The sequence below is a fragment of the Pyrgilauda ruficollis genome, unplaced genomic scaffold, assembly GCF_017590135.1.
Source record: "Pyrgilauda ruficollis isolate IOZ18807 unplaced genomic scaffold, ASM1759013v1 scaffold68, whole genome shotgun sequence".
NCBI lineage: Eukaryota > Metazoa > Chordata > Aves > Passeriformes > Passeridae > Pyrgilauda > Pyrgilauda ruficollis.
Window position 1 is genome coordinate 589,264 of NW_024528599.1, and position 144,179 is coordinate 733,442.

Below are 144,179 nucleotides of genomic sequence, written 5' to 3' on the forward strand. Positions count from 1 at the left end.
TGTGTAAATATATGACCCACTGCCCGAAGGGTAATTATGCTAGCTCAAACCTACATATAATATGAAGGAATGCAAGATTTGGGTTCTAATCTGATTACCATAATTTATTCATCTGTCTTCTGAGGGTGTGATCAGATGAGATTTTTGGATCTAATTTTCCCTTGAGATTTTTATGCAAGAAAAGACAGAGATGACCACCCAAACTCTGACATTGAATGTTGTCTCTTAAAGTTGTTAAGCATTGGTTTCTTTTTTCATGCTTTTTACCAAGTTACCATTTAAAAGTACACAAAGCTAAAGTATCAAACTCATCCATAAAGTATCTTCCTCAAATTTCCAAGAAAGGAAGTGGTACCTTTTTGCCAGTGAAGAAGTGTGAGGAGAGAGATGATTCAAAGCAGTATTTCATGTATCCTTAACATAAAATTCCCAGATTTTGAATTGCTCATAATGGTGATACTCCGCCTCTTCATTTCCTCTGCAAAACTTCCTTCCTTCTGCGACCTTTTCTAACTCACACTCCAGTATTTTATCTGCACAGTAGTCTTCACACATTCAATAGAGACTAATGTTGTAAACTTCTCACTTTCCACTGTAAGGAATTAGGAAGCTAGGATGTACATGTCGTACAATGGAAATATTTATAGAAATAACTGTTTATTCATGAAAACATAGAATTTCTAATCTGGCCCAAAATACTCCTCCATCTTTGGAGATGAATAGCAAGACAAAAAAAGTTTTACATAATGAGAAATTGGCTTATAGTTATAAACCTCTATTTACAGAGGTTTAAACATGGTGCAGGTGCAACAGAGATGCTAATCACCAATGAACTTTAAAAAAAATACAAATTTACTTTGAGCTTTTGTGGTTTTGAACTGAATGGAAACACTGCTTAAAGTATTCAAGCAAGAGAACTGTCCCCAAATGCTGGATGAAACGCAAAAGAGAGTTTCTCATTCCTCTGAACTCCAAACAGCCCGACACTCGGGGGTCGTGCTCTGGACCTTCATTCCACGAAGGTGGCTGAAGTTTGCTTGTGCCTAGCGCTAAGGTCACAGCGGGTCCTGGGCTCCATCGGACAGCGTGGGATTCCCTTTGGAACAGCGAGATGTGCCGTGGGCCTCGGACCAGGCAGAGCACGGCGATACCGCGTCTCTGTTGCGGGTGTGTGACTTTGAGTCTAAAACTCCAGGTCCCTATGGCTATCCCTCCCGCCACCCCTTGGGCAACAGATTTATCAGGATCCCAGTAAACCCAGCTATAGGAGGAAGTCCCCGGCCCAGGGCAGCCTGGCCCGGGAGGGCAGGGCAGTCTGGTAGGTAAGTTGCCACTGCTCTCCTCGCAGAGGCCGCGGCCGGACGCAGCTCCCAGTGGCCCAGAGCCACTCGCATCCTTTTCTCAGCTGGAACCCCGCGGGGCTAACGGAGCCCCATCCTTCCTTCGCCCCCGGGGTCCCTGCCCTGTCCTTCCCTGCCCGCCTCCGCCGGCGGGAGCTCTCTCCCGCTGCTCCTTCCTGGTTGCCGGCGGCTGCCAAGGCAGGCGGGCGGGCGGGCGGCGGGGCGCGGCTGTCGGGCGCACCTCCCGCGCAGGTACCGGGGACCGCCACCGGGCTTCCAAGGGGAGGGCTGGGGTCAGGAAGGGGCAAGGCTACAAGGCGCACAGCGCCGACACCGAGCGGAGACAGCTCCCGGCTCGCCCCCCGGAGGAGGCGCGGCTGTGTGGCGGCGGGAGGGACCCAGGAGCGCTCCTGAACGCGGAGCGGAGGTTCCCTCCTTCCTGCTCCATCTCTGCCTCTCCCCTCACCTGGCCGCCGCTCCCGGTGGGAGGCGGGTGTGTGTGCGCGCCATCCCATCGCACCTGGGCTGCCCCCGCCCGCTGCATGCAGCCCCTGGAGCGCCGCAGCCCAGGAGGATACGCTGGGTGCGTTGTGATTAACTAATTTTATTTAATTATTACAATTATTATTTTTAGAGGTTTTTCTTTTCTTCTCTCCGGGTGGCTTCGCGGAGGGGAGGAGAGAGGGGCAGCCGGGACCTCCCCACCACCGGCGGCTCCGGGCTGTGCCCGCCCCGCACGCTGCGCTCCGCTCCGCCGTGTTTGTTGTTGTTGTGCTCCGGGGAGGGAGGCGGCAGAGCGAGCAGCTCCCCCAGGGCGGCGGAGGGCGGGCAGCCTTTCGCCTTGTTCCTCTTCCTCTTCGCCGCGGGAGCCCGCGTCCCGTGCTGCTCGGCGGGGCAGCCGAGGGGCTCGGCGGAGGACGTGCGGCGCTGCGGGACACCTGGGCAGGTGGCAGCGCGGGCAGCGGTAGGTGGCCCCGGGCTCCCTCGGGGAGGGATCCCGCCCGCGGGACAGGTGCCTGAGGAGCGGGCGAGCGGAGCTGGGGAGGGCAGGCGCTGCTGCCCGGCCCCCGCAGGTGTCGGCGAGGGGCGCGGGGCTCCCCCTCCGTCGGGGCGGCCGTGCCTTACATAAGCGGGCGGGAGGACGGGGAGTCCGTGCCGTGCCTTCCGGTTTCACATCGCCGCCGTGCCCGGAGCCTTACACCGAAACGGACAGCTTCTCCTTTTTTTTGTTTTGTTTTGTTTTGTTCATTTTTCCCCCCACTTCACGGGGCCACGGCGCAGGACAGGGGCTGGCGGAGAGCTGAGGAGCGGGGCAGGCGCTGTCCTCGCCGCTGGCCCCTGCGCGGCTCTCGCCGGGATTTCCTTAAGTTTCCGTGGGGAAGGCGCGCACGGGGCTGCGGCCACTCCGAGGTGCCGCTGGGACGCTCCTGTCCAGCGCCCCGGCACCTTCTCCGCCCTGACCGGCTGGGCTCGGCTCGGAGTTGCCGTGCTTCTGATGTGTGCCAGGCTGTGCCAGGGCTGGGCGCTCGCTGGGGAGGCTTGGAGGTGTTTGAGGTAACTGTCTCCGTGTGGGATGAGCTGTGGCCGTAGCAAAGGCTGTACTTCTAGTGCCTTTGTACGCTTGTGGGGACTTTTTAAAAAATTGCTGCATGGTTTGCCTTGGGAAGAATGTAAACATGCAATTTTGTAATTTTAAGTAGGTCCATCCTGATAGCATTTCCTGTGTGCACTGCCTTTGCTCTTCAGTATATCAGATGCTGTGTTTGGAATAAAGTTGATGGAGATACTATGAAGACACTGGGAAAATAATGAATTCTTGCAGAGAAACTGAAGTTTTTCCCCTCTTCAGTGGAAGCAGAATTGAGTCTTAGGTGATTAGGAGTGATAGCATGTATATTGCACTGGTTTATTTCTATTATATCCACTAATCATTTTTAATGAGCTGAGACTAATATAATTTTGTTGGCGTGGAGTACTGCCAGTTAACAGATACAAACAAGTTAACCTGTAGATTGTGGGTGGTTGTGTATAAAGGCTTGAAACACCTGGCTGGAAGGATGATGAAGTGCTCCCTGTCAGTCAAGGTAAATAATAACAGAGTAAGAGAATAGTCTTGGTTTATGTTAATGATTTGATTACTCTTGGCAGTCAAGTAGGAAACAGTTCTCTAAAATCTTTAAATAGTCTTAGGGCAGTTAGTAGTTACTGGTATGAGTCCATCAAAGCTCTTGAGCATCATGGATTGTGGGTTACATCGGCTCTGTCATGGATTGCATTCTGGATCATTCTAAAGAGCACCAATGAGAGCATTTCCAATGCCATAACAGGTTATACCCAAGTTTCTACTGGTAAGAGCCTAGAGAGGACCTTTGGAAAGGAAAAGCTTGCATTGATGCTTCCCTAGAATATTCTCTCCAGGCAGCTGTGGCTAAGCCACTCCCACGGGCAGAAGTGTCGCCTTTGTTCTTGACCAGCACAAAATTTGTTGTTCCTTCTTTGATTCTATACAGTAGTTTTTTCAGTCTCTGAGGAAATAGGTAACCAGATGAAACATTCTACAGACATTATTAATCACTGATAAGATGGTCAGAGGGCAAGTTCTTGTTTACAAAGGCCCATGGCACAGGAGTTATATTGAGGGATATTAATTTTCCAAGTGCTGTTCATGCATTAGGCTCTGAGATAATACATTTAAAATAAAGCTTGATATTTGTAATGAAAAGAAAAAGGCGAAGCATGGTGTCTTAATGAAATGGATTCAAATTATTTTTCACTGAGTTGGGAGAAAGCCATGAATACAATGTATAGTCAGCTTCACTGAATTTGTAAGTAGAGAATTAAGAACAGAAATTGAGTTTATGCCATTCCGTATAGCTGAATAATATTCACAGACTTTCAAAGCTCCTGTTCTATCATAATAGTTAATATAAGTAATGTAGTGAATGTTACAGTCGCTATTGGGGTGATAAATTTCAGCTCACCGCAGACTCTTAATGACAGAAATTGGAGCATGTTAATTAAAAATAGTTTCATACTTATAATTGTTTAATTTTGTGCATTTATGAAAAATTACATGACAGAATTGTTCTTACATTGGGATTTGTTTCTCATTATGCCAGCTCCCATATGACACCTAGAGCCTTACAACCTTGTTAAAGACAAGCTTGTCAGAATTCTGGAAATAATAAACTCAGAGTATCCTGCACATGCAGGGGAGGATTATATCTGTTTTCAAGAACAGATATACAGAGAACAACCGAGATGACACTGGTCACTCCATTAATCAACAGCATAAGTGGGACATGCTTCCAGTTGTTTTCAGTTCTGAAAGTTTGAGAAGATGAGTACTTGTGGTGTGTTACATTACATGTGAAGGTCCATGGAGTGGTAATGGTGGGATGAGGCAGGAGAGCAACCTGAGTGAGTGTCCCTGCTGTTGTGTATCCAAAAATTTCTTGTTTGTTCTTTTTGTTAGGGTTTATTCAGTACTTGATATAAATTACCTATATGGTTGAAGTAGCCACATTGGTTATTTATTCCATCAAATTTAGGCTCTAACTGCTCTGCTACATGATTTTTGTGACAGAAGAAATGCATTATAAACTGTTGAGAGAAGGCCAAATAAGCTGAAATATGCATCTCATGCTTACTTGAAGCATAAGAAGTCATTCAGTGTTAAAACGCTACTGTTTCCTGTTAGACTCTTACCTGTCAAAAGGGAGAGTTGTGAAAATACATTGGTGCTCATATATTAGAACCTGGGCCACTTGGCTCAAACTTTTACTTACCAGAACTAAATTAATTTAATTTACATGAGAACATAACAATTTTTGACAGTCACTATTGTTACTGGACTAATGTCAATGAAATCTAGTACTGTTTGGTTAAAACACTTAAAGCATAACTAGTGTTTAATGAGGAGAAGGCTGGAAGGTTTGCAGTCTAAGACTCTTGCATACAGGTTTCAAGTGTAAATTCTGCCACAGATTAAAGCACAGCAGAGACTTCTGGATCATTGTTAAAGTGCTCTGTCCTGTGGTATTTAACTACCTGAATAATTTTTCTTTCAGGCAAGACGTCAGGTTGAAACTTATCTGTGTTTCCTGAGGTGAGGCTCTTAAATAAAGGACAGCAGTGATGAAGAGCAGCTGGTCAGAAACTGCTGTTTTAAACACAGACAGCTGATAATCTTTTATAAAACAGGAATTTTTCTGGAGTCTTTAAAATACCCAGTTAAAGACAGAAAGGTGTCCAGAATTGTTAGACACGTCGAAGAAAAAAATCAGTGGCACATAGTAATGTCTGAAGAAGCCTGGATTTATATGTGTTAAAAAGTTATCAGCCAATGGAAGAAGAATTAGAAAAAGGGTATATGCTTTAGAGCTTGACTGCTCAAATCACTTGTGCAACTGGAATTTCAGACAGATAACTCTAGGCTCCAGTACTTTATTTGCCTATTTCTTGTGTCAATATCCATTTTCCAGGGTGTCCAGCCTTCTGCACAGAGTGCTTGATTTGGACCTAATGAAATTATCGATACAAAATGAACAGGTTCGTCTGAGAGACCAATCCAGTTGCCCAAGGCAGAGGATGGCTGCAGTGGAGATGGCATTGGAGCTGTGTTACTGTAGCCTTCAGTCCTAGTTCTGGCTCTGGCTGTGTGGGTCATTCTGCAGGCAGGTTGTTCTCAGCCCGAGGAGACAACTTGTGAGTGCTGCATTCGAGCAGGAGGAGCACAATATGCTGGTGCTGACTGAGCCCTGAGTTAAGGTGCCACAATTGAAACGCAGTTCTCTAAAGGTTTTGCCAACGTGAGAATTTAGACAAAATAGCTATGCTAAGCTGTGGTTGGAAAGAGTTGAACAAAACTTCATTGATGGCTTTCCCCTAGGGAGACAGTGATAGTGCCTAATCTTATGTATTCAGTGGCAGTGAATGAAGGCTTTGTCACAATCAGTTTAAGATTTTCTTTACTTAATAATTTCATTCAGATGACTATGGATTTTCTATGTTCATTTCTCTGGTTATTTTCCTGTGTTAGTAGCACATGAAGAAATACTTTCTTCAGTCTAATCACCACTCATACCAAACATTTTCCTATTTGAATCCTTGTGTCATGTGAACTTTTTGATGTAGTATTAAATAATTTCTGATGTTATGTTTATGATTAACAATCTTACTAACTTCTCTAAAGATGAAACTGTACTCATGTTTTCTTGCTTTGCCAGCTGTTTTTGGGGTTTTGGGATTTTTTAAAACACTTTTTCTAGATATGGCTTTTAAAAACATATTTTCTAGATGTTTGGGAAGCATATCAGTCACTTTTATCAATTTTCTACACCTCATCTTCTTGAGACATTTCCAGAGACTGACCCTTCTGTAAAAGGTTGATCATCCTGGGTTTAACTTTTTCTTGTAGAGACTGACACACAGCTTACTACTATTTTCTTTAAAGGATTCAGGATCTATTATGAACATTTATTAGTAGCTAAAGAATTTCTAAATAGCAGACACTTAAACAGTTCCTGACAACGGTATTCAGATTTTAACATTTTTGGGCTTTCATATTCTGAAAGAAGCTTTATGCTTCTCAAAATGCTCTGTTAAAAATAAGTGGAGAACTCTGGTTAATATAGAGTGAGATAATTCCTATGAGGCTTCTTGCATCAGTTGCAGTAACTGTGAAATCCCAGTTCTGTTGCTTGGAATAGCTGTAGATCTTGGACATAACCCAGGAAAGCCCACACAAAAGGCACGTGAGAGAAAAACAAAAAGTAACATGGACATTTTCAGGCTTTTTTTTTCTTCTGTCCTGAAGTGATTTTGAAATAGCTCACTGAGGAAATTAGTTTTCTAAATATGTACATAAATATTCCTTTTTGTTTTACTTCCCCCCCCCCGGAGCTTTTGGAAGCCCTTTCAAAGGGGAGAAACAAGGAAATTAATAAATCTGAAAAGACTGACCAAGTCAGAACTTTTTTTTTTTTTTAATAAATATACAATGAAGGTAAAATAGCAGGTTTTATATTAATTTTTCTTAAAATTTGACCAATTTTTGATCAACATATCAGCTGTACTAGGTTTGTTTGGCATGTTGGAAGGAAAGATGTTTCTTAAACCTGACTTTTTTGGATTTTGTTTCAACACTTGTAAAAATCCTTAGTGTGTGTAATTGAAATTCTTAGTATTTATTTTTTTAAACACTTGAGAAAGCTTAAACATTTGGAAATGTTTAAATTCAGGTCTCTCCAGGTTGGTGAAGCTAACAACTGTGGGGATCTAGTGTCTAACTCTTATGAAGGTGAGAGGGAAAGCAAAATCAAATACAAACCAAGTTTTCTTTCTAAAATAATTCAGGCATGTCGTGTGTTTTTAATATGTTTACCTGGTGCATTATCTTTGGCTTCTGCTAAAGAGTTGAAATTGGTTTGGATCACAAGTGAAAATCTGTTCTTAGCTTGCTTCTTACTTGTAAGTCACAAAATTCAGGTGAAACGATGCAGTTGGACAATTCATAGCTATCCTTGGAATTCAGATACTTATAGGAGGCTTTGCAGAGTGAGTGTGAGAGATCAGTACTACCAGACACATATAAAACCATTCTGGCTGCATTTTTGAACCAGTTTTTCTGTTTGGTCTTGTGAATACATGAAAGACCATGAAAAAATAATGGTTTTATGTGGATTAAGTTAGGTCAAGGACTCTTGTAGTGCAATAACAGCCTGTCATCTCAATGGGCATGTATTTTTCCCTGAAGATTGGAAAAGTCCTGAAATACAGCTGTTGTGCTGTCAGTGCCCTGCCAGTTTTCTGGGGGTTTGTTTCTTCTCATTTATAAATTGGGCTGTGAAACTTTCCAGATTAGAAGACAGTTGTATTCTGGTTATTCAAGGGCCTTCTGGGGGACAATGTACAAATTCTTCATCTGTTCTGAGCATGATCTTGCTGAAGGGTGGTATGGTGGTAAAAGGCCAGTCCTGAGGTTTGTTCATCTTTGGACTTAAGGTGTTAAAACTGCCACAGTAAAATCACAGTTTCCAATATAGCAATAGCCTTGGAGCCCTAAGGACAGTTGTCCTGTAATTTTTGTTTATAATTGACTTTCCTATATTTCCTTGGTAGATTTCAGAGGGATAAACTGAAGTGAGGTAGGGTGGCTTCAGGTTGGTTGGATTAAATGGTAGAGGTGATCTTTGCTGTCTCCTCAGATCTTCTTCCTCACCAACCTAACAGTATCACTTTGTATCACCTTCAGCCTATCCACACAGGTGGCCAAATCTCTCATTCCTCAGGCCGGGTTAGTGCCTTGAAGATAAAGCCTAGATTTTTAAAATTTTTTTTTTTTTTTTAATGCAACAATTCTGCAGATCCCAGTGACAGCTGTTACTATCCTCTGCCCTTCAAACCTGTACCTACACCTGTGTCTCATCAACATATCTCCTAGCTTGTTGCCGTTTTCTCCTGACTAATATATGTAATAATATGTGTATATATTTAGAGCTTCTATCAGCTTCCTACAGTACTGACTCCCAGGAAGCATTCCTGCAGTTTGTGACAAATTCCTCAATTACCTATACTTTCAGTTCATCTCAGAAAAGACTCAGCACTTCTGTGGGTGGCAGTTCCATATCATCCACAATACTTCATGGTTTATAGCAAAACATTGCTTTATGATGTTTTCTAATGTATTGTCATGCTTTTCAGTTATCCTTCTCCAACACTGTTGTTTCCTGGATGTCAGCATTGCTCTTCTCTTCTAATTCTAAAAACAAGAGTCCTTAGTTGAACTCTCTTGTCAGATCTTTCTCGTTCTCTGGACAAAAAATTGTGTTGGAATATTATCTGACAGAGCTTACAGTGATTAAAATAAAATACTATACTTGTCCCTTAGAGCATTAAGAAGGTACAGAAGAAATTATGGCAGATTTGTGCATATGCTGGGTTTGTTGTTTTTTTTTTTTTTTTTTTTTTTTTTTTTTTTTTTTTTTTTTTTTTTTTTTTTTTTTTTTTTTGTGGAGGAGGGCTGTACAAGTTTGTGTCCAGTATGGACCTGTTATACTGAAAATTATGACAGCAAAGTCTGAAACCAAATGAAAGAAAATAACTGACCTGTGTTTCCAGTAGTTCTGTGGTATGGAATAAAATACTGATGAAACAATACAGAACATAACTTTGGGGATTGGTGTGTGCCTTGGAGCTTTATCTATAAAGGATGATATAATCGTTGTAATAGGAAACTTTCGGATCCCTACTGTGTTGCATTTGGAATGTTTTGATAGCTCACACCATTCTAGAGAGCTAAAATCAGAGTAAAACTCATGATCCTGTGAATTACTAAAATCCACTATAAAGTTACACAGTGATCCCATTTTAATTTGTCTCTTCAGTGAAATGGTCATTGAAAAATCATCAGCAGTTTCATTCCAGACATTTTCATCTCTATATTGCTTAGCTTAAAAGAAAAAACATAGTGCCTGGAAGGCTGACTAAAGAACAGTGGCAGACTTTTGAAAGTGGTTGCTTGTTGCTCTTCATATATTAAAAAAATTGGTTATGAGTAGAACCTTTCCACATTTCTTAAGTCAGCCTTGGTGTTATTGCTCCTTTTATTTTTCTGAAAGTGAAAAGAAGATGGATTTTTTTATGGCTGTTTTTAGCTTAATATACATGCTCAAATAATTGAGACTGACTTAAAGGAGAGCAATGGCAATTATCTTGTGCTTTGACTCTTGTTGAGTCTTTTACTATTAGATTCTTTCCTCAGATGTTGGAAGTTACTGAGGGACTTCTCACTGAAGTGCAGAGCTCCTACAAATAGAAACTCCCTGACTTGTCTTTTGTGTTATCTTTTATCTGTACTATTACTTTGCCCTGACGTGTTCCTGGAAAAGAGATGCACATAAGTTTCTGCACAGCTTTCACAGTTTCAGCATAGTCTGACTCAGTGTGTTCACCTGGAAGATAGCCAGTAATTTGGCTTTGGTTTTGTTCTTCAGAAAGATACTCTTGTCAAATGGGAAATAACCCATAATAGGCTCACATGGAAAAATTGTTGCTTTAATGGAAATTTTAGTAGGTGCTTTTCAGCTGAGTGCAGGGCTGTTGGTGTTGAAAAGCTAATCTTAAACTTTGGCCCGTGTAGAGGGTGGGTTGTGAAATACTCCATTCTTCTCCTCCTCCAGTGGTAAAATACTTTGTATGTGGTTTCATTATTGGGTTTGGGGTTTTTGTTGGTTGGTTGTTTTTTTTTTCTCCTCTTAATTCTAACTTCTGAACGCCACAGCCTTCTTTATTAATGAAAGCACTGTAGGAAGATATTTGGTTCCAACTGAAGGCTGAAATTATAGCCATGAGTAATAATTTTTTGTGCCCCTGGAAGGAGTGAGAAAGAAGTAATGAAAACTACTTTGCAACATAATTGGCCTTTTATTGTAAATGGCTTGCATGTTTTATCCCTGTGAGTAATATTTTGTCCATTAGGCCTTAGCAAGGCCACAAACAGCATACAGCAACAACAAAAGTATGCTCCTTGTCTTAATGGAGTTGCGTGGTAAAGCACTGAGTAGCAGCTATTTAGAATTCTTAACTGCAGTTTATATTCTGCCATTAGGGACTGTGTCTCTTTTCCCCTTACCTAATACATATTTACAACTTCCCAGATCACAGTTGATGGTTGTTCTGCCCCCATGCACCTTGGTGAAAAGCCTGGCCTCATCATTTTTGTAATTTACTTTTAGGTATTGAAAATTTGATACCACGTGCTCCAAAGCTTTCTCCAGGCTGAACAATCCCAGTGTTTTCACCCTCTCCTCACAGGACATGTATTCTGGCTGACAGCTGTCTTTGTGGCCTTCCACTGAACTTGCTCCTGCTGACATTTCATAATGGGGATCCAAAAGCAGACCTGGTAGTGCAGACACCAGAGAAGTGGATTGTGCATGAAGCAGAGCAATTGCTTCCCTCAATCCACTGGCTGTGTTTCCATTTCCAAAGCCTGGGAAGCTGTTAGCTCTCCTTGCTGCCAGCTGCAGAGCTGATTCATGGCTTGCCAGGACTTCCAGCTTGTTTTTGGGGGAGCTGTTCCCCAGTAAGCTGGTCTTCAGGCTACGCTCTCATGACATTTTTGTTGGCCATATCTGAGTTATTCTGAATGGCAACCCTGCCCTCCAGTGTGTCTTCTACACCCATAAATGTAGTGTTTGCAGACTTACTGTGTGCTCTGCCAGGTCACTGTAGAAGAAATTAAACATGATCGGGTCCCTAACCTGTTCACTTTGTAACCGTGGGCATATGGTGAACCATCAAGAGCTGCTGTTTCAGCCTCATGATAGAGATGTTTGGGCTTTTTTATCAGCTGGTAGTTTACCCATTTGTGCTGTAACTTGGATGAGGTTAGGTACAAAGCTGCTGCAGGAGAGATTGTTGAGTATTCCTAAAATCAGGGTGGGTGACACCAGTGATGTCTCATCCACAAATGCTGTCATTTTATGACAGAAGGCAATCATATTGGTTGGGCATAATGTAACCTCTATAAATCCATCCTGGTGATTCCCAATTACCATCTTCTCCTTAATATGCCCAGAAATGACATGCAGGCAGGCATATATCAGAATGTACTGTGGAAGTAGATTAACAAACAATGGAAGTAGGCTTGGACTGTGGTGTTTTCTTTCCTAGTGATCCCTCAGACTTGGTAACCTGTGCATAATCCCTCTCCTGCACTTCTTTTCTGGTGCCCAGTTGCTGCCCATCTGTAGGTGATGAGTGCATGCTGGTCACAGGATTGAGCACCTGCATCTTTGGGAATGTGGTGATGAATAAGCTGGGACTTCATGTGACCTGGGGGAACAAGTTTGTTAGGAACAGGATGTCGCTTCTAGAGTGATTCCTGCTCCCTGTGTGTGTGTGTGTGTGAGGAATTTACCAGACAAGAAGGTGACAGGAAAAGTGACAGTAAGTTTAATAATTATTTTAGCTGGATCTAGTGCATGTTAATGATTATATTGATGATCTGCTTAAAGCCAGTGGGCTTTGCCGTGGGTTTTCTTTTGTATTGATCTACTTCCATTATCTTGCCATTAGCTTGACAGTAAAAGAATTGCATATGCAGGTGTCAGGATGTGTGAAAAAAATCTATATTTGCCTTCTGGTATGCATTTAAAGCTTCTTTTTTTGATAGTTGTTTGCTTTTTGTTTGTTTGTTTGTTTGTTGCTACTGTTAATGTGCTTTTACAACTTCTCTAATTATGTCGTGGATTTTTTTCTGGTAATCACTATTTTGATATTCCCTATCACTCATAATTTTAGGTGGTCTTTAGAAAACACCAGCACCTGTCAAATGCAGCAAGATCCACAGCAAAACTGAGACTTGCTTGATTTGCACACAGTAAGAAGCAAAGAAATTTAACCTGATTGTATGATGCTGAATAGTGAGTGCACAAAGACTTACTGGGGAGTTCAGTGTTTCTCAGATCTTATCATTAGCACCACTTGCCTTACTGGTTCAGGTGCTTAATTTTCCAACTTCTGTTACTGATGAGCAGTTATTACTCTGTATAGTTCATCAGGTATCAAAATAATTTTGTCACATGATGATAGTTGTCCTTTAGATATTAATTTTTATTAACTGCATTATTTTTTAGGATGTGAAAAGCCCCTTCAGAGTAAGGTTACAAATATATTTAATAAAACATTTCTAAAGGAGCAGTAGCTGAACTGACTGTAAGACTTAAATTCTACAATTTAGAAATAATTCTAGAAACCATCTAATCAGCAGTGAATTAATCAGAAATACAGTATTCACAAAATGTTTTGAATGGCAGGGGTAATTAGTTCATTATTTTAATGCTTCCAGTAGTGTTTAATTGCAGTAAGACTTTAATACTTCAGGAAAAAGATCATAATAGTTAGCAAATCATTGTCAGTATTTTAACGTGATGTTACTTGTATTCCAAAATCATACTGGCATCTTCTAAACAGAGACTAAGAAATGCATGGAGGGGAAAAAGTCAAATGCTAAATGATGAATAGTAAATGGTACCTCTACAGTAAATTTTAGATATCTAAGTTCTTACTTTTATCTATAATGCCTCTCTCTTTCATATTTTAGGAACTGGTTTTATACTTTACTTGTGAAGTGTAAAATCACATTTTCTTCATGTTCAGTTTAGAAAATAATTTATTTTTGCAAATAAAAGATTAACATGCAAATACAGTATTTGTAGAATATTACATTTGGAAATGGACAAATGGTTAAATGTATTTCACAATCAGCTCACTCTGTACTTTAACCTGAGAGGAATAACCAGGGCTTTAGAAAAAGGCAGTTAAGTAATTTCATAATCATTCATGCATTACAGCAATAATACTGGCACACACAAGCATAAAAACTGGTTTTGCAGTGTCTTCCTGATACAAACAAATACAACAGTTTTCAATGGTCTTTCTTGTATAAGAAAAGACCACCTAAATAAGTAAGATCAAATGAAAGCAAGATTTGAAGACATTAAGGTTTGTTGCCATACTGATTTTAAATATATAATAGATAAAAAAGTTATTCTGTATATGTCTTTTCATGGTATTGAGTCATTTTGGGATTTTTTTTTTTAATTGCTTGAGGGAGGCGTTGACTTGGAGTAGGTTGACTCAATTCCAGCTTATTTTGTTTGTATAAAAACTCCTGTAGTGTCAGTTAAATAAGTTGCCTCTCATGTAACTTATTAGGCATTTTGAGTTTTCTCAATTTAAGGACTGCTGCAATTCAGAAATGTTTGAAGTTATTCTTATTTGTGTTTTGTTGGGAGGCCAGAAATTACAGTTTAGACTGAAGAGAATGCAGAGTGGTGGGGCATACACCGTGAGTTTCTGGCCAAAAGAGAAGATCTCCTCTGCTTGCAAATTCTGTATTTACAATATAGGATCTGGCAGGTTGTGGGGGCAGAGAATGAAAAAAACTCTTTTGTGAAAAAATTATATATTCTGGATTATGTTTGGGAGTGGATGATTTTCAATGGGCAGATGGTAAGCAAGTGATGGGCAAGATAATTGTATTGTCTGAGTGTTATGACCTGAAAAGAGCAAAATAGTAACCACTACCAAAATTATGAGGTGCCTTTATTTCTGCAGTGTTGTGACACCTCTTGTTCATCAGCTTGTGCATGTTCCAGTCCCCCTGGAGCTGGCATCACTGTGCATCTGATTCTGTTATTGTCTGCTTACACCTTTCCCCATGTGGCATTTGAGAGATGTTTGTGGTATGATCTGCAATCCTCCTCCATTTTAGCAGACCACCAATATCTGGTGACATTTTAAGTGCTTTAGGGCAGGCTATTTATATTATGTAGTTGGCAAGATACGGGAAACTTACGTGCATGACTAATTGAATGTAAGAGTGAAAAAAAGTGCACTATGATTTATCCAAAGTGATGAAATGTTTACATGCAACTATGTTAAAAAAACCCAAAACAGTTCTGGTGGTAATTGCTTTCCACTTTGCTTAGCTTCAAACATACAGAATCCGGAGTGCTTTTAAACATCTTTGCTAGATGCTATGAAGGCTGTGGTTTTGGGGGTGGAGCTGTGTGTTTTTCTGAGTGAATTTTGTGTGCTTCAAGATAGTAAATGGGGAAAACAGTTATGGTTTTTTGTTTTGTTTGGATTTGTTTTGTTTTGGGTTTTGTTTTTTTTTTTTTTTTTGGTGTTTTTTGTTTTTTTTTGTCTCTAGCATTGCTGTATTTTTGTTTTGGAAATTGGCATTAATTTACAGATGCTCAAATACCAAATTGAGAATGGATTTACTCATAGATACTTACCTATAAGCAGTAATGCTTTAGTGTTACTGGATGAACCAAACGAAGGTAGTGGTGAAAACAGTAGCATTAGCTTAGTAAAGGCAGGCTTGGTCATTCAGAATTATTTTAAGGTCTTAAAATGCCAAGACTAAATATTAGGCACCACACTGGAGCAATGTTGAAATAAAGAAGGGATTATTCATTTGGGAGTGAAAGACTCTAGCTGTAACATTATCATAACTGTTAATATATATAGCTGAATTTCAACTTAAAAATGTATTATAAATCAGCCAAATCCTATTGGTATAACTTAATTGCTTGCAATTCAATAAAAGCTGGTTTAAGTATGATGCTATGATAAATAAAAGAGCCATTGCTTTCACTTGTAGCTAACTCATGTGAATGTTAAATGACAGGTTTTGATTCAGGTATAGTAACTTGTATTAATTACTGTTTTTATGCCATGAGTAGTTGTTGTTTGAAAGTGTTATAGGTGAGTTAAGAGTTGGATGGTAGTAGGTTGGGTGGAGATATTGTTTGAGGTAAGAAATAAAGAATTTGGTTAAACCAGCAGCTAAGTATCTCTTCTGAAAGGTTTTAACTCTATTAAGGTGTGGAATGAGAAGCACTTTTATGGATTGGGTCAATGACGAGATGCACAAATTGTTGGAAGAGTTAGTTATATAGTTTGTTCTGTGCATACGTGCTATAAAGTTTCAGTCACAGACTGTGGAACTATTACTCAGTATTGCATTTCCATGGAGCAGTGTTTACTGCAGAGTTTTTGAGAAGGGGATTTTAAGGACTCTTTTGGTATATAGTCTTAGAGGAATGTTATGAAAAGAGCAGGCGGTTTATAAATGGTTTGGGAAATAAGGTTGAAAGAGACTTGAAGAGCCTTGTATGAAACCCCTAGTCTATCTAGTGCTCAGAATCAGATGTCTCAGAATATCACCCAATGTAGCCAATGAGCAAAGGCTCCTGAAAGCCAGTATCCATCCAAGCAAAGTGTGTTTCGCTGCTGTTTCAGTTCCCAGAGCTGTGGAGTAGAAGCTGGCTTTGTGTGTGTCTCACAAATGTTTCCTGAGGGCCACTGCTCACAAACTTGCAGAAGAGCTGGTTAGCCAAGACCCTGGTGTGCTGTGGTTGAGATGGAGATCAGCTCCAGCTCTTTCCCCAAAGGTTCAGACCTGTGTTTCCTGCTGCAAGGAGCAGGCTGTCAAGCTAGAGGCTGTTGAGCAGGAGTCATGTTCCCTTTCTTCAGTAAATCATGTCTTGGTGCAGAGGGGATTACAGCTCTCCCATACTTACACTGATCCCTTACAGGATAAAGTGGATGGGCTCAGAGTGGGGAATGAAGTCTGTTTGTCTAGCATCCTACATGCCAGTGAAATCCAGCTGGCTAAAAGCTATCCTATTTCATTTCTGTTCCCGCTTTCCAGAGTAGTGCTGGTTTTGTGATTTTGTTTTGTTTGGGGCTTTGATTATTTTATCCTTTTTTTACAATCTGTTGTCACTGCATGAACAGATGCAGAAAAAGGTAGGCCCTTTCTGCCCCCCACTCCCCCTACTTCCCACCCCAGTGCTCCAGATACACTGTTCAGAAATATGGACTGAAATATTCCCAGGCCAGAGGAGTGCCCTGTGTCATTTGGGGCTGTCCTGCCATGGTAAGAACCACACCATTCATGCAGTCCCTGAAATACAGTGGTCAGACTCTTGCTTTCTGCCTTCAACACAGCTAGGTGTTCTACTCTCTTCTGGTTCTCCCAGAGCCCTTCTCTCCTGATGTTTAGAAACATTCTGACTTTCAGTTTAGACTTGGGTGTGGGCAGTGTGTATTTTCTCTTCCTCCAACAGTCATTTTAGCTTTGCTTTACTTAAGCTTGACATGTTATAAGCTTTTAGCCTTATCTCTGTCTAATAGGTTCCTATTGCTCCCCTCATCTTTGCATCTGTTCTAGTAAAAAATTCATGTTGTTAGATACGGCTGACCAGAACTGTACCTTGTATTCAGCTGATGTTATGCTAGTGGCTTGTGTGATGACTTTAATTCTTCCCTGTTTTAGCTGGAAATACTCCCTCATGTTACAATGTAGGTCTGTTTGTCTGTCTTTTTTTTTTAAATCTGTTTTCCCCTTGCCAGATCACACTGGTGACTCACAGTTATCCTGTGATCAAGCCAGACTGATCTTCCCCTTCAGTATCGTCTAAGGCGATCCCTGGTTTCCCACATCCTGTGTGAGTGCGCTAATCACAAGCTTATTATCTCATAGTATAGGTGACCTTCTGCTATAGCTGCTTAGGAAAAAAAAGGGCAGGGAGTGGGTTGTTGCAGTGGTTTCCACTTTGTCTTGTGATAATCTTGAGCTTGATAGTTCACATTTTCTTTATTTGAGACAAAGTTGGCTGAATGAAGACCTAGAATGTCAGAGAAATAACCTCATTGTATATTGATGGAGTTCTGGTGTAAAATCATGTGAAGCTTCTTGGCTGTGTCATCGCAGCTGGAGTGTTATTTTGTATGACTGATAGCAGAATTTGAAAGCCATGGAACACTTGTAAAATAAGAAAGGAGGTGTGTGTTGTGAGTACAAACCCTGGAATTATGAATAGCTGAGAACGGGTTTTCAGAATTACAACTCTGGATTTAATTTCCTAATGTCTGCCAAAGCTTCTCAAGTGGGCTGTAAGTATTTTTTTAATGTGTTGTCCTTAACTTATCTCTGCCTTTGCTCTATATCTGTAATATGGGAGAAAGGTTTACCTTCTGGTCATGTGTTTTGTCTGCTGATGTTGCAAGACCTTTAGGGAAGGAACTTCCTTGCTATTTCTGCGTACTGTCTGGAGAACCCCTCTTGGCTGAAAGCTGTGGACCCTATCACAGATGATGGCATTTGCAACATTTCCTTTTTAAAAAAATATTTAGTTAACAGTAAAATAGTTTACAAGTGCAACTTGTTCAAGAACAAGATATTCTTGTGATGGGTGGGTGCTGCAAATATTATATACAAGGTTGCTTTTAATCATATAGTGGATTTGAGATATATTTTGTTAATCATGATTGAAAGTGAATACACTGCTAGTCTTATTGCAACATTTATTTTCTCACTCCATTTTTTTGATATGTTGCTGGATTTTGTTATATTTTTCTTTTGTACACAGATAAATAGTGAACTGCGTTTGAAAACCATGCTGAAAAAATGAGTGTTTGGCCTGTCACATGCTTTTGTCTTCCTTTTAACGTGGAATAAACAATCTGGTTTTCTTTTTAATGAAAGAAGAGGAGATAATGGTCTTGTGTACATTTAGAACATTCTCATGTTCAAATGGAAATTTTCCCCTGGGTCTATCATTGTTCTCTTCAGTAGTTATTCAGTAATGACTGTTTCTATATTGGCTTTGAATGTACCTAATAAAGATTGGGAAAACAACATTAGCACATGACATTTATGAGTTACATAAAATGAGACAACATTCAAGTACGAGCCACGAGTTCTTGAAAGCATATTTAAAGAAGCACACTAGTACAATAATTATGTCAGGGTGATGTTCCTCATGCAGATTTCAGCTGCTGTTACTCATTAATTATTTAAAATTCCAAGTGCAACAACTCACAGCTTAGTGACTGGAACCTGCTGAGCCTCTGACCTAAACTATTAAAGCCAAAACATCTGGATTAAAATTCTATTTGAAAATAAGATAAATTGATTATTTATTTCTCAGCTATACAATTATCCTTTGCAAAAAATTAATTTTGCTTTCCTTTCTCAGAAGGAAAAGTAAATCAGTGTGTCATCACCAGGGAAAATCCCAAACTGGGGTCAAAGTGTCTGTGTTTGTAGGTAATCATTTATGAGTCCAGAAAAATTGCTTCTCTACAGCTGAGTTACTTTGTTCTTAAATTTATTTACTGGTTCAGAGAAGAGGAGCATATAAGTTTCATCAGGTGTCACTTGCAACTTGCATAGCAAACCATTTCTGACTGGAGAACCGTCTTGTTTGTCTTAATGGACTCTGGATAATGGTCTTTTAGGAGGCTGCCGCATGAATTTTGAACATTCTTGCATGCTTACAAATTAAAATACTAGGGATTGAGTCTTCATCAAATTACTTTAAAAAGCACTTTAGGATCATGTGTTCATGTGTGAATGCTCATACAATTCAGCCAGGCAAAAGAAGGCAAAAAGAAGTGAGAAACACAATGCACAAGAAGAGAAAAATACAAGCATAGAGTTAAGGATGCATTTTTTCTGTCTCAGAGAAGAAACATTGGGTTTTGTGTCTCTTTGGCAGTGTGTTTATGGGAAGGAAGGGAGGAACATGACTGTAGAGAAGTAGATTGGGCCAAAGGGAGTCAACTCGGAGTATGGTGAAAGTCAGACCCTTTCGCAATATCATTATTCATGCCAAATGTTACAGAGGAGAATCTGCAGGAAATCCATCCTGTTGGTTGATATGTTTGCAGTATAGATAACATATATGAAGTCAGAAGAGAGAGAAAAAGGTCAGGGAGAGAGAGAGACTTTTTTTTTCCCCTTTTAATTGGGAAGGATCTAGTGATTCAGTGTTATCTCACAGCACAGTTAATGCTGTCTGAAGGGGGTGAATCATCTCCTTGTCCCATCTGTCAGTGTGTTGAATATGAGAAGAGCAGGAATACAGTGCCTTTAATTCATGTGTGTTTAGAACTGCAGGTGTGCATTTTGTAGTCAGTCTCCACAAAGTGTTAATGAAATACTGATCATCAAAGTGCCTGTGTTCTCTGGGAAGCTTAGGTAACCTTCCTCACTTTGAAAGGGAGAATATACCGCTCAGCATTTGGAGAGGGCTGGTTTTTCTAAGCAGAGAACGGGAAAAAAAAGTGAGTTATCGAATATATCTTGGTTTTATTCTCTAGGCAATTTTAAATTTTTATCTGAAAAGAGGTGCTATGCCTTGTCTGTTTTCAGAATACCTTAATCTCAGAAACTGAAAGTCTTCAAGTAACAAACAATTATAATTTTCGGTATCATTTCTCAGTTGCTTTTTTTTTCCCCCCTCTGGTACTGTTAAGATTGTTATTTTGGCCTGAAGTTCTCCATGATTTGAATATGAATTTTGTTCTCTTTTTTTTCATCCTTCTGGTTAATACTGCACTTGGGTTATATATTCTTGTGTGGTGTTTCCTATTTTTCAAGACTACTTAAGAATCTAGGACAAATGTCTTGCTTCTAGTTGTTGACTCCCTGATGCCGAATGTTGAGGTTCACAGCTGTGGAGGTGTATTTGTAAAGGAAATATGGTACTTTAGAAACCTTGATGGTGATAAGCACTGGTCTTAGGAGTCTACTGCATATCTTACAAATAGATAAAATGAGGCTAAGATATGTCTCTATTCTTAAACTTTCCATCTTTCTCTGTCCCATTTTTTGTCTTTTTTTTTTTTAATAAGATAATGTATTTTGCTGTAATATCAAATTATTTTGTCTGTGAAGCACATAGGTGCTGAAAAAAAATCGATGAATGTGTCTGATCCTTTCCAGAAAGCTGGAAAAATTGGTCCTAGCTCCAAGGTGTTGTATACCATGCAGACCTAAACCTGTATGAAAAAGAAAATAATAACACCTAGCCTATTTTGTTGTGGTGTTGTGCATAAAAGACAGCATGTAGCAAGTGGACCTGTTCATATTAGTGACTGAGATAAAAACAGACAAATCAGTCGTAGCTTCGTAGGAGGGCACCGTTTTCCTTTTGATACATACATTCAAGGGTGGTGTATGTGTGGCCCTCTCTCTTCCCTGGACTGGGAATAGCTGAGAGGCGCAAGTATCTCAGCAGAGTCACAGAGTACTTACAAGGAAATCCACATTTAGTCAAGACCCAGTTGTAGGTTCAGCGGTAGGAGCGCAGCAAGCAGAAGGGACGGAGCTCACACATGCTGGGTGCATCTGTACCTTGCCCCAGGCCTTTGGGTCCTACCTGGCTCCCTCCTCAGATGCACTGGAGGTGATAAGGAAATTTCCTTATGACCCTGCAGGTGGATTGGCACAGAGTTCACAGGGCTTTGCTAATCTTAGTGTTTTGAAGACAAACAATAAACATGTGGCTAATGCCAAATGACTGTGGTCATCGATGATTTCTGTTTGCGTAAAGGAGTGTAGGTACCAGCATGTGCTACATGACCTTAGGGGAGCATTTTTCCATTTGGGAAGCAGAAGAGCCCTGTTGAGAAATTTTATCTTTCTTAATGGACAGGGTGGATGGTGCTCTAGCAAGGAGAGTGGAGTGGGTTGAAGGAAGAAAGGAGAGAAAAGGAAGAAAAGCCAGTGCTACAGAAAATAAAATAAATGTGGCTTAACAATTTCATTGTAATCTCACTGTTGTCTAGAATGAAGTTTGGACTATGCTCAGTGTGCTGAGGTGAGATTCCTGGAAATCACAAGCTTTTGTGAAAAATAACGTGCAATATCCTTCTTGTTGCAATAGAAGAAAATGGTAATCAAAACAGTCAGGAAACATCTTAAACCTTGGGTCCTGCTTACCCTATGGCAGTTTTAGGAAATAGTTTGCAACAATGTTTTTTTCACAGAATATATTGTCTCTCGCTGTTGTAGCCTTTCTCATGTGCCATAGTGTTGCAGAAGGTTTTAGAGAAAATGAGATAATTTTGGTGTCCTTTGCAATGTTACATGAAGTGTGTATAAATTACTGAGCAACTATGCTAGCACTGGGAAGTATTTTCTTGGGTAAAAGTGTTTCAGAACTTGCCCAGTCTCTCAGAGGAGTGGTTTTCTAGGCCTAGTGTCCTTGCTAAGGTACATGCAGTTATCTGTAAACATAAAAATTGCTGCAATATCTAGATAGGTCAGGACTGCAATATGCAAGACACTGTACAAGCATGATTAAATACATCTGTAAGTAGTAAACTCCTGTTGACTTCTCTGATTTATAGCTATGGTCACCACTGAAATCTTGGTTTTGATAATTCATGATGGAAATATGTCTGGAATAATGTGTTTTTCTTTCAGAGAAATATAATTGTGGAAGTCAAAAGTGAAATAAAGTTTGATTTAGGAAGTATTGCACTCTTTCACAATAATGAAAAATTATATCTGCGTTAAATAACAATGAAACTTGCAAGGGTTTAAGGCACTATATTTTATGAAATTATTTTAGTTGAATTAAGAGGGTGGGATTCCTGAGGAGCACTTTGTCCATGAGGCAGGTTACTTTAGTTACGTGGTTGCTCACATCTGTCTGTGAAACGTCTGACTGTGGCTGCTGAGGGATTTAGCTGCAGGTCACTCTTTTGTGCCTGCTGGAGGTTTTCTTCCTTGGTGAGTTGAAATATTTGGTTACCACGATGAGGAAATTCTGAAGAAACAGATGAGGCATGCTCAGTGCCTCAGTCTTGTTTTAAAAGAAGATTAAGTGAAAGGCTTCCTTGGAAAGAGGTGTATCACACTGAGAGCTTGAAAAAACCACTCAGAGATTTCCATCTAGCTGGCAGCCACTGCTGTGCAATGTGTCAGCTTTCTTCCCAGGAAACCGTGTAACCAGGACCTGACACTACCACAAACAAACAAAAAACCAAACACACACCAAAAAAAAACCCCCAAAAAACAAAACAAAAAAAACCCCAACAACAAAAAATACCACAAGACCTTGGGTAAGTTTGTAATTAAGAGTTTACATTAGGAGTCTACAAGAATTAAAGAGAACTTGCACATTTCTTAAAAGAAATTACCTTTTTTTTTTTCTTGATAAGATCTGTATATAGGAGTAAATCATCATATTTACTTGTGTAAGAATAGTTATGAATTTAGCAGGAAGTTTTAAGTAAATTCCTCAAATATTTTTATATTCTTTGGTTACCCTTCCCATGTGTGAGTAAGGCTAGGAACACTTGTAGCTCTGCACTATTACCCAACATCAGTCTGTGATGAATACATATTCCTGGACAAGGTAGTAATTATGTTCTGATGCCTGTAAATATGTAAGTTCTTGCATACTTTTATTATTACGTGTAGTTCTGTTGAGTCATAATTAACGTGTGGGAAGAGGTAAGATTATATTTTAAAATCCATTTTCAGCATTGTGTGATACACATTCAGTAGTTTATGCTTTTTAATTTGAAGTAACCATTAATGTTCAATAAAAGTGCTCCGTGTGGATTGGCTTATAGACTGTTTTGACTCCTCAATTACAATATCACATATTTAAAGTCTGATGACTACCTGGGTGAACTTTTTTCAGGCTCCTGTAAGAAAATGATATTTTGCAGTTAAAACTGCATAACTTGCAGAAAGTGATGCCATTGCATTTCTTGTTATATTCAGGAGGTTTGGAGAAGTGTTTTTCTGCCTTTCAGTGAAACTTCTAAATCATAAACTTCTTTATAGGACAGTGGGTGTGTATGGGAAGATGACTAGAATGACTTGTTTAGCTGCAAATACCAACAGGCAGACTAGAATGGCCTAAAATATGCTACAATGATTTATGTTTTTAAATCCCTATTTTTAATCAACTGCTCAGATGAAGATAAATTACATGATGCCAACATAAGTGTATTATTATAGGTATGTATTGTGTAGGACAGAGTTTTTTCATCTCTTTTTTTATTTTGAGTTTTGGAAATACAAGTTTTTCTCCTTGGGTAAGGCACTAGCATTTCTGCAGTTGTTGCTAGTTGGAATATGGGTTCCTGCTGTGAAGAAAGTGGGAAAGCTGCTTGGTCTAGGCTTCCATCAGGTTGTCTGTTAGACTAACTCTGTGAGAAGGTGAATTGATGGGAGGAGACACTTAATTTCATTTCCCCAGGCAAAATCTCTCTGCTGTTTTTGGAATTACTCAAAGCAGCTGGCATAGGTGTAGTTACTGCTGTATCAGTCATGGATTGGGAAGTGCCAGGTCATGGCAGCAGAGCTGATTCAGCTCCGTAGGTGGTTATGGCATAGTGCTGAGGCAGCTGGATGGCTCTGCTGGTGGCACCTGCAGCGGTGGCTCACAATTTCTTGCCCCAATTCACTCACTTCACCCAAAAGAGTTTTTAGGCAGAAATGTTTTCAGATTTTAGTCCTGTTAAATCGGTTTACTCGTGTGGCCTTTAATTTTCTGAGCCTCTCAGATGGTTTTAATGTGGAACCAGGAACTCTTGATGGGGAGTTTTATAGGGGAGCTGGTGATGTAACTCCATCCACTGCAGGCATGCAGAATGTCCCTTCTCATTTGTGACTCAAGCTCATGTCATCTCGTAGGATTTACAAAACTTGCAGGGTTTCACTAGGAAGGTTTTTGGCAAATTATGTTATGGTCATAAGCTTGATCCCATGTGCAGGCCTGTTCTGGCAGCTTATTGTTAGGTGTGATTCATGTGAGATTCAAAGAAGGTATTGCATTTCCACAGTACTTGTGCTTCTTCATTGCTTGGAGCACTGTGACTGTTCTTGTGGCTGTTCATCGGTGCTGAATCATTCATGGATTCCTCTGCAAAGAGTATTGTTCAGTTGATGGACATGGTTAGGAAGTCTAAGAAGCTGTGTCTTCACTTCATACGGAGCTGCTTAGTCTGGCAACCTAATTATGAAGGTGACTAAAAAGAAAATATGAATCTTTTCCCAGCTGAGATGTTTAGAATAGTTGGCTGCAAGTTCCTACAAAGATTGTAAAAGTGAGTAATCCTATTCAAGTCAGTGACTCAACTCATTGCATAAAGATTGGCGCAGGTAGAAACTGTTCAGTGTGGTCTCCCTCCGGACAGTAAGAACCAAAGTCAGTGTTTAAGTCTCAGTGTTTTATCCTGAAGTGAAAACAACCGTGTGCTCAGTTTTTAGTCAAGTAAGGTGGATTTCTGCTTGAGGCTGAAGTGAAAAATTAAGTCTTTATTGCTATAAATGCTTGCATGTATGTGTGGTTTTACTTGCTAATCAGATATCTACAGAAGAGTTGGCACTATACAATTTCTTTCATAATTCTTATCAGATTCTTGGTATCCTTTCTTTGCCAAAGGATTACTTTGATTTCACTTTAGATTTCACTGTTTAATAGGTAGTATGAAGAAATCTGTAACATTTAGGATACCCTTGCTAGTGACTGGTTGCTTTTGTCCCTTTGGCTGAAAAATAGTTTTATTGCTACATGAGGAATTAACAGCAGTTACCTGTAGCTAACTTCTCTTCAGTTCAAGCATCTGCATTCATTTATGCATGAAAAAAAAAAATATAGATACATGTAAAATCTAGTTGTGAGTGTTTTATGGGTACGGGATGGTTGTTCTCAGGGTGTTACTCCAGAGACATGAGAGAAGCTAAGGGGAGGCAGGAGGACAGCGTCACAGATCTGGTCTGAAAGTGTTGTGTTGGCTTCATCATCTGTGTACTGAGACATATGTGTGTTATAGACCAAATTTGATAGTTAATTTTTTTCATAAATGTGTGGAAGAATAACACATGGAACATTTGCCTTTATATTCTGCTGTAGACATGTCTTACAGTTTTGTATTCCACTCTGCTTTCCTTGTGTTGGGAAGTAGGTGATGAGGAATGAGCCGCTGTTCATAATTTGTAGAGCAAAGCCCAGTTTGAAGAAGTTCAGGTCTGAAACCCAGTGTATATGAATTTATCTGTATTTTTCCTTGAAAAATTTTAGAGTGTAAAAAATGGTTGAATTGACAGTGCTGATCTCACAGTTAGAAAGTACAGGGTTAGTTTTTTTGAGGGTTTTTTTTGGTTGTTTTTTCTTCTTGTTGTTGTTTTTTGTTTTTTGTTTTTTTTTTTAATCTCATATGCAATAGATAGTGCTGGTTTAAAATAATCTGTTTCCAATTTTGCAATAAATTCTATCTTGAGTGCATTTACTGAGTTTGGATGCTTTTTAATTTTGATTTTGTGAGACCTTGGAAGTGGGTTTTTGTGAGGACTTAATTAATTGGATACAGTGATAACATGGAACTTAGAGCAAACTGAATTCAGTGAATTGCCAAATGAGCATTGTAGACCCTCAAAATTTGAAAATTTTGGGTGTTGGGTGGGGTGGTAAAGTGTGTGTGTAAGTAAATCTATCAGTCTCTCCAAAAGTTGAAGTAGAGTTACAAAATTAGATTGATTACTTATGACTGCCCATCACAGATGTGTCCTTTGTCAAAAGCAAAGTTTCTGTCTTTAGAATCCTTTCGTACACAAATCAGTGCGTGTAGCTGGGGTTATAACAATATATGAGTTTGTATAGCCTATTGCTTTATTTCATGCGTGTAGTTTTAAGTAATGCATGTCATTTTAAGTCTCATAGCCTCAAATGCTGTGACGCACTGCATTCAAATCATCTCAAGGCAGCAGCTGCAAGGTCCTCTACAGACACCTGCATCTATTACAAAAAATATGTGGCACAACCATGCGTGTGCTCTAAAAGCTGAAATTTGCATGTTGTGGTTTAACCTACATAAACTCTGTTACGCTGAGACACGGCAGGATGAGCCAGAAAATACGAAGAAAGAATTGGCAATATTTTCTTATGTGCTCATCATGATAGTGGGAGCTGTAAACAACTCACATGTTCTAACCTACAACTCACATGTTCTAACCTCCACAGCAAATTGTTAGCAGTTAGTGTGGTGCTTTTTTCACTAATTGCTGTTTACATAGTGGTAAATATGAATTCAAAAGAACTTACTTGAACTTTTATGGAAGTTTAAAGTAACAAATTATTTGATATGTACTGCACTGTTTGTTATTAAAAACATACTATTGAAAGACAGGGCCTCTACCTAATTTCTAATCTAGTTTTGTTTTATGTGCAAATTTCAAAAATAACATTTTATTTTTTTCCTTCTCTTTTATGTCTTTTTTTTTTTTTTAATAGAAGTAGGAAAGCTTTCTAATATTGCTTAAATGTGCAAAATAGACCAGATAAGCATGGGAGTTTTCTTCCTTAGGATCTTACCTTGGATTGTAAAAATTCTCATGGAATATGAAAAATTTCTTTGTTATGTATCAGGTTAAAAATTTATTTGTATTTCTTTACAAATGTATTGGTCTCAAAAATGTTGTTTTGTTTTTATCTTTTCAGAATTTAAAGTTTGGTGATCCATCATGGGAAACCATGTAGGAAAACGAGAGCATAGCACTGAGAAGTCAACCAAGGTGAGTGTAGAAAATGGAAGAGAGAGCCACTTGGGAAATATATATTCTGTGAAATACAGGGGATTTTTAGGACAGTAGTTGTTTACCAGATCACTGTTATCATTACTGTTTTGTAGTTTACACTGTGAAGTGACAATGTTGTTGAAAGACTGTCCTATGAGATGTGGCCAAATGAAGATTTTGTTGTGCTGGATTTAATGAGAAGTGTGAAGTTTGGTCCATAGTTGGTAATAATCTTCTCAGCCATGGTGGTAATGAATGAAAGGAACTTAGAATCATGATATTGTGGAGTTTTTTAAGAGTCAGTGAGCAGAGTTATATTCTGTGTTATATTCTGTTGACAGTTTTTCATTTGGGCAATAAAATTGGCTTCATCCATAAGAAAAACACTGAAAAAATAGGTAAAATAAGAGGATTTTTAAGGACAAGATTGTCAATCCAAGGAGATACAGCTTTAAAAATCTTCTCCGTAGGAAAAAAAAATATGAGAACTGTAAAAATGTTAATTAAAAGTTCTTTCCTAGTATTTCATTCCTAAGCATCTGCTGACACTGTTGTGCATTCTGCACATAATGTGGTATTCTGTTTGCCTTGTGATAATATCTTGTTTATTTGTTTTCTATGTTGTACCGGAAGAGATTTCACACATCTTAAAACAGAACATCTTTCTATATATATTTAAAAGTAAGAAAAACCCCCACTGCTTGCTGCTAGCTATTGCTACCTTCCCTCCACACATCCTCATCCTAAAATAACAGTGTACAGTCTAAGCCCACACTGTATAAAGCTATTGCCCTTTGCATTTGACATAAGATGTAAAAGATAGTTCTGGGCTTTATCTGGAGCAATGTGGGTATTTTGCTTTGCTGTGGAAGATAAGCAGCTATCCCCAAAAGGTGTACAAACTAGAACTCATACTCATAGTTCCTTGCCATCTCCTTTAGGAAAATGCAGTCACACTGGACGGAACAGGAGAAAGCAGGAACAGAGGACAGCTACATACAATTTTGTTTTGTCTTGGTGCAGTATTTTGCAAAATGCTTTCGTGGCCCAAAGTGTTGGTTTGAGCACAAACAGTAGAATGAATCCCAAGCTGCTGTCTTGTGGTGCCTGGTCTTGCAGACTTGCCCTTTAGAAAATTCACTTGTGCAGAAAAGTCAAATGCGCCAAACAGAAACATTTAGCCAAATATTTTGATCCTTTCTGAGTAAGCATGTGAGATCCTGCAGGTATGATACATTAAGTTTACAGAGCTTGGTGGGCTGCAGTGCACCAAATACCCCCTGCTTTGGTCATTGAGGATAAAATTTGGTTTAAAAAATCACATTGTATCTTCTCTCTTGCTGTGGGATCCCATGTGTTTGAGGCGCCTGGATAGCAGGTGGGTGAGTTGTGAGGCACATCTGGCTTTAAAAAATTCTTCAAATTATAACAAGAGGTGCAAATTCTGTGGTGATGAGTGAGAGTCAGGTGACCGTGAGTCTGCACTTGGTATACAGGACAGAACTACAAGGAAATGGATGGCTGCAATTCTTTAAAATTCCTTCTTTTTCCTAATCAGTTCATGGAGAATACTTGATTCTGCAATCAAAATAAAATTAATTTACCAAAACTGTTTTGTGAAGCAGGAACTTACTACTGTAATATTGTCTTCTGGCCTTCACTCATCCTCCTAGAGGGTCAAAAAACCAAAACACCAAACCCCTAAACTTTCAAACTGGCAGTGCTTGATCAAAATCTCCCTTTATGCACAGAGTTGTGCATAATCTTCTTTATCTAAAACAGTGATCATGCCACAAGAAATTACAAGGCCATAGATTTAAAATCAGGAAATATATTGATAAGAGACTACTATGGATTCCTAACAGGTAGTTATTCTTGATTCAGTTCTTTCAGGCAGCATTAAATTTCTTAGTGGTTGCATTAACCAAGCCAGTTTGTTTTGGGTTTTTTTCCCCTCTTATTTTCAAAGTCAAAGTAGTTGTTGTTGTTCAGTATTGCTGTAGATTAGAACTGTTTCCCGCTAATCTTCTGGACCTGCTGAAGGTTTGCAGAGACTGCAAGAAAGAGGCAAACATCTCACCAAGGGTCTTTCTAAGTTTCATTGCTTTCACTCTCCAGGCTGCTTACTGTAAGTCCTTTCCCAAAACTGTAGGTCCAAAGGAAAAACATGATTTTAGGCAGCTTCTTTGAACCTTTGAGGTCAGATTTACAGCCACTGTACTGCTCCTGGACTGGTAGACCATTTCTCCATAGAACTATTTTATGTATAGTGACATTAAAGAGACTGTTGCGAATTGCAGCAATCCCAGTTCTTGGTTATCTGGTAAATGTCTTTTAATCCAGCAGTTACTGTGAGGTTGGTTTGATGTTTTTTTTGAGTTGAGGTCTAGCTTCACTTTACTTTTAGTAAATTTGTGTATTTGAATTACAAAATTAGAAATGGACTTCTGGAAAGCAATTACTTCATGAAATGTCTAAGGTGACACCAGTATGCTTTCAATTAGGAAATTTACAGATGACATTAAGATGGCTTCCTATGCTGTGACACTTCTTTCAAAATATTGTTCTCCTCTTGATATATAAATATGGCAAGCTACAGTGATTATTTAATAAATAATGAGATACGGTGAAATTAAGTGAATGCTTTGCAGAATATTTGACCTAAGTAATGTGGAGGAGTATTTACAAAACCCTTCTCTTTTACTCACAGCAATAGCATACACCAGCTCATTTCTGTGAGATTTCTTTCTCATACGTTTAATGGATCTGCATCTTTTAGAGTTTTGTGAGATACAAAAAAAATTCCTCAATGAACCCAGGATTTTCTCTTTTCTTTTTACTTTGAAAGATACTAGACTTTGTATCTGCTTAATGCCTTAGTAAATGTTTAAGTATTTATTTTGTTTACTTTCTTCTTACTGTTAATACTTGAGTTTGTAGTTAACATAAATATATCTAAGAACAACAATAACAAAAGGAATAGGCTGTCCTGAGTTTATTGCCCTGAGTTTCTTTAGAGTTAAATGTAGAGGAGTAAAAAGAATAGACAGTGGAGTTTTACTGGTTCAGCATTCTAGTTGATGTGTGCTAATTTGTCATCATTGCATGAAAAAGTGGCACAATCTCTTTTGCAATGACTAAAGCTGCCTGTGTTACAACAGCACAGTTCTCTGCTACTCCTCATTAGAGAATTCTGCACAGCACATTATTGCCATCCCAAAATGTTTGAACTGTCTTGCTGTCTGTCAAAACTGGCCCTTAATGTCATTGATTGTTCAGGAAGAGGGGTTTGGAAGGAAGGTCTGGCATTGTCCCACTTATTGCACAGCAACTTCCAAATGCTCCTGGTCCAAGCAGCCTGGTTTTCTTGGTCACATAGTGCTGTGGGGACCTGGAAATCAAGCTTGTGACCTGTTATGGAAGATCAAAACCCACTGCACTGCCATGTCAAGGGATTGCTCAAGAAATTTATACAGGCCTGGGACATGTTATATTATGGGAAATGCTGGATTATCTACCTAGTTCATATCCTTTATGTAATTGGGGTGTGCTGTAAGAAAACAGCAAGGAACCAAACCCAATTGCCACTTCTGGTACTCAGCTCTGAAAAGCCTTGGGAAATGTAATTGCAGGCCAAAACTGAAAACAGACATAATGATGAATAGGCATTCAGTCTGCAATTTAACGTTTTCTTTGAACGAAAAATAATCTGTTGATAATGACTAAGTCTTGCTGGGTAATGAACTTGTGAAAAATCTTGCCTTTGATTGTCCTGTGTTATGTACCTATATTCTATAATGTGTTTTGCAGTGATTGATTTGATATAACTTTAATAAACTGTCTGGTTCTCAATGTTTAAGGACAGCTCAGCATAACTACTTCAAGCTAAATTGCTTCAGTGAGCATGTGTCAGTAAATCAGATAGTTTCTGTCCTGCTTTAGAGGAGATTCTATTTCCTCTCCTCTTTTTTTCCTCTGTTACCTTGCTAATGTTGTGAAATTAGCACCCTCTCTAAGGCTGCAGTCAGGTAACACTGATTGAAAATATTCTGTCTCTTCCTGGCGAAAGGAAGTTGAAATTCTTAAGATGACTGGCACATGATGGTAGTTGAACTGTTCATCTCATACATGCTCAGGGATCTGCAAGCATAAAAGCTTTTACTACCTCTCATGGCTTAGGCTGTTTACAGGCCTGAGCTGTATGTGTGGTTTTTGCCAGGTGCTTCCTCTTGATATGCATCATAAATTATCAAAAAAGACAAAAAAAAACCAACAGATGAAACACTTTCTACTTGCTTAGTTAATTGCTCTGAAGTATTATTTTTGTAATATAAAAATTTATTGTTTTTTGTACATACAGCTTGAGAGATGTAACATAGAGATTGTATGGATTTTGAAGTCTGGGGTACACTTTTCTGTAAAAAATAAACAAAAAGAAATACTCTTATTACCATAAAAAATTATTTACGAAGTCTTCTCACTTTTTTCCCCCTAACAAAGTTCTATAGCACTATTTTTATTTTCCAGTGTAATTGTGTGTTTTACTCTTTCCTGTAAAGCAGTAAAGAGCACAGGAACTATTATGGTGAATTCTTTGCTATTTGATGGATAGATTAAAACACTCCCCCGTGAGCCAGTATGTTTTTTGAAGGCAAGTGAAAAGGAGAAAAAAACTTTAAAATGTTGAGAGTGCCAGTGTTTTCTGTGAGAGATTTGACGAGCATTTTCACCAGTCAGTTTTACAAGTTAGATATGCTGTGTAGAATCACTATGACCATCCGGTGTCTGGTTATGCTGGCATGCCTGGTACAAGGAACTGCTGCTTTTGGGAGAGGCAAATCTTCTTCAAGGGTGTGAAGGGAAGTTCTGAGCAGTCAGGTTCAGCAACACCAGTTGAATTTGATAGATGTCTGTGTTCCTCATGTTCTACCATCAACCTAGCTTGCCCTTGAACAAATCCTCATGTCCTCTCTCTGTCTTCCTACTTCATATCTTAACCTTCATGCTGTCTAACTGGATGGTTTGTTGGGATAGATGCAGTGTCATTCTGTATTAGTAGTAGTGCTTGGAGACCTTGAGTGGAGCCTTCAGGCACTAATGTGCTTCTGCTGGTGGGATGATACAGAAATGACTGTACTGTTTGAAACCTCTGAGAATGCCAAGCATGAAGTAGCTGTGACATCTGTCCTCAAAAATTAACCTTAACACCAGCACTCAGTATGCTATCAGAAGTCTGTGTTAATGTTTCAGTAGGCAAATAGTTCTACTATGAAGTTTGTAGGAACAACTTTTGTCTAAATCCAAGTAATGTGTTTCAATACTTGACTGTTCATTAAACTCTTTGGATGCTAAATTTAGTATAGTCAATTGTAGCTGCAGCAATTAATCTTTCTCATGTCTAAAATATAGCAAGCTTGTTGAAATTTTGTGAGGATGATAAGTTGTCCCTGAATTGAAGCTGATGCTCCTACGCTTCCATGTTTCCCTTTGTTGCATGTGAAGGCTACTGAAAGTACAGTGTTCTGCTGTGCAAGGAACGTGTGGAAAAGTTAAAGCAGGGCAGGTGCAAGTGAGGAGCAAGTTCTGGCCCTGCCACAGCACCCACTGCTAATGTTTAAGGAGATGCCTGAATTGTATAACCATGGCAGTATATCACTAGATCTGTGTTTCAATGAAGAAGTGAGTAAATGTGTGGGCAATGGTTGCATAAAATAAGTTGCAAGTGTGTTTTTCTGTTTTGCATGCAATGGCTAAGTCCTAGTGCTCCTTGGTTTGGGTCTTGAGCTGGTTAAGCCTGCATGGGTGTAAAAGGAAGAGGTGCAGTCGCTGTGGTTTTGGCTGGGGAGGAGGTAGGGTGTCAGGCTTTGCTCTCCCACCCTCAGCCTGCAGAACTGACTAAAAGAGGGAAGTGCACTCTGTGCTTTTTTAAGGTCTTGTGCTTCAGATGCCATGTTTTTGTGGTAGTTTTCTACAGTTCCCTCCTTGTTAGCTTTGATGCAGAACTAGATAAATGTCCTGTCAAATGAGTTTAATGCCAGTGCCACTTAAATTAGCAAGGAGCTGGAAGAGCAGGGGTGTAATGCAGTAGGCATTCTTTGTGAACTCTCTGTGAACTGTTCTAGCTGCTGAGATGACTTTTCTAGTAAATCAGCCCATACTTCAGCCTGAGAACATGTTGTTCAGTGTTTTGGCACCTTCATGCCATAAAAATTAAGGGAAAGTTGTTGATATATTTCATTTTGAGGAAGCAGTAAGTGACATGGTGATCCTGAAAGGGAGCAGTGTCCTTCTTCCTGATGGAATCTTTTGTGCTTTTACTATTGTGGTGGTTGTGGATCAGCTTGTGGCAGTAATGTTGTATCACCCGCTCTGAAATTGGTCAGGTGAAAATTCTGATTTGTTACTTTGACCCTGGTTGTATTTGAGAAAAGCTTAAAAAATCTTCTGTAGTAACGTGTTACCTTAAGATGCAGTTATATCTGTAAAATAAGTTGTGGTGAGAGGCATTCGCCCTTTTAGAGAAATGGCCAAGCTTTACCTCTGCGTGTTTGGTGTCAAACCACAGCAGAATCTCCAGTGTCTAAGACAGTGGCTGTAGCACTTCATAAAGTATTAAAACCTGTTAAAAGTGCATTTTGAAGTTTGGTCTCATCTTTTTCCTTCTAGTGCTAATTCAGTGGTGTTTGATGCTCCTGGGCAGCAGCTGTGCAGAAGAGTTCTGGAGCCATGTTTCATTTTAATTCTCAGTTTCTCACAAGTATTTCTGATAATGCAGCTGACTGTCCAGATAGGGTAGCTGTGAGACATAGTTTTACACTGTGCATCAGTACAAAGTCAAAACACTCTCATATCAGATGCTAAATATTCTGCCGTGGGAAAAGAGGGGTTCCACATTAAGCTGAGTTGAATTTTGCTCTCATTTGTAAATTCAGCAAATGTGCAATGGACATAGGAAGGAAAAGGTTGTAGGGCTTTCCAATGCAAAGTATTGCTGACAGTAACTTCTTTTTGCACTTCAGAAGTTGAATTTCTTGAGTAATTGGAGCTATTTGTATAGTGAATAAATTTAACTTGTCTGCAGCTACAGCTCAGAAATGGATTTTTCCACTTTGAGGAGAAATGCCATGGAATGATTTTCCTTTTTATTTAACTTTTTCAGTCTGTCTGCTTTAAGTAGATGGAAATACTTTGGTAGCATTTGCTGGGGGACAAAAAAAGAGTTTTTGTAAAAGGAAATTGAAAAACTTTAAAGCAGAATAATATGATGTTACTCTTGATTGCTGCGGTAACATTTGCTCTTAAGAAAATCGGATATTTCAGTGCAGCATCCAGTGGATGTGGCCATAAAAATATCAAAATTTACATAGAATTAAAAGCCACAAATTACATGCCAGTTACCTTGGATGATTAGGGAGACTTCTGAGCATCAGTTGCAGTCAAGAAGAGGCAATAATGCATTTTTGTCACAGTGCCACACAGTGATGTTCAGGCTGGTGTGGCTGGACTTAGAATTGAAAGCTGAATTTAGGGAGGCCTGAGGGCACTCAACTTGCTTGGAACTCTAGGCAGCTCAAAAAACATTGAAAAGACATAAGAGACCCAGAAATCTTAGCAAGTCTGTCACTAATGAAATATGACTTCAAACAGGCACTTATCAAAACAACAGTCACCATTTTTGGGTCCTCAGATTCTCCTGTTCAGTGCAAGAGCTTCAGGAATGGATTCACTGTGTGATGGTGCAGACATTTTCAGATGAAATGTAGAAATACCAATATACTGGAGATGTTTTGATTAAAAAAAATTGAGACTGTGATGTTGAAATCTGAGTCATTTGGGGTTTTTCTTGTTTTGGTTTTGTGGTCAGAGCTAACTTACCCGTCTAGCTCCTTCCTTTATCTTCCTTCTGCTTCTTTCACCTGCATGCTTCTTTCTTCCTGCATGCTATTTTCTGCCAGCATCTCTGATGCAGTCAAAATGCCTTGCTTTGATTTTTCTGAGGTATTAGAAATATTTAGTTGCTGACAGTGCCCAGAAACAGTGAAGAGATGGCCAGTTAAGAGGCAGTCTGATCCGGAAGGTGTGAGCACCACAGAAGAAAATTTACACTTTTCTGACACATATCCACTGGAATAATTACTTTCTCTTCAAGCCAGTTCTCTCTCTTCATGCTATAATATGACTTTCTGCAACCTTCCCAGCCTACCACAATACATTGCTTTACCAAGCAATCCCATAGTGCCATTGTCAGTATTTGAAAGATAAAAATCAAAACAATATTCTGTTACTTTTATGACCAACTATCATTGTCACTTATATATTGTTTTGTCATGAAGCTGTTTTGGATTTTTGCATTTGTACTTTGTACCTGTTAAAGAATTTGTTATGTGCAGCAAATGCAAGAACTTGTGTGTAGTCCTTTTGGGGAAATGTGGCTAAAATTTGTCAGTGTAAAGTGGAACTGCAAAAACTTTAAATCCCACTTTTGTTTCTTTTGTGCACATATATGTAAGTATGCACATGTCCATACTGAAAAAGTGCAAGTGTATATTAAAAAAAATATTTGTATATAAATGCAAGTGTATATTCAGGTACTGATACTGTGCTTCTATCCCTGTATGGCTGCAGATGTGCTCCCTGTAGCAGTTTCAAAAGGCAAGACCAGTAGCTTTTCACCCTGGGGAGTCTATTCATTCTGATCTTCCCCGTGAGCTACAGACTAAATGTTTTCTTAATGCTAAGCCAGAGCTTTCTACTGCAGGTGAAACTTGCCTTATGGTACACAGTGATAAAGCCTGAATAATCAGTACTTTTTTTCTTTTAGACTCTTGTCTGAAATTCCAGACAATTCTGGGTTTTTGAGACTTGGAAGATGAAAGATGTGAAAAGATGAGAGCATGTGAGACTCAGAATCTCAAGTCAGTGCCTGTAACAGTTGAGAAATATTTATAGATCATAATAAAATATATTTAATCTGTTTCAATACTTCATATGTATTGAATTAAAATTCAATATCTTTAATATATTCATCAAATCTATAGTACTAGTATAAATATATATCTTCATGTTCTAGGAGAGGCTTTGGAGCTCACAGCAGGTGAAACCCACTGCATAAAGTAACAACTGTTTTATCTTTGGTGCACTACTGCACAGAAAACAGTGTGTTTGGGATGACAGACATTATTTCTGGAGCTTGGTCACGTGAGATGAGATTCTAGGTCAAGGCTGCACACAATGTTATATTTTTGTGCTTAAATAAATAACTTGTCATGTGCTGCAGGATACTTGCTGATAGAAACTTGCTGAGGGGAGGACTTCTCCTATGATGGCGTGCTAATCTCCAGTTTCCTTCAGAATCAAAAGGGTGTTTGGAGAAAACCTATGGTACATATTTTATTTGAGATGGATCTGAACCACTGTAATCCATTACATTTAGGTTGGCTTAAGTGAAGCATGTTTGTTTGCAGGTGCTAACAATGTGTCCTGAACATTTGACTGACAGCTTTAGGATACTTTTACTTGACAAATTAATTTTAATGTTGATATTTTCTTTCTACAATACAGTATTAAAAAATATTCAAAATAAAAGGTTTTTCTTTATATGTGCTTCAACTAATTTCTTGCCATATAAGTGAGGATATTGGCAAGAAGAAAAAACAATAGATTAAATACCTAATAAAAATTCAGCTTTGATACTTTTTGCACTTGTTTTGCCCTCAGTGGTGTTATGTTCTGCTTTTCTGCAGTCTTCTCAGGAAGGGAAGGAACAGAACTACATTCAGGAGTCTCTTCAATGTACCTTTTCTGTCTGTTGCCTTCTTTTCCTTTCCACTGGCATTTTGTCTATTGTTTTTCATTTTTTATTACCTTTATATGATGCTGTGCTGCATAGTCTTTATAAGAATTGATAAAACCGTATAAAAATGAAAGTTTTATGGAGCCTGGGGGAAAGGAGGCTACAAGATCCCTGTTATTGGATGTGTTCAGTTGGGATGGGGAGCTCTGGGTTCTAATACCCTCTCAACAGATTGTATGGATGTCTTGGCTGATGGCTTTAACTCCAAGTACAAGAACAACCAGTGGAGCAAGGGATATGTCTGCCTTTGGCAAGGGATGCTGAGATCTTCCAGGCATCAGATTCTGCTCTGGGATTTTGCAGAGTTCATAATGCCATAGCATAATGTAGTTAATACTGTAATAATGTAAGATTCCATTGCAGCTGTTGAGTCACCTGATTATGGAAGAATAAAGGGTTTATGGCATTTTGGGAGCCCACAGGGCTTGACACACAGACTTTGTGTCAACTAAATTGCACGTCTTTGATAATTTCTGATGATGGCTCTTGCTGCTGTATGTAAGAAGCAGGAGGGGCCCTCAGAAGATGTCTTGCAGGTAGCCCCCAAGGGAGATGGCTGCACCAGCAGCAGGGGCTCTTGGCTTCGATCGCAGCTTTGAGCTCTGGTCTCAGCAGATGACGACTTGCTCTGGGTTTTGCCCCATGGGCTTGCTTTAACCAAGCAGGCTGCAAGCCATGAGCTGGTGGAACAGGTGCAGAGTTGCTGTCTTTGTGCTGGAGCCAGATGGCCATTTAATTGTCCCAGTCGCTGAGTAAGACTTGGCCGAGTCTCTTGCTCAGTTCTCAATTCTGCTGCTGCTGCACTGCCAAGTTGGGTCTTGTGGGCTTAAGAAAATGAGGACTTCAGCGACAACTCTGAGCATCTGGACTTCTAGTCATGGTATAATGTGGTTAGTTTCAAACCTCAACATGGTTCACTGCCTAACATTGTTTTCTTAAAAGAAATTGATTGATGCTTTCTTGAAGTAAAGATTTCTAATCTGTGCTGGCATATCTTGCTTTACAATGTTGTTAATATCAAGGTGATAGGAAAAAGCTTTAAGTAGGAGCCCTTATTTCCAAGGTATTATTCCCTGGGATTTTGCAAGGAGAAGCTTTGTATCTGTTGAGTTACCTCTTACCAGGACAAGAGCTGAGGGGAAGAATTTTGAGAGTTAAGAATCTTTTGGTTTGCTAAAGTTTTCAAAATCCTGTTTAAGAACAACAATTTTTCATTGTTCAGAAGAAGTAAGACATGATTATTTGAATGCTGCACTTATGGGGAAGTGCTAGACTTTAGGACTTGTAAACTTGCAAAGTAGAATTGCAAATTAGGTGTGTTTGCTTATCTATATGCTTATACTTATTTGCTTGGTTTAATAACTGCAAATATTTTTTATCTGTAATCTCTTCAAATGAAAATATTTGTTGCTTATGTGTAACTCAATCAGTTGTTTTTTTGTCAAGATAATCCACTTTTATTATAGTAAATCATTTAAGAAGCTACAGCTGTGGGGTGTTAGAGGCAAAGGATGGGACTAAGCAGAGTAATGATAATATTATTTGCAGTGCTAGGGAATTGAATTAAAAAGATGTCTAGGTATTTCCAGCAGGCCACCTCTTCTGTTCAGTGCTAAAAAGGCAGGCTCTGGGTCTAAAGTGATTATGAAGTACCATTTTGATTCAAGCTTCTTGAGTTAGACTGTCAGTCAAATCACAAGTAGCCTATATATGGAAAGGATCGAATATATGTGTTAATAAAACACAGCTATTTAAGCTTTTGTATTTAGAGTTGATGGATCCTAATCAGCATTTAAGATTTTTTTATCCATCATGCTCCACCTGTTTTGTTCAGTCCCGATGGATCCTAATCAGCATTTATTTTAAGATTTTTTTATCCATCATGCTCCACCTGTTTTGTTCAGTCCTGGATCTGATTCACACGGCTTTTTTTAGTTTTGTTTCGACTGTGTCTCTGGCAGTACCAATTCTACCCAGAAGTTACATAGCCTCTGGATTATACTACCCCTAGGGGAGAAGGTGGAGAGCTTTGCATGGTCTGTTGTGCTTATGTCTGCAGTCCCCCCTGCACAGCACATGAATAATACCAGAAAGTCTGCCCAAGGTCTACCTGCTCCCTTTTTAGGATGAAATACCACCAAAAAAAGGACAGTGAAAATAGCTTCTTGTTTTCCCACAGGTTTCTCTCCAGTTAAATTCTCTGCCTAGAGAAGCAGTTGAAAATAGTTGGTGCTACTTTGTTTTACAGTTGCCCGCATGACTCCTTTCCTTCCTGCTGGCCTATAGAATCAAGGCATGGATTTTAGCCTTCACAACACATATGCAGTGATGTAAAAGTCTATTTATGTGCAGAGGGTTACTAAGTAACAGTTGCTGAGGGAAATGCAGTCTTTAACTGTGTGACGTCTGTGCACTTAAAATTCCCAGCCAAGTAGTGCATTAACATAGATTTTGCACATTAATAGAATGGGATTTGCTGTGGGCAGTGTGAGAAAAACCTTAGGAAAATAACAGTGTAGTTTAAGGAATTGTGTTCTCTGCAGCCTGACCCTGTGGACAGGAGATGAAACCAGTTTTTGTCCTTCTACCTCATCCTCTCTATACCGCACCATAATTAAGGACCTTGATATATTTCATAGAATCGTAGAATATCCTGAGTTGTAAGGGACCCACCAAGTCCAACTCCTGGCCTGCACAGGACATCCCCAAGAATATCACACCAAGTGCCTGAAAGTGTTATCTAGACATTTCTTGAACTCCCTCAGGCTTTTCCAGACATTTCTTGAACTCCCTCAGGCTTGGCTCTGTCCAGTGCCTAGCCACCTGCCCACATGCAGAACCTTCTCCTAATACCCAGCCTAAACTTCCCCTAACACAACATCAGGTAATTCCCTTCCGTCCTGTCACTGATCAGCAGAGAGGAGAGATCAGTGTCTGCTTCATTTGCCAGCTTCCAGTCAACTGGGATCTTTCTAGAATCCCAAGACATCATAGAAAACATCCCAAGACCATTGAAAAATCATTAAGGGAGGTCTCCTGGCAACATTGGGCGGCTCCTTGAGTGTCCTGGGATGAATCCCATTAGGCACCATAAACTTGAAGGGATCCAGCACCATAAACTTGAAGAAGCAAGTCCCCCACAGTTCAGGTTGGCTGGGGATTTATGATTCTTGCATTTGCAGTCCTCCAGTTCACAGCTCTGGAGGTTCTATTTTAAATATTTATGTGTATTTTTTGTGCATTTTAATATTTGTTTGATATTTGTGTATTTGAATTTATTTCTGCATCTATTGATAAAAAGGATTACATGTGCAATCAGTTTGTTTTGCGTGTGTACCTTCTTTCAGAGGGAGGAAAGTTGAGTGGCAAAAAACCAAAAAGAGTGGGGGATAGATTGGGTGTTGATAGTATAAGGAGAAATTTCCCTTGAGCTCTTCTGTTAACTCTGCTTCTAATTTTTCAGTCTATCAGAGGATTTGTTTTTCCTAAGGGCTTTTTTTTCCAGTAAATGTTACTTGGGAAAGGTCATGTGTCTAGCCTTGAAAATGAGCTTTTGTATTGGAAAAGATTCTACTTAAATGACCAACCTTTCCTTTAAATCACACCCAGTATGGCTTACAGTAGGGCTTTGAACTGAAGACCTTTATATGCTGATAAAGATGATTTGTTCAACTTTCATGAAGTCTTACAGCTTTTAATTAATTTCTCTATTACTTGTTCCCTTTTTGTCCCAAAATACTTGGAGGATAGGGAGAAGTGTGCTTGTATGTAAATAATTATTGCAGTGGGAAGGTAACACGAGCTCATCAGGCTGTGTGATTTGCTCACTGTGGCTTGAGGAGATCTTAATTTCAATGAGGTTCTTACATTAATGATGTCATTGTATCAGAGTACATAAAAGGTGGGCAAAAATAAATTTTTATAATGAAGTACTATCACAGTCCTTTAATTAAAGTGTCATAAATATCTATCAGGCATATCCAGTCATTATTTTATTGGATTTTAATGACTTTGTTTTAGCTAAATCCAAGAATGTTACTTGTTGATCACTGAGAAATACATTATGACTAGAAGTTGATTTTATGTTATTTACCTAGGCTTCTCAGTAACCAGCATTGTCACTGTCATGGGAATAGTAGCGTAATTTGTCAACTGTGCAAAATTTACTTTGTTTATTTACTCAAGACAATTGGGTTTTTAGTTTATTTTCTTGTTATTTCTATGCAAATTAAAAAAAAAACAAAACCAAAAACAAACAAAAAACACAGCAAGCCAAGCAAAAACCAAACCTAGTGATACCGTCTCTGTAAAAGTTGGTGTGTTCCTGACATTGTAAAGTCTCTTAACATTTTTGATTTGGTGTAATTTTCAAGTACTGTCTGACTGCATTTTTTGCTTGTGTTTGAGAGAGCATAGTATATGAGGGTTTTTGTAGTCTTTCATGCAGTTCATTTTGGTTTTGAGGCCAGAAACTCTTCCCTCTGGAGAGAAATTGATCCTGAATTCTTCATTGTTAAGTCAAGCTCCTGCTTTTCTGTAACTCTTTGTGGTCAGCTGTGACTGCTCAAGTGGTTTTAAACTGGTGTATTGGCCACAGCTTTTCCCTCAGGAAGCTGTCATCACTGGTGGGAGTACTGACTCTGAGCACAGTAGCTTTTGTGTCTACAGAGGAAGCAAAACAGAACAAGGGGGGAAAAATAGTCACACAATTGACACATCTATTCTTCCAAAGCCTTTTCTTGTTGCTCCATAGGGGCCCATGTGTTTCTTTTCTCTCAAATGCCCAGGTTCAGGAGAACTGGAGTTAAACCTATTTGCCAGTAGCACCTGCTTTTCCCATGTACTTCAGGAGCTGCTCATCAGTTCCAATCACCTGTAATGCAACCATTTATAGTTACTTAACTAAAACAGATGCAAAAAAAAATTTAAAAACTAAAAAAAGGAACCTTTTCTGCAAAGCTGCTTTCAGGCCATTTGAGCCCTGTTGATCCTCATGCATGGAGTTAACCCATTTCATCTGCAGAGTTTTGCATGTGCCTTAATTGGACTTCATGAGATTCTTGTCAGTTTACTTCTGTAGCCTGTCAAAGTCCCCTTCTGAAGAGCACCTCTGCCTCTGTGTACTGATCAGCCCCCCGCTCATTATTATTACCTGGGTTTTTAATAAAGACATTAAATGATATTGGCCTTAGTGTTGATCCCTGAGGGGTGCTGCTGCTGGCTGACAGACAGATGGACTCTGTGCTGCTGACTGCCATCCTCTGAGCTTGGTGGTCCTACCAGTCACCCACCCCTTGTATTCCACCTACCCAGACTTTATCTTCTTGGTTTGACTGGAAGGGTAGAGTGGCAGACTGTGGGAGGCTGTGTCACAGGCCATGCTCATGTCAGGGGATATGCTGTCATGTTTCTGCCCTCCTCCACAAAACCAGTCATTCCATCACAGGAGGCTGTTCAGGGGGTTTGTCAGACACCATTTGCCTTTGATAAATCCGAGCAGGGTGTTCCTACACACCTTCTATCCATGGGGAAAAATTACTGTTAAAACTGTTATGTCATCTAAAAAAAGAAAAACAGCTAAGCATTTGAAATGCTGTGTATAAAGCATGTCTCTCTTTTTACCAATGCATTATCACTCCTTCAGTGTTAATGTAGAGGTTCTGTTGAGTACAAAATGTACCTACCTTTGACTGCCTTTTATTCTTCAGTAAAGTATTGCACTTCTGAATTATTGACAAAAAAAAAAGCATACTGAGGCCTTCTTTCAGGACAAATCCACAGAAGAGGCGTGAAGTGCACCTTCCAGTTGTATGATGATCCTTGATTTCTTGAAACCTTTCTAGAAAGATGGGCAGTTGTCACAGAGCTACTAAGTCTTGACAGATTGCTAGCAGCCCGTATAGTGTAACAGTACAAAGTACATGTTGATTGGTCACCGAAAAAAAGGCAATGCTGTCTGGCTGAGCTGTCAGTTGGGTTTTTATGTGGTTATTTTTGGTTTTTTGGTCATTTGGTGGTTGTTGGTTGGTTTTTTGTTGCTGTTTTTGGTGGGGTTTTTGGGTTTTTTTTGTTAAATAGCTATAAAAAGGAAAAATCTAAAAATTAGGCACTGGAGGAAAAGGTGGAAGTTGAAGAAAAGAACACATGTTCCTGCCAGGAGTTGGAGATGTTCCCAGGCAATGAATAGGTATGCTTGCTAGTAGAGCTTCATGCTCCCCCCCAGAGCCTGGGCCTTCCACAGATGATGACTATAAATACTGCAAAATAGCACTTATTTAAATCACCTCTTTTTCTTTTTCTTTTCAACATGTAGCTCTTGAATTTCAATGCAATGTTTCTCCTGAAGTTGTAGAGTTCTTACTAGAACCACACTAATGAATCAAACTGTGGTAAATTGAATCATCTCTGTAGTGATTAGTGACAGGACTCAAGGTAATGGTCTGAAGTTGTGTCAGGGGAGGTTTAGGTTGGATTTCAGAAAAAGTTTCCTCAGCCAGAGGGTGGTTCGGCACTGGAACAGGCTCCCCAGGGAAGTGGTCACAGCACCAAGCCTGAGAGTTCAAGGAGTGTCTGGACAACGCTCTCTGGCACATGCTGTGATTCTGGGCCAGGAGTTGGATGTGATGGTCTTTGTGGGTGCCTTCCAACTCAGCATATTGAATGATTCTGTGATCTTTTTAAATGACAGTTTCTATTTGGTTTTTGGCTCACTGAGTGATAAGCCGGTTGCTCGCAAATTGTATTTCCGGTCTTAACCATTTCTCCTGTCTGTACTTGCACATGAGTGTTTCAATGTCATCACTTCTGATACTTACTTACATTGGGATTAGAGAAAATGGACATTTATCTCACAGTCAGTATGAGATTTATATTGCTTGGTCTTTCTCACGTTTAGTTTCTTTGTTTGACTTTATATATTTGGAAAATGGTAACTACAACTGTTTAAAACCATACTGTCTCTGCAACAAAACAAGAAATGATCCTGAAGAACAGGATTGTATATTGTGCAGATAGGGTCTTTTTTTTCAGTTATTAGATTAGCTGCTTATGCTTTGGAAAAGGTATGAGAAGAGGCTTATGAACCATTTATGTTATGGAGCATGTATCTTATCATATTTGCCATCTGGAGGCACTTTGGATAGATGCTTACTGACCATGGTCTTTTTTATGTGGTGTATAGAAATGGCAGCAATTAACTCCACAGGAAAACCTTCCCTAGTTCCAGGTGAGTAATAGCAGGTATTTGCTGATGACTCAGGTGTCACCTGGGACTGAAAAAGCACTGAGTGTGAGATCTGAGTGAATCATTTCCTTGGGCTCTTAAGGTTTGTCTTACCACTACTTCAATGTGGTGGGCAGCAATAGTTAACTTGAGATTACTATTTCTGAAAGTCAGGAATATATTAAATTACTGATATGCGGGGGGACATGTAACATTTTAGCTGTACTCCTTGCATATGAAATCGCCAATATTTGCTGGAAACTCACAACATCATTTCATGGAATTTTGGAAAAGCCTTGATCAGACTGCATATCTGACATACCCACATCTGCATGTTACAGTCTGGGCTGCATTAGACTGTAAGTGTGCTCCAGAGGAGGCCACCAAAATCTGGAGGTATTAGTGCTACTGGTATAAGAAACCAGATGGTGGCCTGGCAGCCAGAACCCAGAGAGGTCAGGCTCTGAGTGCCAGCCCTTATAATGCCTGGAAGCCCCAGTGTGATCAGATGCTCTGAGTTTTCAAATACCAGTTGTGGGGCAACTAATGCAATTGGCTTCTGCTGTTCATTAACATCCAGATCTTCAGGATTTGTTGTTGTTGTTTTCCCCCTCATGGTGGTCAATACAATTTGAATGCTAATTTAGACATTTTAAACAGGCTGAAAACAAACAATTGAAATGTCATCTCTCTGGGCATGTTTGGGTAAACAATCGGGTTTGTTGTACTTTTTTCCAAAATATTTTGCCTCTTAGACTTCATTATTCCCTTCTGAAATGGGAAAGTTCACCTGTTGAATATGTAGGTTAATATTTCAGCGTGCAGCTTCATACATGTGTTACAATGGTTGATTTTTCTTCTAATATTGGTGCAGTTGTAACTCTGCACAGTAGTTTTTGTGAGAGTGCCTCTGTGTTGGCTTAAAACATGTAGGGAAGCATTGTTCTCTTGTTTGTTTTCAGAAAATGTGGTGGGTTGACCCTGGCTGGACTCCCGGTGGCCACCAAAGCTGCTCTATCACATGTCTAGTGCATATGAACATTGTGAAAGGGAAATAATCACGCCAGCAAGGGTTCTGCTCCTCTGTTCTTGATAAAGGATGCAGAAGTCAAAGCAAGCAGTGAATGGGAGCAGTTTCTATTTGTGATGAGAGAATTTGAGAGATTTGTGTTCTATTCCTCTGAGATTTCTTCCTTCTTGTTGGAGTGGATTGGTTTTGGTTAGCTTTTTTGACATTCTCCTGACTTGGGTTCTATTGTTCTAGTGCTAATTAGGTGCATTGTTTTGAGTTATTTACTTTATGACAGTTTTCCTGGTTCAGTTTAGACAGTTTCTTGAAAAATGACTGACAGCTAGAATATTTCTGAAATCAGTTGATCTCCTTTTCAGATTTTGCATTTTGTGGTTGTTAAGGTAACTAGGAAGAATGAGGAAGGGATCCTCACTGTGCTTTCTTCAAGTCTTTCAAGCAAAACTATAAAGTAATTTTAATAGGTGTTTTGAAGTTGCTCTTTGAAAAATATTCAGGTATTATATACATTTCAATGTATAGTCTTTGTTTCTTAGGAAATATCTCTTAGGTTATTTCTTTGTGTTATAGTAAGTAGTTTTATTTATGTACCATTGACAGTTATCTGTTAGTTAGAAGTTTGCTTACAGTGGGCTGCTGAAAGAAAGGTCAGCCCTATTTGGGCCTATAGTTGAGCATCAAATGGACAAATCTCTGGGGTGGTGTTGTGGCTTTCTGAAGAGGTAGCTGTTCCTGAAAGATGAAAACTTAGCATTTATCATTCTGTTGCTTCCTGCTGGTTGACTTGTGTGAGAATTGAAGTTGCTTAGAGTTTATGGGTATCTTTTAAAATGGTCTATAAAAAACATTTGCGAAGGTGACTAATACTGCTGAGAAACTTCTTGTAATGTCTTTGGTGAGGTATGGAAAGGGGAGATAACTTCTGGTCTTCAAGCACATTGAGAAACAGACTCCTTGAGGGGCTTTAATATGGTTCTAAAAACTAATAGTCCCTCTTTCCTGTCTTTTTATCAATATTATCAATATAATGTCCAGGGTCATTAGATAAGGCGCAACTACATTTCTGTGCACGTTGTTTTTCCATCTCATGTATTTTCTCTTCTAGGGGAGAGATTTGGGTCCATGGTGGTGTGGTGATGCTGGTGGGGGCTTGTGAAATCCTTGGGGTCTTACCCCCTCCTGCTTCTCTTCCTTGTTATGAGGGCAGCCCTGGTACTGGTATGGGGGTCCTGAGACTGGTTATGTGGCTCTGGGTCTGAGGAAGAAGGGCACAGGAATTTCTCCCTGGTGCACCCAGTGAGGCTTGGACAGAAGGGAATGGATCCTAGAGGTCAACAACTGGGGGCACAGCTGATGCTGACAACAGGCATTTGGCTTTTACAGCCATGGAGTCCCTCTCTGAGGGTCAAGGGCTGCTCAGATGGAATCTACCTGACCAAGTCAGGGAAAAGCCTCATTGCCAGCAGGCTGGTCAAGCTGGTGAGGAGAGCTTTAAACTAGGAAATATAAGGAAGAGAGAGATGACAACCCACAGACAAGTGAGGAAGTGATGGAATGGGTTGGCAAACAAAGGGCACAGGGTGATGCAGACAAGAAGAACCTTGGAAAAAATGTAACGGGGCTGAAGGCAGAGGTTGGTTCCATGACCTGTCAAGCAAATACTCAGTTTTGCCTAGTGTCTTAACTTTCCTGGTCAGTCTGCATTAGACTCAAACTGTTGATAAAATTTAGTATCTTAATGTTTCTAATGATTTTTTAATAGAATTTTTTAATGTAGTCTTATAGTGGGGAACTATTTTTAAGTAGTATATTGATAAAGTGATCCTTGATAACATGATTGATGTCTTTACTTATCTTCACATATTGCTTGATGTTTTTTAAAATTTACTTATGTGGGAGTTAAAAGTTGTCATACCACTGGTTTACAATTACACAAACTGTTTCATGTCTTTAGCAGTTTCCCTTAACTAAAAAACCCCTCCTTGCTTCCACACCAACTGCATTTCAAAACTCTAATCTGAAAAGAAATCTCTATTTATATTTTTTAAAAGGCAGTTGTGTTGATTATTTTGTAAATATTGACCCTGTAAGTCTTGTGGTATTTGTGCATTTATTTACCCTACGCAGAGGACGTATGCACATTCTGGGAGCATAGAGCAATAAAATTAATTTTCTTTCAAGATCATGCATTTAACATTTAAATCAAACAGGGAAATGGAAAAGTAATTGTCTGTGTTGGGTGGGTAGATAGGTATGTGCACACCAAGGCCTCGTTTTCTGTGGTGGCAGGGTCATGGCAGCTCCCCCTTAACCAAGTGTTAAAAGCAAACCTTCTTTTCCCATGCAGACTGGAGTGAGGGAGGGACTCTGCAGCGCATTGGACCCAAGAGCTGGTTTGGTTCCATTTTCTCCCCTTCTCCCCCCTCATGTTACTAAGATGGATTGGTTTTAGCCCCTCTTTCACCCTTTGTCTGGTTCCTTGAGGGACAAAAAAGTTTTGGGAGCAGCCCAGCTTGTAGGTATGGTCAGAAGGGAGGATGCATTCCTTGGAGATCGGACAAGGTTGGGATCTTGGCAGGAGTGCATGCTAATGATGAGCTGAAATGTCTGTGTCAAAATACCTTGCCACTTTGGAAAGGCAAAATTGTCTTTTTCTTAACAACCCACCAGCCCTCAAAAAAACCTTTTTGTACAAAACTTAAGAACTTTTAAATTAAGAACTTTTTATCACAGTTCAGAAACATTGATGAGTACTGTGGTCAGAATTTTCTTTGAACCTACAAGTCTTGCAGGGAAATGTAACATATTTTAGCATCAGGCAACTTGTATGTACAATTATTCTTAGCTTTGGCCTAGAAATATACTTCATGAGGCTAGAGACTGCCAAGTGATCTAAAGCACTTTCAGTGTGCTGAAAAATCTCCATTCTAAAATTAACTGCTTGATGTTAAATTTAATTCTTAGCAAATAAAAGTAACTTTTGCTTTTAAATGCTGAAAACGTCTTTATAGTTTTTAGGGAGTTGAAGTGATGTAATTTTGAATATTTTTGAATGCTTTTTACATAGCTGCTTTTGAACTTTCTTTCCTCATGAACTAGAGACTTGAAAGTGAAAATTAAATTCAATAAGTTGAGAGTTCATATTTGGTGTTCACTGGCAATTGTTTCAGAGTGTGTTTCAGACTCATTAAGCTCAAAGGGGATTTGAATTAGTCTGTTGTATCTCTTGCCCACTGTGAGTAGAACAGTGAGAAAGTGTTCTAAAGTTGTCTACTGGTTTTGTCTTCTTTCTGTAACCATAGAGGAAGCACTACAAAGGTATTTTTATTATCCAAGAAAGCCAGTCTGCACCCGTGTTGAGGAAATGACCCAGACACATGTTCTGTGTAATTATTTTGCACACTGAAGGACTGGTTCATGCACGTAATGGAATTAGGAATAAAATACCAGAAGTGAAATTCTGGCTTTCCTGCAGCCCGGTTTGCTGCTGGGGAACTGGGCAGAGCTAACCTCTCGTGTTAGGTGCTGAGTTCCTGCTGTGCATCTTTATTTGGCACAGTTGTGCTGCAGCTCTCTGTAGCCCCCACAGTCACACGTTCCACTTCGCTCCTGCAGGCCCGTGGAGTCCACAATTGACTCTGACAAGGGGAACCTCATGTGTTTTCTCTTAACAAGGTTAACGCCGGCTGCAGAGTCAGGATGTCACCTGTGTTGGGTTTTTGTCAAAAATACCTGTGCACTGTCAGTTGGAGTACTGCAAAAGCCAGAACATTTTCACACCTAGGGGCCGAGAAAAGATGTTTTGCTGGTAATGCAGCAGAAAGGTTAATCTCTGATAGTCGTTTACCGTTCTTAGTTTCGACACTTTTTCAGTGAATATTTCTGAGATGCTCTGTAATAGCTTTCATTTTGTAATATATGTCACTCAAAATACCTTTGAGGTAATGGAAGAAGATAAAGAGGATGTAAGAGGATGTAACTCATTTTTAAAAAAAAACTTTTTTTACTTATCTAAGACACTCTGAATATCCTCTTGTTCCTGGGTTACTGTAGACGTCCATCCTTGTGTTTGATGAACCAGATTTGGACACTGCTTCAAGCCTAATTTCTTATTTTTTGTTTTTTTTTTTTTTTTAAACAACCATAAGCATAATGCAAATGCAGCAGTGCAGGTTTACATAGCCATGGTTTGTGGGACTCTGCAAAAGGACTGGGGCCTTTCCTCTGTGTATCATGAGATCAGGTAACTTCTGCACTGAATGATGGTTTGGAACCATGCATTCTCCCAGACGTGCTCCACACAGACAGCTGCCACCCCTTCTGCATCTCTTCCTGTGGATAAAAGCTGCAAATCACCAGGTCTACTGCCACCCTCAGTCCTCTATAGGCCCCTGAGGAGGATTCAAACTGAGGATTTCTAATTATGCGGCAATCATTTTGATCTTTATTCATTGCAAACTGCCAAACTGAGACCTCTTATATGAGAAGTTCAATGTATGAGGTGGAAAAGCATTTTTTACCTGAAAAAAAAGCCCAAAATACTTCTCATCTTTTCTCCCTGGCGAGTGGATTGTTATTTTGCACCTTTTTTTAAATGGCTTTGGTTTGGTTTTTTTTCCACCTGTTAATTATTGGACATCATTCTGTACCTAGCTGCTAGTTTTTTGCATCTCTGTTGTGCTTTTACAGTAGATAATCAGATGCTTAGTATCTTTTTCTGGTATATTGGTATCCCGATACATGAACTCAGATTTTATCAATATGCTAGAATATGGATTTGTGCTCATTAGCTGGGAAGAAAACAGGATTGCTGTTGTACACTTTTGTTATAACCCTCCAGAAAGATGTCATGTGGTGGCATTTGAAAATTAGCAGTCTGCTGGAGCCAGACACTGACATTGTTCAGTGGATTTATGAAGCTTTTAAGGAGGTACACTGAGGGTTGAGGCTACAGCATCAACACTGTGTTTATGACTTAAACCACATCCTTTTCTTGAGAAACAAAAAGTGAAATATTTGCACTTGTTCAGCATGTGGCTAAAATAAGTGCTTAAAGGAGAGTAAATTTGCACTCAGTTTAGATGAGATAAAGATGATGAATGGGCTGTGAAGGCATCGATATTGACAGCTGTCACTTTTCAGACTATTCTGGAAATCAGCTTGAACACCTTTTGTAAAAGAGACATGCTCTTGTGCTTGGAGTCCAAAGTGCCTGTTTTTGATTTTGTCCCTTGAGTGTTGTTAGGGCTCCTCTTTGATTCATGAGGCCAAGAGCTGCTTCCATCCATGTGCCTGCCAGATGCTGTTTGCAGTGGAGCTGTAGAAAACCCACCCGGCTTCAAAGCAGGTACCACATGCTCTTTAGTAACGTTAGTTCCAGGTCTTCTGGAGGCTGTTGAACCCAGGTGTGGGTGTAGGTCCTTGTTCTGGTCTGCACAGTTTCATCTTTTGTTGCCACTGCACTGCTCGTGCAGCTGGTGTGGCGATGGTTGCTCTGCCCCGTAGGACCAGGGTGGGATTGGCAGAGGAAGTAACAAGTCATAGCCCTGCCCATACTTGTCTGACTTTGATGTGATTCACATCCGGGTTTCCTAGGTATGGTTTCAGGGTTAATGTGCACAGAGTGAAAGACAGTTGCTTCAAATTGAAACTATTGACCCAGAGCATATTTTTGTGTCTTGTCTTTACTTGTTTTGCAATTTCCTTGTGGTTCTAGGAGGATTCCTGATCATGGCAGTATCTTAGAGTACCTACAAAGTAAAAAGTCACTCACAAAGCTTTTCCCCTCCCTCTGCCCCTATGCATAGGGCACCTGAGATAATTTTATTTTCAGTTCACAGTATTAATGCAAGCCTCTTGAATCTTACACGGGGTTGTCTGACCTGTTTTTTATTTAGTTTTGTTTCCGAAATGAATGCTGTCATTTTAACAGCTTGCTCCCAAATGCCTTTGGCCTCTGTGACTTGTATGGGCACAGTAATGTAATCTCTAATTTTCTTCCTATTGCATGCTTGAAATTCCATCCTGAGCATAGGGGAGTACTGTATGGAGTAGTGAAAGTTGACTAGTAGCACACTGTACGTCCATAAATTATCTGTTACATTCTGAGCTGAAGAGACTTCAGCTGTAAAATATGAGAACCCCAGAGTGGTCAGGAACATTTAAAGGTGATATATTCTCTGTATTAACCCAGTTTGTAGCAAAATAGAGCAGGGTGCTGGTAACACCAAAGTCATGAGTCCCAGTATAGGCCACTGGCTTGAGTTGGACTCAGGGGTCCTTGTGGGTCCCTTTCAACTCAGAATTTTCTGTGAAATCTGTGAAACTTCTCCATAAACAGAAGTAGTTTTAAAACACCTTTCATAAAAGAAGGGAAGCACATAGCAAAATAGCGTGAAACTATAATGCAGAATGGAGCAAATTTTTGAGATGGAATTCAGTTTTTTTTACTTGGTATTTTAAAGTTTCAAAATAGACTGAATTAGTTTCTTCAAAGTCCTGGATAATGTGTTTGAGGCATCTCAGACTTTTTAAAAGTGCCTTGGTCTGCCTTGGGGTTTAGTGATGAGAATGCCTTTGTTTGCAACTTCTTTTCAAGTTCTCTTTTGGTGACAGCAGCAGTAGCACTGTGCTGTTGAAGCTGAGAGGAACAGAAAACTGTCCTTGGAAACTCTAGCCCTCTCTTTTTCTATCACCCTGTCATATTTTTTTTCTTTCTTATACCTTAAATAAGATTTTGACACATGCACAGGAATTTTGTAGAAACGATGAAGCAGAGGATATTGTGAGTCTTGCATTTTAGAGACTGCATGTAAAAAATCTGTAGAAATTAAAATTAAACTGAGATAACAAGATGTAATAGAAAGCTGGAGACAATGATTGTGATTTGCTTGATGTTTAAAGGAGTTATTTTATTTAACTGAAAATTAATGATAAAATTTGCATCCTTTGCTGGTGCGGACTGAAGAATGAACTGGTGTAGGAGTTCCTGGAATGTTTTCAAGATGTGTCTAGATAGCACGAGCCCAGCTTCAGTCTGGCATAACCTCATTCTGAATGATGGCTGTAGTCTTGTTTGAGGAGTACAAATCTGCCAGTATGACATGGTTAAAATTGACTATTTACCCTCAGTGCAAAAGGCCTGGTGCTTGCTAGAGCGTGTTTGAGTTTCTGTATCAAAAGAAAGGTGTTTAGGAAACCAGCACATTTAAGAAGAATTAATGATTGAGTTCAAGAATATGTTTGAACATACTTGTTAATGCAGGTCCAGGAGATATCAGCTCACCTGAAGAGGGCCAGCTGCCATTCCGTGAATTCCTGCTGCTAATAAGTGTGGTCCACAGCATCTCATCTGTTTGACTGTGTTAAGCTGTATGTGTAGAAATTCCTCTCAATAAATAGAAGCTAGAAATTTTTGATACTGATTGAGGTGTCTGATAAGAAGTAACAAGGAATTTCTCCACCATTTATGACAGCAACATTGTTAATCTGGGGATGCAGAATATGAAAATTACTGGGAAATCATGACTCTTAAAATTTACTTACATCCTACCCTGCTGATTGCAGCAGTATTTGGTATTTAGAGAAAAATCCCTGCATTTGACAGACTTGCCTCTCAGTTCTGTTAGTGTCACAATTTTGAAGGAGCACATACTGATGTTTTAAAGAATTTTCTTACTTTTTCTCCATGGAACTCTGTGGAAAATCACTTACAGATTGTCCTGAAGGTATACTATAGCCTGGACATCATACATACATTTTATGAATATTAAATGAAAGGTAGCCTTGCATGGTAGAGTTCAGGAGAATATCATTGCAGAAGTGGAAAATCAAGAATGTTTTGCAGAGTTCTCCAGCTGAGTCTGGAGCAGTATGATCTGCTGCTGTGGTTTTGGTTCAGATTATCCAGATTGTTATTGCCTTCAACAAGTTACTCTCTTTGTGTTATTTCAAAATGAAGGTTTATTACCAGTCAAATCCAGTTTTATCGACTAGAAACTCTCATCTGTCTTTTGAGATGGTGTCTGTTGTTTATCTTAGTTTTGGAGATGTAACATGGGGGAAGAATCAAGTGTGTAACCATGCCCCCAGTGCTGCTGGGTTTTGTGGAGGGAAGGTAATGTGCTGTGTACAGGAATGAATGACACAAGGAGCTGGAGAAATGTCTGTGCTGCCAAAGCAGCTGCTCATGCACTCAGTCTGTGTTGTCTTGCTGCAGCTTTTGATGCCTGTGTGGCACTTTTCCGAAAAGAAAGGGAATTTTAGCTAAACATACTAGCTATTATATATAATAAGAAAAAGGAGTAGATTGTAAAAGGCAGGAATGAAAGCACAGACAATATGAATCAGTGCTTCACTCTGGATTTCTTCAATTCTCATTGAAACGTAACACTTCTTGAATAACCATTTTATCTCTAATGAGAAGTTTTAACTTTTCTTTGTGGTTTTATCACTTAGAAAATTAACTCATTGAGTAACAGCTTTGTGGTTAAAGGAAAAGAAACAAGCCCTTCCTAACTAGTATGCAAAAATAAGCAATGTAGTTAAAAAGCTGGCTTGAATACTCTGGCGTACAACTTTCCATTTCCAAGGCCTATGATTCCCTGAGGAATTAGCTGCCTCTCTAAATGTAATAAGCCTCACTGCACTTTTTAACCTGGCCTGACACTGTAGTACCTGCGGAGTACAGCTCACTGTAAATCAGGATTTCTTAATATTTCCCATGTAAGTAAAGATTATCTAAGTAGGCACTGATAGCAATAAAACACAGGTAGCCTCTTCTTGCACTAATGGGTGTATATATAACATTTTTGATATTGCTGTTTGTTTGCTGCAAATATTTTGATAGCTGCTGGTTATTTGTATAGTTGCCTATCAAAGTTTTAAAATGCTGTGTAATATGGACACTGTGGTGTGCACATGGTGGATAATGGGAAAACTGGTGAACTGAGTCATAAGGCACCAGGGGACAGCTACAATGGAAAGTTGGGCCAAAAATACCTTCTAAAACTGAGGCAGATTATAATGCAATTTTTATCAGGTCTGAATCAAGAGCAGCTGTATATGTACATATTAACATATAAAGAGCTGCAGTGTATATGCACATCTCATTTTGAAGCTGCTTTATGAAGTAATAGAAGTGGTTCTGGTCTGTCACCAGCTGTTACAATGCAGTAGCTGCTGGTTTGCTCCTTAGGTGTTCTGTGGTATTTTGGAACATGAGTAGTCAAGGAGATGCTTTTTGGGGGAGACAGTTTTTTGTGATTTTAGGCCTATATAGTATTTATTTCATGCTAAAACCAGGTACTATCTACTCTCCTGGGAACTGATACTGTAAAATAAATCTATTTTCCCCATCACTTCTGATACTGCATTGAGCATTCAGCCTGAAAGAGCTAGGTAGAATGATGTTTACTCTGTTATGTTCAAAGGGCCTTTATTTTATAACCAGCCTAAAGCACACTATAACTGTTGGTAAAGAATCTGGCACAGCTCAGGCAGTGTAAGGGAATGTGTTTTCACTTTTTCTCTTCATTGATTGCAAGGACAGAGACACTTAAAATTGTTTAGGACCCTAGAAAAAGGAGTCAAGCAACTGACGAAGTTGACTTTTTTTCAATACAGTTTGGTTTGAAGCATCTGGATCATTGATTGTTCTTTTGCAGTGATATATCTTGTGCTGATTTTGGTAATACAAGTATTATATATGCCAGCAATAATGCGTTGAGGAGATTCTTGTGTGCAAAAAATAAAGCAAAAGAAGTCTTTTGAAAGTTTGCATTTTGCTTAAGAAGGCATGCCAAGCAGAATTATATCCAACCATACACTGTCATGTTTTAGGCTGGTACAGAGCTTTGCTGTCAACATCTTGGAGCTGGTGTCTGTCAACACCAACATTGTGCCTTATGCAGGGAGCAGACAGCACAGCTGCTGTGTAGTTCTTTCCGGTGATTTAAGTCAAACCAAAATGTCTCAGGATTCAGTCTTTCTAACTTCCCTGAGACTGCCAAAACCCTGTTTTCAAAGTAAGGGATGCAAACATCTCCCCGGTAAGAGCTTGGAGTGACAATGCATTTCACAGACACAGCTGGGTGCCTGCTGGAGAGTGCTTTGCTGCTGCTGCTCTCGATGCCTTGCAGCAGGTTACAGACTCTCCGCTGTTTCCCAAGAGGAGCAGGAGCATAAAGAGCAGCGATCTCTCTCCTCCTGTACCACCAGCTTTACCATACACTAAATATGATGAAATACAATTAAAGATGGAGCTAACAAGCACCATCTTTACCAAGCCTAGAGCAATAGCTCTGACCAGGAGTTCAGCTGTCCCCTTCATTTGGGAAAGCCCTGAACTTTTGGTCATCTAAATGTACTAATTTTGTCTCATCCATGATGACGGTTTTTAGTGTTTTCTTTGCCTCTGGGATTGACTTACCCTGTAGCAGATGTCCTCTTCTGCTTTTTTTCTGAGTTAACTGCTGTTATCCATTTCTCTGTGCAACAAAGATACAGTTGATTTGCTGCTCACTATAGAGCAACTAAAATAGGATGGAAAACCTGAGTGCAATATGCAGCTTACAGAATCAGTGGCTTCTAAATGCAGGTGATGCTGTCAGCCCGCCCAGACCTTAGCATATGTCCCTTGTCCAAGTCGACAGCATTGCAAACTGTGTCACTGCACAACTGACAGATTATGTCTCTGGGGACAGCACTTAAGTTAATTGTGCTGATCATGAAGTTGTTTACCCAAAGCAAGTTGTCTCCCAGTATAGCCACTACTGATTTCTGGCTGGGTCCCTCCATCTTCCCAAGGGACACTAGTTAAGCCAGTCTGAGGTGAGTATCTGCTAAAACTGACTTCCCTCAGCTCTGAGAGGCACCAAGATGATGGGTTTTCTGCATGGGACACACTCAGGTTGGTGCCTTGAGGGAGTGCAGAATCCTTTCCCTTTTGCACATCGTTCCTGCTTCAGGAAGACCCTGCACTGTTCCTCTGAGACAGTTTCTCTGTCTGCTTTTCCCAGTTCTTGTCAGCTGCTGTGTGACACCAGTAGGCTTGCTAGGTCTGTGTTTCATTTCTTTCTGAAAATTCTTGCAGTCTTGCTTCAACGTCTCTTGAATTTGTGTGCCTCAAGTTTGCACTCCTCTGTTCTATAGGGAGGTTAACAGACTTAATCTACCTGTCTTCTGATACCTTCCTTGTTATTAATAATTGTTATTAATAAGGGGAAATAAGAAAAATTTGAAAGTGTGCTATGTTTCTGAGAGCAGAGATGGTAATTTTTCATGAACATGTATAGCAGCCTTTTCAAATATATGTCAGAGTTTAAAACTGTATTTCTCAAAAGATCACACAAAGTCTTCCGAATGAGCATGTACTTGAATAGAGCAATATGTATCCTTTAAAAAGCATAGGCATAAACCATTCCTCTTTTATTCCTTCCTCAACTCTTAGTCAACTCTTTGCAGTAATATTTAATACTGTATCAGTCATTTCATATCCATCATTCAACAGCTGACTGCTTATGCAGTTTACTGTCTGCATTGCTGTAAGCTTGTGTGTATATGTTTCTCTTGAGTACTAAAGTAAAACATTTTTAAAACATGAGTTACTTTTTCTTTGGTAGAAATATAAATATTTAAAACTCAATGTTTCACAGCTTATGTTTTCCTCAGACTTTTCTAGCTAGGGAATTAAATGTTTTAACTTCTGGCAAGTTAAGCACTGAAGCTGTTTATTTATTTCTAGTTACACCAGCTAGCTAACTGGCAAATTTCTTTCAGAAATAGGTGAATCCTTGTGCTTTAAACAGTCAAGTACATGAATTGGTTAATGACTTGAAGCTCTAGCTCACTTGCCTTTCCTGTCTAAGGAAAAATATTTGTGTACTATCTTCTGCTCTCTTGGTTCATTATGTCACCATGGAATATGTCAATAGAAATAAAACTAAATATGAGGAGGAAAGGTGGAAACTTACAATTGTGTTATGGTTTAAGACCTCTCTCTTGTTTAAATGTCTTTTCTACCTCTCCAGCTGCCGTTGTCTAGTCAGATTAAAACAGACTCAAAAGAAAAATCAGGATTTTCTGAGAGTGTTTTTCCTTAATATTTTGCAAAACCACATATGTGTAACAAAGATAACAAAACCACATGTATTCATTAAGAATGCAGTTAAGAAGTTTGAAGAGTGTTTCTATTTGAGAGCTGTAAATGAAAGACTAATCTCAGTAAATGTTTGTTTTACAGAATGCTGAAACCAAGGTGGAAGAAGCAGGTAAGGAGAGTCCAAAAGCAGCCAGACTAACACAGCAGTCATCAGAGGACAATGAAGTATTTGGTGAGTTACTGCAAAAAGTTTAAAATGTTTTTTGATGTGTTAGTACAAAGGGAATTCCCACAAAGATGCAGTGATCTAATTAATGATGTACAGCATTTGAGTGCAGGCTGTACAGTCCCACAAAGACCTGGAAAGATGTTGGAAAGGACCAAGGAGAAAACAAAGAGGGATCAGCAGTCTAAAACAAATCGTCCCTGAGGAGAAGAAAGATTGAATCCAAGTGTTCAACAAAATTAAAGGTTTATGCAGTAAGGGAAAATAAACTTTTCTCTATCCATAATGGAGAGGATAAGCAACGAATTCTTAAAACTGCAGAAAGAAAGATGTGATCAAATGTCAGGAAGGGAAATACAGAAACAAATACTAAAGCATTGTGATGCATCATCTGGAAAGTGTGCAGATTCATCATTGCAGGCCTTGAAAAACAGGTTAGACAAGTAACTGTCTAAACTGATGTAATCCTCTTGTGCCAGAAGGATAGACCTGGTGACCTTTGAGAATTCTTGGAGGCCTCTGTTTTAAATTAGCTTCTCTTGGCATTTTTCTGTGGATCCTTTCCCTGCTCTCCATATGGGTCTTGCTGATATTTTTATTATTTGATCTGAAAACCACATTTGACCTTTTCTTCTGCATTGAGTTTTGGAAAAGAGACAGGAAATCATAGAATCATAGAATATGCTGAGTTGGAAGGAACCCATCAGGATAATTGATTCCAACTCCTGGGCCTGCACAGAGCACCCCAAAAATCACAGCATGTGCCTAAGATTATTGTACAGACACTTCTTGAACTCTGTCAGGCTTGGTGTTGTGAGCACTTCCCTTCAGAGCCTGTTCCAGTGCCCAAACACACACTATGTGAAGAACCTCTTTCTGATAAGAGCAACCTTATTATTACAACTTAGGGTTGATTTTATACTAATAGAGCTCCAGTGAAGAAGCAGTAGTCTAACAGTAATGCAGGAGAGGTTAAGGCAAGGCTGATCATGTGGATGTTACTAAGGCTGACTAGCTTGAAAACTTTTGGATGAGTGAAATATTTTTGAATACAGTAAGGATTTTTTTTCTTTCAAGGTACAAAAGGAATGGAGCATGAAGAATTAATAATTAGTCTTTCTTACTAATAATGGAAACCATTTAAAATCATCTTTTCTTAGTGAGATAATATAGTGTGATTGGCACATGAACCTGAATTCCCGGTACAAATATTTCCAACACTGATCATATAGTGCCAGTGGCTGATGAATCCACAAGTGGACTTTAGAACTAGCTTTCAGCTTTACTAAGTGGGTGCTGAGGCTATTACCTCATTTCTTTGCCATTTGCTCTGCCAGTTATTTGCAGTAGATCCAGTAATACTGGCTGTAAAGCCCCATGGCACGGTGTAATATGCATCTCAAACTGTGTCATTCTCAGTGCAGATCTCTCATTTTCTTTCTGTGAGAAGGGTGGAGACAGAAGAGCAAGGAGATCTCCATCTGCCTCTTTCTACCAGCAAAATCTCAGGCATTTAAACCTTCTGTATATTTTGATCACCACTCCCGTGCACCAGAGCTAACCCAGTATTTCGTCAAGCCTGTGGTCGATGTGGGAATTGTGAGTTTAAAGATGGATTTAAGCATGAAGTTCACTGCTGGTAGGTTTAAAGTCACCATCCAGTGATCTATTCAACAAATTCTTTAACTAATTGAAGAAAGTCAACATGCAGTGTTCTGTGTGGTGTTTAAAGCTAATGATTTACTAACAAACTGCTAAATATTTCCATGTTCCAAATCTGTGAACTGAGCTGGTTATCTAACATAAAACACTGATCACCCTTTGATAATTCGACACAACAAGGAGGAAAATTTCTTTCCAACTCCAAAACCAGTCAGACTACAGTATCTTATATCAACCCTCCTACCACTTTGCAAATGACAATCTGGATTTTTTGTTTTATTATTTTAAGATTAGGTCAAAATGGGGGTAAAAAAAGAGGAAGTATGGTGCAAATGGACTCTGTAATCTTCTCTTACCCTGGTCAATTGAGTAAATCAAAGTGGACTGAAGGTGCAAGTGAAACCACTGTGGTAAGAATCAGGGAAAATATTTTGATAGATACAAGTTTCATGTTGTCTTGAGAATGACTTCTGTATATGCCTTTCCCTGCAGTTCTAGGCAATTTCTTAAAATACTCTTACATCTTTTAGGGATAAAGGATAAGCTTGAAGCAGTTTTCCCTAGGTGAGTTTTTTGTTGTTCTGTGACTTAAATGATTACAGACCCTGCAGAGTTATTCTGCCTCTGGCTTGATCTATTTCAAGCTATCCCTCATTTCTTTCTTTTTCCCCAGTGATGCTAATTATACCAAGCATCAAGTATGCACCAATAGCTGGTTAATTTATAGCTCCAGCTTTGACTAGAATCCCTCTTCTGAAGAATTTTTAACAGCCTCCCGTCACTTTGAGCGGGTGCAGCTCAGCCTTCCCTTTTCACGGACATCACTGTCTTCTGTGACTCTGATTTTCCGCGGAGATCCCTTCCCCAGCTTTCTCTGGGCAATGCCACCCCCTGCAGAAAGGTTGGCAGGGGCACAGGGCAGCCCTGAGCCCCCTGTGAGGAGGGGCATCCCTTGGGAGCGCTGCCGCTCCTGCCCTGGGGCGGGGAGCAGCCGTGTCCCCGGCGCCGCGGGCTGTCCCTCGTGGCTGAGCCACCCGAGGGCAGCAGCTGCCAGCCCCTGGCGGCCACCGGGGCGCCTGGACCGCAGGCTCCAAGGCTCCTCAGCAAGGGAGGCAGAGATCTCTGGATTTGTGCTTGTCTCCTCACTTTCCAGGGTGCGGACCAGGTGACAGTAATGTTCTTTCAGGATAAGGGAGCTTTCTCTGCTGTGGACGGCATGGAATAGATGAAGTTGCTAAGGATTGTTACACAGAATATTCCTGATGAACCGTACCATTTGAATAGAGGTTTTTTTTAAAAATACTTCCTTTCTGAGTAAATGTGGTATCAGTCCCTGTCAGATGGGTCCAGTTTTGGAAGCAAACACAGTGTTTGTTGTTGAATGAAAATACCACGATGATAAGGAACCAAGTGTGGGGCTCTCTTTCAAGTCTGCTAGACCTGGCAGCATTCTTTGTAGATTCAAGCAAGGTTTCATCCACTACTGGAAAGGGACACTTGTGAACACTCATAAATGCCTTAGTTTTCCTGTTGTTCTTCTCTGTATGGGTTAAATTTGGGAATTACCATTCCAGAAGGCTTTTTTGCATTTCTCTTTAATATTTATTTTTAGACTGGGGTATAGGTGAAATGACCTTGCCAACGATGAAACCACATTGTACCAGCTGCTTTATGAAACAAACAAGTCAGGTGTGTCTTATGTTTCACAGAACTAATTCTCAAAAGCAATTAACTTTTTATACAGGAGGATGGAGTGGAGAAATGGAGCAGAAGGGTAAGGGCATTGGGAGAGAAAAGACATCTCAGTGATGGCATTTGCAACTATGCAGTTCTGAATTGACAAGAGTTAGTTTTGTTTTCCCTTTGAAAGGATTTTCTTGTGGCACCCAACAGAGTTCTGTTGTCTGATATATACTGAATATGCATCTGTGATGTGGAGCTAGAACGTCTTGCTCACTACAAACTTCTGTTCAACTTGCACGTAGTCAACATGGTCTCTGTTGCTACTAGTATGTAGTCAGAACAGGATTTTGAATTACATCTCAGTCCAAGGAAGAGAAGAAATTTGCTGGCTATGGTGCTATGCATTTAAAGAAATGGGTCAGGAGGGGACTCCTAGCCTTACTTGCAGAGAATATTTTCGGAAGTTTATTTGATCCAATGCTACCCTACAATGGTCAGGTTAGAGCAGGGAAGAAAACTGCCTGTCATTCTGACCACTGGAAGAACTGGAGCTGCCTTTCTTTGGTGTAACCCCTATTACATTAACCTGGAAAATTACAAATGCAGATTTTTAATTATACTTTTTTTTTTTTTCCCATAGGGTTGAATTAGCATAAAATTACAAGCAAGATTTTTTTGTAGGAGGAACTGTTGTATATTGTGTATTCCCCTTTCTGATGACAATGAAAGTCAAAGTGTGCTTTTTGTGACAGAATCATAGAACATTTTGAGTCAGAAAGGACCTTTGAAGGCCATCTAGTCCTAAGCCCAGCCATGGGTAGGGACACCTTGAATTAAATTGGGTTCCTCAGAACCTTGCCCAGTGTCACCTTGACTCTTAACCTGCTCCAGTGTTTTACCACCCTCATGGTAAAAAAATCTTGGAAAGACAGAGTAAGACTTTATCTTTTCAAATCCAAAGGTTTCCTTTTTTATCTAGACCGGTAGATCCGGTCTAAAATTGTATCTGGATGTGGCCAGTTTTATTCTGGCTTAGAGCTTTCCAGGGATCCATGCTGTGTGCCTGGAGTTGTACTGTCAGGTGTTGGGTTTTTGTTGTTCTTTGGGTTTGGTGCTGGGGTTTTGTGCTTTGGTTATTCATTGTTGGTGGGGGTTTTTTGTTTGGTTTGTTTTCAGTTTGTTTGTTCTTTGGGTTTTTGACTAAAAAGAGGCAAAATGAACACTTTTTTCCCCTCTAAAAGGAGAGATGCTATTGTGGAGCTTTTTAAGCACCATCTGCCATTCTGCTGTTTCAAATTGCAGAATTGGGTACGTCCTGAGGAATCTTTTTGTGTGCAGAGCTCAGAGATACAGCAAATGTACATCCAGCACAATTCCATGGTGACCCTGACTCACCCTGGTTCTTGCTTATGCTGATGCCTGCTGCTGTGTCCCATGCAGAATGTCCTGTGGGGACTTGTGTAAACCCACGCAGGATGGAGGACCTCTCTCTCCATGAGACTTCATCTCTAGTGGTTGGACAGACGCAGTCACACTCACTGTGGGTCCTCCTCACCATGGTCCCACTGCATCCAAACATAGGAATTTTTGTGTACTGAATGCCAATTTGGGATTTCTGGTTGGGGTTTTTTTTTTTTTTTTTTTTTTTTGGTTGTTATTGTTTGGGTTTTTTTCCTCAGCTAAGGATTTATTGATGGTTTATAAAGTTTGTCTTAGAAAATGAGATAATTTGTATTCTGGTCTTACAGAATGTGCTGTAAATTACTGTATGTTACGTCTGTGTGGATGTCACTCTTTTCCTGTACCCATTTTTGCTTTTTGATTCTTGCTTTAAAAAGGGAGGGAGCAGAATATGAAGGGAGGAGCTGGAAGGCACAAGGCCTTTATCAGGAGGTGATGCAGTCCTGTCAGGAGCTGGCTAAAAGCTGAGGGTTATTGCAGTTCAGTGACCTTACTGGGAAGCTTCATTCATTGTAAACACAATCAATTGTGGAACACGAGCTATGACTTTAGTGCAAAATAATGGCAAGCTTACACAAAAAAAAAAATCAATCTGGTGTGACAGCAAATGGTTCTAAAATAGGTGTTATTATCGTGTTGCAGTTATTTCCTCTTGCCTGAGAGGCAAATGGGAGAATTTAGTGTCCTGTCGGTTTTCATTATAAGCTAAGTAATGATTCTGGTTTTCCAGCTATCCATTTATTTCCACTTTACTTAACCTTCTTTCCTTTTCCCAGTTTCTTGCAAGACTTGGTCTCTCTGCTTTCATCCGGAGACCACTGGTTTATCAAAATTACAACAGCAACCCTGGATTAGCTTTCTGAGCTGGAAAGAATTTACATTTTAATAAGATTTACATCTTAATAAAAAACCGGTTTGCTATTTTTTGTACAAGTTGTTGGGTCTCGGAGGTACAGCTCACAGCTTTCCCTTTTTTGATGTGGTAGTCCATGCTTACCTGCAGATCTTTTTTTAGGGAAAGGGCTGAATCTTGTGTATCTTACATATCATAAAGTGTTTTTTGCAAACTGCATGTAGTTTTCATATATGGACAAGTGAAGCTGAATACTGGGGAAGTGCTGTGGTGAAAAGAGACCTGTACGAGTCCAGAGGGAGCAGCTGGCCAGATGGTAGGATTTCTTTGTTATTTTAAAGTTTGAAGGTTTTTATAAAATATAGGTATTGGCAACTTCTATATTAGTTCTGTAGTTGGTTTGGTTATGGTTCATCTTTATGGTTTTTCTTTACTTGAAAGTAGCAGTCAAACATTATTTATTTCCTAGCAGCAATCTGATGCTTTAAACAGTAAGGGTAGCTCTTGGACATCTAATTAGTTAATATGCCATTAATTAATTAATGTAGTGTTTTGCAATAACATCATTTAAATCTTTGGGATTATTTTTAGCATGCCATTGATGCTTGCTGCAAAATTAGTGCACAAGCACTTTAGGGCATTTTAACAACTCTGATTTGGTATGATTTTTCTTTTTTTTTGTGTGTGTGTGTACCACATGCAAGCAACATGCATAACAAAGGTCTGGGTTTTTCTAATATCATAGGGACCGGATTTGTTCCTTGGGTCATGAGCATGGGCGTGGAGCTGAGACAGTGATGCCTGCTGTATTTTTAGCAGTGGTGGGCTGTGCTTGCTGTAATTAATCAGCACATTAACAATAAATGACTTATTCATTATTTTAATGCCTGCTATACAGTGTACAGGAGCTGGTGATTTCTTTTCCCCTTGTTTATTCAGTAAGAGTGAGTCTGTATGCAAGATGGGGGGAAGCACAATAGGCATTTACCATCCTATTGTTATCCAGAACAAGCATTGTATCCAGATGTAAAAGTGAGGATCGCCAAGGGTGGTCTAATGTCACATGCTGCTGGGTGGTGATAGGAGGAGGCTCTTGGCTAATCAGCTAGCCATGAAACAAATCACTCCTTTCCCAGTGTATTTTGTCATCTTTGTCCTGTTGGCAGGCTGCAGCCCAAGAGAGTATTCTGTGTGCACAGAAGTCCTTAGTGTTCTCTGTCACTGATTCTTATGTACCATCCAGTTGGGTTAAGGCAGGATTTTATCTGTAAATGAATTAAAAGTGCTTCTGAAAGATCCTTATTTTGGGGAAAGGAGTTGAAATGTTGCTGTTGTCCCATTTCCAATTTTTTTGAGGCTGAATAACCACTCAGTTCTGGTTTGAGTGAAAGAAGCAGAATAGTTCTCTGTGGGCCAACCACTCTTCTGTCGGGTTAGCTGAAACATATGTTGGCATTAAACTTTAATTACAACATGACTCATTGTTAAATGCAGTGGCTAGAAGAGAACGAGAAGGAGTTTTTGTACTATACATTAGGAGAATATGAAAACAGCAGCTAAGATTGATAATACTTCTGTGTCTGTAAAAAAATAAATAATATGAAAGCCATCAACTTGGGCTTCTTGCACAATACAAACTATGGAATTTCATTATGTAGTTTCTAGATAAAATCCTTAATAGGTGATTTGAGCCAAAATAATGTCGTGTTGCAAAAATTGTACTAAAATAGTGGATTTTTCTCAGACTTCAAGCAGTCAGTTACCCTGGTTAGAAGCATTTTGTTGATGGTTTGGACCTCATCATTACCTCTGGTTGTGTGTTTGACCTCCATTAGGCTGCCTGTAGCACACATCATGAAAGACATATCCAAACACAGATTTTTTTCTCCTCTGAATGCAGAAGACAGAGACCAGGGGGAAAAAAGGTGATACAGAGGTAAACAGCTTGCCCTCAGAAATACAGTAGGTCAGTGCAAAGTTGATGCTTCCCATCCTGTGTGCTGTTAAATGGGTGAAATTCCAATTCTGTGCCAGGATCTGGTGGGCCTAAGAAATTCTGCGTTGTATTCTTAATAATACTTCCCACTCACAGCCCCCTGTAAGTAATTTTCATTCGTGATACTGTAATTGGCTCTATTGGCATTGCCAAAATTACAAAGATAGTGAATTGGGCTTAAAAATCAAAAATCCATTGACTTATCCTTCCAACATTAAAGGGCTGGTCTGGAGTGTGGAAAAACCTAGAGATTTTCTTATGTTCAGGTTGATGCCCAAAGAGTATGGAAGGGCAGGGAGAGAGCCACTGTAGCTGCATCCTCTTGTCCAGCAGCAGTTCTGTGAAAATATCAGCTTGGGTGTAGCTCTGGAAGGCGAGCCAAGCAGCAAAAAGCCCACTGTGAAAGGATTATGAGAGAGGAGAACGACAGCAATTGTAAACATCCCATGCAAGCTGTTTTGGTGGTGGCCCTGACAAAATATTTTTATTCCTGTGCTGGATTAATCTAAATTGTGCTTCAGCCTCATGTATGGCATTTGCAGCTGTGTCCACAAGATTTAAAATGAATCTGATGGTGGTGGAGAATGAAAGCAAGAAGGAATACACAGTGTTTGAATGAGTGAATGAAAATTTGCAGGACTCGGCATCTGTCAGTTTCCCCTTGGCACTCCCATCCCTGTTCCCTGGAGCTCTGTAAAACTGCAGGGCTGCAGTACCATGTCAGGCAGGAAATCCAATCCATACTCGAAGCTGTGGCTTTTTGTTACGCATTTGTTCAAGGAGGCTGACTGTGGTTTGGCTTAACTCCTCCAAACACATGGCTCGGCAGCACTTGTGCAATAGTTCAGTTTTAGGGGTGGGACAGTGGCCCTTTAAGTGCTGACAAGTAGGAACAGAGCTGAAATTCACATCTGAGATAATCCATTTTTGATGAGGAAAATAGAAGTGAAAAGGACCAGTATTTACTGGTGTGCACGCACTGGTACTTGTACAGAAACATCCTGGTGGCGACAAGACTGCAGTTGCTCCCAAGCCTTGCAGGGAGCAGAGAACAGCCATGATAATGCTGCTCTTTATTGCCAGTGCTGTTCAGAGCAGGCTCCCTCTCTAGTGCCTTCCCTATGCTTCCCTTCCCTGTTGCCAATGAAAAGCTTGGCCTTCTCTAGTCCTTTTAATAGTCCCACTTCATTAGAAGGAGCCATTTTTATACTGGATACAAATATTTCCATCAAAACAGAAACTTTAAATTAGTTTGAGTGATTTCTAGTAGCTGTCATCCTTTGTGATTTTTTTTTCCTTTTTAGTGATTCTTGCTGTAGCATCTTAAAATTTCTGCTGTGGATCATATTAATCTGCTGCAGGAGGACTGCAGTGAAAATCAGCATTCTAAAGACTAAACTCAGTCATTTAAACACATGCATGGACTGCAAAAAAATTCTAAATATGTTTATTTCAAGTGACTTCAATAAAATCAGAGGAGTTTTCATTTCTGTTCTGAAATATCTGTAATAGGATTTTCTTTGCTTGTGGAAAAGGGAATGAATGGGCTCTGAAACAAAAGTGATAGGTTTTGGAACACTTAACTAAGCCACCATGCTATGTTACAATAAAGACACTTAATTTCATTGGACTCAGTGGAGACAAAATGAAAATACTGATGCTTCTAAAATACATACTTGACATTTGACAATATTTATTTCTTTGAAATAAGCCTGCTTCCCTGAATATTTATAAGGATGTTGGTGACTGTTTACCTTGATGGAACCTCCTGCTTCTTCAGCACAGCAACTCTGCTGATTTTAACAGAGCCATGCAGTGGTTGTGCCTGAGTTCCTACCATAGTTATGGTTATGCCCAAGTTCCTACCAGGGAAAATGCTGATATGTGGTGCCTGAAGTTATCAGCTCAGCCAGCAGGTTTGAAGTACCTGTCTTTCACATCAGGCATTGAGCATTCCATGGGGGCAGCTTCAGGCAGGCAGGTATTTCCATTTTCCGGTCTCCTGATGTCTTGCAGCCCAAAGTCAAACAGGAGTAGTAGATAATTTTATTCTGAAATGGATACACTGAGTTTTAATTGCAGTTTTGACATTCATTGCCATGAGTGAACTGGATTTTTTGGAAAGCCTTTTTGGGCAGGATTTGGTACAGACATGATAAATTTTGAGCACCTTTTTGCTTCACCTATTCATCAAGTCTAAAATGTGCAAGTATGTAATTTTTTGTAAGGTAAGGCTATGGCAGGAGAAGGCAGTAGTGTTATTCTGTTCTCTTTTACTTACTTTCAGGCTGTCCTCTGTTTTGTGTACCATGTGCAGTCTTGTTTATAAACTGGCCATCCTTAAAGTGGCCACAAGACCCTCTTGTTTGGTCTTCAGATTTTATTGCTGTAGTATCTTCATTCCTTTTGCATGTGTCAGCATAGGAAATCTGTTACAAAATAGGCAGTGGCTGTGTGGATACCAGTTATACAACAAGCCTGAGCACCCTAGTCATCATTAAGTAAAAATTTTGAAAGTTTATTTATTTTGATTTATTTGCCAAAATTTCTTGAAATAATTTTACTGCTCTGTTTCATAATATATCATTCCCATATGAAGATCTGAAGGCAAATTTGTTTCAAGGTTCATGCTTGAAACAAAACCCAAAACAAAAAACTGTTAAGACCCCTGAAAAATGAGAGCTTCCCTCATTTTCCACCAAATTTCTCCACCTTTGTTTTGAGGGATCAGTGGCTGGTCAACATCATCATGAGCTGCACAGCCTACAGAGGGACAATAATAAGCAAAAATTAATGGAGGAACTTCACTAGATTTCAATAGAATTAGGAACATGCATTAACACTTTAAAATACTATCCAGATTTTGACCAAAATATTTTGATGGATCTTAAAAAATATCTTTTGGGTTTAAAGTGAAAATCAGAAGATTGGGCAAAAAACCTGTTTGTCACTTTTCCCTCTGTGCTAAATTCCCCTGAGCTCCAGAAGAGAGATGTGACTTCTGTTTCTATATGCCACCAACAATAAATCTGGCATCTATTTTAAAATCAGTGCTCACTTGATTGCATTATTTTGTATTTAGTGGCCTGTTTTCATTATATAGGCTGGAGTGATTAGTGAGATTAAACTGAGGAATTTTCTGAAAGTGAGAAGCCTGGGAGTTAAGACTTCTAAATGCATTCATGCTTGGGATTGTACTTTTTCCTTTTCAGCTGCTCTCATTATTTCCATGGTGCACAGGGTTGTTTTTTTTTTTTTTTTTTTTTTTTTTTTTTTTTGTTTTTGTTTTGTTTTGTTTTGTTTTGTTTTTTTTTCCTATGTAACCAAAGTACTATAATCCAAATGCAGACTCCCAGCATTATTTCAGTCACTATTCATACTGCAGGAGCACCTAGTCGAGCCCTGGACCTCACTGAGCCCATTATCTATAAACATTAGACCATAACAAGGTTGCTCTGCACCTGTTACTGCTGATTCCCATTTCCAAGACTATTTCCCTGCCAGTCAGACTGCTTTTACACCAAGTAGTATTTTGCTCCTTACTGTAAGACAAGGACCAAATTGCTCTAGATTTTGCTGAAATTGCTCTAGACTGTTCCTAATAAAGCCTGTTCCATTTGGGTGAACTCGGTAGCAGAATCCCCACAGCACAGTTATTCTCTGTGGATGTGGACTTCACTGGCAGCCTCTCTAAATGCTCTTGGCAGGGTTACATCTGCAGTGTCACACCTGTGGCAATGCAGCCCTGCTAGTGACTGCTCCCTGAAGGCAAGCGTTTAAATTATTCCTCTCTTCAGCCAAACAATCTTCTTATATTGACTTGCAATTTGTTGTTCAATTTTGAATTATTACGAGGAGGGAAAAATGTCTTTCTGGTTTCTGAGTTACACATTTGCCACCCACGGGTTATTTTTGTTTCATGTATGACAATGTTTCATACATTTTATTTCATGATTAAAAATGTCTCCTGCAGTGAAAATATGATTTTCTGTATTTTCTTGGTTCTCATGTTTAGCTCTGCCTAAAGGTACCTATTAGAAGATTTCTGAGACTGAAATGTTCTTGCAAATTAACATCAAGATTCCATTAAAAAAGAAAATAAGAAAAACGAAGCTGTGGAGCTGGCTCCTCAAGAAAACAGATGTGAATGTCTTGAAATCAGCATGTTATTTAAAATCACACACTGCTTTGGCTAGTCATTGTCACACCCGACCACTACTGGCATGTCCAAATACCTGTCTTTCTAGTCAGCTCCCTATTTTCAGAGTATTATAATCATGTTCCTTATCAGGAATGAATTGTGGGAGCAGTCAGAACATAAGATAGTTTGACATAGGGAGCTATTTAGGATTTAGAGCATTTTCTCCTCCATCTCTATTCGTTTGCTTGTGTTGACATAATTGCATTACAGCACTGCAATGTAAAGACATGTATTTTTTAAAGGCAAGATTCATAGTTCAAATATCCTGATTTAAATAAAAATATAACCCCTCTAATTTAGCAGATTAATTTTCATTTTGGGAGTATATAAGTACTTGGTACTTCTGGTATTTTTATTTAATTGTTTTATTTGCTATTTTAATTAGAGAATTAAAAGGGATCTGGATGATCTCAGAATGTTGGAAAGTTGTAATTTTTTTAATCTATAATGTTAAATAAAAAAATTGTGCAAATAGTGACATTTTCATCTGAGTGAAATATCCTGACATTTCTTCTTTGTAGAATTGCTAATGAGGTCATGTCTTTCTGAAAATTGTGGTTAATTTGCATTAAGTGTGGGGTTTTATTTCAGATCTTCTTAAAAAGTTGTGGTTGCAATAGTGCATTTATTTTAAGGATATTATTTATACACAAAAATAAGGAACCATGCTAGTAAGCTGTGTCTTCCACAGACAGAGAAGATAAACTACAGCTTGGATTAGGGGAGGAATTTGATAAAGCATATTTATGTCCTTTCATGCTCTATACATTCATCTGTTTAATTCCTGGGCTGGTTTGTGTGTTAATTCAGAGAACAGCAGTGTGCACACAGTGGAGAGGCAAAGGCAATTTCCTTGTCTCTCTGAACTGTGTAAGTTGGAAAGTGTATAAATTTCTGTAGATTTTAGCACATAGTACCAGCTGGAGTTCTTGCCTATATGCTGCTTGTGCTAAAGTGGTGTGAATCAGAGGTGGTTTGTTTTGTTGTTTGGGGGTTTTTTAACATTAACATATCTGTGGATAAGAGGCTGAGCATCTCATTTTTGAGATTACTGGTAAACAACTTAATGTTTTCAACAAAACAATTCAAGAATCATTAAAGTGCATCACAAGGATGTGACTTGAATGAAATATTATAAAATGAAATTTAAGAGGTAAGAAAGAAATCTTGTGTGGGAGATTGTAGAAGAGGACAGAATGGAATAACCTTATTCCTTCCTAATTACATTATCTTTGTGTGCAGCTTCTTAGCCTAGTGTTTGGGTTTTGAGTGTAGGGATTTTCCTTGTGTTTTGGAGTGTAGTTTCTTGGGAGGTTTGTTTGGGCATTTGGGTTTTTTTTTTTTTTTTTTTGGTTTGTTTTTTTTTATTTTTTCACGGTTTTTTTTGGGGGGGTGTTTTTTTTGTTTGGTTTTTTTTCCTCATGTGTTAGTGTCTAGTTGTGCTAAGAATGTTGGGTCAAATGAACTTTTAGGCTTCTGCCTAAGGCTTTGGGGAGAGACAGATGGATCTGGGATTAGAAACACATCTGATAGTCATCTGATAGTCAGATACAGATCTGTTTTTTCATTCTTAAAACTGCTTCTCCATTCAGCACACAGGGTCTCAAGCCTGAAACTCTTAACTAAGGTATTGCTTGTATCCTAACACCTTTTAAATTAGCCTGTTGGTCACTGAGTTCATCCAAAAAGGCAGAAGAGAAATTCCAGGTCTGTAAAAGAACTTAAAACGTCCTGCCAGCAGTTCTACCTCAGCCTTTTTATGTGATAGCCAACATATCTCAGATGACCTCAGCTCTCAGGGGAACATAAGAATAGAGGCATTCTCTGCATGCATGAGTGGCTGGAATAACACTGTGCTTAGTGATCAAATGAACAATCCCTTTGAGCTTTCGAGATAGTACCCCCTCTCACAGGGCATCGGAAAGCATTTCTTTAACAATTATGCAACAACAAAGCACAATAGGGTCAGTGCTTGCCATGATTTCTTTCTGAGGAGGAAAGTCAGAGTTTATGTTACCTTGTTGTTACTATCTCAAACTGGACTGGTTTGGCAGTCGAGAAATGCAGCCTGATCTGTTGCCAGATCCCAGGTTTTAGTGGAATAGGGTGCTGCAGAAATAAATGTTTGAGATTTTTCATGCTTTAACTTACCTGGTGCTTTTTTTTTTTTTAAATACCTCCCCCCTACCCTCCCCCAGTCGCTTGTCTAGTGTTCCTGGTTTTTCTTAAAGCAGTTTAAAGATCCTCCTGTTGTCAACAGAACCTGTACCTCAGACTGTGCTTTTCTTATGCACTGGGTCATTTCTCCAGCCCAGTGGTCGTCCTTTTTGCTGTGACTGATTCCTTCTGTGCGACTACACTATTTTACTGCTGTTGTCTGCTTTTGCTTACCACCAGGCTTTTTTTCCCTGTGTTTTTCTCACCATATTTTCTTCTCACCTGCTGATCCATTAGTTTCTGCCAGATCTTCTTCAGCTGCCTTTGCCTCATTCCATCTGGCTGATTCCTTGCTTTTCTTCCTTATCCTCTTCTCCTCTTCGTGGTTTTCCTTTGCTGCCAGGGCTCACTACTTCAGCTGCTTTATAGCATCTTCTCTACCAACAAACACACAAAGTTCTCCTGGTGAGCTTCTTGATGATTAACCTGGTTGTTCCCACAAACGTTCTACACAATATTAGCCCATCTATCTCTTTTCTCTCATCGCTGATCATTAGAAAAAGAAAAAAAGGTCCATACACTAAGGGACAATTTGCAGTAATTTAGATTTTTCCTTTTTTGATTTTTAAATGTTGTATGTGGGAAACTGCAAGCCACATGCCAGTGAATATTCCAGCCTTGCACAAAGGAATACTGATGAGATGACCTGGGATAATAGCATTGCTCAGGACAGTTGAGGCCATTCTGATATAATAACAAATTTTAGTCAAGACTGAGACATACTCCACAACAGGATGTCTTGTCTTCTCTTTGAATTTGAAAACTAGTAACAAAATTGAGGTTTCCTTATGTTGTGCATGTGTGTGTGCAAACAAGTATTTGTATGACACACAAGTGTTGCACAGTCAGCAGCAGAATGAATACGAATACATACATTCTGTGTTCTCTGGGATTGTCATATCACCTAACCTTTTCATTCTAGATGAAGAAAAATGAAAGTTGAAGATTATAAATTGCATTCATTTAAAATTAAGATCGGGAATTTACATTTTCTGCTTGTGCAGTGCCCATGCCTTAATAAAATCTCAGGGGAAAAAATATGTGCTCTTTAGCAAAATTGCTAGTTCCCACCTACTGAAATCAGCCTCAATGTAATATTTATATTCTCATCATAGAGTTCTACTGGTTTGTTGTTTGGTTTATTTTCCCCCTTTTTTCCCCTGCTAATTAGTTTAATGCTGCCAGCATAAGAAATATATTTTTACTTTTGTATTTGTACTGTTTGTGTATAACTTCAGGTTTGTCTGTACTTTTTATGAAAGGGAATGAATTTCAGTCTTAGCCTTAGATCTCAGATATGACCAATTATTGTTTCTAGAATCTCACTAGCTCTTCCTACTGCTTCCAGCCCATCCCAGTAGAACAGGCTGCGATGGTTGGCTTTGAGCTGCTTATAATCAGGAAGCACACACAGTCTGTTAGATTTTGCATTGTTGGAGGGCCAGAGGCTGGAAATGGGAACGTATAAATTTGACACTTGATTTGATATTCCTGCTGAGTAAAACACGCAGGCATTTCTCCCTTCACACTCTTACTTTCTCCTGGTGGAGCAGAAAACATATGATAACGAGTCCAAAAGCAAGTGGTTATTTAGGTGGCAACAAATTTCTGCGTAACTATGGTCCTAAGGAGAACGGGAAGGTGGGGAAGCTGCACTGGTTTTATTTTATCTTGCCGAGGGTATTTAGTACAGCCGGGTTTTTCAGGGTCCCACTGAGATTTTGTTTATTGGAGAGAAGTATTTTGAATGTCTAAATCTACTGCTGAACTTTTTTCCTTTCTCTGAATTATTTTAAGTACTGTGGATTAGTATCTTGCTTCAGATTTAAAAAACAACCTACCAAAACAAAAGCCAGGTGAATGTACATGATATAATGACAGTATGTTACCCCTCTCTCTATTAAGAGGGTGAAACTGGTAGAAAACAAAAAGCGACATAAAATTCGTGAGCAGGCAATTTGCATGTTGTGGGTGGATTTTCTGAAATACCTGAAGGGAATTTTAAATACTCTGGAAGAATTATCAAAAAAGATCATAACCTGAGTATGAGCTAAGTAATGAAGAACATTAAGCACAGTGGTAAGCTCTGCAGAATATCCTGGAGTATTTTCGCATTTACAGCTCAGTCTCAAAGGAAAAACTGTAAATGGAAGAGAAGGAGTAGAAAAATCTGTCCTGTGCAAATGTTAGTAATGAGCACTGTCAGTACCATGTTCTGAGAACTCTGAGATGTAAAACAACTGTTGGCATTTGGAAGCTGGGACAGGGTTTGGGTGATTTTTTTCTTTGGGAAGAGTTGAAGGTCAAAATATCTGATGCCAGACTGCATATGAGCATTAACCTGACAGGCAAAACACTGACACTGCTAAACCTTTCCAGTTTGGCTGAAACTAGTGCCCTTAGCTGTACGTGTATTGTAAGAACACACTGGGGGCAGCCAAGCAAGATCGATAAATTGACACATACTCTTAAAGAGCAGCCATCTGTAGCATCCAGTTCCACTTGGCTAAGCACTAATTTGATTTTTGCTTCTACTTTTTAATTCTTTTTGAGCGCATTGTAATCTGTTTGGATTGGTTTGTTAAATTTGAGGTAAATAAAGCAGAATTTGACAGCCGCTGCTTTATTTCCACCTCCTCTCGCCACCCTTTTTCAAACAAAGCCTAATTCCAAGGTACAGTGGCTACCCATTTGGCTTGTTTGCTTTTGATTTCCATTAGAGTTTACTGTCAAAACAACCTGGTCATACCAGTGACAAGCCTGAATTTGCCTTCCTAGTAACTTGTCCACGTTTGCCCTAAACAGCAATTTGATGCAAAAGCTTTCTTCAAAAAGGGAGGCATTTGGGGGCAGTAACTACACAATGAAGACATTTAATTTCACTTCTAGAGGCCCTTCATTTTTAAATTGCTGTGGGTGAGCACATTCCATTGTATGCTGAAAGAAGCGGAATTAACAATTGATTTGTGGCATCTTCATGGGGCAGCAGGACAAGGGAAGCAAGAGGAATGTGCATGGAGAGTACACTTCTGCTGGTAGGGGAATAGGATGTTTCCTTCTTCCTGGATCTTGATCTGAAGGTCACGGCATGTGTCTCGCACTGGCCATGGTCATGCGTGAAAGCTTTTGTTATTTGGCTTGTTGGTTTGTTTTGTACACATACAGTACTAGAGTGTTCACATCTTAAGTGGGATTGGAAATTTGGCTGATCAAGCACATAATTGATCCTGAAATCTAAAGATTTATTTCTTTACTTAAGAATTCTTTCTCAGTGAGTGATTTATTTTTACATGTGCATCTTTTAAAACAAACAATTGTTTCTCCCTTCTTTTAAAGTTGAGGAATAACAAGATATGAAGAAGCCCTCTAAATTGCAGGACCCCAGCAATATTTTCCATCTCTCCTAGAGCTAGGTCCTGGTTTTTATCTGTATTCACATGCTTACAGTCCCTTTACTTTCCCTTTCTGCACCTTTGTATCTATGTTCCCATGTTAATAAAAAAACAACAACAAAAAAAAAACCCAAAAACAAACAAACAAACAAAAAAAACCAAAACAAAACAAAAAAAAAAAAAACCAAAACAAAAAAAAACAAAAAAAAACAACAAAAAAAAAAAAAAAAAAAAAAAACAAAAAAAAAAAAACTCATGAGGAAGGTGGCACATGCTGACACATAGCATGGGCACAGCTATACCACAACAATGCATCTGGTATGAACAGACAAAAATAACAGACTTTTTTCAGGCCATTTGGAGTATGGCTAGGGCTGCCTCTTAGTTCTTCACAGATTTTGTTTTACATAAATTTTCAATTTATGTAAAATAGATGCAGGAATGCTTTGACAATACGATGGATGTTTCCCAGGGATTGATCAGCTTAGTTCTGAATCATGGTACTGTGTAATTCCTGTAGGGGGGATGAAGCACATAGTCCCCGACACATATGCTTAGTCAGAGATAAAAGAGTTCTACTCAGCCATTTTTTAAAGACTTTTTAGCTTCTACTCAGCCATTTTTTAAAGACTTTTTAGCTATTGTGTAGAGCAAAGAGTGTTTTGGTAGAGGAGAAAAAGACATTGCTTCTCTGATATCACTGGCATCTCTCCAGTCAGCATTCAAGTGCCATGGTATTCATTGAATGTTGTGTTTTTCAGAAGCAGAGCCTTGTTTGATCTGTTTTGTGTTGCAAAACATGAAAAGACAGTCTCTGAATAAATTTCTATTCATAGAATCACTGACCCTTTAAAATGTATTTCGTTTTCCTATCCATTCCTTTTCTGGCTACCATTTAAAGCGTATTTGATCGAGTTAGCAAGCCCTTCTGCAGGCTTAATGCTGCTGTTACCTCCGAGTTATTAATGCTCATGTTTGTGTAGATGTTGCTGCAGAAACTGTGTATGGCCACATGGGAAACTTCACTGTCAGAAAGTAGCCTGGTGCACACCCCAGGGATGTGGTGCCTCTGCACTGCAGTACATCCACCCTTGCCTTTTGCTGACATTTATTCATTTGTTAAGGGTTTATATTTATTAAGGGAATTGCCTTTGGTCTGTCACCAGGTAAGCCAGCTTCTGCTAATTACATCAGCTAAATTATGCTGAAGTTCCTGTAAACTAGGCTGGGTGTCCTGCCACTCACATAAGTGCAAGTGTCTCCTACTGACTTGAATACCAGTCAAAATAACCTTTAAAAAGTAGCAAATCTATACTGCAGTGCAAGCAGAAGAATAATGCCTGCACATGATGCAGTTTTATCTGCTGGTTAGTTGTGATGATGATGATGGTAGTTATCATTTAGCTAGTCCCATGCAGCTTCTAAGGACCATACAAAGTGTGCAGTAAGTAATGAACTACTCTGTAAGTTGACTGTTACTGTATTCAGAAAGACCGACACCTCTTACTATGTGTGATGGACCTGGCAATGAGAGAAAGATCTGAGCAGCATGACTTCAACTTGCAATCATCTAGTCAAACTGTATCAAATGATAATCTAGACTTGTATGAAAAAAATAGGTGCTCAGATAATGTCATGGTATAGCTCTTCATCAAGTTATCCTCTGTCTTTTTTCTCTTTTTTTAATATGGATTGCAACATGCTGCTTGTGCCATCAGTAGAAGTGTAGGATAATTTGACAATTGCTGATTTCAACTAAGTTGTATCAGCGCCTGCAAAGAATATGGACCTTAATTTTATTCCTTTCAGGCATGTGAGAAATATTTTCCTTGCCAGAATAGAAAATTCGGAAATCGAAAACGGAGTGAGTGATAGACCTGTGTTATTTATTGTCGCAGAAAGAATTGTCAGGAGATGTAAGTGGGAAATAGGGGATTTGTTTCAGTAAATGCCTCTTTATAGATACTTTCTGAAAGGCAAACAGTCAGAGCTGGAGATTTATGCAAGTGCAAGTTTTTGTCCTGATTATCAACTACTTATTTTCGTACTTTTATGAAATGTGTCTTGGTCTATTAATCTGCATGCATTTGATTTCTTTTTTTCCACTTGTTTCTCAGGCAATACTGTCCACAGTGGGCTCTTATTGCTGCTAAGAGGGAAATACCTTTGAGGTATACCTAAGAGGTATATATATTTTGAGGTTGAATCCCTCCTGCAATAAGCCAAAGATAATATGAGAGCTCAAAACTAAAAGAGTTTGCTTTTCACAGCTTGATGCTCTCATGCTGTTGGGAGCAGCAGGAGTGGCCTGGCCAGTGTGGGGATGAGCTGGGAGCAGGGTGGCAGCGAGGCAGGCAGGGTCTGGCACCTAGGAGCTGGAGCAGGAGCAGCAAGGGCTGCCAGAGCCCTGGCAGGTGCCACCGTGGGCAGACGCAGGGCTGGGCACGGGCAGCGGGTCTGGCCTGGCCAGGAGCCACGGCCAAAGCTCCAGCCCAGCTACCCGGGAGGATGCTCAGAGCCCTTTGTCTCATCCGAGCTGTGTCCTGGCAGGCTGGGCCTGGGCTGGAGCTGACATTGAACAGGGAACTGCAGATGAGTGAGTTGGTGGAGGCTGCAGAGCCTGCTGGCGCACTTGGGACATGGAAGTGTGTCCTCGAGCCATGTGTTCTTCCAGCTATTCTTCACAGTTACTGTAGATGGAATTAGATTTTTTTTTTTCCTTTGTATTTTTTTTTATCCTTGATTCCAGTAGTTCAGGCTTGCAGTGGGGAGAAAAAAAAAAATAATTCTAGTAGGCCATGAACAGAAATCTGGAAGTACATGGCAATTTTTATGCTACTTCCAGCACATTTGACTTCTACAATCTGTGGCACCCCTTTGTCAGACTGTCCTGGTTATCCTGTTTTCTCAGGATAAGCAAAGCCCATTATTCTCTACAGTGAACTGCATCCTAAACTGAGAACTGAACCAAGGTGCAAGGGCTTTATAAACAGATTGCGTTATTTACTTATTTCAGAGGGATGCTAGGTAACTTTCTGGGAAGCCACAGACTGTGGATATAAAAGGCTTCTCATTTTGCCAGTCACAATCTGTGGCTGCAGAAATGCTTTTACAGCACTTACCTGGGAAATAAATGACTTTTTGTTTTCAGAGATAATATTAACACAGCTATTTTTCTGTCTGTGGAGCACTTTCTACCTCCTGTGAGTTGTCTGCACAACTTCCTAGGAGGCAGAAAAATGAAAACTTCCTGCTGAGAAAACCAAGGCAGAGTTGTTTTGTTTACTTCTGAAATGGCTTGTGGACAGTGCTCCTGCAAACACAGGCCCAGAACCACGAATTGTTGACACTTTTGCCAGCAGGCACAGGGCTGCTGCACCCAGGAAAGTGCCAGCTGGAGGCTGCCAGTCCCAGGTCAGGGCAGCACCAAGCCAGACATTCGTTGGGTTTGCCGGCTGGGATGAGCGTGGTGCTGGGGGCTCCAGCGTGACTTCTGCTGGCCTTGGGCACAGTGGAGCAAGCTCTGCCTGCAGAAAGCAGGCATGGTATCACCTGCCTCCCCAGGGCTGCATCCTAAGTTTGGGCGAGCAGGACTGTGTGCTGTGTGCATCCCCTGTGTACAGTTGCTGCCCTGTGATAGTCCTTCTGGTGTAACCCATTGGATTGCTCTCAGGCTCTTTGTGAACTTTTCTAGAAGTGGGGGCTTTACTCATCCTCGTGCTTGCTGGGTGGATTGAGAGAAACGTACCCAAAGAACACCTGGGAAAAAAACATGTTTATAGCCTTTCTTGCTTCTTAAAATATTGTGTAGCTCAATCACACTGCCATTTTAGTCTTCAGAGTTAACAGCTCTTTTTGCTGAGCATGCTTTCTTCATCACATGAAAAGTGACTTTATACGTACTCAAATAGCAAAATAAAGTTTGTGAATTCTTTTATTTTCTTTCTTTCCTTTTTTAATAGCAGTAACTCCCACGAACTGGTACAAGGCTTGGTACTGTGCAAGCAGTTTTTCACTCTTAGAATGCTGCTACTGAAAAGCAGATATTGTGTGAAGTACCATCGATCACTGCCGCGGTTTTATACAGTTTGTCACCATTGTTCTTCGTATAGCATTGAGTCACATTGAGCACTATGGTACAGCTCACAAGTGTTCAGCATGGGGGAAAAACGTGTTGGGTTTTCTTAATGTAAAAAACCTCTTCATTATTTATAACCTGATATCATTGATTTGTTAGTGTATAGCAAATATGTCTGATGTGGCCTAGGATAGATGAGAACAGATTTTTTAATATTTTTAGAAGCGTAGGATGTCGTTTATAATGATGGAGAGTGGAATGGAGTTTCTAAAGACCCAGAATAGCTGAGGTTAGAAATATCAGAGCAGATATCTCTAAGGCTGTTCTGACAGATGCTTAGCTCAGAGGTGAAATGGACTTGTATATCTGGTTTTACATTAATATATTTGGGATTCCCCAGTAATTTCCTTGGGGCTTTTTCTGACTAAGAGCATACTGTATCTCAGGTAATATCCCACTGAAATAATAGATTATTTTAAATTGATGTGTGAGCAGACCACATTTTCTCTCAGTCTATCAAATACCATGTGAATTAATCTTCTAGAAATGTGGGGTTTCATGCTGTACAAATCCTACCCATGGCCTAGGCTACTTTGGAAATCTTGTAATTTTGCTCCCTTCTTCAGCCATTATAGAAATATTTTGTTTCCTTTTAGCGCACTACCTGTATAGATGAGCTTGTGGAACGAAATGGGGAGAGCCCTGTTTGTAACTGGGACATAGAGGAGGCAGCAGTTTTATGATCTTTGTGTTAGCACAGCCACTTAAATTTCACTGGGGAGGATGAGAAATCAAATATTTATTCTTTCAGTGCAGAAAAGACAAACTCCCCAAACCAAATCAACAATCTGTGGCACCAACCATGCGACACATAATGCTGGTGTAAGAGAGCTGTGGGCAGATGCTGATCCAGCGGTGCTCTGTTAACAGAGCTGTAGAGGGTTGCTGCTGGAATGGTGTTTGTGAGGTGTATCCTGACAGGACTTTGAAAGATCTTAGCTAATGTGGACAATTGTCGGTAATCCAGAGCAGCAGAAGCAAGTGAGGAAGGGCAAAAGGCTGTGCAGTATTTATTTTCCACGTGGGGACCCTTTGGATTTAGGTGTTTTGTGTTAACACTGTAAGAACATGTATGGGTTGTAAGCATCTGACAGAGTAGGTGAGGAGAGGTAGCACTTTAATCTTGTGACTCTTGTAGTTGGTTTAGAGGTGAGTATTTGTTGCCTGCTTGTACTAGCTTCTGACAGCTCTGACTGGTATTGGGTAGGCAGCCCTTACGACAAGGAGAGATTCCAGAGGTGAATTCCTTTGCAGGGATAATTTGGAATTTGCTCCACAAGAAGCCTGCCAAAGCCTGCAGCAGCATGGCAAGGGATCATGATCTTTGTGGAGCTGGAGCTTGTGGGAGTCAGATAGGCAGCGCAGCAGAGTGGTTTGGATGGCAGCTTTGGTCCAGGAGCCTTGGGAAGGGAAGGTGGGAGGGAGGACTGGAAACTGCTGGGGGCCAGAGAGGGAGAAAGAACAGCAGAATGGTGTGACCAGTGCAAATACTGACCTTTCCTTCAGGACTGGAAGTGTTGAATCTAGACATGTGAGGCTGTGGATTCTGTGGTTCACCTTGGAGTGTAAAGCCTTTCCATGTGATTGCTGGTAATGTTTTTTATTCTCTGGTAAATGCTGGTCATTTCTTGCAGGATAGACAGACAAGGTGATTTGTGCCCAGCTTTAAATGTCTTCAGTTCATCATCAAAAAAACCCAGTCATCTTTCTTTTTTCCCCGGTATCTTTCTTTTTAACATCTTATTCTCAGCTTTCTGCCAGTATTTCTGTGGAATAATATCTCTGCTGTTTGGCCCTGTGCCAGTTCAGTCAGTGCTTTAGTCCTTTGGATTCATTGTTTTATTTTCTTCGTTTCAAGTATTCTTATTTTCTGGTTTTAGGGCTGCACTTGAGGCAATTATGAGGAAGGTAAACATGTAAACCCTATGATAAGTTCTGGAATAAGGTTTTCTTTTGATCTCTCTGCCAGGCAGGCAGATATTTTAATCAATTCTCGTATCAATTATTCAGGCATACATTGGAGTTCCCTTCTGAAAAGTATTTCTTTGGTTATCAAATTTCTTCACTGAGGAAATCACTCAGAAGTCTCTAAAGAGTTTATTTTTGCTGTTTAATCCAAACTACCTCTAAAACTCTTGGGAGTTTTATTGTATTGATTGTAAAAGTCTAAAGGCCTTGAAATAATTAGTATTTTAACAAACTACCTGCCTTTCATAGCATGTATTGCAATATTTTTATATCCTCCTCTCATTCTGCCACAGCAAATTCCATGGCTCTGCTCCTGGGTCTGTGCTGACATTCTCCATTGTGCAGCTTCCAGACAAAGCTGTTCTGACCAGCAGGACAGAGCATGGTAGCACAAATCCTGTTCCCTCTGTTCAAGGCAGTGATCAGGGTGCAACATCCTCGAGTGCTGTGCTCCTGTGCCAGGGCCTGCAGAGAGGCTTTAACCTGTGAGAGCAGCCAAATGCAGCCTTGGGAGTCTGTGCTCCAGCAGCATCCCTGCTACAAATGTGCTCAGCTGTGATTTCTCTGCTGACTTCGGATATGGCACGTGGAATTTGTCCTTTGAATAACCTGGCTTTCAGCTTTCTCCTCAGAGTTCAGAGTTACCAGCTTGATTGTCACCTTCTAAAATCCTGTATTATTACCTGAAAACGTTTCAAAATCTGGTTAGAGTAAGCATTGCCAGGCAGTCAAAAACTAACATCTGGAGTGCTGAACATCCCTGAAGTGACACATTTGTGAAGCATTTACTGTGTTTTTAAAATTACCAGTCAGCTGGTGATCTTTTAGGCAGAATAACTTTCTCACCATCCACACCAAAGGCAGAGCTGGAGCTGCACATGGATGCCACAATATCCATGAGAGAAAGGGACCTTCTCTTAATGCCAGCATCTTGAACTGGAGGTGAAGCTGAAGACCTGGTCTTCTGCTTCCCCGAAGGGTTACAGAGGTGCTTGTCTTCCACCTCATGGATGCAGCTGCTGGTGTGGCTGCTGTCTCCACAGCAATGTGAGCTTCTGCCACTTCAGGTGTCCGGGTAAAGCTGGAGGTGTGAGTCATTGCATTGCCCCAGGACACTGGGGGCTCATCTTCCTCCTCCTGGGCACAGCTGGATGTGGAGGTCACAGCTGGACCTCTGCACCCTCCCGGGACAGGGAGCTCCCCCCTGGGCTTCTGCCTGCCACAGGCTCAGGGGTACCCACAGTAATGCATCAGTTTCTGAGTGTGACAAGCTCTGAGAACAAACTCTGTGTGACTGGGAGAAGCTCCTGCTCGCTTCCGCTCCTCTGACCTTTCACCATAGGTATTCACATGAAAATCTGTTCCAAACTGAAGATAATGTCAGACAATGACTAATGGCTGTGGACTTGTTCTGATTGTAAAGAGTTGCAGTTTAGGCAGACTTGAACAACCCTACCCCATCTTGTTTGGCTTGTGTTTATTTGTTTGTTTGTTTGGGAAGTATGTTTTGTCAGCTTCTGAAGAGCTACATCTCCAATTTTGTTATACATATACAAGAATTCAGCACAATGGTAAATGGCCTATAGGTTTATTTGTGCCCAGGTATTTCAGGTGTTTTTAGAAATATTGGCAAATATGTGCGTCATACTGTCATACTCAGAATGTGTCATTTATACCATTGTGGTGTACTGCAGAATTTTCTGAGGGGAAGAAATATCTTCTAAAAACTACCAGCATAATTCCCCTCACTGTAAATTCTGTAACCATGACTCTCTGGGTCACTTGTGCTATTAAAAGCTTCAGTTCAAAATATACTAGGGCAAAATAGAGAAATCTAGAGATGGCAATGTACACCTGAAGGATGCGTGAAAATGTCAATCTTATTGACGACAGTTATCCTACAGATGATTCACAGCTTCCAGAAACCTTGCTTGTGTTGTGCACTCTTCTCTCTAGGACTGCCTTACTCCTGTAATTTGCTTTTTACCTGGACCTGCCCTATACAAGGCTGTATTGGAAAACAAACTTGGAAGTTATGTCCTCAAACCAGCAAATTGGTGTGTTATTTTGGGGGGAGTTAAAAACATTCATATTCTCTGTTTTCCTCTACTGTGGGCTCTGTTTGGGTTTAGTTGGGTTAGTTGGTCTCAGGAAAAGTTAACACACATGAGCACTGTTATTCTGTAGAACTAAAATGCAGCTTATAGGAATTGGAGTATATAACCTTATGCTGTAAATAGTTTCCCTGTGGTCACAATCAAACCATGTTTTTTAAAGGTACCTTATTTGGTTAACTTATTACAAGTGCATTTTCTTCTGCAGTTTATTCTTTCTAAACAATAAAACTCCACCCAGACACTTAAATCCTGGTCAAGAAAAACACAGCAGTGTTATCAGGCCCTCTTTGGAGGTGCTGCATGACGAGTTTTAACAGGAAATATTCTACAGATAGGGTTTTTTTGTGCTGCTTATCATGCTCTGAGCGACTTCTTTGAACCAGCTGGTTCAGTCACTGTCCTCACCTCACTCATTTCACCAACATTTCTTTTTCTGCTGCTTTGAAGGCCCTGTTTCTTTATGGTATTATGAAAAAAAAAATTAACTGTAATATTGGGTACCCAGTTACATTGATGGAAATAGGCTATTTTCCAGTAAAACATAACTGATGTGGAAAGTACAAAAGATGGTGGAAGTTGTGAGGTCTCATGGAAGCACTGTTCATTTTTCCATACTTTGGTGTGTGGGGGATATATCCAAGTTTTACAGCCTAACAATTACTCAGACTCAATGCAACTGAAGCAGAAAAGATGAATAATCAAGCAATCTTAGTCTAACACTAGTCAGTTGCACAATTTTTAAAGAATACAAATGCTGATGGGTCAGCAGGTGATTTAATTTCTCTTCCTTAAGTACATTAAATTGTTTGTTACCAACGATGCTCCAGCTCGCTTTGCTGTGGGAGGCTCTTTTGTGAGATACTGGAGATTTAAACAAACCTATATGTTCTAGGAACACAAAGGAACATTTTTGTTTGAAACCGGTGGGTGGATAAAATTCTTTGTTGAAGTTTTTAAAAACCTCTCTGCAGGCCGTGTGGAGAATTGCCGCGTGCTTCTCATAGATTCCAAATTTCTGCCATAGCAAGTCCCACTGGTTTCAACCACAGGCTCTTTTGTTTTCTGTACTCGCCTTTGTAACCCTCAGCAAGCGGAGGCAATGCCAGAAGCTGTGGAAAACAAGAGCGAGAGGGTGCGAGCCAGGCCTACACTGCTGCATTCCTCGGCAATGGAAGGCCACCATGGGGGCTTTGTTTCAGCTCTTCTTTGTGAGCCAGGGGCACGGATAACCAAGTGCCCGCTCTGTGAAGCCATGCAGAGTGCAAGGCAGTTTCCGCAATCAAGTAGATTGGTTTTAATTACGGTCTGAAGATCAAAAATTGTTCTCACTCAGGGGATGCTTTTAGCTTTCTTGAATGCCTCTTTTTTCTTGTTTCTTTTCTTTACCTGTCCTCACAAGCAAACAGTACCTTACACACCACAAGACTCCTAACAGTCCTGAGCCACTTTCTCTTTCCTAGTAATAGAATCATTAAAGTTGGAAAAGATCTCAAAGATTGAGTCCCACCTTTGACTGTACGCCACCACATCAACTAAACCACAGCACTAAGTGCCGCATTCAGCCATTCCTTGAACACTTCCAGGAACAGTGACTCCATCACTTCCCCGGGAAGTCCCATTCAATGCTTAATCACTGGTAATTTCTTATGAGGGTGTTCCACTGAATTGCTGAAATACATGCATAGCCCATTAAAAAAGATGATGACGAGGAAATTAAGCATCATGCAGTGATGGATGATGTGTAACTTAGGCCTCCCAGCTAATTTCTTGTATGTTGAATCTAATATGACTTGCACAGTAGGTTTAAGAAAAAAAGGTCTGTTGCACCCCTGGTTTTAAGCCTCAGCATGATCAGTAACAGGAGAACACATGGAGCTGGAGTGCAACTGCTGCTCTGATTCCTGTGGTTGGAAATGCCTCGCTGACTGCTTTGCTTTCATCTCTTTCTTTGACATGGGCAGAACAGACTGGCTAAATTTATTCACTAAGAATAGAGAGGAGAGGGAGTTCTTAAAGGCATGAATAATATAGGGTGTACAGTGGGGAAGGTATAGTGGTCTTTTTTCTCCATCAAGTCTTAAACCTGGCTCCTGGAGTGCAGCCCTCTCAGTGGGTAATGGGATGTTAACACATTTCAGCCCACAGTAACCACACATGCTTCCCATTAATATCCAGACTTTGGGCACGGACTGTGGGTTATTACTGCACAGACTTGGAAGTGTTTTCACATCTCTGTCATGCAGGTGCTAGGAGTTGTGTGTGCCTTGGTGAAAATACAGAAAAGATTTCCAGCAAGAAGACTCCTGATATATCAAAAATCTCTGACTCGGACAGTATTGCTACTTTTTACACACTGCTACCATAAAGCGTAATTGCCTTCAGCAATTACGCTGAATAAGATAATAATGCTGAACAGAAGCTGTAATAAATATACAGCTTATTTTTAATTTCTAATTTTTATTTTGTAGTCATTTCACAGAAACAACCCTCTTGAATTATGAGGTTGTCAGCAGAACTAAAAATTATGTGCTGTTTGCTGATTCACAAAATAAGATTTAGGCATGTTTATCAGAGTGCCACCATTCCGGCTAGAATAGAAGTCACATTGCTGTGTGTTTTCACCTACTCATTGATTGGTTGCATTATGGTTTTACTAGGTAAGTTTAAAAAGTCAGTATAGTTACCCTAGCAAAAAAGATACCACAGCAAGAAATTCCCCACATTGTTAGTACCACCTTACAGGGATCCTTTTCCCAAATAATGTTGGCTTTACTGCTAAGCAATGTTTAAGGCATGTATTTATCATTAAATTGGTGCTCTTGTAACAAGCAGTGGTCCACAGTTACAGATTAAACACTTTGGGATGATGAAGTCTAGCAGAATTAAGGGGAAAGAAAAAGAAACCAGGCTATTGATTAACCTACTGAATTTGCAAAATTATTGTTACTTATTAGTACTACTGCAGCAAGTTTTTCATTGACTGGCCTTTTGGGAAGAAGGTTGCTGGACATTTCAGGAGAGATTTTACTCTGTCTCTTAGCTAGTAAAATAGGTAATACTTGTGAATTGATGCTAAAGTATGTCAAATGTTTGAGAGTTTGGGTTTTTTTTTACCTTTTAGATAGTATTAGAAATAAAGTGAGAGGAATCACACTTATGTTTTCATACCGCAGTAGTTAGTGTCTGAAAGAATTTACATTTTCCTATGCAATTTACAATTTCTTCCCTACAGCATAATTTTATGTTAAAAAGTACATATTCCTATTCTACCTGAGTGAATGCAGTACTTTTCTTTGAAATATGAGCATAAATAATATAGCTGAAGTGTCAACTGCAAAGACAGTTGATTCCATAACAGGATGTGAGTGACATTTTCACTCTCTCCATCAAATGTTTTTGTGTTTTCATGTGAGCTCTGCTGTAAGGCCAAACTCTGATAGCTCAGAAGCTGCTCTTCAGCAAGAGAGGATCAGGGAGGGCTTGGAGAAATTAGTCTGAAAGAAACTGTGCCAAGACTTGGGTATTAGCAAAGGTCTAGCAATTAATAGATCCTATTTGACCTATTAATTTTCAGTCTGGCATCAGCTCTTAGGGGGCATAATGCTTTCTGCAGAGAACAGCTAAGAACTGGTATAACATGAGGTACCAGGGACTCAGGAAAAGCAGCATTTGTCAGGCACTTTTGTAAAATGTGAAGTGGAACTTCCATTCACCCAGCCACAACAATGTAGTCTAAATGTCTGAACCTATGTTGTGCCTTTGCCAACAGCAGTGCAATAACTTTCAGCAGGCTCAGCCACTGATCCTTATTGACCCAAGACGTAGTACAGAACTAAAGTTGGTCTTGTTTTCAGTTTAGTGCAATAGAAGTAAACACTGGACCAGGTGAGGTTTTTCACCTTTTGCTGTATTTTTAGTACTAAGTCTTATTGTAAGGAAAGTTATGCCACAGCAGACACCTTATTCACTGCTTCAGCAGATCCATGTATAGGTGTGCTCTACTCATCACTGGAATGGAAACACCCTCACAACTCTTTTATTCTAGTCTGGTAAGAGCTTTATGTGCTGTAAAGTGTCTAATGAAAGAAGTGAGGGAGGGAAATCAAAGGAGTGCATGTTATGCTTAGCAGGTGGCTTCTCGTTTTTGTGGTGGTTTAGTCTGCAGCTTGGTTAACCCATAGAAAAAGCTGAAATTCTTGTACAGAAAAATATCATTCCTTCAGTTATGCTGAAGCTATAGAGAAAATTTGCCTTTGGGTGGATTTTTTTTCCTGAAAGTGGTGAGCTTTGGCAAGGAGGGAGGGAGGAGAGCAAGCTGTAATGGAAGTGATTTCTTGGCTAAGTGCAGTAGGGGTGTTAAACTCATGTGAGTTTAACTGCATCCTGAGATACATGGGCACTTCTCTCTGAATTCACTCTGCTAGAAAATGGGGAGAATGTTTGTTTAAAGGCTAAATGCACCAGCACATCCATTCTGGTTGTGTTCAGAGCTATGACCAAGTGTTTTTTTCACAATTGTACTGCATGCCATCCATTTCAAACAGAAATATTTGTCCAAAATTGATTCCCAACTGTTTGACAAGTATCAGACAAAACCCATAATTAGGTCTGTGAATTGAAATGTCTGATGGCATATTGCCTTCTAACAATATTAGAGAAGTTAGGCTAAGAGCCATTTTTTGTCTACAGTGTCTTAGCATAATGAGGATGAATCAAGCTTTTGCAGTTCAGATTTAACAATGCAGACATAATTTTTTCCTCTGTCTCCCCAAATACTTCTGTAGTGAAGCCCAATGGCTGTGGACATGCTGTTCTGCTGTGGGCTGTGCTGCAGTAAAAGTCCAAACCAGGAGCTGGATTGTTGTGAAATTATCTCAGCACAGAGCTGGAACCCAGATATCCTCAGCTGCAGCATGTATGTAGTGATAATGGATGTTTTTTTCTCTGGCCTTTTATTCTTTCAAGTGCCTGATGTTACCACAAGTGTTATTAGAAGCCACATGTTCCAAAACAGTGGTCTCAGCCTCTTAAATAATGCAAGGCAACCTATTACTGATACATTTGTCTTACTGCTATAGCTTACCAGAGATCTTGAAATCTCAGCTGTGACAAAGTTGATTAATTCTAGGTGTTACCTTTTCTTGTTCAAGTGACTAAACCTAGATTAATCAATACAAAAAGTCAGATGTTTTAACCAATATTTTATTGTCAGCATTTCAGTAAAAATACTGAAATAAACTTAACTCAGAATTGAGGACTTTGGAAGGTACATTGTACTTCACTATCCAGTTGACATTTATAGAAAAGAGAGGACCTAAAAAGTGGAAAAGGACAAATACAGATTATATTTCATTTACAGAGAAACAGTGCTTTGTATATATAGATGACTTAAGCTAAAATGAAAAGTTGATTTAGAATAATTTCCATCTTCATACCCTGAGAAAAGAAGGCCGAGAAAAAGGAAGTGTAATCGATCACAGCAGCCTGCAGTTGTGATAAAACATATTAAATATTCAGTGTTACAAAGTTGATTAATGTACCTTCTGGCATTTGTAACAAGTAAATAATACTTAAGATTTCATACAAATATTTAAGCTGCTGTCGTGTATAATCAATACTTGCAAGATGCTGTGACTGTTGATCTAAGCCTCTCTTGAGAACCCAAAGTAAGGTAATGTACTTCAGCTTTTATCAGCTTCATCTTCCTCATTGGTTTCACAGCATTTGTAGAGGGAGCAGCAGTAGGAATGTGAGAGGAATTACAAGTATCTGCAAGAAAGCAAGACTGGAAAAGAGTAGGAGGAGATGAAAAACTTGTAATCTTTTTTAAAACTCTTAGCTTAACAATGTCTTTCCAGGCTGTCCTCTGTATGGAAGAAGACTGCAGACTACTGTGCTCTCCAGGGGGCCTGTGATAGAGCAGCCCTTCCAAGCAACCCATGAGAAGGATATTTGTATCCGAGGTCTCGTGATTGGAAATTGTCCTTTGCGTAGAACAAATTTCCATGGTTGTTGAGAGGAGTTGTTTGAAGCATTGGGCTGAGAGGTTCCAGCCAATTAGCAGCTTTGGGAAAAGACCTATTTTCATTCTCAAGAAATGGGATAAACTATCCATGTCTAATCAAGCACCAAGGCCACAGTAGTTTTGAAAATACTTATATAGGACCTAACTCCTGTTAAGGACAATGAAGGATTGGATTTATTATTGTTTCATTGAAAGCACCTTTGGACTTTTCTCTTTGGTTTTATTAACAGACTGCTAAGAATTCTTTTGTCCATCTGTGTTCCTCTTTTTGGAGGTCACTGTGTGTACAGGAACAAATGGCTCTGCTCACTCTGACCAACATGCCAGGGAGCATTGTGCTAGCAGCAGGCTCAGAGCCCCGTGTGGTGAAGGGGAGCAGAGAAGTGGCATTGCCTTTGGTCCTTGGCCACGCCTGGGGTGCCTCATCCCTGCTTGGAGTCTGGTTCCCTTGAGCTGTTTTTGGGCTAATGTGAGGAGGTGCTTTTCTTGTGCTCTCTTTTGTGCAGCTCTCAAGGACCATATGCACTTACATATAAATAGAAGACACTTCCATAGCCTTCCAGTTAACGCCTATGGCAATGCATCCTGCTGTACTTCATTTACAAGGATTAGCAAAGAAGTGCTTAAGATCTCTTCCTTCCTGGTCAGCTTTCTATTGTACAAGTAATATGGTACAGGTCCTGTGCTCTGTTTTAAGAAAGAACTTCATCCTCCAAAAAAAAAAAAAAAAAACAACTTAAAAAAATAGTAGCTATACACGCTTCATCTTCCAAAAAAAACCCCAACTTAAAAAAATAGTAGCTATACACAGCATTTACGATAGGTTTTAATAAAATACTTGAATATTTGTTTTCAAATGAACAAATAAGCATACATTTATGTAGTCTATTAATTCTGGATGTCCTTAGGACATTATTAAAGTGATCTGTCTCTCCAAATGCACTGGAAGACTTTGATTAGTTAGCAACAATATTAACAGTATCTCTCTTACATATTTTTATATGTTAGAGAAGACATAAGCATGAAGAAAATTTAGAGGCAAACTTAAATGTGTGCTTTCACTGCTGAGATAAAGCCTCCAGAAAGATTTATACTTTATAGCTCACTGCATATGCATTGGGAGAAGCTACTTTTGTGGCACAAATACCCTTCTTTGTTGCTTACCAATACCCGTATTCAGTGGCACAAAGAACAACTGTTGTAAAAAATATTAGTATGCAGATGCTCTGGTGTTTTGTTAATGCATTTAATTAAATACAATAACTCTTTTGTTTGCTTTTCTTTTTCTGTCCTTGAATGGATTTGTATTATGGTATAGAACCTAGGCTTAGAGTTGCTGTTTAAAATGTTTTGCAGTTTCAGAATGTGTGACACATCCAAGTTAGTTACTTTTCTTTTGTTCTATTAAGAAAGTCATTTGGGTATGTTAGTAGTTTCTGATAAGTTTGAGAGCATCTTTTCAGGAAAACTCAAATTCCAAAGTTGCCAGCAAATATTTTCACCATTAATTTGGTCTTCAGTGACAGTTAGGCACTCGTTAAATAATTGTATTCCTGAGAGACTTTCAGATGTTTTAACCTAAGAAATTTTTCTTGAACATTTTCTAGCTAGTTTTCACAAAAGAATTTTTTTAAAAAGCACAGCAAAACTGTACTTTATACTTTTATATGAAAAACTGTAGCAGTAACATGATTGAGCAGTTGTAACCTACACACAGGTTTTGCAGAAGCCATCATTACTGTCTTGTGTTGTTACCCATAAAATTATTTCAGAATTATTCTCAGCCTGAGAAAAGGTTTCTTTAGTGCCCTGTGGATGGGTGGAACCATATGAAATGGCTGTGTCAAGTCTAAAATTGCTCTGCTGAATCAGCAAATATTTGAGCCCAGAGTACTTTGAAAACACAGCAATATTTGCCAGATCCTATCCCTCCCATGGCAACAAGGACCAAATCAAATGAGGATGTAAAAAGGTAATTAGGAGACCCTAAAGGTAACACATGGCTAACTTATTTCTGAAATTCTGAGCCCCCTTAACTCCAAAAGATATTTCTGACACAGAGTGTGTGGGAGGTGTGTGTGCTGAAGGTTGCTTCTCAAGCAATGACCTTCTAATAGTCTTTTGGTGTTCCTTGGAGATAAGTCATGTTCTTCAGTGGGTGCAGTTTCCTTTAGAACAAGAGGAGTCATGGTCAACCATAAAATCCTCCATAAATCTTTCTGTCACTGATAGAAGGAGCTACTACAGGTGAAGGAAGAGCTAAGTGTGTTGCAGCTGATGCTTCTCAGGTACTTTACTGGGTGCATCAGAAGACAGCTCTGGAGAAGGCAGCAGGCATTTTGCTTACCACAGGGGTCTGTCTTGGCACCTTTCTTGGCTAAAAAAAAAATGCTTGTTAGTTGCTGGTAATTGTTCTTGTCACTTCTTACTAAATACAAATTGGACAGTTTTGCTTTAGGCCTTCAGCATCAGTGCTTGTCAGTTGCTGGTAATTGCTCTTGTCACTTCTCACAAGCACTAAATACAAATTGGACAGTTTTGCTTTAGGCCTTCAGCATCAGTGCTAGGACATTGTACCCAGAGTGCCAGGATCATCATATATGGACAAAAACTGTCGTGAGAGGCCAAGCAGAAATTGCAGTTTAGTGCTCTCTTTTTTGAAGTGAGGACAATTACAATACTGGGGCAAAAACCCCCTTCCCCTCACTGTGCTTGTTTGATCCACATTGTAGTTAGAGCAAGGGATTCCAAATGAGACCATGAGCTCTGACATCGTGGAGAGGAAATGGGCAAGCAATCTGTGAAAGCACAGATCTGTAATGTCACTGTAATTATTTATTTTTTTCCCATTTTGGAGAAACATGGCATAATTAGAGTTGCAGTCATCAAGGGAAAGTACAAGAATTCTGATTACTCACTGAAAGCCTCCTCATCCACAACCTTCCATGTAAATAAAGTTAGTTTCAGTTACGCTTCAAGTAAACTTTCAATCTATCTATAAATATGTTAAAAAAAAAACAAAACAAAACCAAAGCATACACACACACCCCAAAAAATCACCTAGAACTACTGCGAATTTGTGTGAGAACATCATTCTGGTTTCAGTTCCAAGATAACTTAATGTTCTTTAAGGCTGGAAGAGAACATAGTTTCATTACAACTGCACATATTAAGGGTTTTGTATGAAATGAGCATCTCAATGCAAGGGAAAGAAAGCAGCATTGTTCCAGGGCTGTTTTTCACAGGCCTGTATTCATATCTCATCCTTGTTGTTTGCAGGAGAGGCAGATGTGAACCAGAACAATGGGACCTCCACGACGAGCCCAGCGGTGACAGACTCCAAAGGCACAGCAGACCCAAAGAATGCCTGGCCCGAGGCCAACCCAGCTGACAGGACTGGTCGCCCCCACTTGATCCGCCTCTTTTCCCGAGATGCCCCAGGAAGAGAAGACAACACCTTCAAAGATCGGCCCTCAGAGTCAGACGAGCTACAGACCATCCAAGAGGACAGTGCAGCAGCTTCAGAGAATTCGGATTTGATGGCTTCACAAAAACGCTCCTCTTTCCGGCACGGATCAAAACTGGCATCTGCGAGCACTATAGACCATGCCAGACATGGATCCCCACGGCACAGAGACTCGGGTCTGCTTGACTCGCTGGGCAGATTCTTTGGAGGTGAAAGGCACGTTCCCCGGCGGGGCTCGGGCAAGGTGAGCTCTGAGGAATAGAGAACTGCAAGGCTACAGCAAAACACAGTACAATTAAAGAGGCAGGGTGGGTCTGAAAGAAAGGTCTCACTGCTATAGGGCAAGAGTTGACCTAGCCAGCAGGATGGTACTTGTAATATAATGCTTGGCTTTTAAAAAAAAGGCAACAAAAAAAAGCAAAGATCTGGGAAACAAGAGAATCGACTCTGGGTAGTAACACGGAGTATTAGAAATCCAGGGGGCTCTAGAAAGATTACTGGGAGGAATTTTTATGAGCTTTTAATGTGGTGTGCTGTATGTATTTCTATGCTGTGCCATTTAGAGAAATTTCAGTCTGCTTTTGTGTGTTATTCTTAAATATTTGCAAAAGGGAGCTGGATGAGAGCACTAAATGCAAGACGATCTCCACATATCTTGGCACTAACTGAGGGACAAACTTGGAAATAGATGTTAGAAAAGGAATTGTGGCCAAATTCTCAGCCTGCCTGTGCAAGAGTATGTTTAAGGTCAGTTGACAGCATTGCCGGGGAGATGGCTTGACAGATATTATCCTGAATCCCAGGTGAACAAAATAATCCAGCTGCTTTATTCTGACAAGAAGTTGAGATTTATTCCAAGCATTTCATATTAGAAATTGCATAATGAGCCATTTCTACACTGTCAATTCAAAACCAAGGCATTGATGAAAGGCTGTTAATTCCATTCTTCCCTTTTCCAGGATACCTGCCTCTTCTGATAAATTATGCAGCTGGCATATTAGTTCACTGTTATTCAAGTGGCAAAGTTTAAGATGTTTTGGCTGTACCTTTTGCCATGTAAATGATAAATGGAGTCTTGTGTTTGTGTGTGTCCACACACTCATAAGCATTCGAATGGATCTTCTGTAGGGCTGTAAAACTTTTAGCTGAATTTGTTGCAGTTGCTCAAGTTGTGTGTCGCAAAAAGCAGCATTCATAGTTGCTGGCTGAGCCTACATTTTTGAAAATTCTTTGACAACCTTTGAGGTCTGTTCAGTGTTCCATCCTGAGATCTGTGCTGTCTCTCAGTGCTGCACTGGGACAGGACACAAACTGCCCTGTGGTGTAAAACTGATCTGTGGCCATCCGTGTCCTTCACAGCTCCACATCTGGAAGCACAATGTGTAATAGCCCTTCCCTGAAGAGTTGTTGTAATGTAGAGACCACTGGATGAAAAATACTCTAGAAACTTAAAACCAGAAGCTTCTCACACTTGGTGGGCAGTACTAAGCAAGCTGGCTGTTTTGTTCTTTTTATTTCTCACCTTTACCAACTTGGGCCTGTAATGCTATTGACAAAGATTTAGCAGCCAGACAGTTTTTTTCTGTAGTAACATTTCTGTGTGTAATGTTCCTAAATACAACAAGCCGTTGCTGTGAGCATGAGGAAAACCTTTTTTCTTACTGTTACTGCAAATAACTGAGACTATTCCCAGCTGCTGTTTTCTGGGACCTGCTTGGCCAGCTCAACTCTTGCTGTTGTGTTCATGTACTGTGTTACTCGATGGAAAATAGTGTATGAAATGTTCTTTGTACACCAAGGTGTGACAATGCCAAAAAGTTAGATTCTGCATACAGAATATACAGAGGTATGTGCATTTCTGCGTGGCAATAAATCAAACCAATTAACTCAGTTTTTAGGAGTAATGACTAAAAAATGTCTGCCAACTGTACAAAGTCTGTATTTTATCCTTTGGCGTGAACATGGTTGCATTGATTCTCTATAGATTTTGGTGTAATTATGTATGAGAGGGCAGGAGATCATGTATTTATCTCTGCTATAAAATGCTATTTTGAAGAACTTAAATGTCTGCAAAACAGAACAGAATTATGGACAATTCTGACATTTTTTACCAAGCAGAAGTAGTTGTTTGGGATTTTTTTCCCTTAAGAAGATCTACTCATAGTGTTACAGAGTCCTGATTTGCAGATCTGAGCTGGAAGCACAAAGTTGAATTATTTTGGCAAAAGTCTGTCACATTAGGACTTCCAGTGCCAAAGCACCTCTAGCACTCTTCCACACAATGATATTGATGTACAACCTAGGAAACATTCCTAGGAAGCTCTCTTGTGGGAGGGCTTCAGTGTGGAAAGTATTGAGCAAGTGGCACAGTCATTTCAACTATTATTTATTTAGCCTCTAAAACAATGCCTTTTGGTTTCTTGTATCAAGAAAGGCTTGTGGTGTCATTTATTTATACAAGAGTAGACAGAGGAAATGTAGATGGCTCATTTGTGCTTAAACCCTAAATAGTTGTTGCCATTTGCTGAATTTTGTAGAGGATCACTGATAGATGATGAAGGTGTTCATGGACCAGCCGAAATAGAATGAAGTCCTTTGGCAGTATTCCAGACTTCACTAAGTAAACAGGTCTTTGGTAAATAAGATGCCACTTAAAGCACCTTAAAGGATGAATTTCAAAGGCTTGAAAAGTTCCTAGAGCTGCACTGTTTATTTGCTTGCACTTTTTTCTTTCTTTATTTTGAAGCATTTCAAAGCAATTCTGCAGCTGCCTTTCTTGCAGTCTTCCTTTTTCAGCCAGCCCATGCCTCAGTGGGAGCATCTCAACTACCCACACTGCAAGCACTGGAATGCAAAGACAACACTTGCTCTTTGTACAGATTTAGGGCTGACATTCAAGCAAAACACATTATAAATTCTTTGTGGAGGCATTTTCTTCTTGCATCCATAGCTAAGAAGTACATTAATGAAGAATATTCACTATTGTGTCCAGAAAGGTGGGGTGGGAACAATGCTGGGACTGTTTCATGGCCTCCTTTTCTTGTGTGGAGCAGGTTCTCCCCTGCTCTTCAATTCTGAAGCTAAGTTGCATGGGAGTTCCATGGGAGTTGTTAAAAATAGAAATACTGGAATGTACAGAAATACACCTTTTCCTGTGAGGGGCAGCAAGTGCATTTGCCATTTTTCCCCCAATCCCATCGAGATTTGGATAGATGAAACTCAGTTAAAACCAACTTGAATTTTGTATTTTTAAGAAAAACTTTTGAAATATAATATTTGAAACAAAACTGTTGTTGTGCACAGCTCAAATTTAATCGTATTAAAAAAGAATTTTAAATGGTGACAGAAATAAACTGTGGTGCAGACATTTTAAATAGCATGAAAGAGAGAGTAGCATAACAATAAATTATTTCCTTTCTAATCTTTATAGAATATTTGGCTAAGCAAGTTTGTTAAAACAATCAAATGTTCTTTGTGCCTCCTAGATTCTGAGCCTGTATTCAACTTCAGTATGTACTGACTGCTATTTTGTTTCTTTGATGCAGTTTTTTATGATTTTGTTATCCTTTTGTTTATGATCTTTCTTTTTCTACTAAAGTTAGTTTGGATTGTGAAACAAGAACTTTTCTGTCCTGGTTTAACATTTTGCATTAACGTACTAAACTTTAAACTACACTTGTGACACAGATCAAACAAACCAAAATATGTGAGTGACAGTAAATAATAGGTGAGGCAAGACTTAGTGAAAGATTAAATCAATTTCTGTTTTACATTTTGCTTCAGTTTTGTATGCAAACTTGTAACAGTCTCCTGTTGTCTGAATGTAGCCTTGCTCCTGTATTTCCTTCCCAAATTCTGTGTGTTTGGGTGCAAGAAATATGGAATGTAGAGATGGGGCTTCCCCATGCTACAGACAGATACAAGGCAAGAGCAGCAGCACTGGACTGAAGTTCTTCTCAGCTTGAGCAGAACCAGGGTTTGGGATCAGCATTTCTGAATCAGCAGTTCCAAACCCACTCCTGACCTAAGCAGTTGCTAGAGTGGGGATCTACAGAAATGGTTGTGATAACCACACAAAGGCAAAAAGTTTAGGAACCACAGTTTTAAATAATGCCGTGGAGGGATAAAATAATCAGAATCTTTTTTCGCACTTGAACTCTATTCACATTTCTTGTGGGAGCTTTAATGTATACTACAGCACCATGAAGAATTTGAAAAGCAGTAAAATCAGTGCTAGTCTGACTAGTATATGATGTGATTTAAGTAAATACTTACTGTGATTTTAATTTCCAAGTCCTAGTTTTCAGGGAGTGGTATTGCTTGTGATACACTGTTTTGTAAAACCTGCTGTGCAAGCAGTATGCTTGTAAAAAAATTTATAGAGTCTGTAGCGGTTGTAACAATAATTTTGTTTTAATCTTTTGCTTTTTATGTGCTTTATGTATTCATTAAACTGTTGACATCACAAAAACCAGTGTACTAATGATTTAATTTGTTTTAAATGCTTTAATCCATTAACAGAAGTTGCAACAAACTACTACTTGTATGTGACAGGTTTTTAGTTCACTAAGAGGCTGCGTGTCCTTCTGCAAAATTTAGTTAGAACAGTGCATTGGACAGAAGGGAATAGAGAGGTTTCCTTCTGGAAGGAAAGGGTAGGCTTTGAATAACCAAAGCTCCTGAATTTGATGTTCTTACTGAATCTGGCCTCTCATTTGTAGCAGCCTAAAAATGAATTAGTGTAACAGAACTGCCAGTCTGAAGCTCATTTAGCTTGTGCAGTGGTAGAACCTCAGACTACTTTTGATCTGCCTGGTTTTAAAAAATCACCTGTACAAAACAAGGAAATGCCAACTGGTGAGTACACACACCATGTGAGAAGTGAAAGGCCTAAGAGCCAACACCATGGGATTGACACTGACATGTTCATTTAACACCTGTATGCTCACAAATATGTTATTTGTGCTTAATAATTAACACATTATCTAATGCACTGGAACCTGCATTTTCAAGGAAGTTACTAATTGAAGTAATTATTACAAGGTACTAGAGGAATTTGAGAATTGGACTAGGTTATATGCTTTTTGAGTGGTACTTTGAAGTGCAAGCACTAAATTTTGGTAAGGTATTGCTTTGTGCTCACCTGACATCAGCTGCATGGCAAGGTTTGTTTAGAAATGGGACAAAGTATTTGGGGCTTGCTGATTTGTTTTACAACTTAAAGAGGAGATCATGACTGGGAGAATGCCTGTGTGCTCCGCTGCTTTTACTGTTTTTATATGGTCTTGTGCCTCTTACATTCAGAAATGTATTAGTAATGTGTTCAGGCTAAAATAAAAATTAATCAACTAAAGCATTTAAAGAATCTCTGTTTCTAATCACTCCACAAAAGGTTTTCCCCTTTTATTAAACCTCTAACAGGACCTTTCAGTTCAGTCTTTGCTTGACTATTTCTAGAGTCTTCTATCCACTAATATGATATAACGATAACAGTAGTATAAGTTGCATGCAGAAGAGCCCCAAGGATTCTTTTGAGCACTTGGTGAAGTTCAAAGCTTGGTGCCCTTTGCCTGGGCCTGAGCCTGATGGCAGAGCTGGTGGAGGAGCAGTGATGGCAACTTTGGGATCTTTTAGTGGGAATTAACCTCAGCTATTCTCAGCCATGCCGCTCTTGTTCACCTGCATGGCCCCTCAGCCCAGCTGAGAGTAAGGTCTGCATTTAATTTTAAAACCATGTATCAGAGGGGGACGTTTGTTTAAAGAAGTGCAAAGACCAGACAGGGATGTACATACAGATGGCCAAAATGTACACACAGATGGTCAAATAGGGCTTTTAAAAATTTAGCACAAGGATTTTCTCCGCCTAAGAACAATTTAATGTTTACCTCTCTGCAGATAAAGCAGTTTGATAAGTATGAAATTGCTTTATATTAAAATCTGTTATATTTTTCTATCACATTCCTTGCAAATGAAGAACTGCATTATCCTTAGCACTTTCCATCCTACAATGCCAAAATAAATTACTGTACTTCAGCTGTTTTCAGTTTACACAATGGTCAATGCTGCCAGATAGAATACCAGAGCAAAAGTTAGTACTTTTTTTGTCCCTGACCTTGTTTTGTACCTCTGTCATCACATAGCATTATTGACAATTGCTGGCTTTCACCTTTTTACTGATGGAAAATATCTCACCATGTTCCTGAAATGGTCTCCATTTAAGACACATTACACTCCAAAGTTACTTGGCTTAATTTCTGAGCTGCAAAAGAAATCATCCACTGTCATTTTCAGGTGATTTTACTGAATTTTTTACAAATCAATTTAAAAATATTGGTAAAGCACAAATCTTTTGCTTATGATGCATCTACTTCTCTATTTCTGATACAACATACAATTAATGTGCCTTGGAAATTGTATGAGCCTCAGGTTTGGAGTGGTCCATCCTCCCCACTTTATACTAATAGTATTATTGGAAATTCTACCACGTAAAATTTCTTTCAAAGAAATATTCTATTAATCATGCCATGTCTAAGTATTTCATAATAGTAAACTCTCCTTGCTATTACACTCTGACTACAAGTTATGCTGACACAGGCAATAGTGCTTTTAACAACCTGTATGAGAGTTTAGCTTGTCACCTGCTTGCCTATTAATGGCAGAAAAGACATAGAATTGGGCAAATCCCTCAAAAAAGAGAACTGATCAAATATTTGGTGGGGGGGTGGATGGGTGATTGCATGCAATCTGAGATTTACAGAAATCAAAGTTTTAGTAACATTTTTCTGGCCAGCAGCTGTACAGTGATAGTGTACACCTGGTGTTTATAGCTTTGTTTTCTAAATAATTCCCATCTTGCTTATTGTATTACCTTCATGACTATATGAAAATACCAGGGAACAGGACAACTAAAAATGGTATAAATTACTGCTTTCTTACCAATGGCCATACTATACCCCATAATGTTACATTGTTTTGCTGCAGCAACAGCAACAAACATGCATCTCCACCAAATATGCAGGTGATCAGTACACACTGATCGTGGTGAATAGCAGTGCAGGATGCCTTCCATATCTTGCCCATGTACAGTAAAGTCCTAAAGGCTGTGAAGTTTGATGGTAGCAGAAGCTACTTAGAGAATACCTACTAGTCAGTCTTTTTTTTTTTTTTTTTTTTTTTTCTGGAGTGATGATTCTCAAACAAAATCCAAAACAAATCCAGCCCCCAAACCCCCACCCAAACCATGGATCATTTCAACAAAGTTTAATCTATGTCATTGTACCAACTTGAACAATAACAGAACAATACTGAGATGCATCAGAGACTATGTCCAAGCAGATAAAGACCTTCTGTCATGAAGAATATTTGAATAAAATCATTAATGCTAGGCAGAAAAAATGCTTCAAAAAGCCAAGTGAAATTAAACTACTGGGTTTTGCCTCCAAAACCATTTATCAAGTGTCACAACAAAGGAATAAACTGGACACAGGGAAAAAACCCAGAAGGTATGGTGGCACTGGTCTCCCATTTGAGTCCCATCATCAACCAGAACCCTCCTGAAAAACTGCCCCTATTCTTATTTTTTCCCCAGTAATTCTTTTACCTGCTAATTTATGAACCCTAAGCATCAAGGCACTAAGGGGTAACGGGGTTATGGAGAAATGTGGTTCTGGATTATTTGGCACCTCTCTTGATGGGACTGTTCTCCATTGTTTCCTTCTTCTTTGTGTTTCTTACTTTTCAGTCATCTCTACTGCCATGTTTGTTATTCCTGTCATTCTGCTAAGAATTCTTCCTCTTTTCATTCATCACCTATTTCTAGACAAAGATTTATCTCAGCCCAACCCTGAAAGGCAGAATCTCCTGCATTCTACATCCCTCTTCCTGCCAATTCTCCTCTATACCTTTGAGCAAGTAATTTAATTTCTGTCTTAACTTCCACATTAGTAAAAATTAACAGTACCATTATAAGGATGTGTGGCTCATCCTAAAGTGATTTAAAAAGCCTGCTGAATTAGGTAATTAACTATAATGTCATCACCAGATCAGCCAGTGGGGAAGACGTCAGCGTTCCCATTGCTTTTGGTAACAGATCAGCAAGTCGTGAACAGCCTGGGACAAACACTGCCATGAAGAGCCAACTGCTGCCTGGGTTGTACGTGAACAAAGATGGAACCAACACCACCGCAGCTCTGATTTAGCAGTGCATGCTCACAGAAGTTACATTCCTCCTAGAATAAGCATGGAAAAATACATCCCACATATTTGAATAAAATCATTAATGCTAGGCAGAAAAAATGCTTCAAAAAGCCAAGTGAAATTAAACTACTGGGTTTTGCCTCCAAAACCATTTATCAAGTGTCACAACAAAGGAATAAACTGGACACAGGGAAAAAACCCAGAAGGTATGGTGGCACTGGTCTCCCATTTGAGTCCCATCATCAACCAGAACCCTCCTGAAAAACTGCCCCTATTCTTATTTTTTCCCCAGTAATTCTTTTACCTGCTAATTTATGAACCCTAAGCATCAAGGCACTAAGGGGTAACGGGGTTATGGAGAAATGTGGTTCTGGATTATTTGGCACCTCTCTTGATGGGACTGTTCTCCAGTGTTTCCTTCTTTGTGTTTCTTACTTTTCAGTCATCTCTACTGCCATGTTTGTTATTCCTGTCATTCTGCCAAGAATTCTTCCTCTTTTCATTCATCACCTATTTCTAGACAAAGATTGATCTCAGCACAACCCTGAAAGGCAGAATCTCCTGCATTCTACATCCCTCTTCCTGCCAATTCTCCTCTATACCTTTGAGCAAGTAATTTAATTTCTGTCTTAACTTCCACATTAGTAAAAATTAACAGTACCATTATAAGGATGTGTGGCTCATACTAAAGTGATTTAAAAAGCCTGCTGAATTAGGTAATTAACTATAATGTCATCACCAGATCAGCCAGTGGGGAAGACGTCAGCGTTCCCATTGCTTTTGGTAACAGATCAGCAAGTCGTGAACAGCCTGGGACAAACACTGCCATGAAGAGCCAACTGCTGCCTGGGTTGTACGTGAACAAAGATGGAACCAACACCACCGCAGCTCTGATTTAGCAGTGCATGCTCACAGAAGTTACATTCCTCCTAGAATAAGCATGGAAAAATACATCCCACATGGGCTGTGTATTCTGTTGCTGCCTGGTGAGAGCCAGGGTAGCAGCACTGGAAGCTTCTGATGAAGTGTCAGCCATGCCCAGGAACACAAAGCCCCGTGGACAAAGCCCCTGCAAATCCCAAGATTAAGCAATTTCTGTATTCAAGTGCCTGTCAGATTTCTCATTAAACTATATCACAGATTTCCATATTATTAAAATAAGAAAGAAAAAGCATATATATTTATTGAAAGGATGCATCTTAATTCCTGTTTGGCATACATATTTAGAAACCATACTGACTACCTAAATTTCAACCTGGATAGAAATTTCATTAGAGTTTGGGATTCAGAGTCTGTTTCCAGGACTAACACAAAATCAGCTGAGTGGCTTACAAATTCCCTGTTGAACTATCAGCTTTTTCTTCCACAGCACAGTGATCATCACATAATGCTTAAAGGATAATTTTAGTCTACCAGTACAATTCCAAATGTCTTAGTGGGGGTGGTTAAACATTATGGACAACCTACAGGTTGTGGAACAGTTTGGTTTTCTAAGACAATCTAAATGCAATTTTCATGTCTATATGAATTTGAAATGTGTGGCTTTTGTATGATGTCTTTTAAATTCATGCACAGCAACTCATTAGGTATCCTGTGAAGAAAAGCCACTGGAAATTATGAAACCCATTGAACCCACAAGAAAGCCCTTTATTTTCTATCTTTACCTGGTTTGACTGCATTTTAAAACAGCTATTTCCATATTTTATGTGTATGGATTTTTCCAGTAGAGAAACAACATGGGATACTTTAGATTTTCATCTCACATTCTAAAGTAGGCAACAAAAGCACACAATGGTGATACTGAAAGGAACTGTAAAAAGCCGTAAATTCAAGTACTCCAAAAGTATCTTAATACTGTTATTGGCACAAATGCATATCCCAGACTGATGAGGAGTTAGAGCTAATTACATGCATATGGAATCTTCAGCTATAAGTAATCCTCTTGTGGAGGATGAGTCCTCAGAGAGATTATAACATGCATTTAAAAGTCCCCCCTAATGCATCTGAGTTGCAAGATCTGACATATCCCATTTATAGCAAGCCAAGTCAGGGATGGATTTCATGACTGAAAAACAAGCCTGTAACTGCTTAACTGTATCCATTTTATACCCAGAGCCAATTGTTGCACAACACTGAAAAACATGCATATATATATCTATATATATTTACATATATATATATACACACACACGTATATATCTCTGTGTGTGATATATATATATACACACACACACACACCTCCACACACAAACACACACTTTGGTATCTTCAGGTCAACTGGAAATGTAATAACCTTGCACAAAACCCCAAATGGAGCCCATATTGTTAGTTAATTAACATTAACTAATTAGTAATAATTTATTAAATTTTAATTTATTAATTTTAAATAATAATTTTTCATTTATTAACAGAATAATTTTAATTATTTTTTTAATTAACGGCTCTTACAAGGTACTAATACAGGTTGTGCCAATAAATGTAATTAGTCTGATGTGAAAGTACATGGCTAACACAGGGAATGCAATTCCAATGTATAGCTAATGTTGAAACTTAAAATACCTGCATGTTTTCTTTGCACTGCATTCACAGTTACTCTCTCTTTTTTTTTTTTGTCTTAGTGGCCAACATACCACCATACTACCAAGGTAGGTGACACAGTAAAAATATGCTACTTTCCTGTGCATCACCAGAAAAAAACATAAAATGTTTTTTTAAAAAATCACTCCCCTTACAGGATAACTGCAGGTATTTTATGTATATTTTTAAGAATTCTTATTTAGATTATTAATCCTTAAAACTATTGATTTCACAGTGAAGTTGAAAACTATGTTTTTGTCATCAGATCTCCCAGTTACTGCTTTAATTAATAGTACTGGTAAATCTTTTTTACTAAGATCATTCAGCTTTAGGGTTCCTTTTGGCTTTTTTGAAGGCGCAGCAAAGTTGACTTAGCTGAGATCCTTAACTGAGGTCAAACATTTCATTAATGTTAACTGGGAACAGGAAAAGCTGAGTGTTCTTCTGTTCAGTTACTGAAGAATTATTGTATGTTTAAACTTTCTTAAAGGGTACAACAGAGGCACCTCCACTTGAAACTTCCCCACCAATACCCAAGGGCTCTGAATTCACACTCTTACTTGGCAAGTACCTTTCAAAATACATCGATATGGAAGCCAAGGATGCCTTTTATTGGCAATGCTCTCAAGGCTGAAATTCTTAACAACATTGCAAGAGGTGTGGGGAGAGCTCACTGCAGCCCCTGGGTGAAAGAGACAAGTAACACAAAAAATAAGAAGCAAATTACACCCCTTCCTGAAACTCAGTTGCTCTTCTCTATTCCTGTAAGGTTTTAACAAGAATATTATTTAAAACCAAGCACTTAAAACATGTTTAAAGGCAAATAGTGGTGATCTGAATGCATGAATGAACACACGGTAGGTAATGGTTAAACTGAGTTCATTCAGAAAGGTCCACTTATATCACACCATCTCAGTGGCCCATCGTAGCAGTATAAATCAGTTTTCTCTTTTAATTTCAAATCCATTAGAATTTACCTTTAAACACTTGCAGATATCAGTTATTACATAAACAAAAGCAGTCTCTGAAAAACACCATGGAATCTTGTTTTCTGTCCCTAGAAGTTCAAAAACTGAAAGAGAAAACTAGAGGTGAAAGAGTAATTTCAACAATGAATTGAGTGGAAACATGTAAATTACCTGTCACAAATAAACAATAATATCAAAGGTTCTGAAGACAGATGAAGTTTGCTGATGACAATATGAATGGAAATTGCTTCATTTTAAACACCAAGAAATTCACACAGAAAAGTAATTGAAAATTACTTCAGATTTGCTACTGCTTCATACACATTAAAACAGGAGACTTTGTATTTATAGCACCATAACCTTTCCAATAAGCCAAGTTATTAGCACCTAATAATTGGTCAGAAACCAAAATCAAGAAACTCAACCCTGTCTACATTCTAAAACCTTGTTATCCCAGTTTCTCTCCATTCATGTCGCAATTCATAGCCCATCAGATCTGCAGCACCATGGTATTTATACTAAAGACAAGGTAGTCAGCAGCTTCCAAAGGGAGATTAGAATATAGATTAAGAAGACAAAACTGTGACTGAAGTAACTGATTCTCTCTTCCTAACCATGGTAGCAGAGGCTATTTTGGAACTGGAACTAGCGACCAAGAAGAAACTGCTGCAGAATTGTAAGCAGAACTGACTGCCTGACACTATGGAGGTCTCACAGATCCAAAATTCATATGTTCCTGCTTTTAAAACAATTAAGTGTCCGCATATTATTAGCATGCAAAAAAACAACCTGATAAAAATCAGCCAAACTTCTCTGCATTGGTTAGTTTTTTTCCAACAGAAGTCAATGTCATAAACCACAGATCTGACTTCATTTAGACTGCTGCTCAGGAAGCCCTTCTGAAAATAGAAAGCCCTACTGAAACAGAAATTGTCAGCCTCACTTGGTTCCCTCATTCTGAAAATAACATTGCTCTTGCAGCTCATGAGCGTTACAAGTCTTTGGGAACTAAAAATGATACATGATCTATTCCTGCTTTTCCATGCAGAATGATCCAACATGATTTTAAGGTTTTTTCTATTTTGGTTTATTTTCTAAAATCACAGTCTATGATCCTACTTAAGAAAAATTTCCTATTTACGGAAAATTACAAGGCTTCCGTTACCTGAACTCTCCAATAAGAGCCTCATTTCCACACTGGGCTGTAACATCAAGAACAAGTGCATCCATATATATGCACAACGTATGTGCCTATACATACTGTGTATTTGCCTTTTCACAGCACTGACAACTGTAGAGGGCAATCTCTGTAGATTCCCAAGGCATATGCCTCCTCTCTTCTCTTTTGAAAACAATTCTTCATGCCATGGCTGATAAGCTGTCCTTCCCAGCTGACTGGGCGATGCGCCTGTTCTGCTTTTCAGGACATACATGCAGCCAGGGTCAGCCACCACGTCGGGTCCATCCCCCCGAGATCTCAGCATGGCCGGCCTGTTGATGACAACCCTGTAGTCCACTTCTTCAAGAACATTGTAAGTCCCCCCTCCTCTTATACACCAAAATTAAATATTTCCTTTAGAATCCATCAGTAAACAAACACTCCCCAATCATTACCCTTTATTTCAAGCCTCAAATTGAACTGTGCCTTTTGAGCTCATTATGCCATTCAAATACAAAATTTTTACCTAGGAAACAAACAATACTGGAATGGTACCAAAAAAGCATGTGAACCTCCATTAGCATAGCCAAATGCTAACCATGTCAGTTATACAGCTTCACCACAGACAGGTTTTGTCCCTGTGTCTTTAACACTGGCAGTATTCAGGAATTATTACTGTTTCAAGATGGACATAAATCCAGTGTATTCCAGGCAAGCCTAAGACAGCAGAGGAGCTTCTCAATGGATAATTGAGAAGCTCATGGATAATGTGCAAAAGGCCTGATGATTTCTGGCATTTATTTTTGCCTTTGACAACTCTTTTGTGTTGGCTTTTAGGTCTCACCCCGTACACCACCCCCAATGCAAGCAAAGGTAAGCAGTTTCAGGAACTCAAGGCATTTATGGGCTAATTCCCACTAATTCAACTGCAAGTCTGATTCACTGTCCCTAATGACACTAAGTAAAAGTCTACAGGTATCACTGGGAACAATTTAAAGCAAGAGTGTAAGACATAGAAGCTATGGTTCTCTTACTCACGCACTTCCTGACTTTGTGCAGGACTAATTGACGCCACTTGCAGGGATTTTTATATTCAATTTATGGTGTGATTGCTTTAGGTAATGAACTAACAATAGGTAATGCTTTCAAACAAGCCTCACCAGCCAGGAGCTGTCATTCCATATATACTGAACTGGCTTTTGAAGTACATGATACTGACAAACCATGGCTAGTGAAGTCAGTTCTAGTTCTTTGCCTATTTTTTCCTTCATGAAATGAATGTACAGACTGTTGTTCTCAGCTCCTACCTGCCTCATTATCTGACCATTATTTCATAATCTTGGCTATCTTTTAATCTTCTTCTACAAACCGTGGCTAGTAAAGTCAGTTCTAGTAATTACAATAAACAATTTTGCCTATTTTTTCCTTCATGAAATGTATGTACAGACTGTTGTTCTCAACTCCTGCCTGCCTCACTATCTGACCATTATTTCATAATCTTGGCTATCTTTTAATCTTCTTCTGTGTATGGCAGACCCAGATGCTGTGTTCCATAGTGATCACCATGTCATTGTTTCTATTTCTTGCATGTACAGGGAAGAGGATTATCCCTCACCAGATTTAGCTGGGTAGGTGATGAACGTGCTTTCGGTAACAGCCCTTTTATTTACCAGGCCAAAGCATCTCTCACTCCATTGCCTCAAGCTGCTGCAGCAATGCGATAATTTTGTTTTGTCTCAAGTTTGCTATTTTGCTTTTCCTGTTCCACTTTCCTTCCTCCTTCCACAGCACTTTAAGATGGTAATTGTGTTGCTTGCTCTTATCCTGCAATTTGACAGCCCTTGCAGCAATAATTTCTTTTGCTTCAGCACAAAGGGAGCAAAATCCACTGCATGGCAAAGCTCTCTTCCTTTAAAGGTTCCTGGAAGACCCATCTGGTGCATTTTTCTTCTCCTGGAATGGACAAAAACAGGAGGGAAGGCTGGGACGAGATAGGTGCTTATTCCACTTCAGCAACTGCTTTTACACAGTCTGCAAAATTAATGCTGTCACTAACCTCAGTATTTTGTTCCACCTTTCCTGTCAGTTAGAAGTGATCTGCCTAAGCAATTCCTAGACAAGTTCTTCCCACTGTTCTCTCACAACTAATTAAATTCTACTTCTCTACCACAGGTTTGATTTTATATGAGATGGCATGTAAATTACTGGCATTTTAAGACAAAATATCAAAGCCTTCAAGTCATTAAGCATTTCTTTCACCATCAGAACACCACATATTATCTGATGTGTTTGACATCTTAAACTCATGAAATTAAAACATTTTAAGTTTTTTTCACACAGGTTAACCTGAGTATTTAATTTTTGAATATAAATTCATTTTTTACAGATTGATGCTTCCCTCAGATTTGAATCTATTCAGATAATTTCCTAACATTTTCCTTCATCCTTGTTTATTACATAAAAGATTTTATTGCAACAACCTCCAAATTCCTCATTTAAGTATTACATTTCAGTGATCACAAATAAAAACTACAACATGCATATGATAATTTGAATGTGACAATTTGCAATATACATGAAAATCTTTCTTTGCAGGGTGGTGAAACACACAAGCCAGGATATGGAAGCGGAAAATTCTATGAGCATAAATCTGCTCATAAGGGACACAAGGGATCCTATCATGAGGGCCAGGGCACTCTTTCCAGAATCTTTAAACTGGTAAAGTACAATTGAACTTTAAGTACAAAAAAATTGAACTGGGAAAAAGAGAAGCAAACCTCTCCAAAACCTGCCATGTTTGAAACAACCATATTTCCTTAAAGCTTCTGATGGAATTAGACTTGCACAGATAAACCAGAAGGTTGTTTTGTGGCTTAGTGACTACTTACATGATAAGAAACAAAGGTAAAAATACACAGTTAGTGGGCAACAGGAAAGAAGGTAAGTCCACAATGTCCCACAAAGACCTGCACCAGGTCAGTGTTGTTACTGAATGCAAAAATGATCTGAAATACAGAAGAAAAATGAGATGACAGAGCTCACTGCTGCTGAATTATTTAGGATAGTGAAAATGAAAGAGAAGTGATGAACTGCAGAAGGGTAGTACAGAGCAGTGTTGGACACATGTGGATGCAGTAACAACTCCAGCAGTCCCTGCTTGTTCCCACCCCAGGTGGGAGAATTCTTACAATATGCCAGTATCGGAAGTTATGAAACCAGAAAGTAGGGCAAATTAGAAAACTGTCATATTAGAAATAAACACTTGGTCAGATTATCTTTAGTCTGGTTCAATTCCCCATTTGAAGGCACAGCACAGCCACAACACCACAGGCAATAAATGAAAACAGAACAGGAAAAAAAGGTCAGTTGTGAGGATTGTTCACATTCTATATCAGGAAGCAGAAACATGAAAAGCAGACTATATCCACTGGCAGATACTTTAACGAAGACTGTATTTTCCCTCAAAGGCAATAATGGCAGGGAATTCACTTACAACAAATCACCCAATACACTATTAGCACATGAAGATGCCATCAGCAGTCATCTTAACTTCCAAGTCAGAAGGTCTGAGATCCTTAACAGAGCTGATCATTTCAGACTCTTACTATTCCTCTCCTCAACAGGAGATGTTACAGTGCCGTCAATTGCAGAAAAACCCACATTTTTGTCTTGTAACAGTTTAGGTTTTATATCTCCCATTGTACAGTTGTTTTCCAAATATATGCAGCACCAAGTGACAGCACAAAAACTTCAAGGAAGTAGTAGGAATTCTTCTGTTGCAATTTAAGAAAAGGAATGATTTCTTCAGAGGCCCAGGTAAAAATCAAACACATCTTAAGTCTTATTTTCACACTGTGCACTTGGTTTTAGTGGCATTCAGGTACATCAACTATTCCATGGCTATATACTCTCATTATTTGTAAAACTTCATCATTTCAACATCTGAAAATATGCATTAATGATCTCTCATGAAATTTAACATTCTTTTTTTTTTTTGCATACTCATCACAGCTATTCTAGCTTATTTTTATATATATCTGAGAGATACACACACCAGTTTTAGTTTTTAGATAACCTTTTCCCAGCCATTATAACTTCTGGAACTTTTATACGAGTTTTATTGATACCTATTTGATTTAGACCTATTGTTTACAGCAGGAGGCATTAACTACTGTTTCTTCATATAGTTCAACAGTCTTGCAATAAAAAAAAGTTATCCATTCTTTAAGATATCTTTGAAAGAAAAAAAGCCAATTACCTAATGAATTAGTCTGAATTTTCCTGTAACAGTTCTCTAAAACTAAGGTGGCAGCACGGAAAGATGAGAAGAACATAAATGAAGAAAATAAAGTCTCAAAGTACACGCATGTGGTTTTTTTTCAAGTAAACAGTTCAGTACATTACAGTAAAAATGACCACACCATCTTACATTTGTGGTCTTAAGTGCATTTTCAGGATTTGCCTATAGAAGAGTTGCTAAAGCTAAAGGACAAGATACCAAGTTAGCCTAATCTCAAATTCCAAAAAAATAAATGTCAGAATTTCAGCTTGAATCATCTTTGCTATAAAACTGCTTCCTTTCTCAAGTGCAGATTTATGAATTGTCACAGGTTTTTCCCCACAGTTTAACACTTTCTTATTATTTCTGAGAAGAGGGCAGGTTTCAGCCCTTTTATCTTTTCTTAGCTTTCTCCTGTACCTGCATCTGAGCTTTCTATATAAGCCTCATGTTGATGTAACACTGAGAATTTACGGCAGAACTAAACTATTAAATTTCAGTTCTTTCAGATGTGAAACTATTACATCTCATATGCAAGGTTTGGAGATTTTGTTTTGTTACTTGTTTTAAAGTATACACATAGTAAAGAGTTCATAAAAATGAAATTTTCCATGCTGTCCAAGGAAACAAATTGTTTCCCTTAGAAAGGCCTGAATAAGAACATGCACTTAGAAGTAGTTAATGAGAGACTGCCTCGTCCTCTGTGGAAGATTTAATGACAGCAAGTTAATCCTATGTGAAAATCAATCTTCTTTTTGAGGTGAAAATTCCAATATTTAGTGACATACTAGAAGCAACTGCAGGCTATTTTCATTAGATAGTATTTAAAATTTTATCATACTTACAACAGATTGATATTCTTCAATGCACAGCCCCAAATACATATTAATTTCTAATTAATGCAACTGTGTTCTTCCCTCCACAGGGAGGCTCTGGGTCCCGACCTGGATCGCGGTCTGGTTCCCCCATTGCTAGGCGCTGAAGCTCCAAGATGCCATCCAAGGATCATGTACTCTGCTTCATAATATAACTGCCTTAAAATTAGTAACAGCTGCCACAATTACCTAGATAGATGCAATCCATTACTTAATGCCAATTAGATTCTGCATGCAGTAGATGATACAAACTTCTATTGGCAATCCCTGAGCAACAGTTGAATGAAAGGAACACACAAAGTAGCTTTGCTAGATGTTTTCCTTATTTTATGTGAAGTAACAAGATCTCTGACTTTACCCCTTCTTCTTCAGGATGCCCTAACTGTATGCTGGACTCCTTTATTTCTCCCAAGCACCTAATTTAAGCTCAACCCTTCTGGTTTCGTTTTAGTGAACATCAGAATTACAAATAAAGAGCTATAATGTCTTGGACACTGAGCACTGCTGTTAATGAATTTTTGAGACACTGCTGTTGAAAACAAAAAAAAAATCCAACATGTGCAGAAGTTGTAAGGACTGTTTATCCAAATTTTCTTTTTGGTTTCTTTTTTTTTTTTCCTTTTCTTTTGTTTTGTTTTAATCTTCCTTCTCTCACTCACAGAATAATTAATTTTCATAACAGGATTAGGCAGTCATGGAAAGGTTTATCAAACATTGGGAGTTCAAGGTATGTGAAGTGTGGGAGGGGGCAGATGTTGAAGAATCAATACGATGTGGAGCAATAGCAATAAGGAAATTCTTTCCATACTATGATTTGCTCATTGCATCCAAACCATTAGAATAAAGAGTAGATGAGGGAGAGAAAGAGGATTTCAAATTTGAGTTAGACTAATGTTACAAAACAAGGGATATTCCCAGAGAAACATCTAAGACTGCACATGTGACCACTGGACGTCACTGGTGCTTCACATAAACTCTGCTGCAATAGCATTAATTTTGCAGTACAATAAGTAAATAAGCGTATAAACAAAAAAAGTCTAATTTCTGAAAGAAAGCCCTTCAGTACTGGTATCTCAGATAGTCCTGCACATCTCACATTAGAATTTGAATTCTTTCTCTTGGTATTGCAGCAGTGTTGTATTTGATTGGCTCATCTTTTGCCTGAGTAACACCTGGATGCCTTTTAAGGGCAGTGCACCAAAGCAAACTCGTAGTAAACTACTGTGAACATTTAACTGTTGTATTGTAGTTGCCTCATAGAAATAAATTATAGTTCAGTTAGATTTAGATATGAATTGTTCATAAATTACTAAAATGAATGTGTGGAGATGGTATTCCAACCACACTTAGGGAAACAAAAGGCTCTTCTGAATTGCACTGTTTTATTACTTAAACTTACTATTTCTTCAAACTGTCATCTAAGTGTCTGATTAATTATTTTATTTTTTTAGTTTTAGCCTATGCACTGTAGATTACAATTAGTGCTTCCTAGGTTGAAACAGCATTCCTAATAAGTGCCCAGTAAAAGTTACCTATAAATATATATGTTATTTACATTTCACATCTAAATCTATTGTAGGTTTAAATCAGTGTCCATTAGTATGAAGCAATGGAAGATGAGATGATAGAAAATACATAGAGACTAAAGAAAACAAAACTGCCAAAATTATTATGCATACACACACTATTACATCTATTACCTTTGTTGGTTGCTATGTGTATTTTTCTATTGTAGCTTCATTCAGATGTATACTCTGCAACGTAATAGTTGATTTAATTTGAACAGGTGTTGTTCTTATAGGAACACAGCTTTTAAAAACAGTCACTATTGAAATAAAGTAATCAACTTGAAATGAAACTTGGGCCAGTTTTGTTTTTTACAAAGGAGAAGAATATACATATATTTATATATAGTTATATATATTTATGTCTGTTTGATTTATTGCTCCCCCACCATCCCCTAGGGTTTATTAATAATGTTCAGATACTAGAAAATAACACAATGACACCTTGGGACCCTGCACACAGGCTTCTAGCGACATTGTATGGCCCAGAAGGTTGACAATAGGACACAAGAATTATGGAATGCCAGTGTCTACGGAGTGACAGCTACAGGCCAGAGGGATATTGCAAGGCACAAAATGTCTATGAACAGGAAATAAAAACCAGCCCCCTTCATGAACAACTGTGGTGCAAAAAGCCCTCAAAAATGTGAAAGATTATTTAAAATAAAAAACCCAGAGAAATACGTATTTCAAAATACTGCTCTGTAGAGTAACAGAATTTAACCAAAACTTCTTTCTTGCCTTCATCTCTCTTCTTTCCCCTCAGTTACCTTTCCCAGAGGGTCGAAGTGGCTTTTTTGGATTTATTTGCTTTAGAGAAATAGGTACAGTACTTGAAGGCATTGTTTTACCAATATGAAAAGAGACTAAAACTTAGCCTGAAATTTATTCTTTTAGTTACACACCAGTAGTTTTAATGAAAACCTGCAGTTTAAATGGCCATTTGATTTTTAAGGAAAGGATTTTTCCTGAAACAAGAATGCAGAACCAATACCAGGAGTGTGTAATTTAATGTACTGAAGGAATGGACATATAAAAATAATTGTGAGCAGACTCAAGCCAAAACCCCCAAGGCTAGCACAAGCCTACTACTGCATTGAACCAGAAAGAACGGGGCTGTTAACTTACCCACTATACAATGTGACACATCAACACTCCTCAGAACAAGAGTTCTTCTGCTTCCTTACATAATGCATCTGCTTTAATGCTGCTTTTGAAAATATCAACATATTGTTTACCGTGTCTGTATTTGTCCTGAACATCAACACATACACTGTTCTGAAAAGCTCCAACTCAATCTTACCAAGGCTATAAAAACTTCCGTCAAGACACTTGAAGTTCATGGGTGAAAAGGATGCAGGGAAACAAATCATATACAATGCTAAAAAGAAATTTTTTAAAAGTCTATTACTGTGGCTGACAGGATTTCCAAGTGCTGGAAGAGTAGCAAACTGAATTCAGGAAAAATGCCAGCTGACTCCATAACTCACACTGTTTATTTAACACTTCCAAAACTTGCTGAACAGACTCACTGCCTCTAACCAAGGCGTAACACTTTGAGAAGTGACCCTTTAAAAATGCCATCTTTTTACTCATGAGATCTGCTTTTAGGTTTTGTGTACCAAATATCACAGAATCATTAAGTGGTCTGGGCTGCAAGAGACCTTAAAAACCACCTAGTTCCAAGCCCTCTGTGCATTTATACAGTATTCCCTGAAATACCAGGGAAAATATTTCATGCATGGTACACACAACACAGCACATTTTGCTATAATAATACAGATAAACAGTGTGCTATGCCGTAAGGCCAGACAACTGTAAAATATAATGTCTTTCTTTAACAGCTGAAACATTCACAGGCTGCCTGGAAGGGAAGGCACTGCTGGAAGGACTTTATTCTTCACATCTAATATTCAAACGTGCACTTCTGTGAACAGTTTTTCCAATCTCCTAGAATCCAGAATAATATGCTTAAAAAATACACGAAACAAAATTTGGAAAAAAGTAATATTATTTAGCATGTTTCTCAATTAAATATTCCACATAACAAAAGTGTTATTTTCATGTCACCAACTATATTACTTATATACATATGCTGAACAGTTAACAAAAGAATTAAGAGATGCCCTATCAAAACCAACAGCGATTTCTTGCTTCAGCAATCTGAAATAACTAGTTTGTATCACAGACAGAGTATAGACAATATTTACAGAAAAGGGCTTTTTGGATCTGAGAACAATTATCTTTTAGAAAGAAAATTAAAGTCCAGGCCTGTATTATAGTACAACATATCCACCACTGATCTAGAAGTACTTGTGGCAACCAAACAGATGAACTCCTTGCAACTGGGATTAGTATTTACAAAATATACTGATCAGCCACACAGAGGCTCATAAACTTTAAATATATATATATATACACATATATAAGCACACATATATATATATCTATATATATGTAACATAAATAAAATTCTAAAGAACAAGGCAAAAATAAGAAAACAGCTTCTGTCTTTGGAATGTCTAAAAGACAACTATGCTTTTACTCCAGTGTTTCTTTGCTATGAATATATTTAACAAGTGGCACCTTTGAAAGCAATACTCAAGTCAGCTAGGTAGTTCTGCTGAAACAATGACTTAAACAACAAATAAATGGAACATATTTCCAAAATCCACAAAGAAAATAATAAGGAATTTACAGATTCAAAATGATAACTGTTTACAGCACTGGGGAACTTTGTATAGTATAGGTGACTTAGTGTGCATCTAACTTTCTCACTGCTACCACAAAGTGGTATTTGTTTACCTCACAGATTGAGTATATGGCTGTTTTCCACAGATACTGAGATATGTACCTGCTGACCCAGTACAGCAAACAACAACAGAGGCTTTTACTCATTTGGATCCTTATAAAGTAATTATTGCCAAGTCCAAAACCTCAAGACTTTTACTGTAAAAACTAACATCTATCTGCCTCTGTGGTTGGAATGAAAATGAACATGCTCCCTCTCAAGAGTTTAACTCAAGAAAAGCCATGAGCTTGCAGTATTTTATTTTTTTTCAACAAATTCTCAAAATGCACTAAAAAAGAAAGCTTTCAAAAGCAATACAGCCTTTTCCTTGTAATAAAAAAAAGGCAAAACTCCACTGTTTTATACTGCATGCATCATCAACTGCAACACTGTTTCCAATCTCAATTATTTCTTTAAACACATTTTTTAAAAAGTTGACTGACAGTTTCATGATTTTCCTGTGAAGTTATTCTTCATCTCCATTAAAAATGGGAATCATTCTATTCTGATATAAAATTCCAGTTTATTTTTAAATAGATATACTGGCTGTGAATTCAAAGATGAAACTGTATACATTATTACCTGAGTTCATTGATTCACAGACAACTTAGCACAGATTAAATGAAGTTTTCCCAATGTTCTTCTACAAGTTTAAAAAAAAGAATTAATCTTTTAGGTATCTTTTGTAAATAATTAAAAAAACTATAATATATTATTCTATTGTTAGTATCTTCAATGCTTGAAGCTTTAACTGTAAAGTTCGAGTCCCAGAAATATTTTCAACTTTCAAATTTCAAGGTGTTATCGAAAAACATTGCCTATACTTTGCCATTCATTTGAAGATTCTTGTACCACTTCTTCTAAATTCAGAGCACGACTGATGTCTTCCCCTTCTTGTTCTTGGTGACTTGCAGGTTCTTGTACAGGACCTACCGAGGTACAAGAGAAAAGGCAATTGACTATGATTTGACATATGGCGTAAGAAAAAGGAAAATACAGCACTTGAGAAAAAAGGAATCATAATGGGAACAGTATTATACAATTACATCAGATACTGTAAATTTATTAGATAGCCTTGGATTTTTTTTTTTAAATCTAATACAATATACTGCTTTCCTGGAATAATGTTTCAACTCTGGATTTCTGTACACAGAGCTCCACATAAAGAACAAGGAACCATAAAAAGCAACAAATTGCTGTTTCAACCTGATTTTTGAGTTGCATGTGCAGCTATCTTCTCATCAGCTGTGGTCTTTGGCTATCAGTGCTTGATTCCTCAAGAACTTAAAGGAAGTGCTCTGTGGTCTCCTAACAAAATATATGGATTCCTGGCCTCAGCAGTACTACCACCATGCTACGTACCAGTGTAACCATGAGCCCGTTTCATATGCAGTTTCATATTGCTTTTCTGTGTAAATCCCATTGCACAGTAGTCACATTTATAAGGTCTCTCTCCTGTGTGCCTTTTCATGTGGACTTTAAGAGCACTCTTCTGGTTAAATGCCTTTTCACACAGTGTACACTGAAATGGCCGTTCCCCTTTATAAGAAAGAAAAACATACTTCTTAAATTTTCATTTTAAGATTGAAATACAGTTTGGAATTCAGTAAAAATTATCAAGATGATCTAGAAATGAAATAGACATCATCATTTTCCTTGAGACTTTCTCCAAACAGCGCTATAGCTCCACACTGTCAGCAAAAATCTCAAATTAAATGTCAGAATAGTTACATAAGTAGTAAATCATTGATATTATCCTTCCTGTCCAATTTATACCCAAGGTAAGTTATTTAACAGAGGTACAAAAAAAACCCAATTTACCAATTTGACTTTTCTGTACTTAAGGAAACTATCACCTTTTTACATCATGAAGAGTAATGCAGATAAAGCAATGTACTAGAATTAACAAAGCTGATGCCTTTAAGAAATTGAAAGGTCAAATATGTTAAAAAAAACCCATGTCCTAGTAATTCTACATGGGACTTGTGGCTTCCTATGCCAACAGCAACAAGTGATTCCCATATCTCACCAAAAGAGGCTTATTGTTCCAATTCTGCTAGACTACTACTGATTTCTAACTATAAACACAAGAACATATTAACTTAAAAATAGTTTAAAATTTAACAACACCTACTTTGGAAAACCAGACTTTTGCTTTAACACTCAACACCACAACCTCTGACATAAACACACTGTATGTCATGAAGGACTTCTAAAAGCACTCCATGCTATTAGCACAATAAAGCACAAGCAGGAGTAAAAACATTTTTCCAAGTTCTTTCTTACAGGACCAATATCTCTCTCCCTCCATTACCTGTATGTTAGTGTTTCCACCTGCATGCTAAATCCAACTTCTCAGACAACCAACAGAAGGTCCTTTAAAGCATAGATATTTTCTTTCTATTTTTGTTAACAACTTTTTCACTAGTTTGAAGAGAAATCCAGGCTTCCTGAAATCCTTTTGATTCCATTTTTTAAATTCACTGAACGTGACTAGCCTTTTTGGTGTAATGGATTACTAAACAGTTTTTGGTAAAACTGGAAGCAACTGCTTCCCTCTAATTTCAACATTTCAGCAAACCACTCTTCACTGACAAATCCTAAATAACAGGATATTTAGAGCTATTCAGGGAAATAATGTGTTTTCCTTCTGGCCATTGATTCAGTAGATATTACCCATTAGAAATGGTTAAAAATGTTTAGTCAAGATAGAAATCATAAACACTTTCTCACAGACAAGGACAGCACCTCTATGGAAACAAGTCAGTTTAGGTTTAGATTAACCTTTCCTATCATAGTTTATATAAATGCATCTATCTATCCAAACACTTCTGTGCATGCAGAACATTTTCACTCTTTTGGTCTCAAGTGTTTTCTAAAAGAACATTCTCCCCTGAAAGAATTACAATCATATGGATTGATCTACTGTTGCCTGACACTGCTGAAACACAAAAAATAAATATGAATTTAGCAAGGTATGCTACAGTCTAGCACATCAGCCCCCAAGTACAAGAAACCCAAAAATATTTAAGCATTTCCTGAGCGAATTACAAGTCAATCCAAACCAGAAAAAACTCTTCCTATGATGGTGTAGATTTATGAGAAACAGATCCATTCTGCTCTGTTCTCAGCCTCCCTGAACTGCTCAGTGTCTATTACAATGGGGCAGCAATATGAAATTAAACTAAGCACGGAAAATGACAATTGGTCATCTTTCCTGCTTCCTGCATATTCTGTGGAACCCTTAAACGAGGAGACAATAACTTTTTCAAGAGTCTGTGTTATTTAAGTCAGTTTTGCAACAAGCAAATTATTGAGGGTATTTTAATCTCCTTGGATTTTAACTCCTGCTTCTCTTTTCCCACTCACAGTAGAACCAGAATGCTCTTTCTAATGCAGTAACCACAAACCAGCTTGATGCTGGGGAAAGAGAAAACTCTCGTTGATTCACTCTAAGAGAGAGTTACCCTTTTGAGGTAATCTTCTCATTCTACAGCACATCCAGCCAAATTCATTGGTCCCTTCCAGCTCAGTAGCGACACAGATAACTTTCCCCTGTCCTGTTTATGTTTAGCAGCCATGACAGCTCTTTATTGGTAGCAGTGGTAGGGAAAAGAAATAGTTTATTTCAGAGAACTGACTGCTATATTTAGAACTCATGTTCTAAAGAATGTTTGTCAGGCACAGAAGGTGATAGGTACGGCAGCTGGGCTATCATCCTATGTACAGCCTTCAACTTACAGTAGGGCAGAAGCTGCAACCTAAAAAGTAGTTACATCACAGAAAATGAGTGCTCCCTAGGAGAAGTCAGTATAGACTTTTTATAGATTAACTGTTGAAGAAAATAATACAAGTGGAATACGTGGAGAATAACACAACAAATTAAAAGCACTGGCATTAGAAACAGATGACCTGTGCAAGTAGCTCAGTGACAGTGAAGCACTGCATACAGCAGTCAAACCTATCCCTTGTTTAACATCACTGAGCACACCCCTCATTTGCACATTCTTCTATATGATTGAGGATGATGATAACCTGTGTTTTTAAATCACTTCAAACAATACTTTAAAATATGCTTTTATTAATCTCTTTCAAAGGCTTTAGACAACCTTTAGATGCAAGCTCATGCACTCACATTATCACTGGAGTACTGAAAGCCCCAAAATACAGATCAGCTTAGTGAAGCACATGAGTTTTCAAGTTTGCTATTCCTCCTTTTAATTTCCAGACATTTGAGGTAAGAAATTTGTTTGGTTTTTTAAGTTGATATTTAAATGCAGTTAGCTGAAAACATAAGCAAGGGCTCGAAATGTAATACCCAGACATTGATAAGAAAACCTCTCAAGATAAAAACAATTTCTGGTGTCACCTGTGTGGATGCGACTGTGTCTCTCCAGCTGACTTGGCTTAGCGAAAGCTTTTTCACAAGTATCACACTTAAACACTCTAGGCTTCTGGGAACTCAGTGAAGGTCCACCCTGATGGGTTTGCATGTGCTCCTAAGCCAGCATAGGGAAAAAAAAAATTCAGACCATTTAAAAAGACTTCAGTACTTAACATAAAAATATATTTACACCTTGAAGACAAAAGCAGAGGATCTTAGTCATCAGCAGACAAGCTGGAAGAAAATGGAAGCCTGCATTGTTTTTTTTTCTTTTAAATGAGAGATTATTTTTGTGTATCAACTCTCTCTAACCATCAGTTTTCACACTTCTGGAAAACTCCACCAATAACTGTATGTCTTTCTTTTTCGGCATACATTAGACTCTTTACTAATTATCTGAAGCAAAATAAAATACAGAAAAGCAAACCACAGTTCTTTAAATGCTCTGTTCATCTACAAAGAGGTATTTTGACAACTGTGCATTGTAAACTAACAAAGGATTTTTTTCCCCCTCTCCTCCACAGCATCCATCTCCCTCCTTGTCGGATATATAATGTGGGGCATTCCTCAGCACCTGAATTGGTAACACTGTCAAACTGCACAGGCCTCAAAGAGACAACTATCACAACACACACACACACACACAGCTGCACGATGGCAAGATGCAAATAGAACCACTTCACAATGGACTCTTAATTGAAAAAAAACATCAGAAAATTAAATCACTAAGGTTCTTAATGGTAAGATAGCAGGATGTTTTATCTTCATGAAGAAGCATCAATAACAGTTCTAATTTCAGTGTTTTTAATACACTGATGCTAGGCCCAGATGTTTTTCCAAACTTAAGAGTATTTATGTTGTTTATTTTTTTTCATTTTTTAATTTATTAATACCAAGATAAAATTCAAATTAAAAAAGAAAATAAATTAGAAAAAAATAACTAAAAAAAATCTAATCAAGAACTGTCTGTGAAACAGTACTGCAAATACTTGTCCACTTTCTAAAATGTGTGTGGATATTCTTTTCTAATCTATTTGATTACAGACTAAACTATTAATTAGTCTTTACTATACCTAAACAATAAGCCTTCTTGATGTCTATGAAGTCCTATTCCTCACTCCACGAACTGAAGCAAACTGTGTCTGCAGAGTTTGTTTACACTGGAAAATCAGCGAGACAGTTACATGGAAGAATATTATTATCACAGTACTTATAATAATAGAGTATCATAGGGAAATAATATAAGGTCTTCTGAGAAAAATTAGGCATCTTAAAACCCCAGCTTAGGTGGAAATAAACAAAATCTTTAAGTTTTATCTTGTTCATTACCCCTTCAAGCATTGAAATGGTGGAAGCATACTATAACCTACTTCAGAAAAATTTTCTGAAACCAGTTGCTTCTTTCTTTCACCATAAAACCCCAAAAAAAACCCAAACCTCCAAATCCCAACATCTCCCACCCCACCTTCTACTTGAATTCAAATAACATTTCATCCAGATAGCCCTGTAAAACTTTCTGCCAACTTTCTCTGAAGAAACAGTTTGTGATGCAATTCTTTTCCACTGATCTGTGCACCTCTTATACTTTTCCTGTAAAATAAATATACTTTTGAAAACAGTTCATGGAAATGCAACATTCTGAAGTGCAATCATCTCTTTATCGACATAGTATTTCACTGATTTTTCATGTGATGTTTTACAACTTTATTTGTGCAATTCTTATATTCTTCAGAGAGTAATTATCCTGGGGTAGCAAGCAAGTATTATCTAATTAAAAAATAAGACCAGGAAACCTTCTTTTAAATGGCTCATGTATTAGTATGCCACTCTTATACCCCATCACTCCTGAAACATTAATTGTAACCACCTCTGAAAATGTGGCAATAAAAAGTTTGTTTCATTCCATTGTTTTAATAAGATAAGGCCTTTTTCCTTTCATCTTGGAATAACGTCTGTGCCTTATTTACTACCAACAGTCAACTTCCAGATAGTTCCACTACATATTCATATGAAACTGGACAGTTTAGTCACTGTGCATGTCTTAATGTTCTCCGCTCTGAAGCTGTAAAACAGGACAGTAACCCACATCAGAAGGGGAACTGAGTCACTGGACTGAAAAGCCTTAATACTGGGGGTGGGGTGGGTGTTGGACGTGTTTGTACATGATCTCTAAAGAGGATTTTCTTGTGTATAATTGTGAAAATGCTGGTATTGACATCTTTGGAAAAAACACCTACAGTTAAGTACTGCCATCTAAACACTGATACCCTTACCTCTTACTGGATTTTTCTGAAAAGCCTTAAGTCTGGTAGTACCCTTAATATTTTTGGTGATCTCCAGAATTCCATCAGTATAAAATGAAGACTGTGAGTAACAGATCACTGAACTCTTCCCAAAATCCTAAGCCAAACCCCAACATTTATCTTTGAATTTGCCATTAAAGGCTGCTCATAGCTGAAGCTGCTATTAACAACTTGATAAAGAAAAGAGTCTGATGAGGGGTGGAATTTGTTTTAGTACCTGATGGTCCAGTGGTAAATTAAACTGTCCTTTAAGACCTTTAAGATCAAAGCCAATCATTAACCAGCACTAACAAGCCTACCACTAATGTCTGCTAAGACACTGTCCATAGTGCCACATTGACACATCTAAATACCTTCAGAGTTGGTGACTCAACAGGCTTCCCTTTACAGGCTGTGCCAGTGCCTGACAAGCCTTTCAGTGAAGAAATTTTCCCTGATATCCAATCTAAACCTCCCCTAACCTAACTTAGGTATCTATCTCTTGTCTTATTGCTCATTATCCAGCAGAAAAGGCCAACCCCCACCTGGCCACAACCTGCTTTCAAGTAGCTGTAGAGAGTGTTAAGTCATCCCTGGGTTCCTTTTCTCCAGGCTAAACAATCCCAGCTTCCCTCAACTCCTCCTCCTAAGAGCTGTGCTCCACGCCTTTCACCAGCTCCATTGCCCTCCTCTGGACACACTCCAGAACCTCAATGTACTTCTTGAACTGAGGGCCCAAAACTAAAAACAGGATTTGAGGTGCAGCCTTGCTAGTACAAAGTAAAGAGGGACAGTCACTGCCCTGCTCCTGCTGGCCACACTATTCCCCACACAGCCCAGGAAGCCATTGGCCTCCTTGGCCACCTGGGCACACACTGGTTCTTGTTCAGCCACTGTCAGTCAGCACTCCCAGCTCCTTTTCCACTGGGCAGCTTTTCAGCCACTTTGCCTCCAGCCTACAGTACTGCCTGAGGTTTTTCATGACCCAAGAGCAGGACCCGACACTTGGCCGTGTTGAACTTCCCGAAAGGGCCCCAAACCATTGATCTAGCCTGTCCAGAGCCATTGATCCAGAGCCTATCCTTCTGCCCTCCAGCAGATCAACACTCCTGGCCAGCTCAGTGTTGTCTGCAAAATGACTCAGAATCCTCTTCTCCAGATCATTGATAAAAATATTAAATAGAACCAGCCCCAGTACTGAGCCCTGGTGAACACCACTTGTGACCAGCCATCGGCTGGGTGTAATTCAGTCTCTGAGCCTGGACATACAGTCAATTTTTTCCCAGCAAACAGTGAACCTGTCCAAGCCAGTTTCTCCAGAAAAATGCTGTCAGAGACAGTGTTAAAGGCTTTGCTAAAAACCAGGTAGACAACATCCACCACCTTTCTCTCCTCCACTGATCAAGTCACTTTGTCACAGGAAATCATGTTACTCAAACAGGATCTGTTTTTCATAAACCCATACTGACTGTGCCTGATCTCCTGGCTGTCCTGCATGTTCCACATGATGGCACTCAAGATGAGTGCTCCATAACCTTTCCTGCACTGAGATCAGGCTGAAAGGCCTGTAGTTTCCCAGATCCTATTTCTAGCCCTTGCAGATGGGCATCACAGGTGCTAAGATCCAGTCAACTGGGACCTCCCTGGTTAGCCAGCACTGCTCATCATAAATGATTGAAAGTGGTTTGGCAAGCTCTTCCGACAGGTCCCTTGGTACCCTTGGGCGGCAGACTCATCCAGTCCTACAGATAACTTGTGCATGTCTAAGTGGTGTAGCAGGTCACTGACCCTTTCCCCTACCTCCACTGAGATGGCTACAGCGCTGCACACAGCAGCACAGGGACATTTCAAATGTGTATTTCCAGTGTACTCAGCACATTGGGGTGGAGCTCCAAGCTCGAAGGGCCTCGCTGGCACATGAACCCTCAAACACTGGTGTGCTGCCCTCAAGCTTATCTCCAGCAAGTCTGGTTTTATCCCCTCCTCCCTACAAATCTAGTTTAGATGATCTCTCTCAATGAGCCCTGCTAACTCCTCAGCAAATATCTTTTTCCCCCTTTGAGACAAGTGTAGCCCATCTGCAGCAGGCCTGCTGTTGTGTAGACCAATCCATGATCAAAAACCCCTAAATTCTGCTGGTGATGCCAGTCTCAGAGACAGTTACTGATCTGCCAGCTCTTCTTACACCGCTCCCTGCAACTGGAAGGATAGAGGAGTAGATTACTTGTGTTTGTGTTCTCTTAACAAGTTGCCCCAAGGCCGTGAAGTCTCCTGTAACAGCCCTTGAACTTCTTATTGCAACTTCAATTGCTGCCTTCCTAAAAAATCAGTTATAGATAATAATCCAAGGGACATACTAGAGTAAGGAGTTATCTTGTCACCTGGTCCCAGTTTTAAGAAAACAAGCTGAAGAGAGACTGATTTTTGGAGTTTGTTATCATTACTTAAGGAAAACAAGTATCAAGACTCCTTTGGGTTTTTTTCCTGGAAAATTTCTTCTAACTCAGAGGTTAAGAGTTTCACAACATCACATTTTATGATAGTTTCCAACAGTCTAGTTGACAGATATGATCACTCCAAGAGGGTGAACTTCACAAAGAGTATATTTCATTAAAATATTATATCAAAGCGAAATCAAATCTATTGAAGAGGTCTCCTAAAAGCTAATATAAAGATAATATAAATTAATATAAATACATTGCCTTTGGCTCCAAAAATTTCTTGCTATAAATTCTGGGAAGCTGGCAAGATTCTGGGCAACTTATATGTTTACTCCTTTCTTAAAGCTCTTCTTCAAATTACTTCCTTTAAGTATCTCTGACGTAAGATACCGGCCTGAACAAAGCACTTGTCTAGTACAGCCCAATATTCCTAACAAGAACATTCTATAATACAATTAAGAAATTAGATACACCACTAATTTTTTTTTTTTAAAAGACCTGGAAGTATTAGGTTGTTCATAATCTAGAGAAAACAGAGAAAATATCACTAGACAACAGCAATAATATAAGGACATTTTAAAACAAATGCTTCCTCTATCACTTGTACTCACATGACAGAGCATCTACAAATGAAATGGTAAGACTGTAAAGCAGGTAACTTCCTGAGATAGCGAAATATTATCTGGAAATCAGGATTAGCACTGATGTATTCATATGCAAATAAAGCAAGTGAAATCTTTTCCTGACACTACTACTTGCATGACAGGCATTAACATTTTTCATTCTGTAGTCAATATATGCATTAAAATCCTCTCCATGCTCCAGAAGAGAGTTCTCTATCTGTGCATACATTATCACTTAGATTCCCTCTCTCAGATGCACACCTCTCACACTGCAAAGGGAAAGCAAAGACAAAGGGCTAATAGGTACCTTTTGTTAATATCACAGAAAGTCTAAAACAAAAGGAGTTTAGAGAACAATCAACTGTTATTACCAAATACCTTGAGATGTGTTGCCCTCTTAAAGGCCTTATTGCAGATTTGGCAAACATGTATTCGCTCCTTGCCGTGAACCTCTTTGCAGTGGTGTGTCAGCATGGTGACGGAATAAAAGGTTTGGCTACACTCAAAACACTGGTGCCCACGAGTTTCTTTTTCTGCTTGACTGCTTTTGGTCACATTAGGGGAAACTTCTGTCACCTGCAACAATTTCCAAATACACTATCAGGTAATTTCATAAGCATACGCACATTGGTTTATTTTTCAAAATCTACTTCAACATGACAAATTTTTGGAGAGCGTCTGCAAGCAACTTACAAACACAAAAGAAGTCAGTTATATGTAAATATGAATTTCTATTTCATTGCTCTAAAGAATGACACATGTATGTATTTTAAGAAAACAATATTAATAACTATGATCAGATTGACTTAACACATGATAGATAGAACATGTGTGTATCTTTATTTTTCTACATTCAGTTTTATGCTCCTGAACAACTCAGATGATCCTCAATTTGCCACCAAATAAAATTCAAAGCCAAAAGCATTCCGGACAGGAAAAAAGTTCTCTCTGATTTTGTAGAGGATAATATTTTCTATTTGTTTAACTTCTTTACTGGGGATTCTATTTTCATAAGGAAGTAAAGGTCTACCTCCAGAAGTACTGAAACACAATGGAAAATTGATAGAACTGAATGGTGATGTGCTGCATTATTGTTTTAATTAGTAAGAACTGCCTGGAAAAACTACTTTCTTCAGATAATTTATAATAAAATAATAACCAAATTCCTTTTTAATACCAAATTCAACTTTATAGATACAGAGGAATCCTAAGTACAGTAACATAGAAAGCAACAAATGAAGTCACTATCTGTCTCTCTCATTTCTCCTATTTTAGAGTTTGCCCTACCAGACTGGTTGAAAACATTCATTCTGTCTTCAAGAAAACAAGTCTAAACCATTTTTTCTAATACCAAAACTGTATTACTTCTGTAGGAGTTTCTATTGTGATTCAAAGGCATAAGAAGTTGCAAAGACTTCATGTTGCACCATCACTGAAACAACTAGGATACAGAAAGAGAATGGAAAAAGTGTACCAACAGGTGCTATTCTTTCCCCACAGGACCAAAATGTACCAATCTTTATTTTCTAAATAGCAACTTACTTGGAAATTTTTGTAGCAGTCTGTGTTGAGTGCATGATTATGTGATTTGTAGAAAGAAGCACATTATTAACTACATTGCATTTTCATCTGCATGTATATATACATGAAACCAGTTTTTAATTCAAAATCTAAAACAGCATCTGCTGACTAGGAAGTCACAGAAAACCTCTTCCCAAAACTCTTGTTTGGGAATGACAACAGCCTTCATGATTCAAGATAAAAATAAATTGTTCCAGTATTTTGATTAAATAGAAGTCCTTTACCACAGAAGATACAGAAATGTATAGTATCTACCTGATATGCTATTTCATCAGAGTTTGCAGGTGCTGAATGGGGTGTATGGCTCACCAGTATTACTTGCTGTGATCCTGATGCACTTTGGCTAGCAAGACTCGAATCTGTGAGGATAGCAGGGAACTGCTGACCCTGTCAGAGAGGCGAGTACAAAAAAAAAATAGTAACTATATTAAAAAAGCTGTATTTAAACAGCTGACTGGAGTAATAGAAGTTTTCACACCTAAACAGCACTTTTCTTTTTCCTTTAGAAAGAAACATTTCAGAACCCCATCTGAACAAATGCAACTGTTTTCCTTCCTTTTCTCCTTTAAATTTATGTCTAACCATTTAAGGGTAACAACAGCTGGAAGTTTGTAAGACTGGATTCAGTTCTGATTAATTTTTACCAGCCTTGCATGAAATGCTGAATGTTTTACCCTTCCATTGCCTTTTTTTAACTCCTGTATTCTGCTCTCCTGTATGGCCTTCCCACAGCATATTCCTTTATTTAAATCTCTTGATTAAACATACTTCCAAACCCCATGAAATCATGATATAAAATCACTACTTAGGATATATGATTACTAATATCTTACTACTTCTATTTCTACACTACTTTTAATGACCTTTCAATTTCCCTAGGAATCACAGTTTTTTTACATACTACCTGTCTATTCACCATGATTTATTGCAACATAAATTGTGTTTGCACAGCTATTATTATTCTTCAATGTTTCAATTTTTTTTATGCTTCTTAACAAGAGGCATGGGATCTTATTCATAAACAGCAACACTGCCAAACGTTATCACTGAAATGATTACGAAGCCTGAAAAGAAACCATGTTCTGCTTTGTAACTCTATGATACCAGAAATCACACACACATCCTAAGATTTAAGTAATCTTTTCTTCCCTTCCCCAGAACAAAACTCCAGAGGAAAGCATATAACTTTGCTTCACCAATTTTAATCACAGCACATGCAAAATAAATAGTATTTAATTTGTATACAATTACACAGTAACTCAGGTCAAAAAGTAAATCAAAGTCAATCTAAACCTAGTTAAGCCAAGAAAATAGAAGAAACAGCCCAAGTTTTCAGATGTAAAATCTACATTGAAATGTCAACTACAAAACCATTTCACTTTGTAGTCTTTTAATATTATTTTTTATCTCCCCACTCTGTAGATTCTATTTGCCAATGTCGTTGGCTCTTGATGACACCACAAAATTCTTAAGTTATAGTATAAATGAAACTAATAGTAAGGTTACTGGAGAGATGACAGTCCATACAGCACCATTTTTATAAAATTTCTTATAATGCCATCTGTTATTAAAGATAGTCCAATATAAATTCTGTCCTGTTACGTGCTGTGAAAAGAACTGTCATAACTGCTGTTCAACTCTCCATTCACAAATAGGAAAAGAAAACTTTAACAAATGAAATAATATATTTAGGAGTACTAAGCTGTATTACTGAATAGTGATAATGAAGCACATAGTCTAACACCAAAAACTGATCTCAAACCATGTTTGAAACAGAAGAATCTATCTGTTAATTTAAAAAAACAAACAACCTTGCAAAATTTATTGGCACTTCTATTCCAGCAGTTCATGTTTCTAGATGGCGAACTCACACCGTTGGCAGAGAGAAGGAAAATTAACTAAAATATCAAATATTATGTATTTACAAGACATTATTTTCTAAGCAAAAGAAATTATGTTCTGTAAGATAGAAACATAAATTTACCTGTCAGTTCAGAAAAGCATCTTACCTGTGAAGTGATATTAAGTGTAACTGCATCAAGACCACCTGACAACATTCCCTGAGTGTCAGCAAGAGTCAAAGTGACACTACCATCTCCTCCAACTCCTGATGAAGACATCACCAAATTCTGTGCAGAAACTGCAGACTGAGATATGGGTGTTGCTGGAGGAAGGTTTGCTCCCCCTGTTGTATTAAGTTCTGGAACATACGCAAAATGGTAAAAAAAAACCCCAAAAACTGTTACATACATAAACACTAAACTACAAATTTATTTTAAGTGAACTTAGTAATTTCTGTTTCCCATTGCTAGGATTTTCTATTGTGGAATCAACAAAATTGGTTAAACTGCTAATCAAGAACCTAAAGTTGTCAGTCAGATGATAAAATTTTAAAAATTACATTTAAGTGTAGCTTCATGAACACAGTGTTGCACTCACAGGTGATCTCGTGCATATACAAACATATATAGGTAGAAATTTATAAACATACTTAAAATCTCAAAATTTGAGTACTAGAGCAAATTTGTATTTTTTCACTTCTGCAGTGAAGGCACCAGATTTTGTCGTCCTCCAGTTTGTACATATAATTCTTCAATACTCCTTTAACTGCCTCAAAGTACTAATTTAAGACATGTCTTCTTGTTTTAATTTTTTCCTATTGTGTGGAATAAAGTTCATTTAAACTGACATAACAATTTAAAGTTTGTGAGAAAACACACAAAACACGAAATTCCTGAATCCTGACATGCAAGATTAGACCATTTAATTCTACTATTTACTTTTTAAACAAAGCATTATTTTCAATAAGAAAAAACGTTGTATGCATACCTGGAGCATTTAGTGAAGGGCCCTGAGAAAGAAGCTGGTCATTGCTTATAGTTAGTGTAGCACCTGTAGTCTGACTGCTGATGGTTGGTGCTGTCAGCCTTAAGCCAGTGTTCAGATCAGTGTTTCCAGAATTATGCTGAATAAGATCTTGGCCTGAATAGAAATAAGTCCTACTGTAACTGGAATTGTCTCAGCATTATTCTGCTACTGTTCTTGCAATACATCATAAAATAATAAAAATAGAAAATACAACCAAAACACAAAATTCACTTCTACACATGCAGATTTTTATGCAGCGGTTTGGCATGTTTTTAATACAGATGTGATTAAGCAAATCCAGATACTAACATACACAGAAACACCTGAGATTAGTAATATTTAGACAAATATGGATCTTACTTCTCTAGATTCAAAGCACCAACTTGATCAATCTATAAAAATCCAGCTGTTAACTGAGGCTATGAATAAAACAGCGAACCAATCTAACATGTTCTCAAGGCAAATGTGTTTGGGTTTCAAATGCGGATTTAGGGAGTATCTTCTAAAGCTGATGAATTTAAGAAAAATAAGCCATGGGAAAACTGTGGCCTGTGAAAATCCTCGTATGCCACTGTACAGGTACTTTATGAAACAGAGATCTGGTATCATTAAAGATTTTTGAAAACACAAACCAGATATTGTAAGAGTGATTTCTTGAGGACTTCCTGATGAGGTTGCAGTAGTAGAACCTGAAGCATGAGCTAGAACTTGACTCAGACTGGAATTATTTATGGTCAACATTATCTCATGCTGTCCATTTGTAGATGACACCATACCCTGTGAAGTCATGACTTGAGTAATGTCTTGTGCACCTAGATTAAAGTGGTAGAACAAAAAAAAAAAAATCATATGAACATCCTTTGGTGGAATTTTTGACATAATTTTTTGGGCAATTTAGACATTATTTTCTGAGATACTATAATTGATGCAGCCAAGGGAAGATGCTAGAACTTGCAGCAGAAAGTAAAAACTTTTTTACATTCAATTAACTCTTCTGCAGTTAAGATTTTCAGAATGACGATTCTGTATTTTGCTCAAAACTATGGAAGTTAAGTATTTTCATTATATAGAATCATAGAATGGCCTGGTTTGGAAAGGAACCTAAAGATTACATGGTTTGAACTCCCCTGTCCTGGGCAGGGAAGACTTCCACTACACAAAGCTGCTCAAAACCACAATCAACCTGGCCTTGAACACTTCCAGGGATGGGGCATCCACAGCTTCTATAGGCAATGTGTTCCAGTGCCTTACTACCTTCACAGTAAAGAATTTCTTCCTAATAGCTAATCTAAACCTATTCTCTAATTCACCTTCTGAAAAAAATAGTATTAAGAAAGGGTAACACAAAAGCTGTAAAATTTGCTGAAGATGCTCAAGCAAGAACTGCAAGTTTATTTTATTAAAATGAGATGATTGGTGGGAGTGGGGGGAGGCAGGGGTTGACATTTTCTCACTGTGAGTAATATCCTGAGTAAAATTAAGAAATTGAACGCACAATAAAACTACTGACAGTGCTTACCATTAGCGCTGGTTGTCAGCACAGACTCCTGCTCAGACAGGGACCCTATTGTCATGTTAGAAGATGATGTTACTGTAGGCTGCAAAGACAAGCCTGATATGGGCTGAATAACCACATTAGCTGGCACTGCATTTTCTGTTGCCTGGAGGGAGGGATTCTGTGGAGCCATGGTAGGATCTCCAGTCAGCTGTTGAGTAAGTAAATTACTCTGCTGTAATGTCTGCTGTAGGATGCTTGGATCGATCTGAAAAACAGGTTTTCAGCAATCAATCTGAAGTTAACAAACTGGTTAAATGAATATTCTTAATGTAAGTCCAGAATATACATATTTACTGCATACAGAGTATATACAGTACTGAAAATTTATAATTAACGATTTAAAATTTAAATTTACTTTTTATGTGTCTGTATATAGCCAGCCTCTAAAGTGACTATGTCACCAGTCTATTCAGATTCACTTTCCCTCTCTTCCTTCAGCAAAATGTTTGGGAAATCATGATCAGTTATATATCAGCATGCCTGGCCCGAGGTAAACACACTGCTGGTATTCTGTAGTGTCCTATTAGTGCATGCAATGCTTGTCACAGTCTCCAAGCCTTTGGAGCAGAGAGAAGATTGATACCAGAAATTATTTAACTTTTCAGCTCCTAAGGGTCATTAAGGTCTCATTTCACAAGCCAACAACTGTTCTCTATACTTAAAGATAAGGCATTTTCCTCTTCAGAGATATTTAGCAGCTGAGAAAAACAAAATAAAAATGTCCCCATTTTATGCTAAAAACTCCTTGAACAGAGAGACTATGAACAACTCAATGCATCTCTGCAGGTGTCCCTTCCCTGGCCTTAGGGTTGTACGTGGTGACCTCCAGAGGGCTCCCCCAACAACAATAATTCTGTGCAACTGATCAAACACACCATGTTCAAGAAAATCATTGTTTCACACATCTCAAGAACTTCTAGATGCAATCATCTCGCCTCTTTCTGTCATTCTTTTTACAAGCTCAGTGGGAATTTAAATTGTGAATTCAACCATTAAAAGCTTGCAAAGTAACAGAGTGTCTTATGTTTAGAAAAGAACACTCTGCAGTAAGTTGGGTTTGTTTCGGGGGGGGGTGGGTGGGTGCCTTTTTGGGGTTGGGTGGGAGCCTAAAGTACTTTTGAAGTGTAAAGACAAAATGCAATTAAAAGAAAAAAAAAATACATATTTTAAAGCAGTCTGTCAAAATCCCTGAGAGGATTAAAAATCCTGAAAAAAATGAAAATTAAAGAAACCAAACCAGAAACATACCCCACTGTGCAGCTATTTTTAAGTTTTCTAACATGGTACAAGTGATACAGTATGTTACTAGCTCAATCAGCTCAAGAACTCTTCCAGAATTATGTAGGCTCCTTAAACTTTCTTCAGCCCTCAAAGTGACTCTACAGAATTAAAAGCAAGGAAAGTGAGCAACTCACCTGTAATGTTATGTTGTTAATACCAGTGGCATCTATTCCAGAAATCTGAACATTTTGTCCAACCAGATTAGCAGCAAGTTGTAACTGTATTCCTTCAAGAGTGGCCAAGCTACCATCTGTCAAGGACACAGTTAAGTCACCTCCAGCTACCAAAGAAAACAGTTATATTGTAATGATTTTATTTACCATTACTGACTACCTCTTTCAGAGTACTTATTTTTATAAATTAAATCAATATAAAAGCTACATACACACACATTTATTCATTATAAGAAAGATAATTTGAAGTGCATATTTTGATTATAAAGTAATTTGACTCCTGTTTTAAAGCTTCATAAATTCCATGTGATTTAAGTATTGCTATTTAGGCACTAGCTAGTGGCTTACAAAACAAGAATCCCTCCAGAGTACCATTAGAAACCTGGAGAAATTTGGTTTCGATTTCCTTGGCAAGTGTGCTGCACCTAAACAAAGCAGCATACACAAAGGGTATTCACATTCTGACTCCGAACATACACATGAAAGTTACTGCCACACTTTGCACAGCACAGACAGTATCAAACTGTCAAAGTTCATTCTCTGTACATACATGGATGAAAATAAAGGTGCATTAACAATAGAAATCCAAAAGTCTTTAGAACTTGAAAAGGTTCAAATTTCAAAAGTTGAATAGGCCATCTCTACAAAAGGCCTTGAGAGCATATATGGAAAAAGTCATCTTGTGCTGGATGTACCTTCTTCTCCAAACATCCTGAGTGTGATCAACCAGTTTCCTTTAGTTGATGCTTCAAAAACACCTATCCTTCCCTCAGAATACTTTAGTACAATAAATCTGGTTTACAATGCATCCAAAAACTACCTGCCCTGGCCAAAACCCACATTACTAGTTTCAATTTAAGAAGGTCTCTTTTTAGGACATCTGAATAAGCTAAACACTCCACCTTACTATGTTCAAAAATCCAAGCAAATGAATCAGTCAATTTCTCATCCCAAGTTTATCACTAATTTTATCACACTATCACTGTGCCTGTCAAATAACATCAGTATCTTCTGAACATCAACAATTTGTTCATTTTGGACAACAGTTTAGATCAAATCAGATAAGCTGGAATGACTACAGTTAAATGTAAGACTGCTATAATACTCTGAATTTCTGGGCATACCTGCTAAATCATAGACATGTACTGAAAAAAAATGCCAAAGCACATAAAATCAGTGTCTCCCTTTCAGAAATGACAGACAGTCCATGACCCACAATTTAAGCAGTGCATTTAAGAGTGCCAAGGCACATCTCCAGACACCTTAACACTATTCTGCTTTTAAAATCATCCCTGTCCCAAGCACTTACACAAACACTGGGTCAGTGAGCACTTACACAAAAAATACCTGAAAAAAATTAGAAATTAGCAAGGATCATTCTCACTTTCTTGCAACATGAAGCATGTTGAGTATTCTGTGCCAGTTGGGCTCAAAGACTAGCCTGTGGCACATTTAATGTGCCAATGCAGCTGTAGTCACTGTCAATCCACTGACTGATTTCATATCTTGGGCACTCAATTATCTAACATACCTACACTACTAGTTTTTTGTATTGTTTAAGAGTTTTCTTGCTTTGTGTTGAGGTTGGGGGTCTTTTGGTTGGTTTTCTTTTAGTGTGGGTGTTTTTTTTTATTTTGGAGAAATAAGTACATATTTACTGCAGAGGATACGCACTTAAAATACACTCTTCATTATTCACATAAATAACCAGTGTAGACAGAGTAATTGTTTTACTTCTTTTCTTTTTAAATAAAACTAAGAAAGTATTACCACAAAGAATACAAGTACTCCAGCTATTTGTCATCTGCATTTTCTTCCTCTCTGCAGTGCAATACCACAGCAGAACTGAAGACACTTTTAGGTGAACTGCATATATTTTTCTTTCATTCTTAAATAAGTAAATTTCTATTTATGTCACCACTGTGCATCAAACCATGAATTCAGTAAAACTCTTACCTGTTTGGCAAGCAGTTTTTGGCAAAACTTTTCAAACTCTAATAGAAAGCAAATTTCATAACTTGATCACCACACCACCACCATCACCACCCCATCCATTTTTACCTGACACTGAAGCAGGCAGGATAGCCTGACCCACAAGTCCTTGTTGAAGTAAATTTTGATCAAACTGACTTGTCAAAACAGAGTTATTCATGATGAAAACATTAGGGTCTGTTGAGGATGAATTAAGAAGACTGACTGGTTGTAGTCCCTCGGTTGAAGTCCGGGCAACAGGCTTCCTAACTTTCTTTGTATCCGGTTTATAATGACACTGTATGTGGGTTTTTCTGCGCCCTGAAGTACGAAACCGCAAATCACAGTGTGGGCACTTGAAGGGCTTTGCTCCTGTATGCAGGCGCATGTGGACTTTTAGACTGCCTTTTGTAGAAAAAGAATTACTGCACACGTGACAACAGAAGAGCTTCTGGCCTAGAAAAGTTTCAAAATCAGAAAGATAAGTGATTAAACCCCTAAAAAGACTGAGAGGACTAAATCATCCATTTAACAAACCCCATAACAGATTCTAAACTAATTTGAACAGATTAAATTAGAAATAACTGGACTTTTATAATTTGGCCGCTTTTCAGATGAATTAAGGTTCTCAATGAAGAGCATGTTAGCGTCTTCCTTTTACTAAAACTCCATATGCTTTTAAAGCTTTCATGCAGAATCTTATTTGGTCACCTTCATGCCTCTGTCATCCTCCTCATCCCGTGTTCCTGACTAATCCAGTTATTTCAACTACACAGCTCATAAACTGGAGAAATAGAAGTATCATCTTGCCCTCTTCAGCATTTGGCTCCTATTTAATTAGCCACTCATTTCCTTTTTAATTCCAGCAGCTTTATTTTTCTGTTTCAATGCTGCCTTAATTAAGCAGTATTAACAGATTACAAGTAAGAAATTATTACTATTAAGTGAGATAACATTCTAAAACAAAGTATCAACCCACAAAGTAATCCAGAAGTACAGAAATTTAGTCTATACATATACAGACCTCTTTGTCTCTCTTTTCAGAGTGCATAACATCTGAAAAATATCCTTGGTCTCAAATAGAATTTTTAATGTACAAGTAACAGCAAACTACAGAGTTTATTTCTTGAACCATATGAACAGCTGTACAATTCACAAAAAGTATAAGTATCTGTCTGGCAGAAAACATGCCACTGCTGCTGAAAATCCACTATAACTCCTGAAATTCCCAGGCCTTCCAGCACAATATTGCTTCCTAGCTAAACAAGGAAAAGAAACCCATGCATTTGGTAAAGAAATCACAAGAGCAATATGTGCCTGTGAGTCCTGCTATTGAGTTCTAGTTTCCATTTACACATCATCAGTTACATCTCATCAATTTCCTGAACTACAATTCAACTTACTTCAAATTACAAAACCCTGGTGCACTGTTGTCACTTCCTGTTAAACAAAACTAAGTAAACCTCTGACAATGGAGAAGAAAGAGCCCAACAACATGAACCAGTGAAACAATGGTTCTGGGCTGCAGCAAAATCATCTGCCACATTCACAGTGCCACAAAGGAAGCCATCCAGCAGTCTTTCCCACTAAGTAAAAAATCCCCACCCATTGGAAGAAAGGGTGGTGGAAAAACAAGAGAGAGAGAGAGAGAGAGAGAGAAGAAAACCAACAAAAAAAAAAAGCAGGAAGGAAGAAACAGAACATCTGAAGTCCTGTTATTCAAATATGCAATGAGATTGTGAGCTGACTCCTGAGTTTTTTGTGTAAATGCTAGGAATATGTAAAGAAAAAAGAAAGATGGTTGAACTGTTTTCAGTAGTTTAGTAGTTTCGGGTGAGTGCCCACAAGGAAACTTGGAGGGAAGATGATCACAAATTCGGCTGAGAAGTCATCAAGGAATGGCGAACACTAAACTGGCACTGCTCCCAAATATAACAAAAACTAAATATGTTTTATGCCACTGACACGCCACACTACTGGTTACACAATGAACAAGTTAACAAGAGCTGTTATCTGAAACAATATATCTGAAAGAACTGTAACAGGAAACTGTAAAAGCAATGAAGACAGAAATGCAATAGTGTGTGACTTCAGTTATCCCACTTCAGCTACATCAAGATGCAGGAGTTAAGTGTTCAGACAAAGAACCATATGCCTCTCTGAGAAACTTCCAATCTTCCATTAAAGCCCCAAACTAATTCTCTGGATCAATGCTGATTACAGATGATATCAGGTAGGTTCCTATCCAGGCAACTTTCATTTACAGGTGAGGAATAGAGTAGCTTTTCAAACAGAACTATTTTTAGGGGAGTTACAGATATTAATACTGTAATTTTTTTAAATTATTCATTTAAATAAATTATGTGTCTGTCAATATAAAACCAACGAACTAGCAGGTGCAGGTATTGTCCACAGATGAAGACAGCATTCCAGAAAGCAATCTAGGCTCAAATGCAGAAAACTGCACGTTAGCTAATCTTCATCCAGCACAAGCTGGCCCAAGTTTAAAAAACACGGAAAAAAACTCCCATAAGATAAAATGAAAGACAATAGGGAAAAGATGATGTGGCTTTTGCAGTGAATATTACACCTCACAAATCTGTACGTGCTCTTTGAAGATCAGATTTCCACTGTATCTGGATTTTTGGAATTTTATGCTGGTTTTATACGAAAAGACCTTAATAAAAATGACTACCACAGGATAAAAGGGAAGAGTCTTTTCATGAACTAAAGAAAACCAGTTCTAAGACTGAACACAAACGGCTTACATGGACAATTTTCAAAAGGCTGTAAGTCAGCAGAAGAGCTCCTAAGCACCTGAGCAAGGACTCAAACCATCAAAATTGTACTATATGTAATATTAAAGAGAGAATGAATAGCAGGTTGGGAAAATCTGTTTTAGGATATTAAAATAAAAATTTACAAAGCTCCATCATATATTATCAAAATGTCTGTATAACCACAAAGAGCTAAAAAATTAAGAAGAGGAAACAATTTATTTCTCAAACAAAAATCTAGTGGGCTTATGAACAAAATTATCAAGACAGCAAAGTGACAATCAAACTTGAATCCAGGAACTTACTACTACTGACTGTACTGAAGGCCATTCCTTTTTACCCGTTTTTTCTGCATACAGAAAACAACTAGATAAAACTAATGTAAAATATTCCATTAAAGCTAGCAAGCAAAGAGATGCAATCACTTATTCAGAGTCCCACAATCTGTAAAGTGCTTGAACCTGAAGGTAACATGACACAATTCCTGCTTTGTTCCTTTCATTATCGTTACTATCTCCTACTGTCTGTCCTGATCTACACAACAATTCCATGTAACATGAGTACTATTTCTTACTAAACAACAGTAGAAAGCACAAATACAGTAAAATGAAGAAGGAGCTTCCATGACTGAAATAATAATTCATTACAGCATTAAAAGATTTCTCTCTTGGTTTTTTTGTTTTTTGTTTTTTTTTTTTTTTAAATTTTTGAAAAGAGATCATAATGAAACTTAACAAAACTGTAGACAGTTTTAGAAATTAATTAGTTCAGGACTGGGTTTATTACAGAAGTTCAATGCTAAGAAGAAAATAAGTATGAAAGACTTAGAAGGTTTTTTTTAATTAATGCAAAATCATAGCTGAAAAATACTACTATTAAAATGAGACCTCTCTCAGGAATACAAAAGCCTACCCTAAAAATCTAAACATTACAGATATTTAGGTTTACCTTCAACTTGCAAGATTCAAACAGCTGAATGCTCAAAATCTTTGTACTCTTATTTTCCAGTTTACATAGCAGTGCAAACATTAATGTTTATATGTTTTTTTTTCCTCTAACTTAATTATGTAAGATTCCCTCAACTCCACCTTCTTACTCAGGAAAACCATTTATCCTTGCAATGCTACAGAAGATCTGACACGAACATACTCAGGATGCTTACATACAGTTTTTGCACGAGCTAAGACCATGCATTAGAAGCCTACCGAAGGCTGTAACAACACGGTTTATTCACAAAGTTCTGATGTGATTCTTTGATGGTGTCACAAGTACCAAATTTCCCCTAGCACTGCCATCCACAGTTCCAAATATTAGATCACAGTGAAACATAGCATTCCTTGCAAAATCTGTACCTAAACAGCAGTCAAGAAAGCAAACAGCTTCTAAACAAAGACATGCAAAACCTTACTGACCTGTGTGTGTTTTAACATGACAATCCAGAGTGGATTTTACAGTGAAACTTTTTCCACATTCATCGCACTTATACGGCTTCTCTCCAGTATGGATACGAACATGCCTAATAATTCCAGAATACACGTACAAGTGAAATTCTACTTTTATGTCAGTTTGTATAAATATTTATTTTCTATTTTATTAATTTTATAATTAATTAAATACTTATACTAGCATTACACTAGGCAGAACAAGAAGATTTAAATATTTGCATTTTTTCAACAGATTTTTACATGTTTCTATATGCAAGTATTAGAGTAAAAAAACCCAATTTATTCTAAAACCTCACAATAATAACTTTAATACTGCAGGAAAATAAATACGAAAGAGCTGGATTAGTCGCATTCAGCATATGTAGCATTCTGAAATATTTTCAACCACTGTGAAAAAGAAAAATTTACGTAAATATTAGTCAAACTTCAACTTGGGCATAAAGAGTTACATGAAACTGTTATTCCCAAAGTTTCTGGTGAACTCTTCAGCAAATTAAAAACATATGAACATTTTCCATTCCTCACCTGACTAAATCACTGGGTTTTTTAAAGCTTTTGGGACAATAACTGCAACAGTTGGCATATTTGGGCTCTGCTTCCAGTTCTGCTTGCTTATCTTTCATCTCACTAATTCTGTCTTTCTCGGCAGCCGACTGGACAAGAACTTTTTCTGAAACAGTGGCACTTTCTTGAGGCCTAATCTTTGCCAGTTCTGCTGTCTCTTCTTCTGTAAAAGTTATGACACCAGGACGAGATTTTCTGGAAGTTCTTTCAGAGCTTTCATCATCATCTTCAACACATGCAACTATTAAGCAAAAAAACCAAACCAAAACAAAAACCACATTTCTGTTTAGTTTAATCTTTCATCTGAAATTACAAAAAATAGAAGGGCTTGTTATTAAACATACAGCCACTACATTTTGTGCTTGGACTTGCACTATTATGGACTTCAATCTCTTTTAGACATCTAACTACTCATGTCTGTACTTAATTTTAAAAAAAAGCTGGATTTATGATTCTTATCTTCATAATAACTAACACAGGTTAAGTAATACGGGACAGAAGATCTACTTTAGTGACATATTAAAATAGTTATGTCACATACAATACCTTTACTGCACTGGACAGATCCTGGAAAACTAGTTTATTTAAACAATTCAGATAACAGAGTGACTTCAGCAGCTCTAAATAGCAGACATTATCCATGCTGGAAGCTTATTTTGTACCATTACCATTACAGCATTCATGTAATCCACCAAAACATCTGTATTTCTTATGTAGTAAGGACTGTAAAAGTAAAAATGAAATCATTTACCTCCTCCTCCTGTATCTGTAGCTGCTACTACAGTTGAGGAGACTGCCTGATGTTTTTTCATATGTTTTTTGCAGTGAACAGTTGTTCGAAAGCTTTCATCACAGAATGGGCACTTGTAGGGCTTCATGCTCATGTGAGTTGCCATGTGCCTGGTAAGGCTGCCATTAGTGGTGAAGGAAGTATTGCAAATGCTACAGCTGAATGCTTTAACTCCTTAAAGTAACAGAAACAAGTAAGTAGCATGCTATTTAAGTTTACTCACACAGGACATTTACAAAACCCAAACATGGATTAAGCTAATATAAAGCTGGTATAATCTGCTTACCTGTATGAGTCTTCTCATGCGACTTAAGAACTCCCGAGGAAACAAAACCACGGCCGCAGAGCTGGCATTTATAAGGTTTCTCACCAGTATGTGATCGTACATGTTGTTTCAAATGGCTGGATTTCTTAAAGCCTTTGTTGCAATATTCACATCTATTAGAAGAATATAGTTTTCATTCGTTTCATGTAATTATTACCCATAAAAGATTCAGGAAATTCTGTGACAAATGCTAGAAGTGTAACATACCTATATGAACGCCTACTTTGATCTTCATTATCCTCAAGAAAATGAGGCCTTTGGGTGTGCAATTCAAGTTCTTCCTGTGGTGACTGGTCTTGCATCAAGCGAGTAGTCTAAAAATCAAAGCCTCAAGTGAATTTCAGTAACACAATATTTAAATATAGTCTCACAAATAGGCAAGAAAAAAATTACAGCATTTACAGTCAACACAAGTAATTAAATTTATGCTTTCATACATTTTGATAGGAAATTAAGAGTGCAGTGTAATACCTCACTCTTCCATATTGAGAAGGCAGGCATAAAAATGTTCGGCTATTGAACTGGAATAAACAGACAACATAATGCACTTACACTTCCCTGAATCTCCACAAAAATGTATCTAAATTGTCCAGATTTTCTAGTGTTTGAAGAGTTAAATTTAAAACTAGATCAGCCATTTTAAACACTGAGTAAGCAGCAAAACATAGTGCTGCTGACAAACTTCACTACTTTTTGAACATTCCTGTAAGAAAAAGCAACAACAGAATAATACTTGAGAAAAAGAAATTTCAAAATTGAAGACAAGGAAATTCCAAAGCCTGTAGGGGGAAATGACTCAACCTCTTCCAGATCCTAAAACCCACATCTGTCATCTCTGTTGTCATCTCTGACAACATTTGCACTTTGCAAACAAGCTTCAAGGGACAGCAACTCATAGAGATCATCATGGTAAATACATGACAACAGATTGTCTTCATTCTAGGTACTTCTAATGTCATAAAAGTTATGTTTAAACTGTATTTTTAGCAATTGAGTCCTTTTGCAAATTTAACTAAATGAGAAACATGCAAAAACATGATACACTGCAATATGCAAGCTCCATGAATGATCACTTAAAGATTTATAATGCTTTTTTTAATTGCTTGATCATATATGTCTATAGACATATATGATTTATATATGATATATATGACCATATATGATATATATATATATGATAGATTTAATAATTAGGAAAGAATATAATGAAATCATGTTAAATTATTTCAAAACATTACATCCTCTCCTTAGTTTTAAACTCACAATCCAAGTTTATAGTATTTTTTTAAGTCTAGAGCATCAAAGGATACACTTCCTTTTCAGAAACTATAGGCAAAGCACTTATCCTCTCCTCACCTTTCTATCTTCCAGTTGTTAAACATAAGCAATCTAGAGAAGAAATCCTGAAACTTTTCTGACTTCTCGTTTTACCTAATCACCAATGAAGCGGTGCAAGGAAGTCCAGCTGAACACAGAACAATTAATCCTGCCTTCAAGTAGTACTTACTACGTTAATAGTGTCTGTATTTGGAACCTGAAGAAGGGCTGGTGGATGATAACTCGTTGAAAGAGCCTGAGATTCAAGCGTGCTTGAATCCTGCAGCTGTTGTACAGCTGGAAATTGAGTCTGTTGATTGTAGCTGTCATTCACAGTAAAACCTGCCAGAAATTAAACAGTCATAAACCTGTAAAATACACTGATTTGGACTTTGAATAACACCACACTTTTCTGGTGACTACCTTCAAAAGAGAATAAGTAGCATTATCACACAGTAATAGCTGTAACTCTTCACTGTTGAGCATCAAAACACACACAAGTTTCTGGCATCTACATAATAGGCATAACAGGGTTACTTACCATTAGCTGGAATTCTATTGGAAAATCTCCTCCACAGAAAAACACTGTTTGAAGTTCCTTCAGGGTGTCACAATTACCTTAGAGCCATTGAAATTTTGAATTTCTTGTATGTAAGCATGCATGTGTCAAACAGGTGGACCCATCTCCCTTTATCCACGTTGGAACCACGCTCCCTTAACTACACTGGAAGCCGATCACAAGGATGCAAAGCTCAGTGGGGAGGATGGCGGGTGAGTGGAGGAGATGACCCAATAGGAGAACTCCAGTTTCTGATAAAGTAACCCCATTTTCTCCTACTTTGGATCTCCTCCACATAGCCCCACTCTTTAGATAATAGTAAAGTAGAGCCTCTCAAAGGCAAACTGCAAAGTGAAAAATAAACACATTTTTATTCACATTTCCGGTATAAAACCCTGAAATTTTTATTTGGTTTTGTTCTCCTGAAATAGCAGATGTTAATAATCTTTTCTAAATGAATGAATGAAATGATAGCACCAATGATTGAGAGCCAGGGAAATACAGCTCAGATTGCAGTGGTTTTTGATGCTATTAGAGATGTCCTTATATCAGTCCTTTTAAATCTTAATACTTCCAGTATTAAAAAATAACCCACAATGTCACGTGGAAAAAATTAAACCATAGGTATCAGTAATTAACATATGGGCAACAATTTCAGTACTTCTGTGCAGTTTGCCTTTAGTGGACAAAAAGGGTGAAGATTATGAACACAGGGTAGAAACAAATCCACATCAGATGATCACAGCATCAAAGGCCAAAAAGCAATGCTTAAAGAATGTTTTTGAGCAACAGTAAAACAAAAAACATGGATCTGTTGAGTTTAAGCAGAAATGTTCCCAAGAGACATTTTCCACAGCAGAAGAATATTGTAATCAGTAGAGGAAAAAAAACTCTTTGTATGCTACTGCTTCCACCATAGAATGAAAACTCACAAACGTAAACAAATCTTGAAAGCATTATTAATCAGGTCATAACTAGTCACCAAACTTAATGCTGAAACTTGCATATTATTTTCTCTCCTAGAAGTACCACAAGAGTACAAGAAAAAAAGATCCTAAAATCTGGACCTTGTACTGCAATTGGCCTTTGTGAAATGACAAAAAAGTCTGAAGAAAGCAATGAAAACTTCTGCATTGATAAGACGGCTGCTAATTTCTACTTCTCAAATTAATTTAGAAGTATCTTTACAGAAAAACGATGTTCCCACTACATGGGATGAGAATACAAAAAAGCAAGACTCAAGAAACTGAAGCAAAGTGATGTCACTTACATGCCCTACATAAAAAAAAAAACACCTACTAAATATACTATGTTAAACCCTGAAACTTCTTTTTTAATCAGCAGGTATATTTTACCAGCTAAGAAGGAAAAAAGAAGTTACTGTACTATGACCTATTTCATTTCACAATGTTTGAATGAATTATTGAGATTCTGAAAAATTTCCCAGGATCATACAATAAAATGCCCAGGAAGAGCACTGAATGTAGAGGTATTTGAGGACAAACTGAAGAAAGAAATGCTACTTCTGAAAGTACTTAGGGAATAAATACAAACCAAAGCTGTAACAAGAATTTACATGATGCATCCCCAATTTGCTCAATTCCTAGCATAAGGGTCAATTTCCTTTCAAAATGTAATAAAGATCTGACAGTTTTGAGCACTCTAAAGGCATTTGCTACTGCCATACTATTTCTACAGAGCAGCACTAAAAAAACCCCATACCACCAAACACCAGAACCCAGACACTCAGTCTGAGAAAGAAATTTCACAACCTTTATTTTCTGCTCTTGTTTTCATCACTGTATGTTGTTTTCCAGAAGCTTTTGATCAATCTTAAAAGAACAGAGAGTATCTCAAGCTCTGTATAACAAGTGGAGCCTCTTACTACAAAGTTCTCTAAACTTGGAATTGGATTTGGTGTTTTTCAGTACAAGTAATCATTTGTATAACTTGGGGTTTTTTTGGCTT

The 144,179-nt window shown here is 38.6% G+C and overlaps 2 protein-coding genes across 17 annotated transcripts in view; one reads left to right on the plus strand and one right to left on the minus strand.

Annotated features, from left to right (window-relative positions):
* Positions 1 to 1,626: 1,626 nt before the first annotated feature.
* On the plus strand, positions 1,627 to 112,774 carry LOC121362915 (myelin basic protein). Of its 11 annotated transcripts, XM_041484844.1 has the most exons (12): positions 2,004 to 2,304; positions 3,041 to 3,211; positions 27,176 to 27,249; positions 57,599 to 57,689; positions 92,676 to 93,106; positions 96,348 to 96,371; positions 103,677 to 103,703; positions 106,028 to 106,135; positions 106,600 to 106,635; positions 107,358 to 107,390; positions 108,358 to 108,480; positions 110,967 to 112,774. In XM_041484844.1, the coding sequence occupies exons 3-12, from the start codon at positions 27,199 to 27,201 to the stop codon at positions 111,021 to 111,023; spliced, it is 981 nt and encodes a 326-aa protein (XP_041340778.1). In that variant the 5' UTR covers positions 2,004 to 2,304; positions 3,041 to 3,211; positions 27,176 to 27,198; the 3' UTR covers positions 111,024 to 112,774. The 11 variants fall into 11 exon arrangements, with proteins under 11 accessions (XP_041340779.1, XP_041340781.1, XP_041340784.1 ...); XM_041484845.1 differs by lacking the exons at positions 2,004 to 2,304; positions 3,041 to 3,211 and adding an exon at positions 1,627 to 1,923; XM_041484847.1 differs by lacking the exons at positions 2,004 to 2,304; positions 3,041 to 3,211 and adding an exon at positions 1,627 to 1,833.
* Positions 112,775 to 115,673: 2,899 nt separating this feature from the next.
* ZNF236 (zinc finger protein 236) overlaps positions 115,674 to 144,179 on the minus strand; it is a 74,709-nt gene continuing 46,203 nt past the window's right edge. For 3 of the 6 annotated variants that reach the window (XM_041484825.1, XM_041484823.1, XM_041484827.1), the window contains 17 exons: positions 141,843 to 141,994; positions 140,543 to 140,649; positions 140,297 to 140,448; positions 139,972 to 140,184; positions 139,182 to 139,461; positions 138,624 to 138,727; positions 134,525 to 134,890; positions 132,425 to 132,570; positions 130,971 to 131,214; positions 130,084 to 130,263; positions 129,413 to 129,565; positions 128,593 to 128,783; positions 126,839 to 126,970; positions 125,381 to 125,578; positions 119,642 to 119,771; positions 116,635 to 116,811; positions 115,674 to 116,201 (listed from right to left, as the gene is read on the minus strand). In XM_041484825.1, coding sequence (XP_041340759.1) covers positions 116,074 to 116,201; positions 116,635 to 116,811; positions 119,642 to 119,771; positions 125,381 to 125,578; positions 126,839 to 126,970; positions 128,593 to 128,783; positions 129,413 to 129,565; positions 130,084 to 130,263; positions 130,971 to 131,214; positions 132,425 to 132,570; positions 134,525 to 134,890; positions 138,624 to 138,727; positions 139,182 to 139,461; positions 139,972 to 140,184; positions 140,297 to 140,448; positions 140,543 to 140,649; positions 141,843 to 141,994 — 3,053 coding nt within the window. In that variant the 3' untranslated portion in view covers positions 115,674 to 116,073. The remainder of the gene's footprint in view (positions 116,202 to 116,634; positions 116,812 to 119,641; positions 119,772 to 125,380; positions 125,579 to 126,838; positions 126,971 to 128,592; positions 128,784 to 129,412; positions 129,566 to 130,083; positions 130,264 to 130,970; positions 131,215 to 132,424; positions 132,571 to 134,524; positions 134,891 to 138,623; positions 138,728 to 139,181; positions 139,462 to 139,971; positions 140,185 to 140,296; positions 140,449 to 140,542; positions 140,650 to 141,842; positions 141,995 to 144,179) is intronic. The other 3 variants (XM_041484824.1, XM_041484826.1, XM_041484828.1) reach the window with 3 other exon arrangements.

Excerpts from the sequence above, each read along its gene's own strand:
- LOC121362915 (XM_041484845.1), top strand. The coding sequence starts at position 27,199 with ATGGGAAACCATGTAGGAAAACGAGAGCATAGCACTGAGAAGTCAACC. Across the intron at positions 96,372-103,676 it reads TGAGCCTGTATTCAACTTCA|TGGCCAACATACCACCATAC; the intron begins GTATGTACTGAC and ends TTTTTGTCTTAG. Across the intron at positions 106,136-106,599 it reads TCCACTTCTTCAAGAACATT|GTCTCACCCCGTACACCACC; the intron begins GTAAGTCCCCCC and ends GTTGGCTTTTAG.